The sequence below is a fragment of the Salvelinus namaycush genome, chromosome 24 (assembly GCF_016432855.1).
Source record: "Salvelinus namaycush isolate Seneca chromosome 24, SaNama_1.0, whole genome shotgun sequence".
Lineage (NCBI taxonomy): Eukaryota > Metazoa > Chordata > Actinopteri > Salmoniformes > Salmonidae > Salvelinus > Salvelinus namaycush.
In genome coordinates, this window is record NC_052330.1 from 25959721 (window position 1) to 26103899 (window position 144179).

Genomic DNA, 144179 nt, shown 5'->3' on the forward strand with positions numbered 1-144179 from the left:
TAGTCCTAACATGGACCATTGGTGCTGTTCAGTGGCCAAGCCAGCCCACAGACTGAGGTGGATGCAGACTTGGATGCCACAGAGTTCCCCCGACCTGAGACAGCAAGTCCGGTCTCAGGGGAAGTTGCCAAGGTGTCCCAGGCAACAGGGACAGGAGAAGGCTGAACCAGGGTTGTCGGGGCCAGTATGGGGCTGCCATCCTGGTCCTGTCCAGCGCAGCCTGGATCAGGGGAAAAGGGGGGAATGCGTAAGCTCCAGCCCTGGCCAAATGTGAGCCAGAGCAACCAAGCCCAGAGGCCCTGGTGGCTCCGACATGGAGTACCACAGGTGGCAGTGTGCATTGTCCAAGGAGGCAAACAGGTCCACCTGCACCCTCCCGAACTTGTCCCACAGGTGCTGCCCCACCTGGGGATGTAAGCTCCAGTCCCAAGGTGGCGGACCCTCCATCGAGAGCATATCCGCTGCCACATTAAGGATGCCAGGTATGTGCGCTGCGTGTAGAGACGCTAGGACATCCCTCAGCCCAGAGAAGGGGTTCCCATGCCATAATATGGAGGCGGTGGGACCTCAGTCCACCCTGATGGTTGATGTAAGCCACCACTGTGGTGTTGTCCGTTCTCACCAGGACATGTCTTCCTTCAGATGTGGAAGGAAAAACTGCAGGGCCAGCAGTACAGCTCGGAGCTGTAGTGTATTGATGTGCCTGCCACTCTAAGGGGGTAGCCAACAGCCGCTGGCTGACCTTCCCTTGGTCACACCCCCCCATCTGATCTGGGAGGCGTCTGTGCTGACCAGCTCCCGCTGGAACATCCTCAGCATCTCCACCCCATCTGAGAGAAAGGAGTGACAGCGCCACCTCAACAATGCCCTGAGGCACTGTGTGGTCACCCGCAGCTGGCGGTGATGGTGGGGCTTAGGGTGCAGCTGATGGGAGTTGAACCATCGTTGAAGAGGCCAGAGATAGAGCAGGCCCAAGGGAATCAACAACGAGGCCGCCGTCAGCAAGCCCAACAGGCGTTGGCAGGTTAAGGCGGATACCACCGGCCCCTGCCGAAAGTAGTCGAGGCAAGATAAGATCGCCTGAACCCTTCTGGTGGGCAGACGTGCTCTCATGAGGACTGAGTCCAGTTCCATGCCAATGAAGGCCACCCTCTGGGTGGGCGTCAGACGACTCATGTCATTTACAGTAATGCCCAGCCCACTGATATGGGTCAGGAGCACGTCTCTGTCTGATAGGACCTGGGTCCTGGTTGGGGCACAATCAGCCAATCGTCCAGGTAATTGAGGATCAACAATCCTCCAGATGTGAGAAGTGCCAGGACTGCATCCATGCACTTTGTGAAAGCGCGGGGTGCCAAGGAGAGGCCAAAGTGAAGAACCATGAATTCGTAAGCCCTCCCTTCGAAAGCGAATCGGAGGTGCTGCCAATGAGCTGGAGTGAACAGGAACATGGAAGTACGCATCCATCAGGTCCAGTGTCACAAACCCCTGGTCCCTGGACACGGCCTGCAACACGTGGGCAGGGGACAGCATGTGGAACCTCAGTACCTTCAAGTACCCATTGAGGTTCCGGAGGTTCCGGAGGTCCAGAATCGGTCAGAACCCTCCGTCTCTTTTTGGGAGAACAAAATAAGTGGAGTAGAACTCACCTAAGCATTCTTCCTGCGGAAGACACCCTTGTCCAGGAGTGAGGAAATCTCCAGCCGCAGGGTTTTCTTCAGGGTCGACCGACCACCATGGTGACACGAAGGCCCCTGAAGAACGGAGGCCGGCACCAGAATTGGAGTGAGTACCCCACGAGCATTGAGGACAACACCCATGGGGACTCCACACACTCCTCCCACTTTGCCCTTTGAGACCGGGAGAAGCGGCCGAGGCCGGGTAAGGGTGTGTCAGGGGACCTGCCGGGGCCCGCCTCTCCTCTGGCGTCCCGAGCGCATGGGTCCCCCAGGCACGTCCCTATGGCGGTGACGGTTGACACCAACACACCTGTCACAAAGGGAACTAGAGGGACCCCACTGTCGTTCAGGTGCAAATGGATGGCGACGGTCCGTCTGCCTTGGACCCAGGGCCTGAGGAGGTGGCATGAACCATCTCAGGGTCTCCTGGTCCCCACGAACATTATCGGTCTGCTCTAGAATGTCATCCACCCCTGGGCCAACGTCAGCCCTGGGGTGATGGGCTGATGGGCAAATATGCTCTGGAGAGCAGCTGGCAGACGGGATTGGGCCAGCCAGACATGGCGCCAGGAGGTAACCACCTGCACCATGGCCCGGAGGAGCTCCTACGTGCCCTCCTGCAGCCAGGAAAACAGAGTCTGCAGGTAGGCCTGCAGCAGCATGGCCGCGTTGGTAAGACGGCCAAGAGAGCAGAGGGACCCATATGTGGCTCTCAAGTCAGAATCAAAGACTCTGGAGGGGGTCCAGCCTTCAGTCGCGGGTTCCGCCCTGGCAGGGGCCAAGCTCTCCCGCAAGGCCTCGCGGAACTCAGCAGAGATGGGGACAGATGGAGAGTCCTCACTTGTTGTCCACCAGTTGATGTCCAGTGCACTGGCTACCCAAGTGAGTAGGCCTCTCATAGCCTCTCGAGTCACTGGCGGCGATGAAGCCCCGCTGGCGGCTTCTGATAGCCTGTCAGCCTGGTAGCCCCGCTCAGTGCCAGCATCGTCCCCCAGGAACAGCCTATCACTGGCCAACAGGGAACAGCTGTCATTGCCATCGAAGCTATCAACCTCCTGACGCAGGGCATGCGCCCTCCGTTCAAGGTGGTCCCAGAGGTCCGACTCATGCCCCCGTCCAAGACTGGCAGCAGATGGGTTCTGCCTGTGGTGGCTCTGGCCACGCTTCCTTGGAGGGGTACTGGGCCCAGTAGAGGGACTAACCGCTCGCTGCCGCACCACTCATGAAGGAGGGAGCTCGTCCCCAGCCTGAGCCCCAGCCTGGTCGACCCACTTGCGTATGGCCTCCAATCGCGCCAGGTGCAGGCGTTCTAAGAACAACACACAAAACAGGCATCCAGTATGGCTCAAACCCAGGCAGTGCATACACGAGGTATGCAGATCCCCAAGGGGATGTCACCATCACACCTGTCACAAAGGGAAGCCATAAGCTCAGCCAAGCCACCAAGGCCACGGAGCAGAGGTCCGACGCCCTGGGAGAGCTGATGTCGTGACCCGCTTGGAGGAACAGGAACCCGGTGAGGGATATATTACCCAGTACCTCTGCAAACACAGGGGAAGACTCCTGTGGGAAAACAGGCAGACAAAAAAAAAACAGCAACCATGTAATGGATTTGATTTATGTGTTTTTTGGTTTTTGTTTTACGCCAAGTGCGATTTTACCTAGCAGGTTTAATATCCAAGCAGAAAACAAAAAAACAGCACCATATGATGGAGTAACTCTGCTAAGGAACTCCAAAGTTAGTGTTTCAACATCGTGGCAGCCCACCACCATACTCTTACATTCTGCAGGAGAAAGAACAAGAAAACCCTGCAGGGGAATTAGCAGAGAACCTGTGTAGGGGAATTAGCAGAGAACCCGCGGCTATAGGCCTATATATAGGGCAGACCCCAGCCGTAACTCAGGTGTACACGGGAGTAAACCTGAAAAAAACAGCAGCTGGTCATAAAGACAACAACACCAAAGTAACTGATGCAACAGGCCAAAGTAACTTAATAGATGTATGATATGATCCACAGGCACACCATAGCTGATTGTATTCCTTTGAAAGAGAGAGGATGTGCCCTAAATGGCACTCTTTTCTGCCCTATATGATATAAAAGTAGTGCATTGTATAGGGATTAGGGTGCCATTTCAGGTAACACCCCTGAAATCAGCAGGTTGGTACACTCCAAAGACGGGATAGGAGATTCAATACTTTCTATCTTCTTAACATTCATCCGCATTATCCTCTCTTCTTCATTGACTCACATTCATATCCATGTATTATAGCCCATGCAATTGTTCCATGCAGCGGTACCAGAAACTGCACATGTGAGAGATTATTTTGTCTGTGTCATATCCTCTATAATATGTTTCATGCATTTAAGTGAAAGTCAAGGTCTGGATGCTGTGCAAGCACTGCAGATCCTTTATTAAAAGAGGGCCAAAAGGCCATGGTGGCTTGATTGAGTCCAGGCCTAAATCATTTTCCACCCGTGGATCTCACATTATAAAACTGAGCCATCTTTTTCAGTCCAGCTCCCAAATACCATGAGATTTAAAAAATAAAAAAAACAATGATATTGGCTACACAATATTCATCAAGAGTGACCCAATTTCCATATATTTGGATAACGGAAACAACAAGGCTAAATTATAAGGTTATTAAAATGTAAATTACAACAATTTGCAGCCGCTAAAAACACGCAGGTCCATTAACTGTTTTCTACATGCTGCTGCTGCTTTTGTGTGTGTGTCGTTTTGAATAAGTAGGTCATGCTCTGTTTGGGCTGGAAAATGTTAGCCCTCATTCTGCAGAGATTAAATCATCGTTATGGGAATCGGTAGAAAGTTTGAGAGAGAGACAGTGAGAGAGAGAGAGTGAAATACCACAGTGTGCAATCACAGCAGCAAGATTTGTGACCTGTTGCCACAAGAAAAGGGCAACCAGTGAAGAACAAACACCATTGTAAATACAACCTGTATTTATGGCTATTTATTTTCCCTTTTGTACTTTAACTATTTACACATTATTACAACACTGTATATATACATAACATGACATTTGAAATGTCTATATTATTCTGGAACTTTTGGAAGTGTAATGTTTACAGTTGTTTGTTATCTATTTCACATGCTTTGGCAATGTAAACATGTTTCCCATGCCAATAAAGCTCTTAAATTGAAATGAGAGCGAGAGAGAGAGAGAGAGAGAGAGAGAGAGAGAGAGAGAGAGAGAGAGAGAGAGAGAGAGAGAGAGAGAGAGAGAGAGAGAGAGAGAGAGAGAGAGAGAGAGAGAGAGAGAGAGAGAGAGAGAGTTGAGGCTAAGGTTAAGATTGAACTGGGATGTGGACATGAAGCTAGGGTTAGGGTTAGAGTTGGGTTTGAACTGGGATGTGGACATGAAGCTAGGGTTAGGGTTAGAGTTGGGTTTGAACTGGGATGAGGACATGAAGCTAGGGTTAGGGTTAGAGTTGGGTTTGAACTGGGATGTGGACATGAAGCTAGGGTTAGGGTTAAAGTTGGGTTTGAACTGGGATGAGGACATGAAGCTAGGGTTAGGGTTAGAGTTGGGTTTGAACTGGGATGTGGACATGAAGCTAGGGTTAGGGTTAGAGTTGGGTTTGAACTGGGATGTGGACATGAAGCTAGGGTTAGGGTTGGCTCTACACAATTGCATGTCAAAACAGCTGCAGTTGATAATAGTTTGTTGATAGTGTAAGCTTCTATAACCCATCTGTATGGCACTATCCAATTAAAGTGGGACCAAATGTCTATACAAAGCCTACACTAACTGTTAGCCCCATGTTGTGTTATGGAACAACATTTCTGTTGCAATACTTTATCAGAACCCTGACTGGAGTTAGCCATTGAAGGTTAGTCTTGTATCCTTGGCGAAAGGCTCTGGAATGGAGGGACCGACCAAGCCGCAAGGCAGCACACGACCGAACAGGAGCCAAAAACAACAGGCTGAGGAAAACACTTCACTTTCCAAACGTAGGGCTACATTTCATGACAGGAAATTTAAGACCTGGGGATTGTCTACTGGAGGCATAATATTTACTGAATTCCACAGATGACATAATAGCCATCATTATAGACTCAATTCAGGTCTGTTGTTTTATGGAAGGTTGGATGAGGTACTGAGCGCCTCACTGTTGCTGTTGCTCTTAGCTCATTCAGTCCTGTGTAATTATGAAGTACAGACCCCAGGTGCCATCTAGAACCTAAAAGGGTTCTTCGGCTGTCTCCATGGGAGAACCCTTTGAAGAACCCTTTTTGTTTTCATGTAGAACCCTTTCAGTTCCAGGTAGAACCCTTTTGGTTCCAGGTAGAACCCTTTCCACAGAGGATTCTACATGGAACCCAAAATAGTTCTACCTGGAACCAAAAAGGGTTCTACCGGAACCAAAAAGGGTTCTCCTATGGGGACAAACCCTTTTCGAACCCTATTTTCTAAGAGTGTAAGGATTATATCAGCTCCTTGGCACAGGCATGGCTCACGTATCAACCCATCACGCTAGTACAGCTGGAGCCGTGGGGGTAACTGGCTATTAACACTATAGGGGCCGCTGAGGCTCGAAGAGGCTCGCCCTGCCAGATTCATTTAAAGTTCTTTAGAGGGTAAGGAAGGTGAGGAGGTGCAGGGTGATGGCTCAATGACACGCTCAGTGCACTGACACATGATCATGTTTGTGTACAGTGTTGAGGAGACAGGAGAGACTGGGAGAGAGGGAGAGAGAGACAGAGAGTGACATAGTGCTAAATCAGAAAGGGAAGAAGACAGCTGGACTTGGACCGATTGGAGGCCTGAACACCCCTGAGATATAGTCACATTAGTTACAGTACTGAGGTGATGAGGGATAGGGGATACAAGAATAAGAAAGTGAGGGGAGAGAAAAAGGGAGAGAAGGGGAGAGAGAGAAAAGGGTGTGAGAAAAAGAGGGAGAGTGGAGGCAGGGAGGGGGGGTGAACAAGGAAGGGGGGTGGGACAAAGAAAGTGCAGAGGAGGAAGAGATAGAGGGATAGAGGAGGGGAGCAGACAGACAGAGTAAGGGAAGATGGGAGACTAGGGAGATGTTTTTCCTGACAGATTTATTCATGTCATGCGGTTTTGGAGAAGTCTTCAGACTCAGCTTAGGTTTCCGTGGAAATGCTATTTCCATTCCATCTTACCATTAAAAAGTCTGCATCGCAGTGCTAGAGGCATCATTACAGACCTGGGTTCGATCCTGGGCTGTATCACAACCGGCCGTGATCGGGAGTCCCATAGGACGGCGCACAATTGGCCCAGCATCGTCCGTGTTAGTGAAGCGTTTTGTCGGGGGGGGCTTTACTTGGTTCATCGCGCTCTAGCGACTAGTTGTAGCGGGCTGGGCGCCATGCAGGCTGACCTTGGTCGTCAGTTGAACGTGTTTCCTCTGACACATTTGTGTGGCTAGTTTCCGGGTTAAGCAGGTGGGTGTTAAGAAGCGCGGTTTGGTGGGTTATGTTTTGGAGGACGCGACCTTTGCCTCCCGAGCCCATTGGGGAGTTGCAGCAATGAGTCAAGATCGAAATTGGGGAGAAAAAGGGATTCATTTTTTAAATAAAAATAATAATAATAGAAAGAAAAAGAAAAGAAAATAGAAAACTAGAGGAGAGTTAGTGTTTTAATGGAGAAGAAAGGGGAGGAGTCACTTAACTTATTGTTTTAACGGAGAAGAGAGGGGAGGAGTCACTTAACTTAGTGTTTTAACGGAGAAGAGAGGGGAGGAGTCACTTAACTTAGTGTTTTAACGGAGAAGAGAGGGGAGGAGTCACTTAACTTAGTGTTTTAACGGAGAAGAGAGGGGAGGAGTCACTTAACTTAGTGTTTTAACGGAGAAGAGAGGGGAGGAGTCACTTAACTTAGTGTTTTAACGGAGAAGAGAGGGGAGGAGTCACTTAACTTAGTGTTTTAACGGAGAAGAGAGGGGAGGAGTCACTTAACTTAGTGTTTTAACGGAGAAGAGAGGGGAGGAGTCACTTAACTTAGTGTTTTAATGGGGAAGAGAGGGGAGGAGTCACTTAACTTTGTGTTTTAACGGAGAAGAGAGGGGAGGAGTCACTTAACTGTATAAATACTGGGATTGATGGATTGTTAATGACTTTCCTCTGTGACTATATGTGGGGTCTGAAGCCAATCAAACTCACATTGATCATTTACACACACACACACACACACACACACACACACACACACACACACACACACACACACACACACACACACACACACACACACACACACACACACACACACACACACACACACACACACACACCTCAGCCATGGTTTCTTTTGACATGTATATGTAATAATAATTCTTAGGTCACTGGAGGAAACCTTTCCAAGCCATCACATTACCCAGGTTTTTTTTGGTAATACAATCTTTATTGGCCCATAAACTACATGAGGATTATGGGTAATGGATACCATGGTTTAATCTGGGTGCTACGGAAAAGGCTATACGGAAAGACACTCCTGACCTGCAAACCAACATTTAATTTCAGAAATTGTTAAAATTAGATTAAGGTTAAGGTTAGGATTAGATGTATATTTTGGTTAGTTGTTTTGCAGGTCAGCAGTGTCCTTATACCCTCTCCCAGGTGCTACATTAAACCTCACTGTGATCTTGTCTTAGCAGAATCTGTATTTTACATCTAAAAGACATATATGAAGTGATCTTGACACATATACAGTATATCTTTACTTTACTGTCTTTGTTAAATCACTAACGAAGTCAGTTTGAAACACTGTGATGGATTAATGAGACACCAGACCAGTTAGCCGTCCCCTTTACTGCCAAGTCAGAGATCATAGCCGCCCGTGTTCAAAGTCATTACTTTGATGGTTACATTAGTGAACTCTTTAAAAACATGATGTGATTTTCAATTTTTGGCCCTATATGCAAGCAGCTGCAAAGGGGTCAGTACTTTTTATCTTGAGGAATTTGTTATCCCCCCCCTAGCTAATCAGAAAGAGAGATGTAAGACTCTTTAATGAGCGTTATAAATCAATGCAGGGAGCTGACAGATAGCAAGAGGCTAATGATGTTAACCAGGCTACAAGTCTATGGTTCAAAGGGAGAGAGGATGATGGAGTGAGAGATGGAGAAGGAAAGAGAGAGAGGGGGACGGAGAGAGACAGAGACGAGATGAGAAAGATGGTGAGGAAGAGAGAGGAGGAGAAGGGGGAATAAGGGAAAGATGTATCCTTAAACATCCCCCAAAATAGCCAGTTTGAAAAACGGAGCGTTGAAATGACCACAGAACCGATCCTGGCAGTGAGACCCCATTCCCCACATGAAGCCATTCGACCCAGAGCCCAATTACCCCCAATACTACTTTGAACTCACAGCTGCTTTAATGTTGTATTGAATGTAATGTAATGATTTTAGTTGCAGACAGACACAGTACATAACAATTAATAGCCAATAAGAATGACTCAAGACTGTGTTAGCCCACTGAACCAAAGACTGAGAACTAAGGCTACCACATGTCATCAAGTCTCAGGCAAGGTCAGGTTTCTCGCCATTCAAACATTGTTCAGCGAAAGACCTCCACTGCACTTGTCTTGGGCCAAATTACTCAGTTTTTCTATTACTTCATTGTTATTATCATGAGCTTCTGAGATAAATACTCTGGTACGTCATTGGATTGGTCCATGCCAGGAGAAGCCCTAAAGTAGGGTTACAAACTGTTTTCTTGATATAGTCAAACCACAGGTTTGGCAGCAGCCTCTTTCTTTGACAAGTTTATTGTTTTTGGAAGCAATTGTTACACATCTTAGTCCTCTAAACATTGGCGATCACAATCATGATGTTCGACGATGTTTCAGCGAGGAAATCGGTAAAGTTATTCAATATTTACACTGCCTTGACAGTCAGAGTTCAGAACGATGTCTCTTAATTTGTTCCTTTAGAGTGATTATGTTCTGTATCCCACACATGGGTATCGGCACATTTATTTGATTTTCTCGGCACATATTTTTGATTTTTTCATGGCAACCACAAAGGTAACATGCAGAGAGGAACAATGAGGGCCTAAGAGGACCTGGGAATCAAACCCTAAACATTCTTTGAACAGAGCATAATGTTCACCTGTTGAGGATCACTCTGACTCTACTCCCTCTGTTCTTATTATTATCCAGCAGCTGTAAAATAAATGTCTTCTTCTGTTTCTTTCCTTTTTCTCTTAGATGAATGAGAGGAGACGTGCTCACTGGGGGCTTCTCTTTCCGTTCTCTGCCTCATCACCTCTCTTCAGCTAATTCCTCCTTTCTTTATCTGGACTCTAAAAACAACCATTATTCTGCTTCAGGGGGCTGACACCTTAGGTGAGTTAGATGACAGTTATTTCATTAAATGGACCAACTTCTTTAAAGTAAGTGAAGCCAGAGCAGCAGTTATTCACTTTAAGCTTTTTCAACATTGTTACTGTCAAACTTGATCTTATCTAACTCACCACTGATCTGTCCAATGGTTTATAATGTTTGGCAATGTGGCTCCATATCCAATGTCACACCGAAGGATGGCAGAATTAAAGTGAACACAGCCAAATGATTTGCACAGTGTGCTATAACTGTGCCAGTTATAGCTAAAAAGATGAAAAGTCACTTGAAAACATAAAGGCAGTTTTCCAAGAGCAAGGAGTTACTCATTTCCCTCAGTCCTGAAGTGGGAAAAACTTCCCCTACAGAAATAGGTGACAAGCAGTTGCAGAACAAAACACAGACACCCATTTCATTCTCAGTATGGGACCATGAGATGGAAGAGGGTTCAGTATTCTCTCTCTATTCCTCTCTCTTTCCCCACTTCATCGGTGAAAGAGTGCACGGGGGAGGGATATAAACGTGGGTTAAATGTGTTACAGGTGGAATATGTGCGTTATTCTATAGGAATTCATGGATGCCCCTGGGCAAGTGACTGTTTCACTGCTACGGTCTCAAACTATCAGCCAGAAGTGTTGGTAGGGAGTGTTGATGAGGGCTTGGTTTGGGAAAAAAGAAAGAAGTCAAATTCAAGAGCCTCTGCCTTCCCTCTGGCAATTGATCCGATTATAATTGATTGATACCATACTACAGTATCATTAATCAGAGAGTGAATTCATTCCCCTGGTTTTCCAGATCTCCCTCGGTCTAAAGTCATTTCACAGATGGTGTTCCACCGCAGTCCCATGAACTGCAGTCCAGAGGCCAGTGACTGAAGAGCTAGATATTTACAGAGTGTGATTGAAACAGGATCAACTCGTGGTCTCTCTTTCAGGAATACAATACAGGATTATCTCAATATGAACATCTCCAGAGAGGTCAGGTCTCCAACAAACCACCCTGATTCTGATCATTCAAACACGTAATGGAACAAGTGACATCATGTCCAGGTAAGACTTGCAGGAATTTGACCTTGGCTACTATTTACTTCCTTCACACAGTGTATAAATGCTTGAACTGTCACGCCCTGATCTGTGTCACCTGTCCTTGTTCTTGTCTCCACCCCCTCCAGGTGTCCCCCATCTTCCCCACTTATCCCCTGGGTATTTATATCTATGTTTTCTGTCTGTCTGTGCCAGTTTGTCTTGTTTGTTCAAGTCAACCAGCGTTTTGTCTCAGCTCCTGCTTTTCCTCAGTCTCTCTTTTTCCTCATCCTCCTGGTTTTGACCCTTGCCTGTCCTGGGCCTGCCTGCCGTCCTGTACCTTGACCCCACTGCTCTGGATTATCGACCCCTGCCTGCCTTGACATGCCGTTTGCCTGCCCCTGTTGCAATAAACATTGTTACTTCAACACAGTTTGCACTTGGGTCTTACCTGAAACCTGATATGAACAGCAGTATTGGCAAGGTTACAGGATTATCTCTCCTCCATCCCTCTCTTACTCTGCCTCTGCCTCCTACTCCCTTAATGTCTGTCTCTCCCTCTCTCCATCTTCATCTTGCATCATCTAATGTTATTACCATCCCAAGTCTAAGATTGTGCATGTTGCTGGTGAAGCAGTATTGTTTGGGAAAATCAGACACACAGACAGAGAAAATTGCAAAAGCAAAGAAAACATCTGGAGTGATGGGTGGTTGGGTTGCAAAGACATCAGTCTTGTGGTTACACCATGAACAGACACCATTAGTTGTTATTTATGCCTTCCACTGGGACACACTAACAGTATGACGATATCTTTAGACGATGAGATTGCACCGAGGGAAACACACACACACAGACACAGGCACACACACACACACACGCATACTCTCACACACACACACACACACACAAGGTGTCAGACTCACAGAGAGACAGATAGCTAGATACAGTAAGACCCCTCCTAGTCTTTCCCACGATCGGTTTGCTCTCCTGCTGATATTTGGCACTTAAGTGTAGGTGACTTGGGGCCACAGGAGCATCATCCGTTCCAAACACACACACACAGACACATGGTCACACACCGTTTTACACATACATGCATAGAGGCACACTCACGTGCACAAATAAATGTATTTACTCAATGAGTGAACACTAATGCTTAGATTCAGGAAACATTAAGCCTGTCTAGTAGTATGACTCTGTGGGATCTGAGGGATTGAAAATATGTATTTCTGTCCTCCTCTTGGCAATTGCATCACAATACTAAATCTAGACAAAAAACACCACATCTTGAAAAGCCATTTAACAAAACCAGGGAAGCCAAACATGGAAAAAAATCAAGTTCACTTCTCCAAGAGTTGATTCCAAAGCAATATATTACCTAATGTCTTATTAATAACGGAGCACTAAAAAACATCCTACATGTCAGGACCAAAACATATTGTGAAAGAACAGGTCCTACTCTAGGTGAATGAATCAAACATGCAAAAGGACAATATAGGAGGAAGGTAAAATACACCGGCGCCGACGCTCGTCGTATGTGGCAGGGCTTGGAGATGATAACGGATTACAAAGGGAAACCCAGCTGATCTGGCTCTCTGTGGCCGATGTGAGTAAAACTTATAAACAGGTTAACTCTCGCAAGGCCGCCGGGCAAGACGGTATACGAGGGCGCATTCTCAAAGCGTGCGCTGACCTGTTGGCAAGAGTCTTCACCAACACTTTCAATCTCTCCTTCTCCCAGTCTGTAATACCAACATGTTCCCAGCACAAATTTGATAATATGAGACTCGGTGTCACATTCTGACCATAGTTCTTTTGTTATTTCTTTGTTTTAGTATGGTCAGGGCGTGAGTTGGGTGGGTTATCTATGTTTGTTTTTCTATGTTGGGTTTTTCGTTTGGCCTGATATGGTTCTCAATCAGAGGCGGGTGTTAGTCGTTGTCTCTGATTGGGATCCATATTTAGGGAGCCTGTTTTCTATTGTGTTTTGTGGGTGGTTGTTTTCTGTGTCTGTGTGTTCCACACGGAACTGTTTCGGTTTTCGTTCATTCACTTTATTGTTTTGTATTTCAGTGTTCAGTTTGATCCATTAAATATTCATCATGAACACTTACCACGCTGCGCATTGGTCCTCCTCTCTTTCTCCCAAAGAAGATCGTTACACTCGGATTGATAAAAAATGTAATAACTTAAGACTTGACTTGGAGGTTTAAGACTTGTGATTCGACTTTGACTTGAGACTGATGACTTGAAATTATTTGGCCAGGTTTTGTAACACTTTGTGTCACAGAAACTCTGAGGATTACTCTACACGCAGCCAGAGACAGTAGCCGCAGCATCACCCCTGCAAAACAAACGTGTAACAACAGATTGGCTGGTGAAATGCACACTCGACCCTCTGATTGGACCAGCAAACTGTCAATAAACACAAGAGCTAGAAAACAGACTGCGGATTTGCTGTACAGCTATTGGATCGGGTGCAGCGCAAATTGTAGGGAGATAGGATTTCCACAATAATGCAATCAAGCTCGATAGACCACCCGAGAGGTGGGGCAAGTACTGGATAGAGCAGAGTAGCGTGAGGCTGCCACTACCTTTGACCGGTATGGTCCGGCGTCAGAGGATAGGACACACCAAACTCACAGATATATTAAACAATGATCTTTATTAAATACACAGATTTAAGACAGCGTGTTGAAATGTTAGATGACCTACTAAATTCCTGCAGTCTCTGTAACCCAATCACAAGTGCTGCAATGACCTGAAGGTGTAAGGTTGTGTGCCTTACACCAATTGTTTTAACTCTGCACTGTTGGGAAGAGCTCATAAGCAAGCATTTCATGGTAAAGTCTACACCCGTTGTATTCGGCACATTTGACAAGTCCAATTTTATTTGGATCTGCACCTTTTCATAGCGATACAATACTGAGAGAACCCCAATAATCCACATCCTAGTGAGGGATAAAGTAGGTGAGGTTAAGTTACGTTAAAAAAAGGAGAGAAATAAAAAGGAGAGAAAGAAAGTGGGTGAGGGTAAAAGACAGAGAGAGTGACAAAGGGGGGACAGAGAGAGTGGCAGAGGGGGGACAGAGAGAGTGGCAGAGGGGGGACAGAGAGAGTGGCAGAGGGGGGACAGAGAGAGTGGCAGAGGGGGGACAGAGAGAGTGGCAGAGGGGGGACAGAGAGAGTGGCAGAGGGGGGACAGAGAGAGTGGCAGAGGGGGGACAGAGAGGGTGGCAGAGGGGGGACAGAGAGAGTGGCAGAGGGGGGACAGAGAGAGTGGCAGAGGGGGGACAGAGAGAGTGGCAGAGGGGGGACAGAGAGGGTGGCAGAGGGGGGACAGAGAGGGTGGCAGAGGGGGGACAGAGAGAGTGGCAGAGGGGGGACAGAGAGAGGCAAACATGCTTTGAGGGGTTATTTTTAAGGTTCTTCACCACAGTTTCCTGGCTGCAGTACAACTAAAGCATCTGGATCTGTATACGATAGGGCAACGGCCATGGAAAATCCCAATGGCTGAGAGTCTTCTCTCCCTCTTTTCCTCTCTCTCCCTCTCGCTCGTTCTCTCTGACCTCCAACCCCCACACCATGTCCCATCCTTGTCTACAATTTCCCCCCTTTCACTTTATTACAACCTCTTTCTTTAAAAAAAAACCTGACCTTCAACCTTTGATCTATGACCCCAGCCGACACTGTCCTGGCCTCGCCCACCGCTCCATTCTTCCTCACCTAACATCCCTGTCTCCTCTACACCACAGCAACGCCCAACAGTACATACAATACAATATTCTGTATTTTCTACCATTGCACCTATCAAAAGCTGGTTCCAATTACAAAGCTACAGTCCAGGCTCAACTCCTCTCATTTCAGTTAGCTTTTCTCCTTTGCGACGGGATTTCCTCCCCCCCTTTTATTCTATGCGATCTGGTCCTCATCTCTAATGGGACCCCTGAGGGCCAGACCACAGGTGAGTGAGGAGAGGGGAGACTAGCCAAGGGTCTTCCAACTCCCAAAGCCTTCCCCAGGGTCCTCTCAAAGACTCCCACCGAGGCTTCTGTTAGAAAACTGATCCTGCTTTTTCTACGGACAGGAGGTAAAAAAGTTACAGTCTGGGCATACAGAGTGTTGACCTCATCCTTCTCTCTTTCTCCCTCAGTTTTCCATCCATCCGTGGCCTGGTCCTGGACCACTAGTCCGTTCTGGTTCAGACAGTGTGTGAGATATTACATGCAGATGAATCTGTCTAAGGAGCTCAAGGAATTATAGTGTAAAAAGTCAAAATACATGCAGAGTTCAAATAATCGAGGGCTGGGCAGCCCTAGAACAATTGGAAGTACCAATGTGCCACCCAATCTCCTGTCCCTTCTGTGTGGACATTATGCAGTAGTTGGTGTCAACAATTGAGGGCACAAACGGGTAACACAAGTGTCACTGGTTATGTTCCCGTAGCCTATATGTTATTATTGGCCTTTGCAGTTCTTTTGGTTTGCTGTCTCTTTTCTGACTCCTTAATTGTTTCATTGTAGTTCCCTCCCCCTTGTTGGTCACCATGGCAACCAGCACACCTAGGAGCTGCCATACCTGAGCCTGATGAGCTAAACGAGCCTGTGCACCATATAAAAGGAGCTCCCGCCGTGACTTCTGCCACGGCTGGGTGCTAGGACGCCTCCGTGCCACCGAGCCACAACTGAGCCATGCTGGCAGGGGCTGGAGGATAGAGTCGAGCGAGGAGTTATATGATGCACAATGCCTGCTATTGATCAGATAAGCGGCGGTCAATTTCCTGGAGTGTTTGACTGTTTCCGAGAGAATGCTTCCCCTCTTGACCCCTGCTCTGAGATCTTCCCACATTTGCAAATTCTTATTGTGTCAGAGGGGGTGTCAGAAACAGACGTGGGCGCTCACACAGCCCACTGCTATAGTACATGAAGACTCTAATGACCTTGAATGTAAATGTATAGTACACTATATAGCCAACCACCAGACCTTCTGGCATGGATTGAAGCCAGATTTGACAGTTATATTTGAGTTTGCATACCTAACACACTGGCTCTCTTTCAGAATGACCTGCATGCCAGGAAATGCAACTCTTTCTTTGATCCTTGGAGCAGGTGGTTTGAAAACTTATGTTCCACCTGTCTTCCCAATCCCCTCAGTCCACAATCATTTGTTTTCACTCAGTTCAGTAAAACCATATGTTTATTTTATGGCTGTCAAACCGGCACCTCAGTGGACAATTATTGGGCAGAGGAAAGGGAAAACAATAACATTTATTGATGTTTCATGTCGTGAGAGGCAGGGATGGTTCACTTGCAGACAGTTTCTATTTTTTTATCTACATATGAGAAGAGATTACTTGACTAGCTCTGAATAGAATCTTACTTTTGGGAGGGTATCGTCAAGAGTCCATTTTCAATTATATTCTGTGCCATACTATCGTGCCCAGACTATAGGTGCTGCATGAATGGATCATCCTACCACAGAGAAATGCTCCTACTCTTACAGGAAATACAGTCTTCTACACATGCCAGTATAATATGGCATCTTGGGAACATTTATAATATCCTGTCTCCAGGCGTCTTCCAAATTCTCCCCGTGTTTTCCTCGCCAAACTGTTTTCTTCCCCTACATCCTGAGGTCCATGCCAGGGAGGATCTGCTGACTCTTACCAAAGGACCCGAAAAGGCAGCCAAATCCTGCCTGAAAAACTTCTTTCATCCTCTTGATTAAATCCAAGGGAATTATTTCTTAAAATCCAACAGGCTTGATTGCCAAAATGAATAATACAGAGAGAGAGGGGGGGGGGGGGGATGCCCGAGAGAGGAAAGAGAGGAGAGCAGGAGAGAACTCTTTTTCTCTCTCCCCTTCCTTGCAACAGATTTCTTCTCCACCTTGAGTGTTTAGGGCAAGTAGCTCTCACAGTCTGATGTCAGAATCAAACGTTCATCCATGTTACTCAAAGTCAAATTTCGAAGTTGTTGCAAATTTCAAAGTGTTTAAGGTTCAATTCAGTCATTGACTCAGAATTGTTAGGGTTAAGTTTAGGCATTAACTCTGAATGGTTAAGGTAACGGTTAAGGTTTGGGATAGTTTTAAAACAAAAATCTCCAACAACTTTCTATCGGTGGATTTGAACTTGGAATCAGAGGCAGATGCTTACGGGGAAGGCAGATGCTTACGGCTATCCGCCACGATTTGTATTTCATATTTCTTCCTTTCTTTTTTAGGGCTGACAAGGGAGAGAGGAGCCATTTGGACACATCCTTCAGAATATTTCAATGGAGTCATTGATTTCAGTGTGGATTTGTCAAGCTTGGACAGAACCCATGTAAACCCAAACAACCTCTGGGCTGTAGCAATTCATCATATTCACTGCTGAAGTGATGTCCACCATCGCCCCGATTTTATTTCAATGGAGTATTTGTAACTGCCTGTTACATAACTGAGAATAAATGGTTTACAGGCTCTCTCTCTCCCTCTCACTCTATCGCACACACTAACTGAAGCTAGTTTTCCAGGTATGAATATTGTCCATGGGGAATAAAACCAATAACAGACAACTAAAGTTGATGAAGTCCACCCATCCCTCCAAGGTTCTTCTCCTGTGCTTAGAGTTCTCGAAGGCCATGATAAATAAAGCAACCCTCTTTGGCTAAGCAGCAAGAAGAGGCAGGTAGCCAGTCACCTAAGCCCAGCAGCAATCAAGCAAGAGCCCAACACCCTCCTCCATACAATAACCTCCGTTCTCCCAGGTCCTTGGCTCCCCATACACAGACAGGGAGCTCCATCTCTGGGCACTCAGAACCATGCGCGAGGCCCAAATGGGTGCCCTGTCTTCAGCTCCAAATGACCACCGCCCCTCTTTCATGCCAGGAACAGTGGAGCAACGAAGCTGGAAAGTCTTACCCTCCTCTTGTTGACGCTCCAGTTTAAACAGTTTTTCACTCAAACAGAGCTGATGGCAGCTTGTAGAGGACATAGTGAATGGTACTCCATCTTTGGGACAAGTAAGGGCAGCTTTGTGTCCCTTTAGCTTAGCTCATCTCAGTAATGTGCTGACAAAGACACACGGTCATGGAAATTATTGAGGAGTTTCTGTAATTCCATGGTAAACTACACTGAATAAAAATATAAATGCATCACGTAAAGTGTTGGTCCCATGTTTCATAAACTAAAATAAAAGATGCCAGAAATGTTCCATATGCACAAAAAAGCTAATTTCTCTCAAATTTTGTGCACAACTTTGTTTACATCCCTGTTAGTGAGAATTTCTCCTTTGCCAAGATAATCCATCCACATGACAGGTGTGGCATATCAAGAAGCTGATTGAACAGCATGATCATTACACAGGTGCACCTTGTGCTGGAGACAATAAAAGGCCACTCTAAAATGTGCAGTTTTGTCACACAGATGTCTCAAGTTTTGAGGGAGTGTGCAATTGGCATGCCGACTCCAGGAATGTCCACCAGAGCTGTTGCCAGAGAATTGAATGTTAATTTCTCTACAATAAGCTGGCTTCAACATTGTTTTAGAGAATTTGGCAGTACGTCCAACCGGCCTCACAACCTCAGACCAAGTGTAAACACGCCAGCTCAGGACCTCCACATCCGGCTTCTTCACCTGCTGGATCGTCTTAGACCAGCCACCCGGACAGCTGATGAAACTGTGGGTTTGCACATCTGCACAAACTGTCAGAAACCGTCTCAGGGAAGCTCATCTGCGTGCTCGTCATCCTCACCAGGGTCTTGACCTGACTGCAGTTTGGCATCGTAACCGACTAGTGGACAAATGCTGACCTTTGATTGCCACTGGCACGCTGGAGAAGTGTGCTGGTCACGGATGAATCCCAGTTTCAACTGTACTGGGCAGATGGCAGACAGCGTGTATGGTGAGCAGTTTGCTGATGTCAACGTTGTGAACAGAGTGTTCCATGGTAGCGGTGGGGTTATGGTATGGGCAGGTATAAGCTACAGACAACGAACACAATTGCATTTTATCGATGGCAATTTGAATGCACAGAGATAACGTGACGAGATCCTGAGGCCCATTGTCGTGCTATTCATCTGCCGCCATTACCTCATTTTTCAGCATGATAATACACAGCGCCATGTCGCAAGGATCTATACACAATTCTTGGAAGCTGAACATTTCCCAGTTCTTCCATGGCCTGCATACTCAGCAGACATGTCTGGGGTGCTCTGGATCGACCTGCACGACAGCGTATTCCAGTTCCTGCCAATATCCAGCAACTTCGCACAGCCGAAGAGGAGTAGGACAACATTCCACAGGCCACAATCAACAGCCTGATCAACTCGTGCTGCAGGAGGTAAATGGTGGTCACACCAGACACTGACTGATTTTCTGATCCGGTATCTGTGACCAACAGATGCATATCTGTATTCCCAGTCATGTTAAATCCATAGATTAGGGCCTAATGCATTTATTTCAATTGACTGATTTCCGTATATGAACTGTAACTCAGTAAAATCTTTGAAATTGTTGCATTTTGCGTATATATCTTTGTTCAGTGTAAATACTGCATGAGATGGAGCATTAGCATGAACAACTGCTCTTTCACCTAGTCATACCACAGTCTGTATTTTTTTATTTATTTTACCTTTATTTAACTAGGCAAGTCAGTAAAGAACAAATTCTTATTTACAATGACGGCCTAGGAACAGTGGGTTAACTGCCTTATTCAGGGGTAGAACAACAGATTTTTTACCTTGCCAGCTCGGGCATTCGATCTAGCAACCTTTCGGTTACTGGCCCAACGCTCTAACCACTAGGCTACCTGTACACACATAGAAAGACAATTATCATTTGTAAAATGTGTAAAATATGTGTGTGCGTGTACGTGTGTGTGTGTACATGTGTATGTGTGCCTGCATGTCCGATATAGAGACAACCCTCTCGTAGCATGACGCACATGGGGGAGTACAATGTATATATTTGTTAATGAAGTTACTCTCCTGTATCTCTACTCTAAGTATTTAGGAATGTTTTCTAAGAAAGAAAGACAATATAAGGAAACGGAGCAATCCAGTTTGTTGGAGTAAGGTGCCACTGTCAGAAAGCATTGACAAATAGTGCCACCTGTTGGTGAATGGAGATGACAGAAGTCATGATTCTCAGAGGAGAAGAGGCATCTTTCACAGTTAGTTAGTCAAGAATGACAAGGTCAGACAAACTGTCCTTTCAAAACAAGCCGGCCCTATGTGACACACAATACATGGCGAAAAGTATGTGGACACCTGCTCGTCGAACATCTCATTCCAAAACCATGGGCATTAATATGGAATTGGTCCCCCTTTTACTGCTATAACAGCCTCAACTTTTCTGGGAAGGCTTTCCACTAGATGTTGGAAAATTGCTGCGGGAACTTGCCACCATTCAGCCAAAAGAGCATTAGTGAGGTCGGGTACTGATGTTGGGCGATGAGGCCTGGCTTGCATTCCAATTCATCCCAAAGGTGTTCAATGGGGTTGAGGTCAGGGCTCTGTGCAGGGCAGTGCAGTTCTTCCACACCAATCTAAACAAATAATTTATGTATGGACTTCGCTTTGTGCACGGGGGCATTGTCATGCTGAAACAGGAAAGGGCCTTCTCCAAACTGTTGCCACAAAGTTGGAAGCACAGAATCGTCTAACATGTATTTGTATGCTGTAGCGTTTAAGATTTCCCTTCACTGGAACTAAGGGGCCTAGCCCGAACCATGGAAAACAGCCCCAGACCATTATTCCTCCTCCACCGAACTTTACAATTGGCACTATGCATTCGGGCAGGTAGCGTTTTCCTGGCATCTGCCAAACCCAGATTCGTCCGTCAGATTGCCAGATGGTGAAGCGTGATTCATCACTCCAGAGAACGTGTTTCCAGTGGCGGCGAGCTTTACAAACAGTTCTTGTGCTGACATTGCTTCCAGAGGCAGTTTGGAACTCGGTAGTGAGTGTTGCAACTGAAGACAGATGATTTCTACACGCTATGAGCTTAGCTCGGTGGTCACGTTCTGTGAGCTTGTGTGGCCTACCACTTTGCGGCTGAGCCGTTGTTGCTCCTGGACGTTTCCACTTCACAATAAAGCACTTACAGTTGACCGGGGAAGTCCTAGCATGGCAGAAATTTGACGAACTGACTTGTTGGAAAGGGCTGACCCCATTTAGTCGATTGCTCGATTGTTTGGTTGAGTGGTCCATTATTTGGTCGACAGGCTGCTGGTCGAGCGAGATTTGTTAAATCGAGTAGTCACACATGTTTTTCTTTTTCATGGTGCACAAGACACCGGTCTGATTCACGCCTGTCTCAGTGGACTAATCCATTGTGGAGGCCAGAGTGATGGCACAGTCCATCACTCTGAGACGTGATACTGAAATTGTATATGGTTATATTATGTAAAAATGATGGTGCAACACTAATAAATCTAACATTATTTTATAACAAATGTGCTTCTCCCGCGTTGGATACGGTCGCTGTCCGCGGTTCTGAAACAATCTTCAGTGTGCCGTAGAATTGGCGCCTTTCCCTATGTTGCCATGTGCATAATAGCAAAGTTAACCAGCATATTGGGATTGAGAACAATGCAGCATAGGCAGCAGCAGCAGAGATGAGGAAACAACCCTTGCCTTGAACCTAATTGTCTAAGAAAATTGAGGAGAGGAAACTCCAACTTAATTAGATCTATAATCAATAGCCTAACTGTTAAATGTGCCTGTCTTTATAAATCATCCATATATATCTGCATAAATTAGACAAATCTTGCTTCTGTTGCCTGTTTGAGTGTTTGTTTAATAGCCTACTGATTCCCTGAGCACCAAGCCTCATGCAATGGCAAAATGTCAGATTAAGTAATTTCACAGCTTCGGCTGTTTTTAATCTTTGCTCTGCTGTAATAAAAGCATTTTTTTTTTTTTATCTGGTATTATTTATAATTTATTTAGTGTTGTTTACACTGTTCCAAACAGGCTGAAAAATTATATTGTAATCTAACAGCACCTGTTTGTCACACATAATATGCACGCAGCTCTTGCTCCTTACCTTTTTTTTCTTGGTTTCCTTCTTATTGTTATTATTCCAATTATTATTATGATCATCATTATAATATTAAGTAGTGTCGTTATCATTAGTAGACTTTGTATAGTAGGTTTGTATAACCACCATTGAGATTTAGGCCTAAAAGTGCGTCCTGTTTAGTCTTAATACCGTAACTTACTTAGGCCTATATTTCAATATATTGGCTACTGTAGCAATCAATCACTCACTCATGCCTTCATGCCATCACATGAAGGCATGAGACATTCATACTTTGAAATGCTATCAAGCATTCTTGTTTTAAAATTAAATAACAAAGGAAGCTTTGAATAATTAGCCTAAACAATAACTAGACCGCAATTCATGAATACATGCAACTGTTTTTAGTCTGCTGTAATAGAGGCTTTATATATCTTATATAAAGGCTTTATACATACCAGTAAACATTTGCTCGTTCCGAGTTTCTTTTTCACGTCCTCTGCATCCATTTTGTAGTCACCTGTTACTGTGTTGGGAGTTTGATATAACCAATGTATTGATGTGATTATGATGGGCTATAAATCAGGCCAAATTGGTCATATGCATGCGATGCTTACATGTTTCATGTCAAGAGAGCAAGGGTTGAGAGAATAGGGAATGTTTTTCCTAAACAAATTAGGGATTTCGGTTACAGAACTTTCCAGTCAGAAACTAAATGGCTGACATGATGTTGCAGCTTCAGCACAGACAGAGCAATAAACACTTACTGTGCTGTGGTGCCTTTTCGCTGCAGTAGGGAGGAGAGCAAGACAACATGCGCCAGTCACACAGTGTGTCTTAATTATTTAATCAAACAGTGTGCTTAAAGCATCAGTCAAGCTCAGTGCATTTGTAGTTGATTTATTCAAACACATAGGGTGTGTCTGTCTATATATGGAAAAATAAGTTTAAACATTTCGACCAATAGATTGGTCGAAAGAACAGGACAATTCTCGGGAACAGCCCTGGGTGACACCCTATGACGGTGCCACGTTGAAAGTCACTGAGATCTTCAGTACGGGCCATTCTATTGCCAATGTTTGTCTATGGAGATTGCATGGTTGTGTGCTCGATTTTAGAAACCTGTCAGCAACAGGTATGGCTAAAATAGTCAAATCTATTCATTTGAAGGGGTGTCCACATACTTTGGCCCTTTGGTGTATTTTGGGTTACCTGTTGAAAGTATAGCACTTTACGTGTGTACTTAGCTGACTGCTGTTATGGTAATTGAGACCAGACATCAAATAGGATGAAATTATGGATTCTATATTTTATGATTAATAAAAAGTTCATTGTATCCATATGGCTTGGATAGGATTTCCTTCAGTAGAATATGAAAATGGTTTCCGAACGAGCTTTCTTGCCAGTTAATATCAATCATTATGGACTTTTCAAAAGCCAAGAGGCGTTTCCCCAGAACTGGTGTGTCTGGATGTCTCAGTTTAAATTAAAACAATAAGCAGCTCCACTTCACTGACCATCAGTTATACTCTATAGCTCTTAATATTCTTTGATCAATTGTTTTCATTTGTGGCTTTTTGTCACACCTTTCAACATCAGAACAGTGGCTATCAATCTTGCGGAATATTTGTACACAGACATACAAACAGCTTGGTAGTGTGACATTGTGTACGCTGATTAATTATGTTGGTATTAAAGGTCAAATAGGGGGTGCTTGAATGTGTCTTGTTTCACTGCACGTATTAGTGGGTAATGGAAATGTATTTTTAGCATACCCTAACTGTCCCTGAGACAGCCTTGGAGAGTGGGGTCACTTCCAGGGATCAGCCATTGACGGCGACCCTGGAGCAATTAGGGTTAAGTGCCTTGCTCAAGAACAGATCGACAGATTTTTCACATTGTCGGCTCGTGGATTCGAACTAACAACATTTTGGTTACTGGCCCAACACTAACTGCTAGGCTACCTGCAACCTAGACACTACATGTAAGTGAGTTACACTGACCTTTAAACAAAAACAACAAACAGATACAACTCAAATGAAATATTTTATCATGTTACATCAAACACATTTGCCTAATATTGGTGCAGCACAGTCAGACAAAAAGCTTTGCAGACTAAAAATGTTCTCTGGACATCTGACACCTACATGGTACAGTATGTGACAGCCATCTTCATTTGGGTTATGAATATATTTTTGAAGCCATTAAGGGAGTTAAGGTCTGAGGGGATAAGGTTTGGGGCAGAGAGGAAGTGCTAGTGTGTGTGTTCTGAGGGGGAATAGTCTACTTTTTGGCAGACTGGACGCGCTCGCTCACGTTCTCCAAGTTAATGACGTTCCAGATGGCTTTGACGTAGTCGGGTCGGACGTTCTTGTACTGGCGATAGTAGACATGTTCCCATACATCAATACCCAGCAGAGGGACCAAACCTGAGGAGAAAAAAATTACTTTAAGTAAAATAATGATGCAGCTTCAAAGTATTTGAACAGGCCAGATATCCATATGGTTATTACACTGAACAAAAACAAAATGTACGCAACAATTTCTACGATTTTACTGAGTTACAATTCATATAAGGAAATCAGTCAATTGAAATAAATTAATTAGGCCCTAATCTATGGATAACACATGACTGGGAATACAGATAAGGTATCTGTGACCAAAGGGGATAAAAAAAGTAGGGGCGTGGATCAGAAAACCAGTCAGTATCTGGTGTGACCACAATTTGCCTCATGCAGCGTGACACATCTACTTCACATAGAGTTCATCAGGCTGTTGATTGTGGCCTGTAGAATGTTGCACCCACCATACATCATGTCCGCAATGGTCATGTTAGGTGAAATGTGTATATTTTGGGATGTGAACACTCAGTGTGTTTGACCTGACAAAGATCCGTTTCAGATGGAAACGTTGTCAATAAAGTGGTGAATTGGGAGCCTTAACAGTGTGCAGGCCTTCTTGTTCTACACTAGTATTATTATTAGCCCAGCATCTATGTTTTTAAGGATGTGCTTATGACCACAACTTTTCTGACGAATGTTGTCCCACTCCTCTTCAATGGCTGTGCAAAGTTGCTGGATATGGACGGGATCTGGAACACGCTGTCGTACACATCGATCCAGAGCATCCCAAACATGCTAAATTTGTGACATTTCTGGTGAGAATGCAAGCCATGAAAGAACTGGGACATTTTCAGCTTCCAAGAATTGTGTACAGATCCTTGCAACATGGGGCCTTGATTATCATGCTGAAACGTAAGGTGATGGCGGCAGATGTATGGCACGACAATGGGCCTCGGGATCTCGTTGCGGTATCTCTGTGCATTCAAATTGCCATTGATAAAATGCAATTGTGTTCATTGTCCGTAGCTTATGCCTGCCCATACCATAACCCCACCGCCACCATGGGGGACTCTGTTCACAACATTGATGTCAGCAAACCGCTCACCCACACACGCTGCCTGCCATCTGCCTGGTACAGTTGAAACCGGGATTCACACAACGTTTGAAATACAAAATACAATTAGAAACTGGGTGGTTCAATCTCTGAATGCTGATTGGCTGGCAGCCGTGGTATATCAGACCGTATACCACGAGTATGACAAAACATTTATTTTTACTGCTCTAATTACGTTGGTAAACAGTTTATAATAGCAATAAGGCATCTCGGGGGTTTGTGATAAATGGCCAATATACCACAGCTAAGGGCTGTGTCCAGGCATCTGCGTTGCGCGCAATAACAGCCCTTAGCCGTGGTATAACACCCCCTCGGGCCTGATCGTTTAAATATATCATTGTTTTTTTAAACCTTTATTTAACTAGGCAAGAACAAATTCTTATTTGCAATGACAGCCTACCAGGGAACAGTGGGTTAACATCCTTGTTCAGGGGTAGAAAAGATTTTTACCTTGTGAGCTCAGATTTGATCCAGCAACCTTTTGGTTACTGGCCCAACGCTCTAACCACTAGGCTACCTGCCGCCCCCCAAAGATTATAGTTCCACCCATTTCCTTTCCAGATGGGTGAGAACTAGATGGTATATCAAATCAAATCAAATGTATTTATATAGCCCTTCTTACATCAGCTGATATCTCAAAGTGCTGTACAGAAACCCAGCCTAAAACCCCAAACAGCAAGCAATGCAGGTGTAGAAGCACGGTGGCTAGGAAAAACTCCCTAGAAAGGCCAAAACCTAGGAAGAAACCTAGAGAGGAACCAGGCTATGAGGGGTGGCCAGTCCTCTTCTGGCTGTGCCGGGTGGAGATTATAACAGAACATGGCCAAGATGTTCAAATGTTCATAAATGACCAGCATGGTCAAATAACAATAATCACAGTAGTTGTCGAGGGTGCAGCAAGTCAGCACCTCAGGAGTAAATGTCAGTTGGCTTTTCATAGCCAATCATTAAGAGTATCTCTACCGTTCCTGCTGTCTCTAGAGAGTTGAAAACAGCAGGTCTGGGACAGGTAGCACGTCCGGTGAACAGGTCAGGGTTCCATAGCCGCAGGCAGAACAGTTGAAACTGGAGCAGCAGCACAGCCAGGTGGACTGGGAACAGCAAGGAGTCATAATGCCAGGTAGTCCTGAGGCATGGTCCTAGGGCTCAGGTCCTCCGAGAGAGAAAGAGAGAATTAGAGAGAGCATACTTAAATTCACAGAGGACACCAGATAAGACAGGAGAAGTACTCCAGATATAACAAACTGACCCTAGCCCCCCAACACATAAACACCTGCAGCATAAATACTGGAGGCTGAGACAGGAGGGGTCAGGAAACACTGTGGCCCCATCCGATGATACCCCCAGACAGGGCCAAACAGTAAGGATATAACCCCACCCACTTTGCCAAAGCACAGCCCCCACACCACTTGAGGGATATGTTCAACCACCAACTTACCATCCTGAGACAAGGCCGAGTATAGCCCACAAAGATCTCCGCCACGGCACAACCCAAGGGGGGGGGCAACCCAGACAGGAAGATCACGTCAGTGACTGAACCCACTCAAGTAATGCACCCCTCCTAGGGACGGCATGAAAGAGCACCAGTAAGCCAGTGACTCCGCCCCTGTAATAGGGTTAGAGGCAGAGAATCCCAGTGGAGAGAGGGGAACCGGCCAGGCAGAGACAGCAAGGGCGGTTCGTTGCTCCAGAGCCTTTCCGTTCACCTTCACACTCCTGGGCCAGACTACACTCAATCATATGACCCACTGAAGAGATGAGTCTTCAGTAAAGACTTAAAAGTTGAGACCGAGTCTGCGTCTCTCACATGGGTAGGCAGACCATTCCATAAAAATGGAGCTCTATAGGAGAACAGCAGGGGTACAAATTCATTCCATGGAGGGCCTAGTGTCTACTAGTTTTCGCTTTCAATTAAAACCAGCAGACACTCAGCCCTTTGTGGAATGAGTTTGACCAAAGAGGCCCAATTCGGGGGAAATCTGTCTCCCTCCAGCAGGTGGCGTTCTTTCATTGTTTTGCCCACCAAGCAAGCAGTTTTTGTTTGGCTTTGCCTTTTTTTCTTTACCCAAGTTGCATTTTCCACGTTTACTTACCAAACTAGTCCATAATAGAACTTTACAGGTGAACTCGTGGCAATAACTGGTTGACACTTTTTTTATTTTAAATACTGTGTAATGCTACTTTTATTCTAGCTTTCAAATGACTTCAACACATCTAACATTCCAGCTACCTGGCTGATGGCATAGGCACATAAAGCATAAAGTAGTGATTCATGCGAAGTTCCCCCGTTTTCTGAAGATGTTGAAACGCTATCTGGTTAGTTCAAAACATGAAACATGGTTGCTCAAAATGGTTTGCATGGATAGTAATTGAAATGGATGTGATTCTGAGGTGACAAAGTGAGCTAGCCTAGCATCTCTGCTAGTATGTTAACATACTCTTTGATGTGAACTCGTCCCGCCCCTTCTTCGGCACTGTAGGGTTGTGAGCAGAGAGCTTTGATGCGCTGCTGCGACGCCATATCCATACCAAAGATAGACCACAGCCTGTCGTTTCCAATGGGAACAAACATAGTGAACCCCACCTATGTGAAGAGAGCGTGTGCAATAACTCAATTCGCCTTTGCACTTCTTCTAAAGAACGCGATTTTTTTATTTTTTTGCAAAGGGTAAAATCTACAAAGCTTAGTCCACTCTGTTCATAACATATTGTTCTTGCTACTGAGATCAAATGTTTTATCGATTAGAAAATGTGAAGAATGTCGGCCAAAATCCATCTCGTCCCATCTTCTCCCACTGTCGGCCAGTGGGCTTCCTCTCACTACCATATTCGGTGAAATATCTGTCTCATTGTTCTGTGGCGAAATTCGAATAGCAAGAACTTTAATGCGCCAACAATTCTACATCGCAAGAATTGCCAAGGCAGCTTCACAAGGGAGATCCATCATTTTCTGCCACCCCACTTTAAACTGGCAGATTCTTCTTCTTTAGGATTTGGAAGGCAGATCGCATCCAACTTAAGTGCATACACCGCCACCTACTGTACTGGTGTGTGAGGCCATTCACGGCCTACCTACATTAAATTCATGATATGGTAATACAAAATTGGGAAAAATAAAAATTGCCCTGCCAACAATTAGCCCTCTCTCTAAGCACATATTCTTCCCATCACTCTCTCTTGGTCTCTGCCTACTCAGGAATCCGCTCAATATTCCTCACCCTGTAACCATCATCCTCTACCCCTCTCTTCACTGCTTCAGCATACAACCCTTTTTGTACTACTCTAACCCTGGCAACCTCAACTTGCCTTTCTCTCACCTCCGATCTCCAGCCCTATGGGCACCCCCACAACTAAACACACACAACTTTCTCCACCAATACTACATATTCATTCGTCTCATGCCCTTCTGCACACTTCTCACATCCAGGAATCTCCCTCCTACACAGTGCTACAACATGTCCATAAACTTGACACCTAAAATATCATAGTATTTTCGTAACAAAAGCTCTCATGGGATAACTTACATTTCCTAACTTGACCTTGTCAGGCAAAGATTCTACATCAAAATTCAGCAGGACGGACAATACCTTCTCTGTTTCCCCACGCTCTCCACCGGATCTCCATCACACCAAATGGTTGACATCACAGACACCGGGAATCTTCAATTTCAACTGATCCTCCTCAACACTTAATGCCACCCCGTGATCACTCCTTTCCACAGCACCTTGCTCCGGGGAGCAAACCATGCCACATTTCTTGTCCCTAATCGCGTGATCCTGAGCGCCCACTCCCTCTGGACTGAAGAAACACAATAAATCATCACCAATCCCCTCAGAGTTACTCTCACCAACTCAACATTCCCCAACCTCTTCTCCACCCAACCTGACACCACATATACAAAATGCAAGGATCCATTAACTCCATAAACCTTACTCTCACTGGGTCAGAATCATCCTTTTCATCCTCGGGACGAGGCCGAAACTTGGCTGTCCTCACCGCAGGCAATACATCCATACTCTCGTCAGGTTCCATCTCTGAGCTACTACAGCACGTATCCCTCTTTTTGCACTTGACGCCAACCCACCTCACCACACCGCTTCCCTCTACAGTACAGCCAGCTCCTTTTTGGCGGTCATAACTGCACCTGCCACCACAATTAGTTAATTTGGGGTAATTTGGGGTGGCAGGTAGCCTAGTGGTTAGAGCGTTGGGCCAGTAACCGAAAGGTTGCTGGATTGAATCCCAAAGCTGTCGTTCTGCCCCTGAACAATGCACTGTTCCCCGGTAGGCCGTCATTGTAAATAAGAATTTATTCTTAACTGACTTCCACCTGGGGCGGCAGGTAGCCTAGTGGTTAGAGCGTTTGGCCAGTAACTGAAAGGTTGCTAGATTGAATCCCTGAGCTGACAAGGTAAAAATCTGTCGTTCTGCCCCTGAACAAGGCAGTTAACCCACTGTTCCTAGGCCGTCATTGTAAATAAGAATTTGTTCTTAACTGACTTGCCTAGTTAAATAAATAAAATATTCCATCAAAACATATTCAACTTTTCTCCTTTCTCCTTCACCAGAGCTTCCAGAAGGCTTCTGCAATCCGCCATTCCATTTTTATTCATAATATGTACCATTTTCTTCCTTTTTTCCTTGTCCGCCATCTTCTTTCATGACCCACACCTCCGTCTCTATTATTTCCCTTCTTACCAATTTTGCTGGTGTAATTAGGTATTTTGAAATCTGATATGCCTACTTGTGTCTGAAAATACATTTAAAAAATACATGTAAAAAGTTCAATGAAGGCTATGCATTTTTTCTAAAAATGTATGGACAGTGTTGAATATATGCTACGTCATAAAATGAGATTAGGCTATATTGACGTGCCCCTTGCCTCAAATATCCTGTTTTGTCATTTCAGTACTGTGCACAAGCTGCTAAGCAGAAACGATAGGCATAAATGCAAAATATCTTGCTATAGAGTAAGATGATGGCATGGTGTTCATTCGATTTTTCTTGAATGTGGGGTAATTTGTCACATGAACATATTCAAACCCCCAGTATTTGGGAAACAGTTCGGGGGTGGGCGCATGGGAGGCCAAACCAACCCTCTTGGAGAACTACTGTACCTCTAGGCAGGATTTTCTATGGTCATATTTTAAAGGGATAGCTTACCCAAATGAATTACATATTTACATGTTGGTTTCTTATGGACAAGGAAAGACTGCAATCCATTCTATGGTTAACCACTGCCACCAGCAATTACCAGCAATTTAAAAAACAATGTAATTCAATGTCCCCCAGTTAGCAAAAACGAAATGTCATGCCCAAATATTCTAAAATTAACTTCAAACCAAGTCGTCGAATTTTGAGTATGTATTCAACTTTAAAAGAATCCTGAAAACATTTGACCTGTGATGTTTTAACATGTTTATTCAACCCTGGTCATGGGCCTAAACCATGTGAAAATATGTAGAATTGCAGGAAATTTGCTTTAAAACAGATTGTTTGGGGGGGCCTGGCTAAGGGTGGAGCCATTGACGATATGAAATCACACTCCAAGCTACTCCATTTTCAAAAATTGGCAGCCCTTAACTAAGAAATTAGCAAATTCGGATTGTAAATTGCATATAGGTAGGTGGGCGTTCAATACATTTGGGGTTAGAATATTAAAGCAAACGCGTAAGTGTTCATTCGCAGCAGGGTTTTGCGCGAAAGGAAAAAGGAATGTTCATTTGTGGACGGGGATAGGAGTCGTCTTTCTCCGCCATTTTGTGACAACAAGAAACGGAAAACATAGCTAGCAAAGAACCGACCACAGGTAATTAGCTAGCTGAACATTGGGGGAGAAAACAATTTAAGCCGATGCATATTGACATTTATTTGAGGTCCTAATTCAAAGTAGGCAACACTTCCTTGTAGACTGAATTCAAAAGTGGCTTGTAACGTGACGCTGATCAATGCGAGGTGTTAATTGTATATTTTATTTTTTTAACATGCTCGCTATTCCGTTAAGCTAGCTAGCTACTTTTAGCTAACAGTTGGAAAACCATTGCATATTTATCCTGCTAACTCGATACTTTAAAATGACACATAACTACATATTAACAGTTTTAATAGAATTGTGGTTTTTAGTTAGCTAACCACGAAGTAGCTAACTAACGGTAACACATTAAGAGATCAGCCAGCTAACGTTAACAGTAGTGCAAATCCACAAAAATGTAACATGGATGCATGACGGCTAACGTTAGAGCTAAAGCTCGCAAATAATGCATCAGACAGGCATATGCAAATTCAGATATTTTTATTATTTCAACTTGCTAACAACTGTACCTAGTTAGTTGGTGTATTATATGGTAGCAGTAGCTAACTTAACTAGCTAGCTAATCATGTTCACACTGAAAGTGAAACTGCCAACCCACGGTGCCGTAGCGGTGTGCGCCTCAAAGGAACTGCGAAAAGAAAGTTGTCCGAATATTTGTAAGATCTGCTGTAGCTAGCAGTTCATTCGACCTCAAGTATCATTATTGAACCGAACGTCTTGCTTTTGAAGCTTACACTGAATTAATTGCTACTGCTTTCACTTTCCTTTCAGAGTTCAGAATGACGAATGAGGAACCCCTTCCAAAGAAGGTGTGAGAGAGACTCTATTAGGAAACCAAGTGTCTCAGTATTGATCATGTTATGCAGCTAAAGACTTCTACTTGCTGACTAGAGTATTCCCATGTTCCTCATTCAGGTTCGCCTCAGTGAATCTGACATGAAGACCCTGACCCGAGAGGAACTGTGTGTGAGGTAAATGGATAACACTACTGTAGATGGAGGATGGGACAATTCTGTTTGGATGTGAGGACAAGTGTGTTCAATGTTAGGCAGGACAATAGAACAAGTCAAAATTCACCCAAGGCTGAAAATGGCTAAAGAACGTTGGCTAAACTGGAACACTAGCGCGAGCCCATAGCAAATGAATGGAATCAAACGTTTGCAGAGCCTGTTTTGGCTGGAGTGACGCATAGAATTCACTTTTCCCTAAGTGGCACAACTACAATCTGTTCTCTGAACGAAACTGAAAAATAACAACTAGAAAGTAACATCTGCACCTCTGGTGCCAAGTGTGCTTATGTCTGCATAGCGAGTAAGTAGGGGGGAAATGGCAACTTCTGACTATTTCTGGTCTAGTGTTTGATGACAATGGAATACACTGCCCAGCCTTACATAATTAGAAAGAGGAGATTATCATTATTAAAATAGTGTCCGACTTGAAAAAATCTAAATATACACATTGCGAGATATTTGGCAAAATACACCAGCATGCCTCTCCATAGGAAAACATTGGGGGGAGCTCAGCGTTCCAAGGGCAAAAGGTATTTTGGGTCTAGCGTTTAACAACGGAATACACTGCCCAGCCTTACATCATTAGAAAGAGGAGATTCTCATGATTTAAAATAATATCCAATTATAAAAAATCTAAATATACACATTGTGAGATATTTGGCGAAATAGACAGACATACCTATATTTCCCTCTAGGAAACAATGGGACAACCTCAGTTCCATGAGTAATTTTTTTGTTGCTTACCTTTTAACTACAAACATCGTGGGCAGCTCTCCATTGCCAACAATAGCAAAGCAGGCATTGTGATGTAGAACAATTATTCCTTTGGCCACCTTTCCTTCCAGTTCTCTGCTGCCAATGACTGGAACGAACTGCAAAAATCACTGAAGCTGGAGACTCATCTCCCTCACAAGGTTTAAGCATCAGCTGTCAGAGCAGCTCACAGATCACTGCACCTGTACATAGCCCATCCAACTACCTCATCCCCATACTGTATTTATTTATTTTGCTCTTTTGCACCCCAGTATCTGTACTTGCACATTCATCTTCTGCACATCTACCATTCCAGTGTTTAATTGCTATATTGTAATTACTTCGCCACCATGGCCTATTTATTGCCTTACCTCCCTCATCCTACCTCATTTGCACATACTGTATATAGACTTTTTCTACAGTATTATTGACTATGTTTGTTTATTCCACGTGTAACTCTGTTGTTGTATGTGTCGAACTGCCTTGTTTTATCTTGGCCAGGTCGCAGTTGCAAATGAGAATTTGTTCTCAACTAGCCTACCTGGTTAAATAAAGGTTAAATAAAAAATGTTAATAAAAAATAAGCTGGGAATAGAACGTTCGGAAGGGGAGTTAGTGCAACGGTACTCAATAGAACTAATAGGAGCTGGCAGGGTGAAAAATGTCCTAAAATAAGGCCTGTTTTTTTTGTGACTACTTCAAAACTACGGCAGGCAGCTGGGGCATATGGTAATTTTATGAAACTGGGCTCCACAGCAGATGCAATGAACTGGTTTTTGTCCGATAAAAGCATTGTTAAAAATGTCATGTGTCCGGCCTAAAAATGTGTTCATGTTTATTATTTGTTCTTCAGGTGGAAACAACATGAAGCCTATGTCCAGGTCCTGGAGGTGAAATATGCTGATCTGAATTGTAAGCGGTCCACAAATGTAGGCCTACTCCAACATTTCATAAAGTCATCATTCAATACCAAACTTTGGGGGGTACAGATCCACACTATTGAAGTTTATTTTTGTTATGGTATCGAGGAAACCACCAAGTACAACCCTAAATCTGTAAACATGGGCACCCTCATAGATATTATCCTGACCAACTTGCCCTCCAAATACACCTCTGCTGTTTTCAATCAGGATCTCAGCGATCACTGCCTCATTGCCTGCATCCGCTATGGGTCCGCGGTCAAACGACCACCTTTCATCACTGTCAAACGCTCCCTAAAACACTTCTGCGAGCAGGCCTTTCTAATCAACCTGGCCCAGGTATCCTGGAAGGATATTGACCTCACCCCGTCAGTTGAGGATGCCTGGTTGTTCTTTAAAAGTAATTTCCTCACCATCTTAAATAAGCATGCCCCTTTCAAAAAATGTAGAACTAAGAACAGATATAGCCCTTGGTTCACTCCAGACCTGACTGCTCTTGACCAGCACAAAAACATCCTGTGGCGGACTGCAATAGCATCGAATAGTCCCCGCGATATGCAACTGTTCAGGGAAGTCAGGAAGCAATACACACAGTCAGTCAGGAAAGCAAAGGCTAGCTTTTTCAAACAGAAATTTGCATCCTGTAGCTCTAACTCCAAAAAGTTTTGGGACACTGTAAAGTCCATGGAGAACAAGAGCACCTCCTCCCAGCTGCCCACTGCACTGAGGCTAGGCGACACGGTCACCACCGATAAATCCATGATAATCGAAAATGTCAATACGCATTTCTCTACGGCTGGCCATGCTTTCCTCCTGGCTACCCCAACCCCGGCCAACAGCTCCGCACCCCTCGCAGCTACTTGCCCGAGCCTCCCCAGCTTCTCCTTCACCCAAATCCAGATCGCAGATGTTCTGAAAGAGCTGCAAAACCTGGAACTGTACAAATCAGCTGGGCTAGACAATCTGGACCCTCTCTTTCTAAAATTATCCGCCGCCATTGTTGCAACCCCTATTACCAGTCTGTTCAACCTCTTTCATTTCGTCCGAGATCCCTAAAGATTGGAAAGCTGCCGCGGTCATCCCCCTCTTCAAAAGGGGTGACACTCTAGACCCAAACTGTTACAGATCTATATCCATCCTGCCCTGCCTTTCTAAAGTCTTTGAAAGCCAAGTTAATAAACAGATCACTGACCATTTCGAATCCCACCGTACCTTCTCCGCTGTGCAATCCGGTTTCCGAGCTGGTCACGGGTGTACCTCAGCCACTCAAGGTACTAAACGATATCATAACCGCCATCGATAAAAGACAGTACTGTGCAGCCATCTTCATCGACCTGGCCAAGGCTTTCGACTCTGTCAATCACCGTATTCTTATTGGCAGACTCAATAGCCTTGGTTTCTCAAATGACTGCCTCGCCTGGTTCACCAACTACCTCGCAGATAGAGTTCAGTGTGTAAAATCGGAGGGCCTGTTGTCCGGACCTCTGGCAGTCTCTATGGGGGTACGACAGGGTTCAATTCTCGGGCCGACTCTTTTCTCTGTATATATCAACGATGTCGCTCTTGCTGCGGGTGATTCCCTGATCCACCTCTAAGCAGACGACACCATTCTGTATACATCTGGCCCTTCTTTGGACACTGTGTTAACTAACCTCCAGACGAGCTTCAATGCCATACAACACTCCTTCCATGGCCTCCAACTGCTCTTAAATGCTAGCAAAACCAAATGCATGCTTTTCAACCGTTCGCTGCCCGCACCCGCCCGCCCGACTAGCATCACTACTCTGGACGGTTCTGACCTAGAATACGTGGACAACTACAAATACCTAGGTGTCTGGCTAGACTGTGAACTCTCCTTCCAGACTCATATCAAACATCTCCAATCCAAAATCAAATCTAGAATCGGCTTTATATTTTGCAACAAAGTCTCCTTCACTCACGCCGCCAAACTTACCTTAGTTAAACTGACTATCCTACCGATCCTCGACTTCGGCGACGTCATCTACAAAATAGCTTCCAATACTCTACTCAGCAAATTGGATGCAGTCTATCACAGTGCCATCCGCTTTGTTACCAAAGCGCCTTATACCACCCACCACTGCGACCTGTATGCTCTAGTCGGCTGGCCCTTGCTACATATTCGTCGCCAGACCCACTGGCTCCAGGTCATCTACAAGTCTATGCTAGGTAAAGCTCCGCCTTATCTCAGCTCACTGGTCACGATAACAACACCCACCCATGGCACGCGCTCCAGCAGGTATATCTCACTGGTCATCCCCAAAGCCAACACCTACTTTGGCCGCCTTTCCTTCCAGTTCTCTGCTGCCAGTGACTGGAACGAATTGCAAAAATCGCTGAAGCTGGAGACTTACATTTCCCTCACTAACTCTAAACATCAGCTATCTGAGCAGCTAACTGATCGCTGAAGCTGTACATAGTCCATCTGTAAATAGCCCACCCAATCTACCTACCTCATCCCCATATTGTTTTTATTTACTTTGCTGCTCTTTTGCACACCAATATCACTACTTACACACCATCTGCTCATCTATCACTCCAGTGTTAATCTGCTAAATTGTAATTACTTTGCTACTATGTCCTATTTATTGCCATACCTCATGCCATTTGCACACACTGTATATAGACTTTCTTTTCTATTGTGTTATTGACTGTACGCTTGTTTATTCCATGTAACTCTGTGTTGTTGTTTCTGTCGCACTGCTTTGCTTTATCTTGGCCATGTCGCAGTTGTAAATGTGAACTTGTTCTCAACTAGCTTACCTGGTTAAATAAAGGTTAAATAAAAAACTTGACTCCTTTTCAGTTGACACATGATGGTGAGGTTAACTGTTATTTCTGTCCTTTCACTGTCTCAGCGAATGATGTGACGGGGCTGAAGGAGTCTGAGGAGAAGCTGAAGCAGCAGCAGCAGGAGGCGTCACGCAGGGAGAACATCCTGGTCATGCGGCTCGCCACTAAGGAGCAGGAAATGCAAGAGTGTACAGTACGTATCCCACTGCAATACGTCCTGCTGTTTTCCCAAATGAGCAGACTGCAGGATATGTAGGATGTAGTCCTTCCACTTGGCCCTCCATTTACACGTTCATGCATGCCTTCACCATACATTGCATTCTCAAAGTAATCTGATCCCTTTACTTTTTCCACAGTTTAATACGTTAAAGCCTTATTCAAAAATGTATTTAAAAAAAATCCTCATCGATCTGCACACAATATCCCATAATGACAAAGTGAAACAGGTTTTTAGACATTTTCGTAAATGTATTTAAAAATAAAAGACAGAAATGCCTTGATATGAGACTTGAAATTGAGCTCATGTGCATCCTGTTTCCATTGATCATCCTTGAGATGTTTCTACTACTTGATTGGAGTCCACCTGTGGTAAATTCAATTGATTGGACATGATTTTAAAGGCACACGCCTGTCTATATAAGTGCATGTCAGAGCAAAAACCAAGCCATGAGGTCGAAGGAATTGTCCATAGAGCTCCAAGACAGGATTGTGTCGAGGTACCGATCTGGGGAAGGGTACCAAAAAATGTCTGCAGCATTGAAGGTCCCCAAGAACACAGTGGCCTCCATCATTCTTAAATGGAATAAGTTTGGAACCTCCCAGACTCTTCCTAGAGCTGGCCGCCCAGCCAAACTGAGCAATCTGTGGAGAAGGGCCTTGGTCAGGGAGGTGACCAAGAACCCGATGGTCACTGACAGAGTTTCTCTGTGGAGATGGGAGAACCTTCCAGAAGGACAACCATCTCTGCAGCACTCCACCAATTAGGCCTTTTATGGTAGTGGCAAGACGGAAGCCACTCCTCAGTAAAGGCACATGACGGCCCGCTTGGATTTTACCAAAAGGCAACTAAAGGACTCAGACCATGAGAAACAAGATTCTCTGGTCTGATTTAACTCTTTGGCCTGAATGCCAAGTGTCACGTCTGGAGGAAACCTGTCACCATCCCTACGGTGATGCATGGTGGTGGCAGAATCATGCTGTGTGGCTGGGAGACTAGTCAGGATCGAGGGAAAGATGAACAGAGAAAAGTACAGAGACCCTTGATGAAAACCTGCTCCAGAGCGCTCAGGACCTCGGACTGGGGCGAAGGTTCACCTTCCAAGAGGACAACACAGGAGTGGCTTCGGGACAAGTCTCAATGTCCTTGAGTGGCCCAGCCAGAGCCCGGACCTGAACCTGATTTGAACATATCTGGAGAGACCTGAAAATAGCTGTGCACAACGCCCCCCATCCAACCTGACAGAGCTTGAGAGGATCTGCAGAGAAGAATGGAAGAAACTCCCCAAATACAGGTGTGTTAAGCTTGTAGTGTCATTTCCAAGAAGACTTGAGGTTGTAATCGTTGCTAAAGGTGCTTCAACAAAGTACTGAGTAAAGGGTCTGAATACTTATGTAAATGTGATATTTCAGTTTATTTTTTATAAATATGCAAACATTTATAACCTGTTTCTTTGTCATAATGGGGTACTGCTAAAAACCGCTCCTCGCTTACAGGGGAAAAAACTACGGCTCCAAATTTGCTCCATTCATTCAAATGACCATTTAACTAACACCCATCTATTTTTGTGACTACCTAGACCAACCATCTGGTTTTGAAGGATTAAAACCAAACCATATGATTTGAATGACAAGTATTTTAATTAACATGAAAAGGTGACTAAGAAGCACTCAACATTTCAAATAGGCTATATGTCATAATAAACAGCATATAAACACTAAATAGGTCAGGAGCGAAGGAACGAAAATGTATTATTTAGGCTAGATTATTAGCCTGTTATATCAAGGTTATAGCCTGCAAAGAAGAGCAGGCCAGCAGCGGAGTATCCTCTCTGCGCTTGCAGAGCCACTGGAGATGCAAACACCCTTCGGGCCACTCTTGCCAGGCTGGGCAGGGTACCAAAAAGATGTTTATTTTTTTATATATAGATAGGCCTAAAGGTTTTTAGCTAAAATAACCCTATCAAAATGGAAAGCTCCTTGAAAGAGGTAATATGCCAGGTCTATTGGGCCAAAATCAATGATGGCCTATTGTATAGATAATAGAACAAAAATGAACCGATTTTTTTTATTATTATTATTATTATTATTATTATTTTTTTTTGCTGTTGCTACAATGACACAGCTAGCTACCCACCTTGTTCCTTTCTCTTATCATGTGAACGTAGTACACCATGCTTTCAGCATACGTGACTTTTCAGATTCAGACACTACATCGCCTACTTGGTCCTCCATCCTTGTAAGTCACCTTAATTTTGCACTGGTGTGTTTCATCAGTTTCTTTATGAAAATATTTCGCTAACTCCATGACAGTAGCTTAAGCAAGGGGCTATAGCAGCACACAAGTGGCCTACAAATGCATGTTGGGACGGGCATGCCTTGAGCTTGTGAAGAGAGCGGCATTTAAGCGGGCTAGAGGGCCTTTGGAAAACTCGCTCTGCGCTCCAGTCAAATTGATTCACTGCTAGTTTAAGCTTTAAATATTGAAAGATATACAGTATATGGACAATGTGACGCCTTGGCAGAGCTCTCTCTCTGACTGACAGAACAGTGGCTCACCCAACAGCTTTACAGCAGCATATGCCATCCATTTTGTCCATCAACTGAGGTCAATCAAACTGACTCGACCAGTTGGGTACATAAAATGTTAAGTTGATCAAATCAAGTTTTATTGGTCACATACACATATTTAGCAGGTGTTATTGCTGGTGTAGTGAAATGCTTGTGTTCCTAGCTCCAACAGTGCAGTAGTATCTAACAATGCACACATCTAAGAGTTATGGTGCACAATATGAGTCCAGTAATCAATCCAAAGCTGTCTTTTAAACTAGTCTAACAAGGTGTCTTGAAATCAAGCATTTTTCAGTAATGATTTACAAAGGTATATGAGTATTGTGTAAGCATGGTATTGTTTTCAGCTACGGTAATGGCCACTGTGATGTTATAGCTCTGTTAGGAGCCACATTCATTGCCTCTTATGCAGGGGTGAAAGTAAGGTGGTCCGGTACTGCATTCTGGCAAAATAAATAGTGGGGGTATGCCGTACCGGTAAAACGTGAGCTTATCACAATTAATACAACATGCCCAAAAAAATTATAGGCTACTACACCATTATTTGACACTACTGCATGTTCGCCACATGAAACAGTGAATTGACTGGAAACCGGGTGGTATACGCTCCAAATTGTGTTGCGGTTTGAGTAGAATACTTACATTTTGCCACGGCGGAGATGAGTGGCTGAGGCGCTTGTGGACAGTGCGGGCTGATCAGTAGCCGAGACCAAGGCAAGCGGACAACAGTGGATGCATCAATTCAGGCTACAAGTGTAGGCGTAATGACAATTGCAGAATGTCATTACATTCTGTTTTGCAGTGGTGGAAAAAGTACCCAATTGTCATGACTCAAGTGAAAGTCACCCAGTAAAATACTACTTGGGTAAAAGTCTAAAAGTATTTGATTTAAAATGTACTTAAGTATCAAAATAATCGCCAAAATATACTTAAGTACTAAAAGTACAAGTATAAATAATTTAAAATTCCTTATATTAAGCAAACCAGACGGCACGATTTTCTTTTTTAAATTTACGGATAGCCAGGGGCACACTTCAACACTCAGACATCCATTTACAAACAAAGCATTTGTGTTTAGTGAGTCTGCCAAGTCAGAGGCAGTAGGGATGACCAGGGATGTTCTCTTGATAAGTGTGTAAATTAGACAATTTTCCTGTTCTGCTAAGCATTCAAAATGTAATGAGTACTGTTGGGAGTCAGGGGAAATATAAGGAGTAAAAAGTACCTTATTTTGATTATAAATGTCAAGTAAAGTTGACAAAATTATAAGTAGTAAAGTACAGATACGCCAAAAAACAGCTTTAGTACTTAAAAGTATTTTTACTACTGGTGTTTTGTGACTGAAGTCTCTTTCCATTTGTCAAATTGCAGATCCACTGCTGGGGTTTGGATGCTAAAATCAGTATGTAAGAAAGGGATGTACGTGGGTAACCTACAGGAGCGCCTTTGTTAAGTGATTGTTTGACAATCCGGTGAAAACATAATGACTTGTTGTTTATGCCACATTAAAAGGCATAGGCGGCATGTCCATAAGGTTAGGGGAAGCTTCCCCTAAAGTAAATTGAATGAAATTGCCAAAATTATATATCCTAAAAGCTTACTCCTTTCTATACAGAAATACATAAAATCATTCAAAATAGGCTACTACATCAGAAAGCATGATTTCGCCACAGAGGATCATTAGGTTGGAAGGGCCCGCAGTTTTGGCAGCGTGTGCTGCAAATACCAAATAGATTGTTGAGTGAAAAGCAGAAAGAACCAGTCAAGCATCACAATATTTAAAAAATACAATCGTGGATAAACTGTTTGGAAAGCAAATGGCTGTTGCTGTAAAGAGATGACAATGAAAAGACTCCAATCTGTTTTTTTAGATATCAAAATTCTTAGGCTACTGTTTGCTCAATTAAGCTATCTTATTGGTACCAGCGGAGAACATCGGTCATATCCCCGGTGAGTGTGCACGTTCACTGTCTTTATCAATGGGTCAGTGCCACTTGTTTTTTTGTGCGCGCACTTGGGTGTCCCGTACCGATAAGAAATGACATCTACTTTCACCCCTGCTCTTTTGTAAATTCAGTCAATGTTAATTTATTGGGAACTTGTACAAACCTAAGGATGGATTTTCTAAATGGAGTTTGTGCTTGTGCCTTTTATTGACACCTCTCTCTTTTTCAACCTGCAGACCCAGATCCAGTACCTCAAGCAAGTCCAGCAGCCCAGTGCAGCCCAACTGCGGTCTTCCATGGTAGACCCAGCCATAAACTTATTTTTCCTCAAAATGAAGGGCGAACTGGAACTGACTAAAGACAAACTGGAGCAGGCCCAAAATGAACTGAGTGCCTGGAAATTTACACCAGATAGGTAAAGACGATCAAAATAACTCTTCCCCCCCCCCCCCAAAAAAAAGCCAAGACCTCCTCACACCCCCCACCCCCACTGCAGGCATGCAGGAATCATGGTGGGGGGGGGGCAAGGCTGAGAAATGCTGTACTCGCCACAAGACTCAAACTTTACCAAAAACTCAAACCCAAACACACAAAAAAAACTGCCATCCATGTTTTTTGTACTCTTGTACTGTTCCCCCAGCTACATATCACATAATCTAAACTGAATGAAAAAGACAGTATGGTCAGGTGACACTTGTTTCAGCTCTATCTCCCCCCTCACCGTCCAGGGGCCCTGAAGGAGTCGGAACTGTTCCTGAAGAGGTGGTCACGTCCGAGACGGATATGCCCTGCCCCCCCTCAGCCGAAGCCAGACAGTTGCCTTATTAAATGTGGGGTTATGGTGGAGAATGAGGCAGTCTTGAGCAATCTGCCGGAGCAGGGAGAGCACCCCTAGCCTAAATCACCAATTGAACATTTGAAAGACAATGCCCCGCTAGCTAAAGACATTTTAACAGTGGAAAACAGCTCACTCGTACCCGCTAGTGCTCCTGAGACTCTAAGACTCTTGGACAGATTGTAGAATACAATGAAAATACTGTGGGGAAAGTTCTAGAATAAGCTGTAAGACTTTGGAAGGAGGGGCCAGTAGAATGTTTAAGAATCTGGGGAAGGAGCCAGACCCTTAGTCCAGAAGTGACTATGGTTGAGGCGTGGGCGAGCGAGGGTCCGATCGCCTGTGTCTGATCATGGGCCCGCATACTGGTAGAGTGTATTTACATGTTTTATTTTGTGAGTTTCATATGCTGCGGTTTCATTTACTTTCCTCTTTTGGTTCTCTGATGTGCTCTTGTGCTCGCTGCAGTGTGTCAACAGAGCCATTTGCTCTGTTAGATTTGGTGCCCATGAAAAAAATAACTGGTAGGCTACGATGATTCCAAATTGTTTTTTCTAAAACCTATACACACTGCAGTTTGTGCTTGAGTGTTATTTTCTCATAGTGATTACAAATGTGTGAAACAAGTAATGTTACAACTTCATGAGAATGTACAGGACCAGTCAAAAGTTTGGACACCTACTCATTCCAGGGTTTTTCTTTATTTGTACTATTTTCTACATTGTAGAATAATAGTGAAGACATCAAAACTATGAAATAACACACATGGAATCATGTAGTAACCAAAAAAGTGTTAAACAAATCAGAATGTATGTTATATTTTGAGATTCTTCAAAGTAGCCACCCTTTGCCTTGATGACAGCTTTGCACACTACTTTGGCTACTTTGAAGAATCTAAAATATATTTTGTATTGTTTAACACTTTTTTGGTTACTACATGATTCCATATGTGTTTTGATGTACAATGTAAAAAATAAAAACCTTTGAATGAGTAGGTGTGTCCAAACTTTTGACTGGTACTGTATTTATTCAGTGCAATATATTGTTATTTGTGTAATTTGTTGTTCACCTCACTTTTCCCCCCCTAGCCAATGACCTTTTTGAACTTTTTTATGTTTGGGGTGGGGGGGTTCAATTCCAGTTAACATTCTAGGGATGATATGAATTGTTTGTCATAGTAATCTATGGGCAGTCTGCAATTAATTGATTGATTTTCAATTTCAAACAGCACAACTAGGTAAACAGCCTATATCCAGCCTTGGATATCTGGCCATCAATATAGGCTAGTTACAACACTCGTACAGTTAAAATTACATGTGCCCCCCTCACCCCAAAAGAAAATAATGCACATGAGTTATAAGCTTTTGTCCTCAGTTTTCTTTGCAATATCCATTGATGTGCTTTGAATTATTGTTCCGGTAATGTATAATGCCTTGTATTGGATAAAGTTCAAAAGTAAAGATTGAGGTTGGGTGGAAACAACTGGTAAAATTGCAAGGATCTGAGGTGTGGTTGCTGAAGAAGCAATGATGAGGTATGATTCAGTGGAAGTAACATTACATTTGCTAATGGCAAGCAAAAATAGTTGATCGCCCTTGAACTATTCAGGTAGCAACCAAAGTAACAAGATTGTGTGTTTTTATAATCCTCAATTGGCTGCTCCTTCAGTTTCTGCTAAAGGCTCGCACCAAATGTGGATATAGCGTTCATCTGCTGATCGTTCAGCGCGCTGTGTTTTAGGGACCGCCCGCTGTAGACGTCTGACTGACAAACATTTTCCACCTGATTCTACATGTAAAATCGGTGTGCACTCGGTTCACAAATTGCGTTGAGGTGCTAAGTATTCTCAGCCAGCAAACGCTATTTGTGTGTCTGAGCCCTAAGTACTATAGAAAAAATCAAATGTTTTGTCGTAACTACATTTATATCTCCGGTGACCTTGACCACAGTGCTGACTAACTCATTGGTTGGTTATGACAGACTGGGATTTTTGATGGTGTCGTTTGCTGTTGAAAGTACAATTAGGCGTGTAGAAACCAAAAGTATGGTTGCTGAAATCGGGTACTTTAACTCGGTGGGTCGTCATCCTGCTGGGCAGTGTAGGCCTGCTTCTAGGAGTAGAATGCATAGGGGTACTCAAAAGGTAAAGGTACTGTATGCTACTTTATAAGAATGTTGCTGTTTTATCATCTATGGGGACTTTGCTGGTATCCTTTGCTGAGCCCAAAACTGTCTCCGGTATCTTCAAATGTACTCTTTTTGGAAATGGAAACTTGCTGTATGGATGGACCAAATTTATAGTGGATGGGATGGGTGGTGTTCCAGGTCTTATTTGCAGTCGTGCAGGTGTACATCTGATCTAAATGTGGTTCCTGTAACGCTTAACTCTCTAATTTGATCATCTGTGGCTCATGACTGCAAAAATGACAACCTGGAACAACACCTGGTTGGGTCACTGGACTGATTGGGCTGCCCCTGTCCTTGCCTGTGGGCGGTGTTTGGCTGGGCCCTGGTTCATCTTGTGATTTGAGGCCTGTCTACCTTGCAGCCAGACGGGGAAGAAGCTCATGGCCAAGTGCCGGATGCTGATCCAGGAGAACCAGGAGCTGGGGAGGCAGCTGTCCCAAGGACGTATCGCCCAGCTGGAGGCAGAGCTGGCCCTGCAGAAGAAGTACAGTGAGGAGCTGAAGAGCAGCCAGGATGGTGAGAACACAATAGCCCACCTCCATCTACTGTCAAATAGCATCTGCATTTATATTTTGCCAAAAAGGTTCAGCTTGAAATGTAACATTTCAGCACAGCGAAGACCCATGTGTGCTTTGTAGCTCCCCTGGTTATTAAACTGTGCTACATTAAAGTGTGGTCTGTAACCTCTGCATTGGAGAAGCTGTATTCTCCTCCACATGTATTCAGCAGACCAGTACATTCAGATGCAGGAACTTTGTTACAGCGTTTCTTAGACATGTTTCTAATATTCAATTAAACCAAATGTATTTTCCTCCTGGCAAAAAAATATAACTGTTTGCCAACATTTAACTGGTGCTCTGTCTTGATCCTGACTGTGTTCCATCTCCCTGTTTTCTGACCAGTGGCTTCGTCTGTTGTCTGTTTCTGTCCCTCCCAGAGTTGAACGATTTCATCATCCAGTTGGATGAGGAGGTGGAGGGCATGCAGAGCACCATCCTGGTCCTCCAGCAGCAGCTCAGGGAGACCCGTCTGCAGCTCTCCCAGAACCCAGCTCAGGCTGCCTCTGTTGGGGCAGGGCCCAGCAGGACTTCACCCTCCTGCTCCTCTGCCGAGCCCCCCAGCCAGGCCGAGCAGACCTTCACCCCCTCCGTCCAGCCAGGGAAAGACTGCGAGAGGGTCTCCAACGGACCTAGCAACTGTAGCTCGTCCTCCCAGAGGGGCGCAACGGCCACCCCCAGCCTGTACCGTGAGGTCAGCAGCACAGAAGAAGACTTTCCTCTGTCTCCCATGGTCTCCAGCCCCGGCGAGGGCGAGACTAAACTCTCCAACCACTCAGAGGCGGCGGGGGGCCTGACTAGTGACGGTGCAGGGGGTTTCGGGAGCCAGCTGAGCGCAGGTTACGAGAGCGTGGACTCCCCTACTGGCAGCGAGACGTCCCTGACGCAGCACTCGAATGACACAGACTCCAACACCGACCCCCATGAGGAAAAGGCTGTTCCAGTCGTCAAGGGCAACAGGACTGCAGGGTTGCGGCACGCTCAGAACGGCCTGGACTCAAACGGGGGCGCAGTTTTGTAATGTACTTTATAATAACACGTATGTCTTTTTCTTTTTATATGAGACCCAAACAAAAACAATGAACACATAGTCGGTAACAGTACTGTTGTCCAAAATTTGTGTATTTCCCCCCCTCTTTCCTTTGCCTATCGTGATACCTCTGCCACAACTTAAAGAAAATAATTGCATTGCTAAACCGGAACATTACATGAAATATATGTAGATTTGAATTTAGTTTTTTGTATGATTCAAGATAAAATAATATCTTCTTCCATCTCTTGTTTATTTGAACCCATAACATTCTTGTTTGAACTCATGACAAACTCAAATTGTCACATCTGGTGGTGTATTCATGTTCAATAAAAGTCAAACCAGTTCACTTTAGGAGCTTTGCAGTGTTCAAGGATTTCATCTTTTAGTTGTTGACCTGGTTTTTTTTTTAATTCAGTTTGTAAGAGTCCATCCTTGGCAAAATAATGTTTCAGTTTGACTTGTGTAGTTTCTACGCAATGTACCTTGTTGAATTCATTATTCTGACTTCCATCCTTTTCATGTACTGACCAATATCAATAAAGACTTAAATATGACCATGATTGGATTTTTCTTGTTTTTCAACGTAGGTACTGTTAAGCCTTTCTCAATTTAATTGAAAGTGTACAAAACATTTAAGAACACCTTCCTAATATTGAGTTGCACCCCCCCCCCCCCGACTACAAGGTGTCGAAAGCATTCCACAGGGACGCTGGCCTATGTTGACTCCATTGCTTCCCACAGCTGTGAAGTTGGCTGGGTGTCCTTTGGGTGGTGGACCATTCTTGATACACACGGGAAACTGTTGTGCTTGAAAAACCCAGCAGTGTTTCAGTTCTTGACACAAACTGGTGCACATGGCACCTACTACCATATCCCGTTCAAAGGCTCTTAAATATTTTTCTTGCTCATTCACCCTCTGAATGGCTCACATACACAATCCATGTCTTAATTGTCGCGAGGCTTAAAAATCCTCCTTTAACCTGTCTCCTCCCCTTCATCTACACTGATTGAAGTGGATTTAACAAATGACATCAATAAGGGGTCATAGCTTTCACCTGGTCAGTCTGTCATGGAAAGAGTAGGTGTTCATAATGTTTTGTACACTATTTCCTGTATTGTAGGGAAGCAGAGAAGCTACAGCTAACTTTCTACAATTCTACACATTTTGTCATGGCGCAAAGAGAAAAATGTGCAGTTTTATAGCTATTCTAAAAAATGTGCCTTGTGGCTGGGTTTTTTGCATTTTTAAAACACACTTCCTGCTATTCTACACATTTAGCCATGATGCAAAAAGAAAATGTTTCAGTTTTACAGATAATTTCCTGTAATTCTAATTTGTTTTGCCATGGTTTATGACGTGAGCATATGCTATCTGGGGAAAGCAATGTCTGTCTGTACACCATGCTGGCATCAGGGGGTGTGTAGTACGCCATTGATGCCAGCATGGTGTACAGACTGAGCTACAGACAGACTGCCTCAGCCTGTGTGGCTGCCAAAATCATGTCTGAAGTCCTCCTAGCCATTGGGTGGTGCTTTCGTCAAATATCTGTCCCTGCTACTGCCAGGGATCTTCGTGCTGGTTGCCAGAGGATCTCGTTTGTCATTCAAATGAATCAACATGCTTGAGTCCATTTACAAGTTCAGTGTTTCAGACAGATAGCAACCAGGCCACTCTAACACGGAAGACACAAGAGACCGAGCAGCACACAGTGAAATCTGAAGGAATACCAGCTAGCTGTCAATATGAACACTGAGTCTGTTGTCATCGTTTCTGCTGCAAGGACCCCCATTGGTAAATAAGTACTGAATCTGTCTGATTCCACACTAAGGCAATATTTTTCAACATAGCTGGCTACCTGTATCAATAAGAATTGCCTGTATGTATATTTATTTGTTGCATTTCCTTATCACACGAGATTGGTTTTGTAGCGATGCTGACGTTGCTTGAACGATCGTTCACATTTTTCCAGTCCTGGTTTTGACAATGTTCTTATTTGTTCAACAACATGTTTTAATGTTTTTGAACCTATGAATTGAACAGACCATTACTGTCGTTCATTGTCGCGAGCTACCTCCTGACCAGGATTTTCAATGGATTCGCTTATGCTGAACCTTGATTGGTTGCCTCACCCTCTGCCCAGATTCTCGAAACAGCGATTGGCTGTTGGTCATAGTACCATGGACCTGCAGCTACAGTATTGGCGATAGGCTGGAGATCAAACCATGAATGGGGTTGGGCGTATTTTAGTTGGACGGTGTCTTTGCAACCTTGAATCAATCAATACATTTGTTGATGATAATGTCTGTTATCTTGTTGTCTGATGTAATGCAGTGGGAGAGTGCTGTCACACCATGGAATCAGTACCAATGGCCAAGTGCATTTCTCAAAACCCAGCTACCAGTTATAAAGCAATCAATGCCCTGCTCTTTTTGTGGATAGTGAATATAACGTTATTTCTCAACTTTATTCTCCTGTTTCACAGGGTCTTTCAATGGTTCTCTGTCAACTGTGCCCCTCCAAGATTTGTGCTCTGTGGTGATCAAGGATGTACTGAAGAGAGCCAACCTGAAGCCTGAGGCGGTGTCTGAGGTCATCATGGGGCACGTTCTGACAGCAGGTAAAGACCACCTGGAACGAAACCCAGTCCGTTTATTATAGCTGCTTATCAGCGCTGACCTGCTAGCTAATCAGTTAATAGTCCCATGTGGCTCAGTTGGTAGAGCATGGTGCTTGCAACGCCAGGGTTGTGGGTTCGATTGCCACAGGGGACGGGACCAGTATGATAAAGTACAAAAATGTATGCTCTCACTACTGTAAATTGCTCTGGATTAGACACATTTAAAAAAAAATATTTGTGTGAATGGTCAGATTAAGTAATATTCATAACAACAGTGCTGTGTCATGTGAACTAGTGCAGTGGTTCACAACCTTTTTCGGTTACTGTACCACCAACGGAATTTTGCACTGCCCGGAGTTCCCCTAAAGTACCCCCTCATGTGCATCTTCCCAGTAAGCCTATGGTCTCATGAGTCTTCCCAATTACACCCTGTGGATGGGTCGAGTACCCCCAGGGGTTCTAAACTCAGCAAAAAAAGAAACGTCCCTTTTTCAGGACCCTGTCTTTCAAAGATAATTTGTAAAAATCCAAATAACTTCTCAGATCTTCATTGTAAAGGGTTTAAACACTGTTTCCCATGCTTGTTCAATGAACCATAAACAATTAAGGAACATGCACCTGTGGAACGGTCGTTAAGACACTAACAGCTTACAGACGGTAGGCAATTAAGGTCACAGTTATGAAAACGTAGGACACTAAAGAGGCCTTTCTACTAACACTGAAAAACACCAAAAGAAATATTCCCAGGGTCCCTGCTCATCTGCGTGAACGTGCCTTAGGCATGCTGCAAGGAGGCATGAGGACTGCAGATGTGGTCAGGGCAATAAATTGCAATGTCCGTACTGTGAGACGCCTAAGACAGCACTACAGGGAGACAGGACGGACAGCTGATCGTCCTCGCAGTGGCAGACCACGTGTAACAACAACTGCACAGGATCGGTACATCCGAACATCACACCTGCGGGACAGGTACAGGATGGCAACAACAACTGCCCGAGTTACACCAGGAACGCACAATCGCTCCATCAGTGCTCAGACTGTCCGCAATAGGCTGAGAGAGGCTGGACTGAGGGCTTGTAGGCCTGTTGTAAGGCAGGTCCTCACCAGACATCACCGGCAACAACGTTGCCTATGTGCACAAACCCACCGTTGCTGGACCAGACAGGACTGGCAAAAAGTGCTCTTCACTGACGAGTCGCGGTTTTGTCTCACCAGGGGTGATGGTTGGATTCGCTTTTATCGTTGAAGCAATGAGCGTTACACCGAGGCCTGTACTCTGGAGCGGGATCGATTTGGAGGTGGAGGGTCCGTTATGGTCTGGGGCAGTGTGTCACAGCATCATCGGACTGAGCTTGTTGTCATTACAGGCAATCTCAACGCTGTGCGGTACAGGGAAGACATCCTCCTCCCTCATGTGGTACCCTTCCTGCAGGCTCATCCTGACATCCTGACTCAGGATGACTCAGGATGTCATCCTGACTCAGGATGACTCAGGATGTCATCCTGACTCATCCTGTCATGACCAGCCATACTGCTCATTCTGTGCGTGATTTCCTGCAAGACAGGAATGTCAGTGTTCTGCCATGGCCAGCGACGAGCCCGGATCTCAATCCCATTGAGCACGTCTGGGACCTGTTGGATCGGAGGGTGAGGGCTAGGGCTAGGGCTATTCCCCCCAGAAATGTCCGGGAACTTGCAGGTGCCTTGGTGGAAGAGTGGGGTAACATCTCACAGCAAGAACTGGCAAATCTGGTGCAGTCGATGAGGAGATGCACTGCAGTACTTAATGCAGCTGGTGGCCACACCAGATACTGACTGTTACTTTTGATTTTGACCCACCCTTTGTTCAGGGACACATTATTCAATTTCTGTTAGTCTATCTGTGGAACTTGTTCAGTTTATGTCTCAGTTGTTGAATCTTGTATTGTTCATACAAATATTTACATGTTAAGTTTGCTGAAAATAAACGCAGTTGACAGTGAGATGACATTTATTTTTTTGAGTTTCGTACCCCTGGTTGGGAACCACTGAACTAGTGTACTAGCCATTGTAAGCCTCTGATATCTCTCTTGCAATCATTCACTTCTCACGCTCCCAATCCTTTCCTCTACTCTCCTCTCCTCCCCAGGTCATGGGCAGAACCCAGCCCGTCAGGCCAGCGTTGCGGCAGGCATCCCCTACCCAGTGCCTGCCTGGAGCTGCCAGATGGTGTGTGGATCTGGACTGAAGGCAGTGTGTCTGGGCGTTCAGTCCATCCAGACTGGAGAGTCAACCGTGGTGGTGGCTGGAGGCATGGAGAGCATGAGCTGTGTAAGATGGAGGGAGCAGGCATGGGGGGAGAAGGAGGGATATGAGAGATGATGGAGAGTGAGCAAGAGAGGGAGGGGTGTGTAAGTGAGAGAAAGATGGGGTGAAATCAATACCATTCTACCAAATGTCCCCATTAATCTGCAATTACTCTTTCCCCTTTGACCCCCAGGCTCCCCACACAGTGCAGATGCGGGCTGGAGTAAAGATGGGCGACACCACCATGCAGGATTCTATCATCGCTGATGGACTGACTGATGCTTTCCACTGCTACCACATGGGCATCACAGGTCAGGGGACCAGAGTCAGAGTTATTGATATCAATGTGTAATGGGAGTTTCCAGGTGAAACAAAAGGAGAGCAGTAGCTGATAATATCAATCACATATCAATCCGGTTGCACCAAAGCAGAGAAAATGTCTAGCTGGCTTTTTGGAGACAGGCCCTTTATATTCTAATCAGACAGCACCAAGTGTTACCTAAACACCAGCCCGTGAGGCTTGTAGGAAGTCAAAACACATTGATGTTGTCAGCTGCTACAGAATCAGTGTTTCACAGAATCGGTGTCCTTGTGTCCTTGTACCTCCCGTCTGGCGTCAATCACTATCAACAGATATGAGTTTAATTCATGGTCTAGTGACCATCAACCTGTGTCACAAACAGAACACTGGAAATCAGGTGTATTACAGAAAGGAAAATATGCTAAACATTATGTTAATGACTCTTAACTGATTATGAACTTTATTCATCTTAAATATTCCCATTACACAATGTAACTGATATTTTTCAGTTCAATAAGGAGAAACATTGGGGTGTCTTAATCCAGTAGGGAATGTTGTCTTCGTTTTCTGGATGTAGCTGAGAATGTGGCTAAGCAGTGGGGTGTGAGTCGCGAGGCTCAGGACCAGTTTGCCACCCAATCCCAGAACAGGACCGAGGCTGCCCAGAAAGCAGGACATTTCGATCAGGAGATTGTTCCGGTCATGGTGCCGTCCAGAAAAGGCAAGGAATCTGTTGTGCTGGTTTATGAACCGCCTGAGACCTCAAGTGTGTTCAAATCACTTACTGCTGGGTGTATGACCCAATGGTTCTTATATTGCTAACCACCATTCCTTAGAAGTGAATTAGATGACCAACACCTATTATTTCTCTGCTTTATAAAATTATTATTACGAATGTAGATGTTTCATGAACTATATTGTAATGTTCCGCTCTCCTCAGGCCCAGTGGAGGTGAAAGCAGATGAGTTTCCTCGCCATGGCAGCAACATGGAAGCCATGACTAAACTCAGGCCCTGCTTCCTAAAGGACGGCAGCGGCACCGTCACCCCCGGCAACGCGTCAGGTACACAGGGGGCACTCATCCTTGACGCACGGTGATGTCACTGATCTCTCTCAACTCAATTATCCTTTGGAAGGTTACCAGTTGACCATTCCAATTACATTATTATGGCTGCTGTTTCTCCTAGCATAGTGGTCTAGATTCTACATGGTCATGACCTTGAAATGTTTCAGGTGGGATACACAAGAGTTGCATACCGTCAAACTAATTTTTTTGTGTTATATTAATTGCCATGTATTCCCTCAGGTATAAATGATGGAGCTGCAGCAACTGTTCTAATGAGCCAATCAGAAGCTCAGAAGCGAGGCCTCAAGCCAATGGCCAGAATCACCTCCTGGGCTCAAGCTGGCCTTGACCCGGCAATCATGGGAACTGGGCCTATCCCAGCCATCAGGAAAGCGGTGAGAACCAATCAGCAAATGTTCCGATGTGTATAATAACCCTTTTCATTTGAAAGATTTTTCACTGATTCTTTACCAGGTTGCGAAGGCCGGTTGGCAGCTGGATCAAGTGGACCTGTTTGAGATAAATGAAGCTTTCGCTGCCCAGTCCATCGCTGTAGTGAAAGAGCTTGGACTCAACCCAGATAAGGTAACTTGATGAACCATTATTTCAACACTATTGAGCAGCGTTCACTATTGTTGCAACACCACATCTTTGGTCTATCTCCCCTATGCAGGTGAATGTGACTGGGGGTGCCATCTCCCTGGGACACCCCATAGGCATGTCTGGCTGCCGGATTCTGGTGACCCTACTGCACACGCTCCAGAGGACTGGGGGTCAGAGGGGTGTGGCTTCTCTCTGCATTGGGGGAGGGATGGGCATCGCCATGTGTGTAGAAAGGGTGTGACTGAATACAAGTACACCGATGCTGCAGTCAGGATCATCTTATTGGTCCTAAAGGGAATGTTTGGAATGCTTTATTACACAACTTGTTTCAGCAGTGGTGTGAATGGTGGTTATATTAGATTGGTAATTAATTTTTCTCCTTCACTTCACTGAAAATGATTAATGTAATTAGGTGAAGAAAGCAGCAAAGGTCTCTATTGTGCACCATCCAATACTGGTCCTTCATTTTCCATAGCATATGTATTGGAACGTATAAGGTTTTGAAGCAAGTCTTTCTGCCTGTGTGAACCTAGTCAATAGGCAACATATGCTAGTCTTTTTCCCCATCAGCAAATAACTATCAACTGCTAAACAAAGGTTTACATGACTGGACTTGTTCACACCCAACCTAATGAGAATTCAGCCTTCCAACATTCCAGTTTGTCCTGTTCTTTCTCTCATGGAATGACAGCAATGTACCTTAATACTGTAAACGTGTGGTTTAAGACAGCAGCCTTCCTTAAAGACCGCGTAAGCTTGCGGTACCTTAGTGTATCCTGTTGTAGGTATGAATGTACTGTATTACCTGTCCACTTTCCAATACAGAATAGATTAACTGAATTTGTGCTTTTTCAAAATTATGTATAGTTTGATTTGCTATGACAACCACAAGTTTGTTTTATAATAATACAGACCAGAATAATACAGACCATCAGGGTTTATTTGAGTGTCCAACAGAATCAATTACAGTTCCCAGATTAACAGGTTACCACATGGGAACAAGCAAAGTGCACAACCTATGACGAAACAGCCAAGAGCTTGTATGTATAAATACAGAGACAAAGCCAAGCGGACCAGAACCACATTTGGGATCTAAGAAACCCAGGGCAGATTCCAGAACCAGTTACAGGAATGTCTACCCGTCCATCTGTCCTGATGCAACGGCGTCCTGGTACGAAGGCCCACCCTCCTTCTGGTCTGGGAACAACTTGATGAGGTCATCGATACGGAGGATAGTGATGGCGGCCTCTGTGGCAAACTTGAGGCTCTTGGTCTTCACCATGGTGGGCTCGTACACACCAGCCTGCTTGTTGTCCCTGGGTTTACCATTCACCAGGTCCAGACCAATCCTTTAGTGGAGAAGATAACTTCAGATGAGAAACACATACATCACAGCCACACCAATGTAGAACTGGGCTCTCCAACCCCGTTCCTGGAGAGCTACCAACCCTAATCTAGTGCACCAGACTAATAATGAGCTGGTTGATAATCTGAATCAGGTTAGTTCCAACTGGGGTTTGAACAAAAGTTTGAAAGCTGGGATGCAGAGCTACTGCATTGAAAACTGCTGAACTGCTGGCACTTCTACAACTTAAGCTCATTGGGTTCACAACATGTTGAACTGATACCAACGCAGAATACGCAAACCATTGTGACATTCAAAATGTCCAGGCCAGAGTAGTGGCATTACAGCTCAAGGAAAAACTGCAGTCTCCACTCTGGGCCAGCATGCTTTCTCCCACGCGTATCACTGCATACACCACTGATCAGATATAGCAGCAAATTTAAAATGGGAATGTTATGCATCCGTGTAGTAAAACTTGATCAAACGGGTCTCAAGCTCAATGGCAAAAAAGAGAAAACATTCACTTAATGGCATCAACACAAACACGCATGTTGAAATTCATATCTAGTGATGTAGCACACCGACCATTTGAGATTTTTGCGTTCGGGGTTGACCTGGGCCTCGTTGTGGAAGGCTCGGAGCTTGGCGACCAGGTCAGTGGAGTCCTGAGCAGCGTTCACAGCCAGGGTCTTGGGAATGACCAGGAGGGAGCGGGCAAACTCTGCTATGGCCAGCTGCTCACGAGAACCCTGGGAATGGACAAGACATTCACAGATCACACAAAACAATATAGACCCCCCCCCCCCCCCCCAATCATTTAGGACACTTCACATCGTTTTTTTTTTTATAAGAAAAAAAAATGGGTTTTCCCAGATGGAAACAAGACATGAAATTTGATGGGTTTCAAAAGCAACAATACCTCTGATCCTATCTAGACAATCAGGACAGAGATAAGGAAGCAGTGATTCCCAGGTTTATTTCCTTACCATACTAGTGGCATAGTTCTCGAGGTAGATGGACAAGGCTGCCTCCACAGCACCACCTCCTGGTACAACAGACTTGGACTCCAGCACCCTCTTAACCACACACAGAGCATCATGCAGGGACCGCTCCATCTCATCACACATGAAGTCATTGGCCCCACGCAGGATGATGGAGGCGCAGGTACGGGCCTTGGTACTAAGAGAAGAACGGAGGGAGAGAGGGGAAGAGGGAGGAGAAAAGGAAAAGATGGAGACGTGAATAGTAACAAGGGATAAGGAGAGAAAAAAGAACAGAATGTTGCAAAACATTGGTAAAGATATGTAAGAAGGTTGTACACGAGCACAAAATGACTGTAGATGAGAATAAGTCGACTTCAGTTCTTGTTATTACTTTTTGACCAGGATGAGCTCATCGTCACACACACGCTCCTGCACCACCTCCTCACAGTGGCCCAACATGGTTGTCTCAAACGTCTCCTCACCCTCCAGGTTAGACAGGGATGGGCAGATGGTGGCTGAGGGACAAACAGAAAAAAAAACTACTCAATTCTGGGTAACAAGTTAAAGCAACCGTGTTTGTTTCCAGTTAAGAAAATTGTTTCAATCACTGAAAAAGAGAAAACAGTTTCAGAACTTGTGTTGACCTGAACGGTTATGACATTTATATGAAGGTAAACAAAACCTGTAGCTTACCTCCCGTTGCCTTGGCGATGCGTTTGAGGTCCCGCTTGAGGACCCTCCTGATAGCCATGGCTCCCACGTCCACAAAGTACTTGAGGCACATGTCATCGATGCCCCCAGTTGTCAGGATGACGTTAGCACCAGACGCCAGAATCTTCTGAATCCTCTCTTTGGTGATGTCAGACTCCCTGGAACAGCAAAATCAACATGAAGACATTGTGTCTCTTGTACAAACCCTGTGTATGTCTCAACAAGCCATGATGACATGAACAAATCACCCTGTCTTTAGAAAATAACTGTTGTCCAGCCCAAAGTAGTCATATTACAGCTCAGGTAAGAGCTGCAGCCTGAACTCTGGGGCAGAATAATTTCTCCCACGCGTATCACTGCTAACACCACTGAACAAGTATAGCAGCAAATTTAAATGGGAATAGTCTTACATTGTCATGCATGTGGCAAGACTTGATTTTAAAACAGTAGGTCTCGTACAAATAGCCTGTTTGGCATGTCCAACGCACCTCTGTCTGATCTGGTCTAGTTTCTCTGGGTCATTGATGAGGACCTGGACTCCCATCTTCATCTTGGTCTTCTGCAGGCTGAAGTCCAGACACGCCACCTTGGCGTTGGTCAAACGCTTCACCATGCCTACAGGGGGACCAGACCCAGTCATCACACCATTGAACACAGAATCTTAACCCTGGTCAAGATAAACCTATCCCCACGCAATTACTGATTCCCCTTACTGATCAGGGTGTGTGAAATGTACAGATGGAAATCTATTTTACAAAGAGCAAACCTGCCTCTGACAGAGAATGAGGAATCATGTCAGCTGCTTTATTCATGACATTTCTATCTGCAATATTAGCCTACTACTGAACATGTCAAGCCAGGATTAACCTACTACAATAAAAACATTAATTAACACGAGATCTTTATAATATAGATCTGCCTAACAAGCAAATCTAGTTATGGTGGCCAGAAAAATAGTGCCACAGTTCATACAAGATGCACCGCAACCATTACTTTTCAAAGCCAGCTTTCTGTCTCCCACGCGTATCACTGCGTACGCAACAAGAACAAGCATAGCAGCAAATTTAAAATGGGAGTCTGTCAATTGCATCAGATGGTCATTTCATGGTTGTACTGTTACAGAACTGGCGCAGTCACCATCAACAATGTTTTACACATGTACCTTGAGACCCTACAGTGCAATTGAGTGCATATCCATTGACCAGATAGCTCTCCTTCTGGCTGCGTCCGTGGGCTTTGAGCACGTTAACGGAGTTGATGGGGTACCTCGCCACACCCTTCTGATCCACAAACTTCACTGCTAGAGTAGCGTCCACCACCATGTTGGCAAAGAAGTCTGCATCACTGAGGGGGTCACCGGTCAAGGATTCAAGCTTTTCTATAGGATGGAAGTAGGATTTCACGGCTTTCAATGGTAGTTCCTGCCAGACTACATTGCAGACGCATGCCAGATCCTACAAAGCCTGGAGAGGTTAACATATCAGCTAACCACATATATAGCAATGACTACACAGTAGATGACGTGGCATGCAACCATTGGTTGATGCAATGCCTAGGCATCTAGTCTGCCCGAAACGCAACCAAAGCTACCAGGACGTGAAGCTCAAGACACCATTTCATTATATGAAATCCAATTAAAAAGTTACGTGCCGCATAATTATTTTGGACTGTATTAGTCGATACTTTGACTCCAACTATCAATTTGTAAAAAAAAAAAAAAAAGTTGCTAGAGCGTTAGTCGGCTGTACCTGCGCCATCTTTTTAAAACTACAATATGTAACTTTTTGGGCGACCTGACCAAATGCACATAGAAACTTGAGTTATAAATCTGTCATTCTCATTGAAAGCAAGTCTAAGAAGCAGTAGATCTGTTCCATGTGGGCCATTTCTATGCTTCCCGTTCTGAAGTTTAGTTTTTGCATACCAACTTCAAAAAATATTTTTGGTTATGAAAATACATTTCACAGCAGTTAAGATAAAATTATTCTCTACACTTGCTTGTCATCAGAGAAACTGAAATTAGGGATAACATACACACGACAAAACACATTGTGAATAGAGTTGATACGGGTAGCTTACAGCTTTAATTGTAGGCCAAATTTCCTTGCCAGCTTACAGCTGAAGCAAACATCAATTCACTACCCTAGTACTTTGTTTGTGATATGCTAACTATAACGCAAAAAATGCTGATTTCAAAGCAGACTGTCACCAAAAAAGTTATTAATTCAGTCTCCCTCACCACCAGAACCCATTCACATTGTCTGGTTTCCACTAGTGATGAATGAAGTCACATTTCTTAGAGACAGCACACACTTTCATTAGAGATTGATTCTCTTAAAAAAAAATGTTCTTAGCAGTTGCCAATAAAATAAGTTGTGAATGGAAGGGATTGTTTGTCATCTGTAGCCCCGTGAAATCAAAACAAGCTCAATTACTCAATGCATGCACACACCCCTATTGAATAATATGCATTCACCTGTTGTGAATAGACTTGATTTACCCAGTTTATCAAGAGATTAACCATTCAAATACATTACCGTTGTTTTAGGTGTTAGATGATTGTACAATTAATGCATACATGGCTGCCTAAAAAGTGAAAAAACAATTCCCAAATGTAATGATATCGAACTCAGACAACCAATGACTGAACGGAGCAATAGCTGAGTTGATCTGTCTGGATCAAGTGCCATTCTGTGACTGGTTAATACAAAAAAGAAATGGTGGTATCGTTTTGGGATCAAATTGTGATACTAAACCTGGTATCGAAGTCAAAGTTGTGGTATCATGAGAGTAAACCAACATGTTTCCTGCACTTATTTTCATAATCGATCAAAACGTATTTTATGCTCTCGTCTCTTCAGCCAACACACTGAGCTATATGTTTGGAATAAAAATATAAAGCGTGAGAATTGCAATACATATCATATCCGCATCCAAATATCGTGATAACATCTTATCGTGAGCAATTCCCAGCCCTACTTATGTGATCCTTTATGGCAAATGACAGATATACAGTGAGATTGCCAAGAGTGTGCAAAACTGTCAAGGCAAAGGGTGGCTACTTTGAAGAATATCAAATATATTTTGATTTGTTTAACACTTTTTTGGTTACTACATGATTCCATATGTGTTATTTCATAGTTTGGATGTCTTCAATATTATTCTACAATGTAGAAAATAGTAAAAATAAAGAAAAACCTTTGAATGAGTAGGTGTCCAAACTTTTGACAGGTATATGTATATGGGAAGGGGAGGTTAGTCAGTGAGCAGGAAGAAAGGATACACTCCGATGATCTTGGAGGACATGGAGGTCTTGGCTGCGTTGACCAGACACTCCCTTCCCAGGTCATCTGTTGCGATGGTCAGGTTCTCATTGATGTAGCGTACTGCCTCCCTGGTGGGAATGAAAGATGTTAGCCTCTACGGAAACGGTGTGTCCGTAGTGCTAGTTAGCTAACATGCGCTAATGTGATTAGCATGACGTTGTAAGTAACAAGAACATTTCCCAGGACATACATGTCTCATGAGGGCAGAAAGCTTAAAATCTTGTTAATCTAAAAGCACTGTCAAATTAACAGTAGCTATTAGTCAAAAAATACCATGCTATTGTTTGAGTGCGCACAAAAACAAAAAACTATCACGTCACCTGGTTTGATACATTCACCTCTTTTACTTACATTCAGTCATCCTGAGGGTCCCATAGATAAAATGTAGTATAGTTTTGTTTGACAAAATTCATTTTTATATTCAAATGTAGGAACTGGGTTCTACAGTTTGAACAACTGCTGTGACATTTTGAAAAGTAATGCAATGGTTCATTGGATCAGTCAAACTGCTGCCATCTAGTGCCCAAAATCTAAACCGCACCTAGACTCCATTATGGCCTTGCTCTTGCATTTCAAAGATGAAGAAAAAATAATATATCACAAGTTTTTTTCTTTGTATTATCTTTTACCAGATGTGTTATACTCTACTACATTCATTTCACATTTCCACAAATTTCAAAGTGTTCCCTTTCAAATGTTATCAAGAATATGCATATTTTTTGCTTCAGGTCCTGAGCTACAGGCAGTTAGATTTGAGTGTCATCTTTGGCAAAAAACATTTTTTTAAGGGCGATCCTTAAATTAAAAGCTCTGTTTACAGAACCAGGAATTTCACAGTTCAGCCTCGTAGTGGAGAACTTTCAGAAAATTAGAATCAAACAGATCTGTCAATAGCAACAAATGCTCTTCCACTATCCACAGAAACACCCCTCTCGTCAACCCCCAATTTGTTTACACATTAGTGCTATAATTGCTAGCTACAGTTGTGTGTTATTGAAGATGATCTTATTGAAAGAAGCCAGCGGTGACTCCTTCCAAACAACCACTAGAGTTAATTTATGCTTTGGTTGACACATTCATTCTGGAGACAGTTAACTTCTTATGGCTGCAAGGGAAAGTATTGAGTAGCCAGATAAAACATGCCCATTTCAAACGGCCTCGTACTCAATTCTTGCTCGTACAATATGCATATTATTATTACTATTGGATAGAAAACACTCTAGTTTCTAAAACCGTTTGAATTATTTCTCTGAGTGAAACAGAACTCGTTCTGCAGCACATTTCCTGACCAGGAAGTGGAATGTCTGAAATCGTCGCTCTGTTCAACTTCCTGCCTATACATGGGCATGGCACGTAAGAGTCTACGTACACTTCATAGGCCTTCCTCTGGATGTCAAGAGGCTGAGAGAGAAGAAATTTTGTGTTTATCTTCATCTGAATTGGAATACAAGGTCTTTGTATGACGTGTCCCTCATTTCCGGTACTCTGAAGCGCGCGACTTGGACAGTGGGATTGCCTTCTGTTTTGCTGCCGTTATGGACGACAACTATCTCCGGCTCGGATTTTATTTGATACATGTGACCATATCATCGTAACGTATGTTTTTTCAATATAGTTTAATCAGATTATTGAAATTTTTTCGGGAGTTTTGCCATGTTCCGTTCTCTGACTTTGTTGACGTTGGAGTGATCCGTGCCACTTGGCAAGTGCCCATGCTAAATGAAGAGGGATATTTGCCGTTCCAGATCAAAACAACGACTGTTCTGGACAAAGGACACCTTGTCCAACATTCTGACGGAAGATCACCAAAAGTAAGAAACATTTTATGATGCTATTTCTAATATCTGTCGTGCATGTGAACTGGTCGTGGGCGCCCAAGTGTTTCTGGCTATTGTGGCTACGCTAATATAACGCTACATTTTGTTTTCGCTGTAAAACATTTAATAAATCGGAAATATTGTCTGGAATCACAAGATGCCTGTCTTTCAATTGCTGTACACTATGTATTTTTCAGAAATGTTTTATGATGAGTAATTAGGTATTTGACGTTGGTGTCTGTAAATATTATGGCTGCTTTCGGTGCAATTTCTGATTGTAGCTGAAATGTAAACTATGATTTATACCTGAAATATGCAAATTTTTCGAACAAAACATATGCTATACAATAAATATGTTATCAGACTGTCATCTGATGAAGTTGTTTCTTGGTTAGTGGCTATTTATATCTTTATTTGGTCGAATTTGTGATAGCTACTGATGGAGTAAAAACTGATGGAGTAAGAATAGTGGTGTCTTTTGCTAACGTGGTTAGCTAATAGATTTACATATTGTGTCTTCCCTGTAAAACATTTAAAAAATCGGACATGTTGGCTTGATTCACAAGATGTGTACCTTTCATCTGGTGTCTTGGACTTGTTAATGTGTGAAAGTTAAATATTTAAAAAAAAATATCTTTTGAATTTCGCGCCCTGCACTTTGAGCTGGATGTTGTCATAAGTGTACCGGTGTCGGGCTGCAGCCCAAACAGGTTAACAGGCAACACAAAGGCAAACAACCCTGTACTTGTAAACAAAGTAATGAACCAGGGGTGGAGGGGAAAAGGATCTCAAAAGGCAGATAATATTCAAAACAATGGTGTGGAAATTGGATAGGCTGTGGCAAGATTCTTACTTGCAGGCCAGGCGGTATCCACTGATGACTGAAGTGGGATGGATCTTCTGCTTCACCAGTTCATCTGCGCTCTTCAGCAGCTCTGCTGCAATGATCACCTTTAAAACAAAGGAAAGAACGACATGAATAAGCCAGGGAAGATGATTTAATGAATAAGATGATTTTTTTTATATATATAAATGTGCCGTTATTTCATATAGAGGTGGCGGAATGGAGGCCGTCCAACCCCTTCAGACAATGACGGACAGTCTCTCTATCCCGTTAGCATAGCCGAACATCTGTAAAGGAGGCAGATGGGCGGTACTAAAAACAGGAAGCAGGTCATTTAAACCATTAGTGTGAATAGGCAGGTTCAGGCCAATCTCCACCAAATTATGTTTACTTGACCAAATTGAAATCTAACATTTTAAAAGTCTTTCAGGTAGGAATATATCAGATAACATTCTGGTCAGTGGCCACAGCTCCTTTCCCTTGCCCTCTGTTCTGAGCAGCTGTTTAAGTACTCACCACTGAAGTTGTCCCATCCCCAACCTCCTTGTCTTGCAGCTCAGCCAGTTCACACAGCACCTTGGCTGCTGGGTGCTCCACCTCCAGCAGCTTCAGGATGGTAGCCCCATCGTTGGTGATAGTCACGTCCTAAACATTAGAGCATTTGTAAGAACTTCTTCCGTCAATCTGAATGGTACACAGGCCATATCCAATGAGACTGATGGCGGTGACTAATTGGCCATAAGTATTTACCCCGATGTCATCCACCAACATCTTGTCCAGCCCAACCGGGCCAAGGGAACTCTTGACGATGTTGGCAATGGATGATGCGGCCATGACTGCAGAAGAGACGTGGGCACACAATCAAAGCTGATTCCCTTGCCTCAAAGTATCTAACGTTACACTAGCTCTTGTATTAGCTAGCTAACTATTACAAATAACTACCAACAATTAAGTTTACTAATCTAGAAACAATAGCACAATTCCGAAACTGTTCAAACTGATAGAAATTGTTCTGTGAGTTCTATTAGGAGGGGTGGACGAAGCCAGCCGCTCCGTCAAGACAATGACAGTGTTCTCTCTCTCCCATTAGCATAGCCGTTCATTCTGGGATGGATGAATGAACGGTACTAAAAATGGGAAACGCCTCGGAACTATTTTTTTGGGGGGGGAAATCATGTTGCGCACAGGGATAGGTAGCTGGTAGCGTTAGCTAGCTAACTGCATTTACAAGTCAATAACTAACGTTAGCGACTCCCTAACGCCAATGACATATGCGTATTAGCAAGCCAACGTTAGCTAGCTAATATAGCAACTTAGCAAGCCTACCTAGACGAATTAGCTATAATATACTGTTAGATAATATAACTATTATTGATTTATTATACAGCTTTTTATACTAATGTGGGCAACACAATATGCTTAGGTAGCTAGTTGATTAACGTTATATCTTGCAAGTTTAGGAAAAGGGAGGCGAAACGACGCATATTTTTTTTCCGCACGTGCTGCGGAGTGCTAGTTGGCTAACCATTGAACTCCGTCTGCCACTCTCCCGCAGACACCGATTAAAACATAAATGACATAAACTGCGACACAAGAGATAACAAAATAGCTCACCATTTTGAGAACGAACGGACTCGCCGGTCGTTCTCGTGCCGAACACGTTTAACGCTCCATCCATTAACGACATCTTGGACAAGCTAAAGAGACAGAAGAAAGGAAACGAAGTAATGAACTATGGGTAAACCGGTGGGGAACCTGGGCTTCTGGGTAAAGATTAAGAACCGAGAATAGACGAGAATGTTCCAGAAGATTAAACTTTAAAACAATAATGGCATCGGACAAAAAAAAAAATCATTACGAAACCAATGTATGCGTAAGACTGTATATAGCGATATACATTTATCACTTGTATCACTTTTTATTCAACTGCTATATGATGAAATACATTTCCCAGCATTCAAAGATCCGTGTTCCTTTTTGTGGGTGTCTTGCTCATGGTCGGCGGGTTCTCTCTACTGGTTGGCTGTGCATATGACACTCACTTTGGACCACCGATGCCACAAATGGTATCAATTTGTAGGACAACAGAGAACTGTCGAATCCTATTGTAAAGACTGAGGGAGAGCTTATTCAATTGTCCATTTGGCCAAGGTCATCACAGCGTACTTCATAGTGTTGGTGGCGATTGCTGTGCAATTGTTATTGTTAAATAATAGTGATGCATTTGATTTGTAATCAGTAGCCTAGAATGTTTTATTGAACCTTTATTTAACTAGAAGTAATGACAGTCTTGTGTTCTCAAGTGGCACAGCGTTCTAAGGCAATGCATCTCAGTGCAAGAGGTGTCACTACAGTCCCTGGTTCAAATCGAGGCTATATCACATCTAGCCGTGATTGGGAGTCCCATAGGGCGGCGCACAATTGTCCCAGCGTTGTCCGGGTTTGGCTGAGGTAGGTAGGCCGTCATTGTAAATAAGAATTTGTTCTTAATTAACTGACTTGCCTAGTTAAATAAAGGTTAAATTAGAAAAAATTTAGCAGCTCACTTTGGCAGGTGTTGTAGCACTTGCTTGTAGTCTCAAGCATTTTCCATACCAAAAACAAGTACAGCAAGTCACCAGTAAGTTTTCTATATCAGTTGATTCTGCAGGGGGGTGGGGATTCATCCACTTTGAACTCATCCTAAAATCCTCATGAGGCCAAATATAACCAGCTGTCATTTGTATACAATCTGTAGTTCTCACAGCTAACATATACACTTGTGTGTGTATAAGGTAGTTGTGAAATTGTTAGGTTAGATTACTCCTTGATTATTAGTGCATTGTCGGAACTAGAAGCACAAGCATTTAGCTACACTCACATTAACATCTGCTAACCATGTGTTTGTGACAAATAAAATTTGATAACAGTAGTCTTTGATTACTGACTTGTTTTACTTACTGTATTGCTTAGGCCTATATGGATGTCTTTGTGCTAAAATAATGTCTATATCATTGGTCAGTTGATGCTCTGAATAGCTCTCATGCAACCTTGTGTATGAATTTATATTATCCATCATGGGTTTTTCAGTCATGGGTGTATTTGATCAGTGAATAATTGTTCAACAAGTCACGGAAACCCACATTGTCTTTTATTTATGACCTCAAATACATTTGTTTTATCGAGCAATGCCAACTAGCAGTTTAAAAAAATTACAGTACACTTAACTTAAACATTAAATCATCATATAGCAAACCTATGGCATACAAGAATAACTCTCCTAAAATGTACATCTTTACAAAGTGTTTTCAAATCAAATGTTAAAAAAAATAATAATAAAAAATAATAAAAAGTGCAAGAGTCAATTCAATTTCAATGAAGGTTGACAATCCCCACCAGTGAAACATGAGAAACAAAATATACAATGAATAAAAGAAACATACTTCATATTTTTAAGTTGTTTTGGATACATTTACATTGATATGAACAGTAGGCCATGATATTGTGCATTCCAACTTTTCATTTATTATTTTGATAAGGAAAATATAATCAGTGCGTAAAACAAAACTACATTTTTTTGTAACATTCACAGTAAACAAATGAACCAAATTTTATCCAAAGTGTCCCGAAATTCATCAAGAAGCCAACCTTTTAATAAATAAACATTATTCTAATTTACAAACTGGCTGTGGTGTTTCATAATAGCAATGTGTGGGGGTCAAGAATAGTTTTTTGTTGTTGTAAATAAATAAGACATAAGTTGGAGACATTGATGAGATCAAACATGAAACAAATTCTCAATAAGTGTGGATCCTCACTACTGAAACTGTAAAGTGACGTCCGAGTTAAAACAAAAAGTAAACTCAATGTATGTGACAATCTATCCTAACATGACATTATTGTGAATATTTTAATGAATCAGGATGATTGGATGATATTCAGGCATAACGTGTTTAGAAAGGGAGTGGGAGGGGTGGGGTGCTGATCAGTAGTGTGAAGGTGAGGGGTGTCCCATGAAGTAAACAAAAAAATCTGACCCGAAATTCTGTGAGGTTGAAGAGAAATGTACATCAAAACACAGTACTGCACTCATTCAACGCTCTCCTCCATGGTCCCTCTTAGAAACAACATTTTAAAATGAATAAGATAAAATAACATTTTAGGTTCTTCCTATTAAGATGCACTATGCCACTCAACCTACGTAGTGTATGCAGAAGACTAAAATATACTTATTACCATTTTCAGACACACAGATTCAAAATAAATAGATAACTCCTATCGCGGCTGCTTATTGAATATCAGCACACTTTTCTCTTGATTTTAAGATTTTTCTGTTTAAAGCATGATCCCCTTGTCATGACCAAGGCGTTTGAGCAGGTTGAGAAAACCCAATCATTATATTAAGACTGGTATAGGCTATCTACTGCTTTACATCACCACAGCCCAATGTAAAATATACTCAACCTAATGAACAGCAAGGTACTATGTGTGGAGGCTCCATGTTTAAAAAGGCACGTGGATCCTCTTTATATTATTGCTGATAAACTGTCCATACCTAGCCTATAATCCTGAGCTAATTGCAAATTCATTAAGCTGCTTGCACAGATTGTGTTAAATTGGTTGACACTGTATTATGCACAGTTAAAACAGTACCACTGACACCTAGTCACATAGGATCATCCCTCTGATAAGGGGTAAGCTCAGCTATAGAAAGTTAAATACGCTAAAACAACCTTTAAAAAGTAACTCAAACAAAAGTTGAAAACCTTGATTAGGTGGTTGTTAACTAAAATGACATGGTGTTCAAAAGAGCAAATTACAGCAACATAACTCAAATTCAGCCAGTGCCATTTCCTCATCAAGAGATGCTAGCAGACTGCAGCAGTGTACCAAATTACATTTTTGGGATGTCAGTATTTTTGTTGAAGGGGGAACGGTTAGAATTAATGGATAGTTATCTATTTCTTACCATTTATAACAGAAATTAGCAGAAATATCTGTACAGTATATGGAATACTCATTTCCAACATCTCTAAAAGATGGTCTGTATGCTTCCCTTTAAATTGTAAAGCCCATACACTCTGAGCCCCTTGCCACACTGTTGTACTCAGCAATATCATCCAGTTTGCTAAAATGATAACTTTGACCGTTTCATAGTTATTTTTCAACTTATCTAAAATAGATACGGAAGTCAATCTGCTTGACATGGAAGACTGTAAAGAAGTGCTGTGGCGGCGGAGTGCCTCTGTAGTACTAATATGTTCCTGTACATGTATGTTGCCATGACTACTCAAGTGCAGTATTTGGCATGTTGTTTTGTGATATGTTGAAATTTGACCATGTGACTTTGGCAAAGCTGCAGTATTGCATGTTGCGTGTGACGTTGTACCGGTGAATCAGGCAAAAATGCATATTGGAACTTTTTTGTCCTGAAGACTCTGGCAAAGCTAAAGACCTGTGTCGTGTGTAGTGTTGTGCGTACAGTAGTGTGTTTAATTTACCATGTAGTGTGTCATTCCTTGTCAACAAAACTCCAGCCGTTTAGTGTTATTTGTTGTCATGATGAGGCAGGCAAAGCTACAGACCTGCTTAAACTACATCTACTAGTATGTTCATATGGTGGTGTGTTGTGGGTGGTCATGGCAACTCAGGCGAAGCTACTGGAGCTGAGGCATTGGAACTTCTCTCTGAGTGACTGGACGATGTTGGGCTGGTTCTGCTGTGCCGGCTGCTCCGCCCAGAGGTACTCCTGTAGACGCTCCCGGTCCGTCAGCCCACAGGAGGACCTCGACGGGGTGCAGGGCAGACTCTGGGTCTGGGCTGGCCCTCTGGAGCCACCACCACCACCGTTGTTACGCTGCCCGGAGCAGTCCTGATCCCGCTCGCTCTCATCCTCAGAGCGGATCTCCACGTAATCGTCGTCATCGTCGTCTCCATTGTCCTTGAAGTTGGCTAGGTAGTTCTGGGTGGCTGTGAGCATGCTCAGCGCGGAGGCACGGTTCAGGACCACCACCTGCTGACCGTCTTGCAGGGTGAGGTCAGAGTGACCGTGACCACAACTGGACCGCTCCGGGAGGCTGCTCTGCCGACCGGCCCGGCCCAGACTACTGGGACCATGGAGTCTCTCTGAGGAACTCTGGACCACAGCCGGGCTACGGTTGGACCCGGTAAGGTCATTCTCCTTCTCCTGCTGCCGGTCGCCCAGTGAGCAGATAGACTGGCAGCGGCTGGTAGGTGGTTTAGAGGAGGACGAGGAAGAGGAGGCGGAGTTAAAGGAGGTGTGTCGTTTAATAGAACTGTACACATGCTCCTCCTTCTCACTGGGGGCGGAGACACAAGAGCTCCACCGCTGGGTGGGTGAGGTCTCTGGGGAGGGAGGTAGGATCTTTAGGGTGGGTACGGAGCAGGCTGCTGTGAGCCTGCACTGGGGGGTGGAGGACCGTATCTCTGACACAAAGCTGGCCAGCTCCCCGTTGCTGTAGGTGGAGAGGAGCCAGTCATCCTCCAGCCCTAGGGCCAGGGAGGAGCAGGTCTCAGGCAGGGATGGGGAGGAGGCCAGCCCTGGGTGGGCATGGTGCGAGCCAGGAGGGCCCGGGCTGCTGGAGCCCTGACCTGGAGAGTCTTTAAACATCACCTGGTCATACAGCTGGGAGTACTCGGCTATCCTCGCACCTGAGAGAGAAAGAGAGAAAGAAAGAGACAGAGAGAGTGGGAGAAAGTGACCTTAATAAAATACACAGAATTCATGTTTAGTCCTTTCATTAACCAAACAAACACAGTCAGGTCCAACATTATTGGCACCGTTGATAAAGATGAGCAAAAAAGACAGTATAAAATTGGGAAATACATTATTTTATACAATTGCTCAGAAAAATGTATTTTGTTCAACAAGTAATAAAAACTATTCTAAAAATGATTGGCACCCCTGTTTTCAATACTCTAGCACCCTCCCCTTACGAGGATAACAACACTGAGCATTTTACTAAAATATTTTATGAGATTGGAAAACACATTGGGGACGATCTTAGACTATTCCTTCATTCAGAATATTTCCAGATCTGGCCTCTTCAATTCAAACCACAGGTTTTCCTGGCAGAGGCAACCGGGTTTTTGGCTAAAATGTCCTGGTACTAAAGTTCTTGATGCTGTAGACCTTAACAAGGGCACCAGGACCATTGGAAGCAAATGGCGACCTTGAATCCCATTAACAACCTGTGGTTTGAATTGAAGAGGGCAGTCCATAAGCTACCAAGCTTGCTAGGACAGAACAGATACAACTTCAATTAGCACTGTGGTGTGAAGTGAGAGGTGTCAAAGCCTTGGCCAAAGCCATGGCAGGAGAGTCTCACAGCCTACCCCACCCAAATCCAGAGGCCTTTGAAGCCCCCTCCCGCTGTTCAGAGACCATCCCCTGGCATTTTCTACAAGGATTCTGCCTCCAGAAAAAAGCTTCTCCAAAGTGGGTGTGACACCTACTCCCATTGCCTGCTGCACTGCTGCTTAGATTCCACCTGGCGATCTGTTCACCGTCTGCCCGTCTGGTACAGGTACCCTCGCCACACTACCCACTCTCTCCCGAGCCTTTGCTCGCCTCCAGCACACACGCACTGTTGGGGAGAGTGACTCTGAACTTACAATGGCTAGCCCCAAGCCGTTATATTGTTTTCTTGTGCTTTATGCTATTTGCCTTATGACTCCTGCATGCTTTGATGACTATGAACTTGCTTGTTTACCCAACCGTGGGACAGACTATGTTTGTTCCCACACTCGGTACTCTGACTCTCTATTGATTACACAGACTCTTGGCCTCCCATCCTATTCTAACCACCACTTTGTATTCATGTTACCTGATGAAATTGCTGTACAATATGATCTTGTTGCCATCTAATGTACATTCAAATGTCATAAATCATCACTGCAGAGCTCTCCCTGTTCTCTGCCGTGCCCTGATTATATTACTGCTGATGATATCTGGAAATGTGCATGTACACCCTGGCCCATCTACTGTTGCTAGGCCCAATTCTGACTTGTGCTCTGATATCTGCTTCACTGATTTCTGCTCTCGTAAAAGCCTGGGTTTTCTGCACATTAACATTAGAAGCTTATTACCTAAAATGGATCAAGTGAAAGTGTGGGTTCACAGCTGCAATCCATATGTGTTGGTCATTACTGAGACGTGGTTAATTTTTGAACACTGATGTTAACCTTTCTGGTTATAACCTTTTTCGGCAAGACAAATCTCCCAAAGGTGGTAGAGTGGCAATCTTTACCAAGGAACACCTTCAGTGCTCGGTTGTCTCCACCAAGTCTGTCAACAAACAATTTGATTTTCTGGTTTTAAGCATTTAACTTTCGAATAGCTCTTTGTTGACTGTTGCTGGGTGTTATCGTCTTCCATCAGCACCGGTCTGTACCCTACCTGCCCTAAGCTCTCTCCTGGCCCCTTACACTAAGTCTGAATTTGTCCTGCTAGGTGACCTAAACTGGGACATGCTTAAACCCCCTGACCAAGTCCTAAAGCAATGGGACTCCCTAAATCTTTCTCAGATTGTTACCAATCCCACAAGGTATGACTCCAAACACCCAGAAAAGGCTACTCTCCTTAATGTTATCCTCACAAATAATCCTGATAGGTCATTACAGAAAACACCAGACTGATACCTTAGTGATCACTGTTTTACAGCCTGTGTTCGTAATGGCTGCTCAGTGAAACGACCTGTCCTGATTTGTTATAGATGCTTGCTAAAAAACTTTAATGAGCAAGCCTTCCTTCATAACCTGGCCTCTGTAAATTCATATAGAATCAGCTTGAAGACGCTTGGACCTTCTTTTAAGATATTTTCAGTGGTGTTGTTAACAAACACGCCCCATAAAAAAAATTATTGAATAAAAAACAGGGTCAACCCCAGGTTCGACTGTGATCTTGCAGAGTTACTCCACCTCAAGAATTCCCTTTGGAGAAAGACTCGGCACACACATACTCAGGCTGATTGGCTCTCGTTCAGGCAAATAAGTGCATTCAGGCTTATCGCAAGGCCAAAGTTAGTTACTTTAAGGAGCAGTTCTCTCCATGGGTCTAACCCCAAGAAGTTCTGGAAAACGGTTAAAGACCTGGAGAATAAACCCTCCTTCTCACGGCTGTCCATGTCCCTTAATGTTGATGATGTGGTTGTTACTGACAAGGAGCACATGGCTGAGCTCTTTAATCACCACTTCATTAATTCAGGATTCCTATTTGACTCAGCCATGCCTCCTTGCCCGTTCAACATTTCCTCATCTCCCACCCCTTTCTAATGCGTCTAGCCCCAATGCTCCTCCCTCTTTTTCTCCCTGCAGTTGGTCACTGAGTCCGAGGTGCTAAAGGAGCTCCTTAAACTTGACCCCCAAAAAACATGGTTTAGACCCTTTCTTCTTTAAGGTTGCTGCCCCTATCATCGCCAAGCCCATCTCTGATCAAGCTGATCCTAACTGTTATAGGCCAATTTCTATTTTGCCCAGTTTATCAAAAGTGTTGGAAAAACTTGTCAATAATCAACTGACTGGCTTTCTTGATGTCTATAGTATTCTCTCTGGTATGAAATCTGGTTTCTGCTCAGGTTATGGATGTGTCCTTAAAGGTCCTCAATGATGTCACCATTACCCTTGATTCTAAGCAATGTTGTGCTGCTATTTTTATTGACTTGGCCAAAGCTTTTGATTACGGTAGACCATTCCATTCTTGTGTGCCGGCTAAGGAGTTTTGGTGTCTCTGAGGGGTCTAAGGCCTGGTTTGCTAACGACCTCTCTGAGTGCAGTGTAAAAAGTCAGAATATCTGCTGTCTCAGCCACTGCCTGTCACCAAGGGAGTACCCCAAGGCTCCTAGGCCCCATGCTCTTCTCAATTTACATTAACAACATAGCTCAGGCAGTAGGAAGCTCTCTCATCCATTTATATGAAGATGATACAGTCTTATATTCAGCTGGCCCCTCCCTGGATTTTGTGTTAAACGCTCTACAACAAAACTTTCTTATTGTCCAACTAGCTTTCTCTGGTAAGTGTCCAACTAGGTTTCTCTTTGGTAAGAAGAATGCCCCTCTTGACACAGGTGTGATTACTACCTCTAAGACTTTAGAGCAGGGGTGGTAAATTTTTTGGGCTCGAGGGCCATATCGGGATTTTGAAATTCAATGGAGGGATGCATTTTTTTGGTGACCAATTGTTTGTTAAAATCAATTTGCAGAGGCTTCCGGAGTGGCGCAGCAGTCTAAGGCACTGCATTGCAGTGCTTGAGGCGTTACTACAGACCCGGGTTCGATCCCAGCCACAGCTGGCCGTGATTGGGAGACCCATGAGGCGGGGCACAATTGGCCCAGCGTTGTCCGGGTTAGGAGAGGGTTTGGCAGGCCGAGATTTCCTCGCGCTCTAGCGACTCCTGTGGCGGGCCGGGCGCATGCATGCTGACACTGTCGCCAGGTGTACGGTGTTTCCTCCGACACATTGGTGCGGCTGGCTTCCGGATTAAGCGGGCATTGTGTCAAGAAGCAGTGCGGCTTGGCTGGGTCATGTTTCGGGGGACGTACGGCTCTCAATCTTTGCCTCTCCCAAGTCCCGTACGGGAGTTGCAGTGATGGGACAAGACTAACTACCTGCGGGCCGTACTTTGCCTCACCTTGGTTTAGAGCTCGAGGTATTCACCTCATAAAAGTACTTGGGAGTATGGCTAGACAGTACTGTCCTTCTCTCAGCACATATCAAAGCTGCAGGCTGAAGTTAAATCTAGACTTGGTTTCCTCTATCGTAATCACTCCTCTTTCACCCCAGCTAACCCTGATTCAGATGACCATTTTACCCATGCTAGATTGCATAATTTATAGATCGGCAGGTAAGGGTGCTCTCGAGCGGCTAGATGTTCTTTACCATTCGGCCATCAGATTTTTCACCAATGCTCCTTATAGGACACATCACTATACTCCTCTGTAAACTGGTCATCTCTGTATGCCCGTCGCAAGACCCACTGGTTGAAACTTATTTATAAAACCCTCTTAGGCCTCACTCCCCCCTATCTGAGATACCTACTGCAGCCCTCATCCTTCACATACAACACCCGTTCTGCCAGTCACATTCTGTTGAAGGTCCCCAAAGCGCACACATCCCTGGGTCGCTCCTCTTTTCAGTTCGCTGCAGCTAGCGACTGGAATGAGCTGCAACACACACTCAAACTGGACAGTTTAATCTCCATCTCTTCATTCAAAGACTCAATCATGGACACTCTTACTGACAGTTGTGGCTGCTTCGCGTGATGTATTGTTGTCTCTACCTTCTTGCCCTTTGTGCTGTTGTCTGTGCCCAATAATGTTTGTACCATGTTTTGTGCTGCTACCATGTTGTGTTGCTACCAAGTTGTTGCCATGTTGTGTTGCTACCATGCTGTGTTGTCATGTGTTGCTGCCATGCTATGTTGTCGTCTTAGGTCTCTCATTATGTAGTGTTGTAGTGTCTCTCTTGTCGTGATGTTTGTTTTGTCCTATATTTTATTTATATTTCAATTTTTTTATCCCAGCCCCCGTCCCCGCAGGACGCCTTTTGGTAAGCTGTCATTGTAAATAAGAATTTGTTCTTAACTGACTTACCTAGTTAAATAAAGGTTAAAAATATATTAAAAATTTAAATAATAATAATAAATATCAAGGATCTGGAAATATTCTGTATGGAACAATGGTCTAAGATCCCTCCCAATGTGTTCTTCAATCTCATAAAAAAACGGTGTAGAAAATGTCAGTGTCGTTATCTTGGCGAGGGTATGGAGTACTGGAAACAGGCTGCCAATCCTTTACACTACTATCTTTTTTTACATTGTTTTTATTACTTGTTAAACAAAATTCAATTGTTAGTATAAAATAATGTATTTTTTATTTACATTTTGCATGCAATATAGCTCAGTATTTGTATTAATTATATATAGTCTTTTTTGCTCATCTTTATCAAGGGTGCCAATAATTATTGACCTGACTGTAGTTAGATATACAGTCATGATATGTACAAGCAACTACTGATTGTGTTTGTTACCTATGGCAGCGCCGCCTTGCTTCTTATCCTCCAAAATGGCTGCCAGGTCTTTCTGCTTCTTCTCCAGGTCTTTCTGCTGCTTCTTCTCCTCCCTGTTGCGTCCTCCTGACCCCATGTCGCCGGGGTCCATGCTCTTCATGCGGAGCAGCTGGTTGGCCTTCTTGATCTTCTGGCTGTATTGGCGAGCCATCAAGAACACACGGTTCTTGGTCTTGTCCATGAGCTCCTGGGAGAAGCTGTCCACTGAGTCCCCCGGAAGGAGAGAAGAGGAGGCCAGGGGGGAGTCCAGACCCCCCAGCCCAGCCAGCTCTCCAGGGAACAGGCTGTGGAGGTCCCTGATGGAGGGGTCCCTTTGGCTGGGGTCCCGTTGGGGCAGATCCCCCAGCTCATCATCATCCTCCAGACGGAAGCTGCCACTGCTGAGGCGGGCCAGTCTGTTACGGATGGTCTTGACTGTCCCGGAAGAGGCAGGGTCTGGGAAGGCAGGGAGGGGGAGGGACGGGGGAGTGAGGGGAGAGGGGGAGGGGTAATGATCTTCATCTTCAAAGGTAGCCTCTCTGAGCAGCTCTGGGAAGTTGAGGATGGGGATGGTGAATTGGTGAGTGGGGGACACAGTGGGGGGGTTGGGATTGCGGGCTGGGGGGCTCTTGGTAGGGGAGCTATGTTTTTGGGAGCTGTTCTTTTTGGGGCTGCTCTTGACCGACGAGGTCTTGGGGGCCTCACTGGCACTCACGGGAAATGCGGCGGGAAGGCGGTCCGCTTTCTTCTCGTTCTTCTTGATGTAGTTTTCCAAATCGTTCCAGATCTCGTCCACCTGCTCCGACATCTGGTCACCGGTGTGGGAACGTTGGGAGAACGTTTCCGAGGCGGATGAGGAGTAGTAGTCCGGTTCGGAGGTGCCGTGGACTGGATGGGAGTTATCCTCCATCCTCTCGTTCTCCCCAAAATGTAGGCTCTCCTCGGACACGAAGCCCCCCAGGCTCTCACAGCCCATCAGGTCAGGCTCAGAGGCACACGGCAACAGACTGTCCCTCTCCTGTACAGGTCTGTCCCCATCCCTGTCAACCTTGGCTGGGGGCGGCCTGAAGCAGATAGTATCATAGATGTTCTCCTCCTCCACGATCTTCAGGGCACACGTCCCAAATGGCACCCCCTCCTGGACAGTGGAGGAGTGGTTACTGTCAGACAAGCAGTCTGGCTCCATGAGAGGCTCTGTAATACTCCCAGTGACCCCTGAGTTTAGAGCCCCAGGGCACTGTGTGTCTCTAGGGGCCTCTCTTTGGGCCCCACGACCCTCCTGCTCCCTCCTGATCAGCCCCATGCTCTTCAGGTCCTCATAGCTGATGTTGTCGTAAATGTTCTCTATGTCGTCTATTGTCAGCTGCTCGGCCGACGACGATCCCGAGATGTCGTTGCTGGATGATTCGGCATGGGTCATCCCTTCCTGGTCATCATCCTGACCAGGGGGGCTCTGTCGGCCGCCAGTCTGTTTCTCCCCCACGCTGCTGGCTCTCCGCAGCACTCTGCTGTCCCCGGTGGATGGGGGGTCTATCTGCACCGTGGGAACCTGCTCCATGTGCCAGCTGCAGGGTCGTCCCTGGGTCTTGCTGGGAGACGACGTGACCTCTAACCTAACAGGAAGTGGTTCTGGTTCTTGCCCGCCAGGTTCGGTGGGGACAAACATCTGGTAGATGTCCTCTTCCTCCTCGTCGGGGTTCATGGTGCGCTGACGCGTAGGGAACATGGCTCTGCGGACACGGTGGTCCGCCCAGATGTTCCCCACCGTCTGGGGGTCACTCCCTGAGACCAGCATGGAGGGGACATGGGTGTCCGGAGGTTCCTCTATCACACGGGGCGTCCTGAGGAGAGGAGGGTGGTGACCTCCCTGAAGAGATTTGTTAGCCCTCTGGAGAGAAGGAGAGATGGAGGGAGGGTAAATTACATTATTTTGTAAATGTGCAAATGTAGATGTACTAGCGATAACTTTATTACATTTGCGTTAAGTCCTGTACACAACTATTCCTACTAGTCATTCACATCACACTGTTAGGGTCAGTCACCTGTAGGTCTGAGGCGCTCATGTTGAAGGTCTTCCATTGGTCGATGCTGCTGTCCATAGACGCCTGTTGGTTCAACTTCTTCCTGCTAGACTTCTCTGGGACTCGCAGCCTCTTTCCCCCACCCTGCACACAGTTAGAAAATTGTGTAATTAACATGCCTTTACCTATCTAATCCCTTCTTACCTGCAAATAGGCTAGAGCAAGGGGCTAAGGATCAAAATCAAATCAGGCAAATCTGATAAACTTGAATGAGGAGAAAGTTGTTCAAAGGTCAAACTGATGCATTGTGGGTAGGTAGGAGAGACTCACCAGGCCACTGTCGTCCTCATCGTCGGCATCCTGCTGGTGTGGCTCCTCCCCGTCCTCCCTGTCGCTATGGTCAAAATGGTCGCCAGGGTCCAGGGACTCCTGTGATTGGTTGACCAGGCTGCGGCTACGACCAATAGTGCCCAGAGCCAGCTGGGACACGGGGGAGAGCAGGGTGGCACCCAGACTCGTCCGCTACAGAGAGAGGGTGATAAGCCAGAGAGTGTTAAATGTGTGCGTGATTGAAGAGTGTAGCAACCGTTGCAAATAACACCTAAACTATCTGAAAATGTTACTCTATTATGGGGATATAATCATAGAATTAGGAATGATAATACTAAAATGGACATGAACCTTCTTATGACAGTATAAAAGTTCAGCCATTTTGGTCAGGGAGCTGGTCAGCCATGGTCAGCCAGTGCTGTGATAAGATATAGCGTAAAACAATGAATTTGAAGATTATCTGCACTGTATGTTTGTTAGCAAGCTAGCCAGCCAGTTTAAGTTGAATGATTCCATAAATGTTTCAAATTAACTGCCAATATGCCAACATTCCATACAAACAACGCAGTCAATCCATAGCCATTCACTGGCTGAAATCTGTTGATGATAGGACTTAGACAAGTTGTAAATCCAAAAAACAGCTTTCCATAAAAACACACATTTACAGTCTGTTTACATATATTTTAGAGACTATTTATACATAAATGTATATAAAACCAGTATAAACTATTTATAATTATACGACAATATTTTAGGTTTACAATAATTGTGTTACACAGTTACGGATATCACATGCTGAACACACCGCTTGTGTCGCGTTGCTAAATACATTTACATGTTATTCAATCATTGCATCCAAACTGCTCTCCAGCGTCTGCGTAGCCAGGCGCTAAAATAGAACTTGGTTCTATTTGTGACGCTTGATGCGCTGCAAGTCCCGCCTCTCCCATCTCCTCATTGGTTTTTAGGAGTATACTGTATACCCACGTGGGTGATTGAAAGATGAACTGAGGTCCACAGTCCAGTTGGTGGTGGTAATGCACCTTAAATTTGGTTGCCAACCACCATATAAAGTCCAAAGAAGAACAAGAACAAGAATACGAAGAAGACTGGAGGAGGAGAGGATAACTCGGTTTACCCTTTTATCTGTGGATTCATTGTCAGAGTAAAAGAACCTTGTGCATTTCAGGTTAAATAACAACAGTGTTTATATCCCAGGACAAATTAGCTAACAACAGCAAGTTAATACAGTTAATAAATTAATATAGTTGGTTCAGAGTTTGTTTTGATATTTCAACATGCATGTCCTGATCGCGTCTGATATGGATGGACAAAATCAACATGCGTGCGCCGGTCTAGACAGCATGTTAAGACAAGAATTTCTCCTTGACCACAATGGCACCCATTATCATACCATTCTGGAACTTTTGATTGTTCATGACATAGCCCCTCTATTCATTTAATAGGATCTATATGGATATAACACTGTTTCGTTGTGTAACTGTAGCATTGTGTCACCATCCATAAATTACTAATGTGGGTTTAAGCTGACCTTTGAGCCATCTTCCTTGACACCATGTTTAGCGTTCTTCAGTAACTTGGACAGAGGCTCTGAGGAGAGACAGACAGGACATGTCACATAGTCAGAGAAACTGGCCCAGTCCATTGGCATCAGCACTGATCATTTACAGTACCTTGTTCCTGTCCCTCCTGTTTCTCACCTGACTTCCTGCGGACCCGTCGAGTGGTGGAGCCCTCCTTGGTGTGGGGGCTCCTCTTGTCCCCGTCAGGACTGTAGTGGAACCCTGGGTGGTCTGGAGAGGACAGAGGAGAGAGGGAATGTTATCAAGCACCCAAATAAACTCCAACAAACTTAATGATCTGACAATAGTCACAAGAGGCTTCAACCAATATCAAATGGATACTTACGCATAACATCCATCTCCAAAATGGCCTGCTTGGCCTGAAAAACAGATGAAAAAAACACTAAAGTGAGCGTCATATTACAGAATTCAGCAAGCCTATAATTGAAGTTGAAGATATGGGGGTACCAGACACTAGATGGTGCCAGACAGTAGTCTTTTCCAAGAGAAGCGGACTACTTTACAAGCATCAAGTTTAACAAGAGATCCCTTTCATGTAATTACTATGAACCCTCTCAAGGATTTCCCCCAGACAAAAGCATCATTTTCCATTTTAACCAGAGCCAAAGAGAGGTGGAGAGAAGAGAGAAAAAAATGGAGAGAGAGAGAAAGTGAAAGAGAGAGGAGGAGAGGAAGACCGAGCGAGAGGGGTGATCGAAAATGAAAGAGGGAGAGTGAGACCATTCCACCTCCTCCCACTCAAGGTTGTGTTAATGTCATTAGTGAGGACACACATTGTTTGCTCCGTGTCTCACCTTGGCTGGGATTTTAGCCGGGTGATTTTCAAGTATGAGTCTCTTCAGGTGTAGGATCCACATGCGTTTGTCCTGCTGAGACTTGGCCTGGGGGCGGAACACAGCACAACAGAGAGGATAAAAGGAGAGAGAGACATTAAACTAGACTTTAAATTTTGAATCCTTAGTTGCGACATTCATTTTGGTACTTATAAATTTATGATATATATCCATTTATTCTTGAAGAATATAACTTCTAAATGCCTCATAAGCTTAGTTCAACAGTCGGACCCCATTAGAACACAATATATAAGCTTGTTTTATTTCAATGTTTGTAAACAACAAATGTAAACAAAACACTGTATAGCCTCCAAACATGGTTAAAACTATTAATTTGATATAATGGATGGTCAGTCCTTGCATACATAGCTCTATGAATTTGAGAGTGGTTAAATTTCTCCAGGCCCATCCCTTAGCTTTTTAGCAAAACAGGAGCGGGGAGAAATTGTTTCAATTAAGGATTCTAGCTTTAAACGAAGTATAAGATGACCATGACAAACCCATAACAACAATGGGATATGCCCTTCCACTCTTTTATGTGTTGTTACATAAAACAGATTATGGTGGTGTTTGAAGTCCCTTCCAAAACACTTATGTTGAGAAACAACAAGCCCTTCTCATTCAACATGTCTGGGCACGTAGGAGGGGTGGGCTTGGCAAAGCTTGGTGGGATAGCACAGGCTACTTTTACTCTATGCTGTAAAATCGACTGTTGAATATGCTGTAATTTTGGTTTGTGGGGTGTAGTTTCACTTTACCAGTACGGTGTGCTGTAGTTTGGGGTTCTTGTAGTGGAACACACTGAAGCTGAGTGGCTCCTTCGGAATGATTTCCACCAACATCAGGTTACAACACTATAATGACGGAGACATGGTTAGTATTATGGTTAGTCTCACTTTGGGTTAGAAGTATAAAGACTGCTACACCTTAGGAAGTTTTGGGAGGTATTTTCTGTCAAATATTTTAGCATTAGTGTTGTGACTGACTAGGATGTGGGCTTTGTAGGTGAAGGCCTCCTCGCGTTTCTTGGTGACCAGCAGCAGTTTGTCGAACAGAAAGAGTGTGCGCTCGTTCTTGGCCCGCTGCAGACGGAATGTTCCCTCCAGAACCAGCTCACCGTAGCCAATCAGATCAGGCCCCTTCCAGTTGGTCAGCAGACTCTGGATCTCCTGAGAGAGGGGGAGGGAAGAGAGGGAGGAGGAAGAGGAGAGTGAGTGAGTGAGTGAGTGAGTGAGTGAGTGAGTGAGTGAGTGAGTGAGTGAGTGAGTGAGTGAGTGAGTAGGACAGGGGGAAGAGTATGTGAGAGGGCGAGGGAAAGAGAGAGAGGAGGAGGAGAGAGCAAGAGAGCGGAGGAGGAGAGGTGGGAGAGTGGGAAAGAGAGAGAGGAATAGGATGAGAATGAGTTAAGAGAAATAGGTGAGAGAACAAGAGAAGAACAGGAAAGGACATGAGAAGGAGGAGAAGAGAGGAAGAAAAGAACAGAGGAAGGAGAGGAGCGAGACAAAAAAGGACAGAGAGAATTAGACAGGTCAGCTAAGCACTCTTCCTCAGATCCTAAGTAAATACTTCCACACACATTCCTTCACTCATCTGATCATCCTCCTCCCCACTGAATAAAGCTACTTTCTCTTTTATCTGCCGGCTGTGTTATGCAAGGCCATCATTAGCCCTGGAAAACAATGTCTTGCATAACCTAGCGGAGACAGACGGAGTCTACGTCCCAAATGGAACACTATTCCCTATATAGTGCACTACTTTTGACCAGGGCCCATAGGGCTTTAATAAAAAGTAGTGCACTATGTAGGGAATAGCATGCCATTTGGGAAGCAGCCTAGACTGGTGAAAGCAGCCTAGACTGGTGAAAGCTAGGGAAACAATGGTAGGATATGTGGACAGCCACTAATGTCAGTCTAATTCAAACCATTAAGATGCAGACTATTCCAAATGTACTGTGTTGGAGCAGAATAAATGTGTGTGTTGACCAACTTGTAACATGACAGGTGTGTGTGTGTTGACCAACTTATAACATGACAGGTGTGTGTGTTCGCCAACTTGTAACATGGCAGGTGTGTGTGTGTTTGTACCTGCTCTACATAAATCTATTGCCATGACCAGACTATAGTAAAAATCCTGACTGCATATGCAGGTATGTGTGAGAATGTGTGCCTATGTGCATGTGTATATGTGTGTGAGCATGTTCATTTGCAAGTGTAATCTTACCTGCAGCCTGACGGCGTGTTCGTGTTTCCTCTTCATGTCGTTGATGTGCCAGGCCACTCTCTGCATGGTGTCTATGGCCTCCTGCACCACCTCATATGTCTCTGTGTCCTTCTCCAGGTGGTTGGCTATCTCCTACAGGGGACAGAAAACACACCCAGTGTTAGAGTGGGTAATGTACACGGATAGCTGTACGTTAGACTGGGTACCATCTGTTTCTGCAGTAGCCAGCTATGTTGGCCCGGTATTTCTTGGCAGTAGGGTTAGCTTGTTCAAAAATAGACTGGTGGCTAACTTTACATACAGTATATTACCGTACACACAGTTCTTTGTGGTCTGAGTGTTAGGCTTATGTGGGGTTTTGCTAGTGTGATGTAGGTGTCAGTGTGTGTGTGTGTGTGTGTGTGTGTGTGTGTGTGTGTGTGTGTGTGTGTGTGTGTGTGTGTGTGTGTGTGTGTGTGTGTGTGTGTGTGTGTGTGTGTGTGTGTGTGCGCGCGCTTAGGTGTATTACTGACGTGCAGCAGTAGGTGGTACTTGAGGATCCTCTGCACTGGCTTGAGCAGGTAGGAGCCCAGAGGCAGGGAGTGTCTCAGAGATTCCTGACGCTCCCGGAAAAACTTAGCCAACACCTTATTCCTCATACACTCAGTCAACACAGCCACTGACCTGCAGAGAGAGAGATGGAGGGAGAGAAGGAAAAAGAAAATATGATATTAATCCTAGGAAACAATGACAGATATTGTAGCCCAATTAAAATACAGAATGACAGATCCCACAGACACAGTCCTGTCTAAGGGAACAGTGCAAGGTCATGTAAAGGCCCATTTAAGGTCAGAGTGTTTGTAAGTAGATGGATTGTGTTGAGGTACAGATCTAGGGAAGGGTACCAAAAATCTTCTGCAGCATTGAAGGTCCCCAAGAACAGAGTGGCCTTAATCATTCTTAAAATGGAAGACGTTTGGAAAAACCAAGACTCTTCCTAGAGCCGGCCAAACTGAGCAATCGGGGGAGAAGGGCCTTGGTCAGGTAGGTGACCAAGAATCAGGCATTTATGGTAGTGGCCAGACGGAAGCCACTCCTCAGTAAAAAGGCACATGACAGCCCGTTTGGAGTATGTCAAAAGGCACCTAAAGGACTCTCAGACCATGAGAAACAAGATTCTCTGGTCTGATGAAACCAATATTGAAACCTGGCACCATCCCTACGGCGAAGCATGGTGGTGGCAGCATCATGCTGTGGGGATGTTTTTCAGCGGCAGGGACTGGGAGATTAGTCAGGATCGAGGGAAAGAAGAACGATGTACAGAGAGATCCTTGATGAAAACCTGCTCCAGAGCGCTCCGGACCTCCAATTGGGCCGAAGGTTCACCTTCCAACAGGACAATAAATCTAAGCACACAGCTAAGACCACACAGGAGTGGCTTCAGGACAAGGCTCAATGTCCTTGAGTGGCCCAGCCAGAGCACAGACCTGAACATGATCAAACATCTCTGGGGAGACCTGACAATAGCTGTGCAGAGACACTCCCCATCCAACCTCGAGGCTGTAATCGCTGCCAAATGTGCTTCAACAAAGAACTGAGTAAAGGGTATGAATACTTACGTAAATGTGTTTCTTTTCTTTTATAAATGTGCAAAAATGTAAAAATACTTTTTATGGGGTATTGTGTGTAGATTGATGAGGGGGGAAAACGATTTCCTCCATTTTAGAATAAGGCTGTAACGTAACAAAATATGGGAAAAGTCAAGGGGTCTAGGGCCTCCCGAGTGGCGCAGTGGTCTAAGGCTGTACCACTAGAGATTCTGGGTTCGAGTCCAGGCTCTGTCGCAGCTGGCCGTGACCGGGAAACCCATGGGGCGGCTCACCATTGGCCCAGTGTCGGCCGGGTTAGGGGACGGTTTGGCAGGGATGTCCTTGTCCCATCGCGCACTAGCGACTCCTGTGGCAGGCCAGGTGCAATGCACGCTGACACGGTCACCAGGTGCACGGTGTTTCCTCTGACACAATGGTGCGGCTGGCTTCCGGGTTAAGTGGACATTGTGTCTAGAAGCAGTGCGGCTCGGTTGGGTTGTGTTTCGGAGGACGCACGGCTCTCGACCTTCGTCTCTCCCGAGTCCGTACGGGAGTTGCAGCGATACGACAAGACTGTAACTACCAATTGGATACCATGAAATCAGGGAGAAAAAGGGCTAAAAAAAATAAATGAAAAAAGTCAAGAGGTCTGAATGCTTTCCGAATGCACTGTATGTGTGTGTGTGTGTGTGTGTGTGTGTGTGTGTGTGTGTGTCAACCACCCCCTCACACAGCTGGTGACCCTAGCTAACGACTGGTGACCCGACTGACACACACACAATTACAGTAGGAACCGAGGCTGTAGATGTATCTCCGTCATTCTGAGCTCTCAGGTTGGGTTTCACAGAGATAACAATGTGAGGCCTGTGGAGAGCTGCACTAGAATGTGGACACACACGCTATATTTAACTACTTAAATAATCACCATCAACTACTAAATAATCACTTGTCAGTAGTAGCATGTAAAGTGTGTGTTTCATCACAATGCTAAAACAACACGTCGCAGCCAATGGTGTACGGCTTGTAATGTGTCACAACCATTGTGAAACGCACTGCTCTCATTAGGCTTCATTGTGAAGAATTGTCTCACATTTTCGGCCCCAAGACACACCACATGCACACACGCACATGGTTTCCTATGACAACACGTCGTTCACACAAGGTGAAATAAAACATTAAAGCCAGCCACTGAGTATGATAAGGTGGCGGATATAATACCCATCTGTCCGAATAGGGGCTGTAACTCTATCAACAGGCTCCCTTTCAAATAAATAACTAAATAGAGAGGGAGATAGACTCCTGTTGGGTTGGGATGTATATCAGGGCTACCCAGAGAGAGAGGCTGGGGTACTGTAGCTCTATAAAGACAGTACAAAGATATACGACACTCTGGGAATCAAGAACTTGAAGGTGAGATTCACCTGTATGCAAATCCAGATCACAAGGAGGAAGATTATACGTCTATATATGTTCATACTACACAGACTGTCAAACACGCACCAGAGGAGATTGGTGGGAAGAGCTATAGGACAACGGGCTCATTGTAATGGATGGAATGGAATAAATGGAATGGAGTTTCCATATGTTTGATACCATTCCATGTATTTCATTACAGCCATTACAAATGAGCCTGTCCTCCTATAGCCCCAACCACCAGCATCCTCTGACACACACAATGAGTGTGGCAGACTACACGGAGTATACAAAACATAAAGACCTGCTCTTTCCATGACAGACTGACCAGGTTAATCCAGGTGAAAGCTGTGATCCCTTATTGATGTCACTTGTTAAATTCACTTCAATCAGTGTAGATGAAGGGGAGGATACGGGTTAAAGAAGGATTTCTAAACCTTGAGACAAGACATGGACTGTGCATGTGTGCCATTCAAAGGGTGAATGGGCAAGACAAAATATTTAAGTTCCTTTGAACGGGGTATGGATATGAGTGCCAGACGCACCGGTTTGAGTCAAGAACTGCAACACTGCTGGGTTTTTCACACTCAACAGTTTCCTGTGTGTATCAAGAATGGTTCTCCACCCAAAGGACATCCAGCCAACTTGACACAACTGTGGGAAGCATTGTCAATATGGGCCAGCATCCCTGTGGAACACTTGACACCTTGTAGTTCATGCCCCAACGAATTGAGGCTGTTCTGAAGGAAAAAGGGTGTGCAACTCAATATTAGGAAGGTGTTCCTAATTTTTTGTACACAGTTTTACATGTAGATAACTTTGTTAGAAAGAATACTATATTTCCCTTGACAGAGTGATGCACAATGTAAAAAATTGCTCAACTTATCCCACAAGTAGAATATAACTTTGTCCACCCAAATATAGAATATAACTTTATTGTCCACCCAAATATAGACAATAGCCTTTGGTTTTACCACACAAGTACCATAAAATAATCTTGTGTAAGAAGTCATAGTTGGGGTTGCTTACCTTGGATAGTTGGTGCAGTACTGAGTGTAAATGTGGAACTCTTCACTCTGGGAAAGAAAGACAAAATAATTACATTAATGTTACATTAGCATCAGGGCCTGATCAAATAATTACATTCATGTTACATTGGCATCAGTACCTGAAATCACTCATACCAGTAGCAGCAGCGGAGGAAATAAACTATCCTCCCTAGAACCAACCTAAATTCCTCTATTGACTAGAGAATTTTTAGAACCTTGTAAAATGTGTGCCAACAGGGAAGAGTGAGAGTGAGTTTCCAGTAAATGGAGTGTTTGTGTCAAGGGGAACGGGGGAGGTTACACTGGGTGAGTCAGTGGTCAAGCGTTCCTGAGGATAGAATAAGGAGGCCTCTCACATCAGTTTAGAGGCAGAGAATGAAAGTGAACCTTGATTACCAGTATCCATGTCTTAAAACTTCTCTAGGATAGGGGGCAGCATACCCAAATGATGAAAAGCATACCCAAATTCAACTGCCAGATACTCATCCGCAGAAGATAAGATATGCATAGTGTTAGTAGATTTGGATAGAAAACAATCTGACATTTCTAAAACTGTTTGAATCATGTCTGTGAGTATACCATAACTTATTTAGCAGGCGAAACCCCGAGGACAAACCATTCAGATCTTTTTTTTTCTTTTTTTCTCTCTTTTCAATGGATTTTCATTGGGAATACAGATTTCTAATTGACCGTCTTGCAGTTCCTAACGCTTCCACTGGATGTCAACAGTCTTTAGAAATTGGTTGAGGGCTTTTCCTTTGTGTAATGAAGAAGTACGGCCATTTTGAATCAGGGTCACTTGTGGTGTACTGTTTGTTAGAGGCGCATGACCAGAAAGCTAGCTACAGATTGTTTTAATCCTGTATTGAACACAGATCATCCCGTCTTCAATTTTATCGATTATTTACGATTATACCTCAAGTTGTATTACAAAAGTAGTTTGAAATGTTTTGGCAAAGTTTACAGGTAACTTTTGAGATATTTTGTAGTCATGTTTCACGAGTTGGAACCAGTGTTTTTCTGGATCAAACGCGCCAAATAAATGGACATTTTGGATATATATCGACGGAATTAATCGAACAAAAGGACCATTTGTGATGTTTATGGGACATATTGGAGTGCCAACAACAGAAGCTCGTCAAAGGCATGAATTATATTTTTATTTCTGCGTTTTGTGTCGCACCTACAGGGTTGAAATATGCTTATCTCTCATTGTTTACAATGGTGCTAACTCAGATAATAGCATTGTTTGCTTTCGCCGAAAAGCCTATTTGAATTCTGACATGTTGGCTGGATTAACAACCAGTGTAGCTTTAATTTGGTATCTTTCATGTGTGATTTAATGAAAGTTTGATTTTTATAGTAATTTATTTGAATATGGCGCTCTGCATTTTCTCTGGCTTTTGGCCAAGTGAGACAGTAGCGTCCCGCCTAAACTCAGATTTTTGGATATAAATATGAACTTTACCGAACAAAACATACATGTATTGTGTAACATGAAGTACTATGAGTGTCATCTGATGAAGATCAAAGGTTAGTGATTCATTTTATCTCTTTCTGCTTTTTGTTACTCCTCTCTTTGGCTGGAAAAATGGCTGTGTTTTTCTGTGGCTATGTACTGACCCAACATAATCGTTTGGTGTGCTTTCGCCGTAAATCCTTTTTGAAATCAGACATGTTGGCTGGATTCACAACAAGTGTAGCTTTAATTTGGTGTCTTTCATGTGTGATTTCATGAAAGTTGGATTTTTATAGTAATTTATTTGAATTTGGCGCTCTGCATTTTTACTGGCTTTTGGCCAAGTGGGACGTTAGCGTCCCACATATCCCAGAGAAGTTAAAGCTTCAATCAGCAGTTGAAACGGTAACAAAGCGTTCTCTCCGCCCCTGTTTCGGTAAAAAGCTGAAGGACGGGGCTGGAGAAATGTAACCACTCTCAAATTCATAGTTCTCAACTTCTCAGCTATGGATGCAAGGACTGACCTTCCATGATATCATATTTATAGTTTTAACCATGTTTTGAGGCTATACAAGTGTTTGTTTACATTTATTTTGTTTACAAACATTGGAGTAAAACAAGCTTATTTTTTGGTTTCTGATTGGGTACGACAGTTGAACTAAGCTCATGAGGACTTTATATGTTATATCTTGAAGAATCAGTGGGTACATATCATTAATTTATGAGTACCAAAATGTATGTAGCAACTTCTGATTGACCCTTTAAAGGCAATGTTGAGCGCTATATGCTGTAGACACTGATTTTCCCATCCCCACCCCTTTAATTTGTCCGTTTCCACCTCTCATGCCTCCCTGCACTTTAAAGACATCAGAGGCAGCATGACTTATCAAAGCTGGAATGAACCTCGCTGTCCTCCCTATCCCTTTTTCTCTACCTCCATCACGCTGAATGTCTCTGTCTCTTCTGTTCACGCTCTTTCACTCTTGATCACAGTCTCTCACTACTTATGCCATTACATATCTTCTACCATCTCTCCCTCTCTCATGTTCCGTCTCTAGCCCTCTAGCTTTCATATCCCTCTCCATCTCTCCATACCCTCCTTCCTTTGTCATCCCCCTCCACTTGCTGTCGAGCATTCACATGACCCTGGAGTTGCGTAACTGATAATAGCCCTGGTCCTGATGGTGTTCATCATGTGTCCATAAATACTCTGGGTTAGGCCAGAAACAGGAAGTGGACAGTTATCACAGGAAACAGCCTCATAAACACAGAGGACAGATGACTGGGGAGCTGTCTGGTTCCTGTGGCTCTGCACATAAACACTCATACTCTACAAACACATATACCGTACACACTCGAGAACAAGAACAAGTGATGCCATCAACACACATGGGCATGTGACATACAGTCAAAAAAGTACAATTATAGAAGGCCACACCCTTCTATTCATACCAAAAATAACTCACATGCACGCACCCGCACACACACACACGTATGAGGACACACCTTCAAATTGGTGGATTTGGCCATTTCAGCCACACCCGTTGCTGACAGGTGTATAAAACCGAGCACACAGCCATGCAATCTCCATAGCCAAACATTGGTAGTAGATTGGCCTTACTGAAGAGCTCAGTGACTTTCAACGTGGCACCGTCATAGGATGCTACAAGTCAGTTCATCACATTTCTGCACTGCTAGAGCCACCCCAGTCAACTGAAAGTGATGTTATTGTGAAGTGGAAACGTCTAGGAGCAACAAAGGCTCAGCCGCGAAGTGGTAAGCCACACAAGCTCACAGAACGGGACCGGCGAGTGCTGAAGTGCGTAAAAATCATCTCACTGAGTTCCAAATGGCCTCTGGAAGCAACGTCAGCACAATAACTGTTCGTCGGTAGCTTCATGAAATGGGTTTTACTGGCCGAGCAGCCGCACACAAGCTTAAGATCAACATGCGCAATGCCAAGCGTTGGCTCAATAGGTGTAAAGCTCACCGGCGTTGGACTCTGGAGCAGTGGAAACACGTTCTCTGGAGTGATGAATCACGCTTCACCATCTGACAGTCTGAAGAACAAATCTGGGTTTGGTAGATGCCAGGAGAACGCTACCTGCCCGAATGCATAGTGCCAACTGTAAAGTTTGGTGGAGGAGGAATAATGGTCTGGGGCTGTTTTCCATGGTTCGGGCTAGGCCCCTTAGTTCCAGTGAAGGGAAATCTTAAACGCTACAGCATACAAATACATTTTAGACGATTCTGTGCTTCCAACTTTGTGGCAACAGTTTGGAGAAGGCCCTTTCCTGTTTCAGCATGACAATGCCCCCATGCAAAAAAGCGAGGTCCATACAGAAATTATTTGTCGAGATTGGTGTGGAAGAACTTGACTGGCCTGCACACAGCCCTGACCTCAACCCCATTGAACACCTATGGGATGAATTGGAACGCCGACTGCGAGCCAGGCCTAATCGCCCAACATCAGTGACCGACCTCACTACTGCTCATGGCTGAATGGAAGCAAGTCCCCGCAGCAATGTTCCAACATCTAGTGGAAAGCCTTCCCAGAAGAGTGGAGACTGTTATAGCAGGAACGGGGGGACCAACTCCATATTAATGCCCATGATTTTGGAATGAGATGTTCGAAAAGGCAGGTGTACACACACTTTTAGTGTACATACATACATACTATAGTACATGTGTATGTGTGAACACACACACACACAAACACTGCCTGGAGGTTCTCCGTGGGAAAAGCAGTAAATTGAAGAGCAGGCTTCTCTTTAGTCTCCAGCAGTCTGCCACCAGAGAGCCAGCTAAACACAACCAGATGTCCCACCAATACGCACACACTCCTAATACACACACACTCTCTCTCCATCCTAACATGTACTCTGTGACCCAAAAACAGCAAACCAAAGTCACAGAAATAGAACAGATCTATAAAATACTGCCCTTGTAAAAGTAAATTAACTCATCCACTAAAAATATATATATATATATGCTGAGCATGCACCCTTGTGGGGCCCCAGTGTTGAGGGTCAGCGAAGTGGAGATGTAGTTTCCTACCTTCACCCCCTGGGGTCCGCCCATCAGAAAGTCCAGGACCCAATTGCACAGGGCGGGGTTGAGACCCAGGGCCTCCAGCTTAATGATGAGCTTGGATGGTCTATGGTGTTGAATGCTGAGCTGTAGTCAATGAACAGAATTCTAACATAAGTAGTCCTCTTGTCCAGATGTGTGCAGTGTGATGGCGATTGCATCGTCTGTGGACCTGTTGGGGTAGTATGCAAACTGAAGTGGGTCTAGGGTGGCAGGTAAGGTGGAGGTGATATGATCCTTGACTAGTCTCTCAAAACATTTCATGATGACAGAAGTGAGTGCTACGGGGCGATAGTCATTTATTTCAGTTACCTTTGCCTTCTTGGGTACAGGAAAAATGGTGGCCATCTTGAAGCATGTGGGGATAGCAGACTGGGATAGGGAGCGATTGAATGTCCGTAAACACAACAGCCAGTTGGTCTGTGCATGTTCTGAGGACGCAGCTAGGGATGCCGTCTGGGCCAGCAGCCTTGTGAGGTTTAACACGTTTAAATGTCTTACTCACGTCGGCTACAGAGAAGGAGAGGGGGGGCCCGCAGTCCTTGTTAGCGGGCAGTGTCGGTGGCACTGAAATTATCCTCAAAGCGGGCAAAGAAGCTGTTTAGTTTGTCTGGAAGCAATTCGTCGTTGTCCGTGACGTTGTTCGTAGTTTTCTTTTTGTAGTCCGTAATTGCCTGTAGATCCTGCCACATACGTCTCGCGTCTGAGCCGTTGAATTGCAACTCCACTTTGTCCCTATACCGACATTTCGCTTGTTTGATTGCCTTGCAGAGAGAATAACTACACGGCCATATTCCCAGTCCTCTTTCCATGGTTAAATGCAGTGGTTCGCGCTTTCAGTGTTGCACGAATGCCTTCCATCCATCTATGGTTTTTGTTTAGGGTAGATTTATAATAGTCACAGTGGGTACAACATCTCCTATGCACTTCCTTATAAAGTCACTCACAGAGTCAGCGTATAGATCGATGTTATTCTCTGAGGCTGCCCGGAACATTTCCCAGTCCGCGTGATCAAAACAATCCTGAAGCGTGGATTCCAATTGGTCAGATCAGCGTTGAATGGTTCTAGTCACGGTTACATCCTGTTTGAGTTTCTGCCTATAGGACGGTAGGAGCAAGATGGAGTCATGGTCGGATTTGCCTAAGGGAGGGCGAGGGAGGGCCTTGTATGCATCGCAGAAGTTAGAGTAGCAGTGGTCCAGGGTATTGCCCGCACGAGTGCTGCAATCTATATGCTGATAGAATTTAGGTAGCCTTGTTCTCAAATTTGCATTTTTAAAATTCCCAGCTACAATAAATGCAGCCACAGGATATATGGTTTCCAGTTTACATCGAGTCCAGTGAAGTTCCTTGAGGGCCGCTGTGGTATCCGCTTGAGGAGGTATATACACAGCTGTGACGATAACTGACGAGAATTCTCTTGGGAGATAATATGGTTGGCATTTGATTGTGAGGAATTCTAGGTCAGGTGAACAGAAGGACTTGAGTTCTTGTATGTTGTTATGGTTACACCATGAGTCGTTAATCATGAAGCATACACCCCCGCCATTCTTCTTCCCAGAGAGATGTTTATTTCTGTCGGTGCGACACAAACCCGGTGGCTATACCGACTCAGACAACATATTCCGGAGAGAGCCATGTTTCCGTGAAACAGAGAATGTTACAATCTCTGATGTCTCTATGGAAGGCAAGCCTTGCCCTAATTTCATCCACCTTGGTGTCTAGAGACTGGACATTGGTGAGGAGTATACAAGTGTGGTTCCCACCGTGAAGCATGGACGAGGAGATGTGATGGTACTTTGCTGGTGACACTGTCAGCGATTTATTTATGATTCACTGCAAACTTAACCAGCATGGCTACCACAGCATTCTGCAGCGATACGCCATCCCATCTGGTTTGTGCTTAGTGGGACTATCATTTGTTTTTCAACAGGACAATCACCCAAAACACACCTCCGGGCTGTGTAAGGGCTATTTGACCAAGAAAGAGAGTGATGGAGTGCTGCATCAGATGACTTTGCCTCCACAATTACCCGACCTCAACCCAATTGAGATTATTTTGAATGAATTGGACCGCGGAGTAAAGGGAAAGCAGCCAACAAGTGGTCAGCATATGTGGGAACTCCTTCAAGACTGTTAGAAAAGCATTCCTCATGAAGCTGGTTAAGAGAATGTGCAAAGCTGTCATCAAGGGGAAGGGTGGCTACTTTGAAGAATCTAAAATATATTTAGATTTCTTCAACACTTTTTTGGTTACTACATGATTCCATGTGTGTTATTTCATAGTTTTGATGTCTTCACTATTATTCTACAATGTAGAAAATAGTAAAAAATAAAGAAAAACCCTTGAGTGTCCAAACTTTTGACTGGTGTGCACGCACGCACGCACACACAATCCAAAGTATATCCAGTACATTGGGTCCTCCTGATTGAGTCCTAAACCACAACAGGCATTTACACAGTATGCTATTTAGCAGACGCTTTTATCCAAAGCGACTTAGTCATGCGTGCATACATTTTACATATTGGGTGGCCCCGGGAATCGAACCCACTACCCTGGCATGTCAAGTGCCATGCTCTATCAACTGAGCTACAAAGGACCACAGTAGAAACCCTGACATCAGAGACCTGGCCGTGTGGTGCCAGGACAACAACCTCTCCCTCAACCTGATCAAGACAAAGGAGCCTCCCGGGTGGCGCCTCCCGGGTGGCGCAGTGGTCTAGGGCACTGCATCGCAGTGCTAGCTGCGCCACCAGAGTCTCTGGGTTCACGCCCAGGCTCTGTCGCAGCCGGCCGCAACCGGGAGGTCCGTGGGGCAACGCACAATTGGCATAGCGTCGTCCGTGTTAGGGAGGGTTTGGCCGGTAGGGATATCCTTGTCTCAGTATGTAAAAATGTAATAAAATGTATGCACTCTACTGTAAGTCGCTCTGGATAAGAGCGTCTGCTAAATGACTAAAATGTAATGAATGTGGACAACAGGAAAAGTGGAGTCCACAATCAGAGGAGCAGGTTGAGAGCTTCAAGTTCCTTGGTGTCCACATCACCAACTAACTATCATGGTCCAAACACAATAAGACAGTCGTGAAGAAGGCACGACAAAACCTATTCCCCCTCAGGAGACTGAAAAGATTTGGCATAGATCCTCAGATCCTCAAAAAGTTCTACAGCTGCACCATTGAGAGCATCCTGACTGGTTGCATCACTGCCTGGTATGGCAACTGCTCGGCCTCCGACCGCAAGGCACTACAGAGGGTAGTGTGTATGGCCCAGTACGTCACTGGGGCCAAGCTTCCTGCCATCCAGGACCTCTATACCAGGCGGTGTCAGAGGAAGGCCCTAAAATTGTCAAAGACTCCACCCACCCTAGTCATAGACAGTTCTCTCTGCTGCCGCACGGCAAGCGGTATCGGAGCGCAAAGTCAAGGTCCAAAAGGCTTCTTAACAGCTTCTACCCCCAAGCATTAAGACTCCTGAACAGCTAATCAAAGGGCTACCCAGACCGCTCTTTTACGCTGCTGCTACTCTGTTTATTATCCATGCATAGTCACTTTAACTCTACCTACATGTACCTATTACCTCGACTAACCGGTACCCCGGCACATTGACTCTGTACCGGTACCCCCTGTATATAGCCTCACTATTGTTATTTTACTGCTGCTCTTTAATTATTTGTTACTTTTATTTTCATTATATATATATATATATATATATATATAACATACATACATACATACATACACAGATAGATATAAATATATATATACACAGTTGAAGTCGGAAGTTTACATACACTTAGGTTGGAGTCATTAAAACTCATTTTCAACCACTCCACTAATTTCTTGTTAACAAACTATAGTTTTGGCAAGTCGGTTAGGACATCTACTTTGTGCATGACACAAGTCATTTTTCCAACAATTGTTTAAAGACTATTTCACTTATAATTCACTGTATCACAATTCCAGTGGGTCAGAAGTTTACATACACTAAGTTGACTGTGCCTTTAAACAGCTTGAAAATTTTCAGAAAATTATGTCATGGCCTTAGAAGCTCCGATAGGCTAATTGACATCATCTGAGTCAATTGGAGGTGTACCTGTGGATGTATTTCAAGGCCTACCTTTAAACTCAGTGCCTCTTTGCTTGACATCATGGGAAAATCAAAAGAAATCAGCCAAGACCTCAGAAAAAAAATTGTAGACCTCCACAAGTCTGGTTCATCCTTGGAAGCAATTTCCAAATGCCTGAAGGTACCACATTCATCTGTACAAATAATAGTACGCAAGTATAAACACCATGGGACCACGCAGCCATCATACCGCTCAGGAAGGAGACGCGTTCTGTCTCCTAGAGAGGAACGTACTTGGTGCGAAAAGTGCAAATCAATCCCAGAACAACAGCAAAGGACTATGTAAAGATGGAGGAAACAGGTACAAAAGTATATATATCCACAGTAAAGCGAGTCCTATATTGACATAACCTGAATGGCCGCTCAGCAAGGAAGAAGCCAATGCTCCAAAACCACCATAAAAAAGCCAGACTACGGTTTGCAACTGCATATGGGGACAAAGATCATACTTTTTGGAGAAATGTCCTCTGGTCTGATGAAACAAAAATAGAACTGTTTGGCAATAATAACCATCATTGGTTATTACCTGATGACTCCTTGCTGTCCCCAGTCCACCTGGCCGTGCTGCTGCTCCAGTTTCAACTGTTCTGCCTGCGGCTATGGAACCCTGACCTGTTCACCGGACGTGCTACCTGTCCCAGACTTGCTGTTTTCAACTCTCTAGAGACAGCAGGAGCGGTAGAGATACTCTTAATGATCGGCTATGAAAAGCCAACTGACATTTACTCCTGAGGTGCTGACTTGTTGCACCCTCGAAAACTACTGTGATTATTATTATTTGACCATGCTGGTCATTTATGAACATTTGAACATCTTGGCCATGTTCTGTTATCTCCACCTGGCACAGCCAGAAGAGGACTGGCCACCCCTCATAGCCTGGTTCCTCTCTAGGTTTCTCTAGGTCTCTTCCTAGGTTTTGGCCTTTCTAGGGAGTTTTTCCTAGCCACCGTGCTTCTACACCTGCATTGCTTGCTGTTTGGGGTTTTAGGCTGGGTTTCTGTACAGCACTTTGAGATATCAGCTGATGTAAGAAGGGCTATATAAATACATTTGATTTGTTTTGATCATTATGTTTGGATAACAAAGTCAAGGTAGTGGAGTGGCCATCACAAAGATCTGACCTCAATCCTATAGAAAATTTGTGGGCAGAACTGAAAAAGCGTGTGCGAGCAAGGGGGCCTACAAACCTGACTCAGTTACACCAGCTCTGTCAGGAGGAATGGGCTAAAATTCACCCAACTTATTGTGGGAAGCTTGTGGAAGGCTACCCAAAATGTTTGGCCTTAGTTAAACAATTTAAGAAGGCAATGCTACCAAATACTAATTGAGTGTATGTAAACTTCTGACCCACTGGGAATGTGATGAAAGAAATAAAAGCTGAAATAAATCATTCGCTACTATTATTCTGACATTTCACATCCTTAAAATAAAAGTGGTGATCTTAACTGACCTAAGACAGGGAATTTTTACTGGGATTAAATGTCAGGAATTGTGAAAAACTGAGTTTAAATGTATTTGGCTGAGGTGTATGTAAACTTCCGACTTCAACTGTTTGTGTATATATATATATAAAAAAATATTAAAATATATTAAAAAGTGTTCAGTAAAAAATATAAGTAAAATATATATATATATATATATATATATATATATATATATATACTGCTCAAAAAAATAAAGGGAACACTTAAACAACACAATGTAACTCCAAGTCAATCACACTTCTGTGAAATCAAACTGTCCACTTAGGAAGCAACACTGATTGACAATAAATTTCACATGCTGTTGTGCAAATGGCATAGACAAAAGGTGGAAATTAAAGGCAATTAGCAAGACACCCTCAATAAAGGAGTGATTCTGCAGGTGGTGACCACAGACCACTTCTCAGTTCCTATGCTTCCTGGCTGATGTTTTGGTCACTTTTGAATGCTGGCGGTGCTTTCACTCTAGTGGTAGCATGAGACGGAGTCTACAACCCACACAAGTGGCTCAGGTAGTGCAGCTCATCCAGGATGGCACATCAATGCGAGCTGTGGCAAGAAGGTTTGCTGTGTCTGTCAGCGTAGTGTCCAGAGCATGGAGGCGCTACCAGGAGACAGGCCAGTACATCAGGAGACGTGGAGGAGGCCGTAGGAGGGCAACAACCCAGCAGCAGGACCGCTACCTCCGCCTTTGAGCAGGAGGAGCACTGCCAGAGCCCTGCAAAATGACCTCCAGCAGGCCACAAATGTGGATGTGTCAGCATATGGTCTCACAAGGGCTCTGAGGATCTCATCTCGGTACCTAATGGCAGTCAGGCTACCTCTGGCGAGCACATGGAGGGCCCACAAAGAAATGCCACCCCACACCATGACTGACCCACCGCCAAACAGGTCATGCTGGAGGATGTTGCAGGCAGCAGAACGTTCTCCACGGCGTCTCCAGACTCTGTCACGTCTGTCACATGTGCTCATGTGCTCAGTGTGAACCTGCTTTCATCTGTGAAGAGCACAGGGCGCCAGTGGCGAATTTGCCAATCTTGGTGTTCTCTGGCAAACGTCCTGCACGGTGTTGGGCTGTAAGCACAACCCCCACCTGTGGACGTCGGGCCCTCATACCACCCTCATGGAGTCTGTTTCTGACCGTTTGAGCAGACACATGCACATTTGTGGCCTGCTGGAGGTCATTTTGCAGGGCTCTGGCAGTGCTCCTCCTGCTCAAAGACGGAGGTAGCGGTCCTGCTGCTGGGTTGTTGCCCTCCTACGGCCTCCTCCACGTCTCCTGATGTACTGGCCTGTCTCCTGGTAGCGCCTCCATGCTCTGGACACTACGCTGACAGACACAGCAAACCTTCTTGCCACAGCTCGCATTGATGTGCCATCCTGGATGAGCTGCACTACCTGAGCCACTTGTGTGGGTTGTAGACTCCGTCTCATGCTACCACTAGAGTGAAAGCACCGCCAGCATTCAAAAGTGACCAAAACATCAGCCAGGAAGCATAGGAACTGAGAAGTGGTCTGTGGTCACCACCTGCAGAATCACTCCTTTATTGAGGGTGTCTTGCTAATTGCCTTTAATTTCCACCTTTTGTCTATTCCATTTGCACAACAGCATGTGAAATTTATTGTCAATCAGTGTTGCTTCCTAAGTGGACAGTTTGATTTCACAGAAGTGTGATTGACTTGGAGTTACATTGTGTTGTTTAAGTGTTCCCTTAATTTTTTTGATATTATACTTATATATTTTTTACCTAACACTTTTTTTCTGAACTTCTTAAAGCATTGTTGGTTAAGGGCTTGTAAGTATGCATTTCACTGTAAGGTCTACCTACACCTGTTGTATTCGGCGCATGTGACAAATACAATTTGATAATACAGCAAGGCAGAGATGGAATCTGTGATTTCTGCTCATCTTTGATCTGTGAGGACATTTTCTAAATTACATTATCAATCACTCCTGATATAACATAGATATAGATTAATAGTCGGGACATTTGTATTCGAATACTTGTGTGAATATTAATTTCTACAGGAATGTTTATATATTCCCATTTTAAACAGATTCTAACACTGAAAAGGTATTTTCTAAATTAGATTAAAATATCCATGTGACGTTGTTACATTCAAAGATATACCATGACATTTCTAATTATTAATTAAATTAAATTAAAACCTTTCCAATGTAGTTATGACAAGCATGGTGCCTTCACGTGCGTAGCTTGTTGTTTATCTTGGCCAAAGAGGCTCAAGATAAATGTGTAACAAGTGGAGTGAGAGTTTACTAATGCAATACAAGACGGAATCAAATCTTAGTGAAATGAGAAGGAGTAGGCTATAACAAGCAACCAACCGGTATAGCTGTTGTTTTATCTAAATGGGGTTGGGGAGAAAGCGCAGCATGTGGCCTCAATTAGCCTGGCTAGCTATAGGTGGCTGGCTTTGTTATTTAGCTAGCTTCTCTAGGCTACTCCAGTCTAGACAGGCACTGTTATATGGATGATAAATAACATTGTGGTTGCTACAAGTTAGCTATTCTTGGCTGTAGCCGAGTCGCCTTGGCATCTCTCTCCTTCCGTCTGCTCGCTACACACACACATGTATTTTGAATATGCAACAACAATTCAGGATACTATTCGAACAGTGAAATTGTTTAAAACCCCCCATCCCTAATTAATAGTGAAGTTTAGATCATCTCAGAACAGCAAGGCAGAGACTAAACCTGAGGATTTCTGCTGAGCTACCATAGATGTGGATTTATATATAGTACATCTCCAGACTGTGCTGCTCGTCATTATTATGATAGAAGTAAACCATTATGGGATGTTATATAGTAATTGGTTTTGCTTCTGTATCGACCGGCTGGCATGCTGAGGGGTCTAGACTGGCGAGAGGAGCTATGGGTTAGGAGATCAGCTAAACGCTGAAGAGGAAAGATCTTTTTAGACCAGATGATAAAACATTATGATCTTGTTTTAATTGCGCAACAGTGGCGCAGTCAGCATGTAGGGACCCATAAAGACTAGGCTGCTTACTCAACACATTTCACTGAAAGCAGGGTAAGGAACATAAGGACAGATAGACGATTAGAGGGATTTATGGTCTGTTTTTTCGCTCCTTCAAACGCTTTGCCGAGTTGTGACTCTAAGTTGGGGGGGGATTGTCTGCAATGAACAAATGTTTCCAAGCAGTTGTCTGGCTACTGACCCAACACCAATTCATGACCCACACAACACTACAATAATCAGGGAACGTTTCTGAACGCACGCAACCTCTATTTTATGGTCACGTAACAGTGATGGCACACACTACTTTGGATAACTGCAATCAAAAGAGTGCAGGATTGAAACTGTACTAAATATGTAAGTAAAACACACTTAACATGTGTAAAGTGACTGCGATAAGGCCACCTACAAACCACGGAGGCCCTTGATTCATTACTAGTGTATTGTAAAATATACTAAAGAAAAATATAAAACGCAACATGTAAAGTCAGCTTCATGTTTCATGAGCTGAAATAAAAGATCCCAGAAATGTTCCATACGCACAAAAAACGTCTTTCTCTAAAATGTTGTGCAAAAATTTGTTAACATCCCTGTTAGTGAGGATTTCTCCTTAGCCAAGATAATCCATTCACCTGACAGGTGTGGCATATCAAGAAGCTGATTAAACAGCAGGATCATTGCACAGTTGCACCTTGTGCTAGGGACAATAAAAGGCCACACTAAAATGTGCAGTTTTGTCACACAACACAATGTTGTCGCAAGATTTGCGGGAGCGTGCAATTGGCATGCTGACTGCCGGAATGTCCACCAGAGTTGTTGCCAATCAATTTTGAATTCAGACTGTAAAGCAACAACATGTGGAATAAGTCATGGGGTATGAATACTTTTGAAGTGATTTATTGTGGTATGGGGATGATGAATATGTGGAGCATGGACTGGGTAACTATACAAATTCAACAAGAGCTACTATCGTACACACTGGCACAGACCGCAGTGAAATGACTAGTGTGTTTGTGCATGTCCAGACTGACAAACTCTGGTTACAGACAGATTACTGTGTACTTATTGTGGTATTGGTAGAGATACGTCTGTTGAGTAAGTGTTAGTATGCAGTTATCATGAAATAGAATGATTTAATGTAGAAAAGGATTGAAAAGAAGACCAAACACAGTTACACACACACACACACACACACACACACACACACACACACACACACACACACACACACACACACACACACACACACACACACACACACACACACACACACACACACACACACACACACACACACAGATAAGAGAAACGAGAGGAGAATAGTTTTTTTCTCAGGTGTTGAAGTATTACCATTAGCCCTCACCAGTAAATGGTGATTATACATTTTGCCGGCCCTTAAATTTCCTCAGAAATTGTGCTTCTCTGTCAGTATGACTAAGTATGATTACGATTTTGGTTAGTTTGTAACCTAAATAATGTTGTGTGTGTTACATGTTTTTGAGTGTTTTTTGTTCCGAACCAGCTGTTCAGACAGGCTTCAACAAGAAAGAAAAAGAAGAGAAAGAGACCTACCTTGGCTACGAAACACTCTGCAATGGCCACAGGGTCCGATTTACACTTTTCCAGGTCATGAAGCAGATCTCTGTAAACCCCAAAAATGATCACATCAGCATATCAGTACATTAACCACTTGCACACCACACACTTAATTAAATCATTGGAATAGAAACTGACAGTTACACACTTACCAAACTGCTCCCTATCGCTCTTTGTTATAAACATCAAAAATGTTCAGGAACAAATATAACTTGGGACACAGTATTAGGTCCTAGGGTACTCTGCTTACAACAAAAAGTAACTTCCGTGAATTGAAATAGGTTGTGTGTGTGTGTCCCTAATTCTTATTGGTTGATGGATATATAGTCAACTGGTGAAACCATTGTTACATGTCTAGGGAATAAGGTCATTGTGACTGTTTGTAAGGAGTTTGTGTCAAACCAAACTCCCTCACTATGTGAATTCTCCCTAGGTTTTTCTCTCTCTGTAGCTGTGAGTCTTTGTGACAGCTGACAGTCTGAGTGACTAGGCTTCCAGCAGAGCTGGTTGTTTTGAACATACACTCCTCAGATGGACAAAACAACATGGACACACAATGTCGATTGGTCACTGGCCCCCCACACATCGACAGGCGAGAAACTGTTCTCATCTCTGTATTTTTTTTGTGTGTGTGTGTGTGCGTGCGTGCGTGCGTGCGTGCGTGCGTGCGTGCGTGCGTGCGTGCGTGCGTGCGTGCGTTTACCTGTTGAAGTGGTAGATGTCTCGGATGTTCCCGAATAGAGAGCCTCTCTCCTCTGAGCTCAGTGCCAGGCAAGACTGGTTACTGATACACTCCAGGTAATCCTACAGAAAGAGAGAAAAACATATGTTTTTTGAGAAACAATGTATGTGACTTTATGCAATTGTACTTTCGACTTCTAAATGTATGGTTTTTGAAATACATTGCCAATTACAGAATATATTTCATGCCAATAAAGCATAGTGAATTGAGTGAAAGTGAGCGAGAGCAACAGACACAGAGAAAGAGAGAGAGACAGCGACAGACAGAGATACGGAGAGAGCGAGAGGGACAGCAAGAGGCAGCGACAGATAGAGACACGGAGAGAGCGAAGTCAGTTATGACCCCCACATCAAAGTGTTTTGAGGAATATCTCATCAAGTCATGCGAGAGGGACAGTATGACTGACATGCTCCCTGGCGTCATTCTACCAACCCCCTACCAACATGCACTCTGAGCACACACTATGAAAACACTCTCCACTTATAAATACACAGCATCGTAAACACTTTGAGACCACATACACTTCTCACACTTATTCAGCACACATTCAATCTGCTTTAGACGAAGAGCATTACTGTCTAGTAAAAAAAACTGCGCCCACAGCCCACTTCTCCCTGAGTTCAGTCCAGTCTTAACCCGCCTACTTAACTAGAGACTATTCAGTGGGTACTCCTCTTTGTCCAGATGGCTGTTTGACCAGCACAGCAAAATGTCTAAGGGCCTACAGTATTCACAGATGGACAGTGTCCAAAGCTAATAGGATACACTGGTGAGAGGCTTGTAGAGAAGTGTTTAAGGAACCGAGGCTGTGTCTGTTCAGACAGTATCTTATCCCACCATCTCAGCCATCAGTCATGACATGTTCAGCTACCAATAGTGATTATACGCCTCAGCTTTCTCTCCACGCGTACACAGACACGGTACCGCACGCACGCACGCACGCACGCACGCACGCACGCACGCACGCACGCACGCACACACGCACACACGCACACACACAAACTGTCTCTCCCTCATCCTGTTTCTCCTCTCGTCTCCGTCTCATTGACAGATGGGATAAGTACATTCTCTCACACTGACACCATCTACAGTTGAAGTCGGAAGTTGACATACACTTAGCTTGGAGTCAGTAAAACTCGTTTTCAACCACTCCACTAATTTCTTGTTAACAAACTACTTTTGGCAAGTCTGTTAGGACATCTACTTTGTGCATGACAAGTAATTTTTCCAACAGTTGTTTACAGACAGATTATTTCACTTATAATTCACTGTATCACAATTCCAGTGGGTCAGAAGTTTACATACACTAAGTTGACTGTGCCTTTAAACAGCTTGGAAAATTCCAGAAAATGATGTCATGGCTTTAGAAGCTTCTGATAGGCTACTTGACAACATTTGAGTCAATTGGGGGTGAACCTGTGGATGTATTTCAAGGCCTACCTTCAAACTCAGTGCCTCTTTGCTTGACATCATGGGAAAATCAAAAGAAATCAGCCAAGACCTAAGAAAAAAAATTGTAGACCTCCACAAGTCTGGCCGTCATACCGCTCAGTGAGGAGACACATTCTGTCTCCTAGAGATGAACGTACTTTGATGCGAAAAGTGCAAATCAATCCAAGAACCACAGCAAAGGACCTTGTGAAGATGCTGGAGGAAACAGGTACAAAAGTATCTATATCCACAGTAAAACGTGTCCTATATCGACATAACCTGAAAGGCTGCTCAGCAAGGAAGAAGCCACTGCTCCAAAACCACCATAAAAAAGCCAGACTACGGTTTGCAACTGCACATGGCAACAAAGGTCATACTTTTTGGAGAAATGTCCTCTGGTCTGATGAAACAAAAATAGAACTGTTTGGCCATAATGACCATCGTTATGTTTGGAGGAAAAAGGGGGAGGCTTGCAAGCCGAAAAACACCATCCCAACCGTGAAGCACGGAGGTGGCAGCATCATGTTGTGGGGGTGCTTTGCTGCACGAGGGACTGGTGCACTTCACAAATTAGATGGCATCATGAGGGAGGAAAATTATGTGGATATATTGAAGCAACATCTCAAGACATCAGTCAGGAAGTTAAAGCTTGGTCGCAAATGGGTCTTCCAAATGGACAATGACCCCAAACATACTTCCAAAATTGTGGCAAAATGGCTTAAGGACAACAAAGACAAGGTATTGGAGTGGCCATCACAAAGCCCTGACCTCAATCCTATAGCAAATTTGTGGGCAGAACTGAAAAAGCGTGTGTGAGCAAGGAGGCCTACAAACCTGACTCAGTTACACCAGCTCTGTCAGGAGGAATGGGCCAAAATTCACCCAACTTATTGTGGGAAGCTTGTGGAAGGCTACCCAAAAAGTTTGACCCAAATTAAACAATTTAAAGGCAATGCTACCAAATACTAATTGAGTGTATGTAAACTTCTGACCCACTGGGAATGCGATGAAAGAAATAAAAGCTGAAAGAAATAATTCATTCTACTATTATTCTGACATTTCACATTCTTAAAATAAAGTTGTGATCCTATCTGACCTAAGACAGGGATTTTGTACTACGATTAAATGTCAAGAATTGTGAAAAACTGAGTTTAAATGAATTTGGCTAAGGTGTATGTAAACTTCTGACTTCAACTGTTTATCTGCAGGCTACACAAAGTAGCCAACCTGCGTCTCCCCCCCCCCCCTCCCCCTCTCTAACACACACAACACTCTTAGATTGTTTGGTGTGGTCATCCACTCCCAGAGGGGGAACTCTGACAGAATCATTGTGTAAAATAGAAGCAGGGGGTCAAGGTTCTGAGGTAAGAGGAGACAGTTTGGAGGATTTAGGGGTGAAAGGGCAAATATGGGGGTTTCAGGGCAATGGTTTAGGGCCAGGTTTGGGGGTTAGAGTTATGGCTAGGATAATTTAAGTTAGGATAATGGTGGTCGGTGGAGTCACGGTACGGGACCAGGGTCATGTTTAGGGTTGGGGTTGTTGGCCATGGTTAAGGTGTAAGGTGCGGCTTTATTAGCCATGTGACCTGCCCTGACCCAGTCAATCAACACAGCCTAGTCTGAGCCTGATCACACACACACAAAGTGTTAAACCCCACCCCGTCTGGTCCCCACAAGGATAGCAAAACCAAACACGCACATCTTGAAACACACACAATTCCAAAACACACGCACACACACCTCCAGCTATGCTTCTCAAACGTTTGAGACTCAATATAAACGGAATTTGACGATTCCCCACGTTACACATTAAGACATACAAACTTTCTCTCAATTTCTCTAAATCTAACATACACCGACACCCAGTCTCCTCACTCCATACGTCCACATGAAAACCAGTTCACTAGGACATGTTAACTCCTCCATATTCCATTTCTGGAACCCCATAAGCCTCTGTTGAGAATTCCCAGAGGCGCTGTGATTTTTCCTGGTCAACATCTATGTGTCCCATGTCCGGGACTGGAGCAGGGGGAATGGGATGAAAAATGTGTCCCATGTCCGGGACTGGAGCAGGGGGAAAGGGATGAAAAATGTGTCCCATGTCCGGGACTGGAGCAGGGGGAAAGGGATGAAAGATGTGTCCCATGTCCGGGACTGGAGCAGGGGGAAAGGGATGAAAGATGTGTCCCATGTCCGGGACTGGAGCAGGGGGAATGGGATGAAAGATGTGTCCCATGTCCGGGACTGGAGCAGGGGGAATGGGATGAAAGATGTGTCCCATGTCCGGGACTGGAGCAGGGGGAATGGGATGAAAGATGTGTCCCATGTCCGGGACTGGAGCAGGGGGAAAGGGATGAAAGGCGTTCTCCAGGTTTCTCTGTGAGTTCATTTGGAGAAGCCTGATGGACCACCATATACAGGGTGAATCTACCCTGTACTACACACAGTTATTCAGCCAGGGAAGGACCACCATATACAGGGTGAATCTACCCTGTACTACACACAGTTACAGTGCATCATCTGGAACGTATTCAGACCCCTTGACTTTTCCACATTTTATTTACATTACTGCCTTATTCTAAAATGGATTGAATTGTTTTTTTCCCTTCGTCAATTTACACACAATACCCCATAATGACAAAGCAAAAAAACTGCTTAGACATTTTTGCAAATGTATTAAAAATAAAAAACTGAAATAGGACATTTACATAAGTATTCAGATCCTTTACTTAGTACTTTGTTGAAGCACATCAGCCTTAAGTCTTCTTGGGTATGACGCTACAAGCTTGGCACACCTATATTTGGGGAGTTTCTCCCATTCTTCTCTGCAGATCCTCTCAAGCTCTGTCAGGTTGGATGGGGAGCGTGGCTGCTCCGACACAATCCTGTCCCGGAGCTCTACGGACAATTCCTTCGACCTTATTAATTGGCCTTCGACCTCATGGCTTGGTTTTTACTCTGACATGCACTGTCAACTGTGGGACCTTATATAGACAGGTGTGTGCCTTTCCAAATCATGTCCAATAAATTGAGTTTACCACAAGTTGTAGAAACATCAAGGATTATCAATGGAAACAAGATGCACCTGAGCTCAATATCGAGTCTCATAGCAAAGGGTCTGAACACTTATGCAAATAAGGTATCTGTTTTTGATTTGTAATACATTTGAAAACATTTCTAAAAACCTGTTTTCACTTTGTCATTATGGGGTATTGTGTGTAGCTTGATGGGATGCACTGTACATATTCATGCATCATGTGCCACACACACAAACCACTACACACATCAATGCACATACCAATACAAACACACTGCTTGTGCAGGCCGCATCACCGTCCGTCGTTGACAGATGGAGTGCAGGAGAGCCCACAGGAGTCTGGTTAAATATTTGTGTTTGGGCCATCACCCCCTCTAACCCTGCGGAAAGTACCACGCAGGGGATTCTGGGTAATGGGTGGAGGGTGACAGCTCTGATGGCGAGTGGCCACGGTGGATAGTAGCACTATACTGTACATTGGTGGTGGTGGTGAATATGATGGTGAATGAGTGCGATGTGTTACACCCACTTAATGTGAAGTGATATGGGACCTGCTGACAAGCACTAGATATAGCAGGGCAGTCTGCTCTGAATGTAATCCACTGATTATGAATAGCGTAAGTGTTGGAAGTCTTAACAGAGATTGACATTAATAAGGGGGGAGAAAGGAGTAAATTATGGTCCTGTCTAAAAGTGTAGTGGAAGAGTGGGTGTCCGGCCACATAGATCTGATAAGGGGGTCTTGTTGAGTAGTTGAGTTAGGGGGGTCCAGGTCTAAGGGGAGTATACGTCTTTAAAGTGATCTCTGCTCAGTGTTTAGCTAACCTACTTTAGACATTGTTATTGCAGCTCTAAATCCCTCTTCCTACAGCACCGCTCTCCCATTCCTATTCTCCTCACCCTGAATGGAGCGAGGAGGGATGGTGGGGGTAAGGACATCCATCTTGGTCCATGTGACAGGGTGGGAGGGGTGAGGAAACAGTTTCTCTGACAACTAACTCACTCACCCACCCCCTCTATCTCTTTCTGAAAGGACCAGTTTCCTGCTGGTTGGGACCTCTGACGACAACTCTTCCGCCCAAATCAACTTCTCCTGTATATGGGTGTTGTCTATGAACACTCTATGACACTCATCTTGACCCCCGTTCTTTCTTTCACAGGTCCTGACTGGTATAATGCTGTTCAGTAATATACTAGTATCTGTCCTACACTGCAGTGTTCCATCCAGTCCTCCAACAGTCCCAACAGGGTTTCATCTCTGGTCCTCCAGCAGTCCCAACAGGGTTTTAGCTCCAGTCCTCCAGCAGTCCCAACAGGGTTTCATCTCCAGCAGTCCCAACAGGGTTTCATCTCCAGCAGTCCCAACAGGGTTTCATCTCCAGCAGTCCCAACAGGGTTTCATCTCCAGCAGTCCCAACAGGGTTTCATCTCCGGTCCTCCAGCAGTCCCAACAGGGTTTCATCTCCAGCAGTCCCAACAGGGTTTCATCTCCGGTCCTCCAGCAGTCCCAACAGGGTTTCATCTCCAGCAGTCCCAACAGGGTTTCATCTCCAGCAGTCCCAACAGGGTTTCATCTCAGGTCCTCCAGCAGTCCCAACAGGGTTTCATCTCCAGCAGTCCCAACAGGGTTTCATCTCCGGTCCTCCAGCAGTCCCAACAGGGTTTCATCTCCGGTCCTCCAGCAGTCCCAACAGGGTTTCATCTCCAGCAGCCCCAACAGGGTTTCATCTCCAGCAGCCCCAACAGGGTTTCATCTCCGGTCCTCCAGCAGTCCCAACAGGGTTTCATCTCCGGTCCTCCAGCAGTCCCAACAGGGTTTCATCTCCAGCAGTCCCAACAGGGTTTCATCTCAGGTCCTCCAACAGTCCCAACAGGGTTCATCTCCAGTCCTCCAACAGTCCCAACAGGGTTTCATCTCCGGTCCTCCAGCAGTCCCAACAGGGTTTCATCTCCGGTCCTCCAGCAGTCCCAACAGGGTTTCATCTCCGGTCCTCCAGCAGTCCCAACAGGGTTTCATCTCCAGCAGTCCCAACAGGGTTTCATCTCCAGCAGCCCCAACAGGGTTTCATCTCCAGCAGCCCCAACAGGGTTTCATCTCCGGTCCTCCAGCAGTCCCAACAGGGTTTCATCTCCGGTCCTCCAGCAGTCCCAACAGGGTTTCATCTCCAGCAGTCCCAACAGGGTTTCATCTCAGGTCCTCCAACAGTCCCAACAGGGTTCATCTCCAGTCCTCCAACAGTCCCAACAGGGTTTCATCTCCGGTCCTCCAGCAGTCCCAACAGGGTTTCATCTCCGGTCCTCCAGCAGTCCCAACAGGGTTTCATCTCCGGTCCTCCAGCAGTCCCAACAGGGTTTCATCTCCAGCAGTGCCAACAGGGTTTCATCTCCAGCAGTGCCAACAGGGTTTCATCTCCGGTCCTCCAACAGTCCCAACAGGGTTTCATCTCCAGCAGTCCCAACAGGGTTTCATCTCCGGTCCTCCAACAGTCCCAACAGGGTTCATCTCAGGTCCTCCAACAGTCCCAACAGGGTTCATCTCCAGTCCTCCAGCAGTTCCAACATAACACATTTTTGTTTTAGTCCTGGGCAAACTCACCTGATTCAACTCACTGAGGGCTTGATGATTAGTTGACAAGTTGAATCAGGTGTGCTGGTCCGGGGCTACAACAACAATATGTACTGTTGGGAGGACTGGAGTAGGGAAACACTGCCTGCGCTGTCCTACTGTTTGCATCTCACCTAACAGTCTGAAAACTGTGCTGTGTACCCCTGTGCTGTATGTAGGTGCAGTGATAGCTGGTGTCTCCCCAGTGGTGTTGTGTGGTACCCCGTTCCTCACAGTACTGGACAGACTCCTGTAAGAAGGATAAGTACTATGTTTGTGTCTCCCCAGTGGTGTTGTGTGGTACCATGTTCCTTACCTGTACGATGCTCTGCAGGTCCAGTACGTAGGTCCTCTCAGTGTCCATTATCTCCTGAACCACCCTGTCCACATACTGCACCCTGGGCCCCGGGGAGCTCCTCTCCCCAGCCTTGGTGTCTGACTGGGGGGTCTGGGCAGACACCTGTCTAACAGTCCCTTTTCCTGCATCTGTTCCTCCAATATTCCTCTCCTCCTCATCCCCACATCCCAGCTGCCTGGCTGGAACCAGCTCCAACCGGATCGCCCCGGAGTCCCGGTCAGGAGCGGGGTGACAGTGAGGGGAGGGGACTAAAGTGGAGCGGCTGCCCAGTGAACAGTGGCTATCCCTGGAGGAGGCGGAGGAAGAGGTGGAGCCGTAGCTGATTGGGCGCTCAGCACTGTCTGGGGAGGAGTCCATGCTGTGGGCGGAGCAGTAGCGTAGAGGGGTGTGGTGAATGTCAGAGTGGCGAAAGCGGCCCGGAACGCCCACTGAGCTCAGGACCGAGCCGGCATCCGGAATCTCTGGGAGAGGAGGGAGGGCATCCGTGTAATCGTCTGAAATAAGGAGGCGAGAGAGGGAGAGAAAAGGAAGTGTGAGTATTGAGACCTTTATCCTTGTCCTCTCATCAAGTTCAGAGTAAACATTGTTAATACTCACAAAACAGGAAGATGCTTAAACGCCTCAACCATCCTAATAAAACAACAAAAAGTGAACCCCTTTATGTTCCCACAGGGTCCCTATCTGGATTCCAAGTGGCAAGCTTGCCAGGCCACAGTTTGACTAGACACTGGAAGCCTGCCCCTCTCTCTCTCAGCAGAAAGGCCAAAGTAGAAAACCCACACCTTGTTCATGTCCCCTGATCGGTTTAGGATTCCAACTGAAAAACAGGCCATACCACAGTCGTGAGAGTGTGGTGTCCAGTCTAACTGAAACTGACCACAACCATGTCCTCAACTCATACCATGGCCAGAAGGCTTTGAACACACACAAAAATAAGCACTCTACCAAACCATGATGACCACACTAAGTCATTTACAGAGAGAGAGACAGACAGAGAGACCAGAGAGAGACAGACAGAGAGACCAGAGAGAGAGACAGACAGAGAGAGACCAGAGAGACAGACAGAGAGACCAGAGAGAGATCAAAGAGAGAGACCAGAGAGAGACAGAGCGAGACCAGAGAGAGAGACAGACAGAGAGACCAGAGAGAGAGACAGAGAGACCAGAGAGAGACAGACAGACCACAGAGAGACCAGTGAGAGAGACCAGAGAGAGAAACCAGAGAGAGAGACCAGAGAGAGACCGAGAGACCAGAGCGAGAGACAGACAGAGAGACCAGAGAGAGACCAGAGAGAGAGAGTGAGTAAGTGAAAGAGGTATGAATCCCAAACCACCGCCTCGCCCCTCCCAACTCGCCCTTGAGGACCCACTGTTATTACGTGTTGCTGACGAACATGAAATTCAAATGAACAAATCCCCTGTCATTTAACAAAATATAAACCTCAGTTACAGTTAAACATTTAATTTGGGAGGTATTTCATATGTGTCAAGTCTCACCATCAGACAAACAAATGCATGTGTCATATAATTAGGCACGCCACTCCAATCTTTTGTGTGAAATTGCGCAAACTCAACAATAACGCTGTGCCTTATGGGATTCCAATTCGCTATGAAGCCGGCAGCATTGCAGGCTCAGTTGAAGTAACTGACGGTGGGGCTAATTAGCCCCTACACCCTAGATAATTTTCACTCCCTCAGCTTTGGGACACTTGTGCAAATGGCGCAAATGGAGGGCCAAGGGGTGATTTTACAGTACTCTACTTTTCTTTACTGTTCTGTACTGTTTTCTACTGTACATCATGCAAAACAAACGTCTATGATTGGTTCAGATTTGGTCTTGCCAGGACGGACTGACCAAATGTAAACAATTTTTCAAAGTCCATGGATGTCCGTTGTGGGTTGGTGCTCAGTGGTTGAGGATGCTTGTTACAGTAAATGGAAAGAGGTTAGGTGGTAGGTATCATGGTAGGAGTCAGTAAGAGCTGGGAGAGGTGACATTACATGGAGAGAGAAGAGAGAGAGAGTGTGATTGTCCAGACTTGAAAACTCCCATTGTAGCCAAATCAATTTCAGTAATTCCGACTTGGTAACAGAATTACGAGTTTTAATCAAACTTGATATCAGTAAAAAAAAAAAGGGGAAAAAAAGATATAACTAATTAGCAGGTCTACTTGTACTTGTAATGTGGGTTTTTGGTAACGGAATTACAAGGCAATATTTCTTAAACTTATAGAAGGCAAATCATTTCTCCAAAACTAAACATAAGTGTTGATCTTAGTTTTGTTTTGATGTATTTTTAATACCTTTAATGACTTTTTCTGGTAGATGTTTTCTAAGACCCCTTTTCAATCTACTTTCCATCTTATTCAAAATTTTTGGGATGGAAAATAGTTGGAAAATGTATACAATGCATTCGGAAAGTATTCAGACCCCTCGAATTTTTCCACATTTTATTATGTTACATCCTTATTCTAAAACTGATTCAATAGTTTTTTTCCATCCTCAATCTACACACACCACCCCATAATGACTAAGCAAAAAACGTTAGACATTCTTGCAAATGTATAAAAATAAAATAAAAATCACATTTTACATAAGTATTCAGACTCTTTACTCAGTACTTTGTTGAAGCAACTTTGGCAGCGATTAAAGCCTTGAGTCTTCTTGGGTATGACGCTACAAGCTTGGCACACCTGTATTTGGGGAGTTTCTCCCATTCCTCTCTGCAGATCCTCTCAAGCTCTGTCAGGTTGGATGGGGAGGATCGCTGCGCAGCTATTTCCAGGTCTATCCAGATTAGAGGTCGACCGATTATGATTTTTCAACGCCAATACCGATTATTGGAGGACCAAAAAAGCTGATACCGATTAATCGGCCGATTTTTTTAAAATGTATTTGTAATAATGAATGAACACTTATTTTAACTTAATATAATACATCAATAAAATCAATTTAGCCTCAAGTAAATAATGAAACATGTTCAATTCGGTTTAAATAATGCAAAAACAAAGTGTTGGAGAAGAAAGTAAAAGTGCAATATGTGCTATGTAAGAAAGCTGACGTTTAAGTTCCTTGCTCAGAACATGAGAACATATGAAAGCTGGTGGTTCCTTTTAACATGAGTCTTCAATATTCCCAGGTAAGAAGTTTTAGGTTGTAGTTATTATAGGACTATTTCCCTCTATACCATTTGTATTTCATTAACCTTTGACTATTGGATGTTCTTATAGGCACTTTAGTATTGCAAGTGTAACAGTATAGCTTCCGTCCCTCTCCTCGCTCCTCCCTGGGCTCGAACCAGCAACACAACGACAACAGCCACCATCGAAGCAGCGTTACCCATGCAGAGCAAGGGGAACAACTCAGAGCGAGTGACGTTTGAAACGCTATTAGCGCGTGCTAACTAGCTAGCCCTTTCACTTCGGTTACACCAGCCTCATCTCGGGAGTTGATAGGCTTGAAGTCATAAACAGCGCAATGCTTGACGCACAACGAAAAGCGTCTGCCTACCACCGCTCAGTCAGATACTTGTATGCTCAGTCATATTATATGCAACGCAGGACACGCTAGATAATATCTAGTAATATCATCAACCATGTGTAGTTAACTAGTGGTTATGATTGATTGTTTTTTATAAGATAAGTTTAATGCTAGCTAGCAACTTACCTTGGCTTACTGCATTCGCGTAACAGGCAGTCTCCTTGTGGAGTGCAACGAGAGAGAGGCAGGTCGTTATTGCGTTGGACTAGTTAACTGTAAGGTTGCAAGATTGGATCCCCCGAGCTGACAAGGTGAAAATCTGTCGTTCTGCCGCTGAACAAGGCAGTTAACCCACCGTTCCTAGGCCGTCATTGAAAATAAAAATGTGTTCTTCACTGACTTGCCTAGTTAAATAAAAGGTATTAAAAATATATACACTGCTCAAAAAAATAAAGGGAACACTTAAACAACACAATGTAACTCCAAGTCAATCACACTTCTGTGAAATCAAACTGTCCACTTAGGAAGCAACACTGATTGACAATAAATTTCACATGCTGTTGTGCAAATGGAATAGACAAAAGGTGGAAATTATAGGCAATTAGCAAGACACCCCCAAAAAAGGAGTGATTCTGCAGGTGGTGACCACAGACCACTTCTCAGTTCCTATGCTTCCTGGCTGATGTTTTGGTCACTTTTGAATGCTGGCGGTGCTCTCACTCTAGTGGTAGCATGAGACGGAGTCTACAACCCACACAAGTGGCTCAGGTAGTGCAGTTCATCCAGGATGGCACATCAATGCGAGCTGTGGCAAAAAGGTTTGCTGTGTCTGTCAGCGTAGTGTCCAGAGCATGGAGGCGCTACCAGGAGACAGGCCAGTACATCAGGAGACGTGGAGGAGGCCGTAGGAGGGCAACAACACAGCAGCAGGACCGCTACCTCCGCCTTTGTGCAAGGAGGTGCACTGCCAGAGCCCTGCAACATCCTCCAGCATGACCGGTTTGGCGATGGGTCAGTCATGGTGTGGGGTGGCATTTCTTTGTGGGGCCGCACAGCCCTCCATGTGCTCGCCAGAGGTAGCCTGACTGCCAATAGGTACCGAGATGAGATCCTCAGACCCCTTGTGAGACCATATGCTGACACATGCACATTTGTGGCCTGCTGGAGGTCATTTTGCAGGGCTCTGCAGAAATAATGCATTGACTTGAGTTTCACCATCAGCTGGAAGACTATGTCTCCTTTTCTCAGTGGAGGGAGGGAGAGCGAGCAGAGGGATGGTGAGTCAGGTGAGAGGCAACCTCAACGCTTCTCCACTCCACGGTACTTACACCAGTGGAGGGAGGGAGAGCGAGCAGAGGGATGGTGAGTCAGGTGAGAGGCAACCTCAACGCTTCTCCACTCCACGGTACTTACACCAGTGGAGGGAGGGAGAGCGACCATAGGGATGGTGAGTCAGGTTAGAGGCAACCTCAACGCTTCTCCACTCCACGGTACTTACACCAGTGGAGGGAGGGAGAGCGAGCAGAGGGATGGTGAGTCAGGTGAGAGGCAACCTCAACGCTTCTCCACTCCATGGTACTTACACCCATGAGATTGGAAGAACTCTGTGTGTTTCGTGTGTGTTTCTTACATGCATTTGGTTTATCACCCCTGAGATAATGCTAACTGAGCTAATGGTTTTAGTGGGACTCCTTATAGCCATTAGAGCTATTAGACATGGGCCAGCAACATTCACACAAAGAAACCATGTGTTTCTACCCCTAGTGAAAACCAAACAACAGACGAAGACTTACTTACTTCTGTTTACCCAGCCCTTCCCCTGCACCTTTCGTGTCACACCTAACCTGTTACACGCGCGCTTGCACACTGCACACCCAAACTCTGTGTGAGTAACAGTGGTAAAATGTGACTAGAACAAGTAGAGTGTGAGTGAGGTGAGCAGGGGGGTTGGGGTTATCTTCAGCCCAGATTATGTTCAAACTGATCTGTGTAAATTCTCTCTAATTACGGGCCTAAAGCCTCAGAGTTGGTACTGTTTCTCCAGTTGCGTGTGCATGTCTAAGTCTGTGTGTCTATGTCTGTGTGTGTGTGTGTGTGTGTGTGTGTGTTTAAGGATTAGACTGGGTATTAGTGCTGTGAGCTCTACCTTTCCTGCCAGAACAGCAACACAGTGAACCAGTGGCTCTCAGAATATGGCCTACATTTAGGCTAACTCAATAAGGACACAAAGACCAGGCCTACATTTTTTTGCAAATTTATTGAAAATGAAAGACAAATATCTAATTTACATAAGTATTCACACCCCTGAGTCAATACATGTTATAATCACGTTTGGCAGCGAATACAGCTGTCAGTCTTTCTGGGTAAGTCTCTAAGAGCTGTGCACACCTGAATTGTACAATATTTGCGCATTATTCTTTAAAAAATTCTTCAAAATCTGTCAAGTTGGTTGTTCATCAAGCCAATGTAAGTCAAAACTAACTAGGCCACTCAGGAACATTCAATGTCTTGGTAAGCAACTCCAGTGTACACTACCGGTCATCTACTAATTCAAGGGTTTTTCTTTATTTTTAAGATTTTATACATTGTATAATAATAGCGAAGACATCAAAACTATGAAATAACACATATGGAATCATGTAGTAATCAAAAAAAGTGTTAAACAAATAAAAATATATTTTATATGAGATTCTTCAAATAGCCACCCTTTGCCTTGATGACAGCTTTGCACACTCTTGGCATTCTCTCAACCAGCTCCATGAGGTAGTCACCTGGAATGCATTTCAATTAACAGGTGTGCTTTGTTAAAAGTTCATTTGTGGAATTTCTTTCCTTCTTAATGCGTTTGAGCCAATCAGTTGTGTTGTGACAGGGTAGGGGGGTATACAGAAGATGGCCCTATTTGGTAAAAGACCAAGTTCATACTATGGCAGTATCAGCTCAAATAAGCAAAGAGAATACGACAGTCCATCATTACTTTAAGACATGAAGGTTAGTCAATACGGAACATTGCGTGAACTTTGAACGTTTCTTCAAGTGCAGTAGCAAAAACCATCAAGCGCCATGATGAAACTGTCTCTCATGAGGACCGCCACAGAAATGGAAGACCCAGAGTTACCTTTGCTGCAGAGGATAAGTTCATTAGATGCACCAGCCTCAGAAATTGCAGCCCAAATAAATGCTTCACTGAGTTCAAGTAAAAGACATCTCAATATCAACTGTTCAGAGGAGACAGTGTGAATCAGGCCTTCGTTGTCGAATTGCTGCAAAGAAACCACTACTAAAGGACAACAATAATAAGAAGAGACTTGCTTGGGACAAGAAACACGAGCAATGGACACATAAGACCGGTGGAAATGTGTCCTTTGGTCTGGAGTCCAAATTGGAGAATTTTGGTTCCAACCGCCGTCTTTGTGAGATGCAGTGTGGGTGAACGGATGATCTCCGGATGTGTATTTCTCACCATAAAGCATGGAGGAGGTGGTGTGATAGTGTGGGGGTGCTTTGCTAGTGACACTGTCTGTGATTTATTTAGAATTCAAGCCACACTTAACCTTCATGGCTACCACAGCATTCTGCAGCGATACGTCATCCCATCTGTTTTTTAGCTTAGTGGGACTATCATTTGTTTTTCAACAGGACAATAACCCAATACATCTCCAGACTGTGTAAGGGCTATTTGACCAAGAAGGAGAGTGATGGAGTGCTGCATCAGATGACCTGGCCTCCACAATCCCCAGACATCAACCCAACTGAGATGGTTTGGGATGAGTTGGACTGCAGAGTGAAGGAAAATGATCAGCATATGTGGGAACTCCTTCAAGACTATTGGAAAATCATTCCAGGTGAAGCTTGTTGAGAGAATGCCAAGAGTGTGCAAAGCTGTCATCAAAGCAAAAGGTGGCTGTTTAACACTTTTTTTAACTACATGATTCCATATGTGTTATTTTATAGTTTTGATGTCTTCACTATTATTCTACAATGTAGAAAATAGTAAAAAATAAAGAAAAACCCTTGAAAGAGTAGGTGTTAAAACTTTTGAACGGTAGTGTATATTTGGCCTTGTGTTTTAGGTTACTGTCCTGCTGAAAGGTGATTTTGTCTCCCTGTGTCTGTTGGAAAGCATACTGAACCAGGTTTTCCTCTAATATTTAACCTGTGCTTAGCTCTATTAAAATGTATTTTTATCTATATAAACCCCATAGTCCTTGCCGATGACAAGCATACCCATAACCTGATGCAGCCGCCACCATGCTTGAAAATACGAAGAGTGGTACTCAGTGATGTGTTGTGTTTGCCCGAAACATAACACTTTGTATTCACGACAAAGTTAATTTATTTTCAGTTTTACCCTAGTCCCTTATTGCAAATATTTTGGAATAGTTTTATTCTGTACAGGTTTCCTTCTTTTCACGTTTAGGAATAGTTTTATTCTGTATAGGCTTCCTTTTCACTCTGTCAATTAGGTTAGTATTGAAAGAGTAACTACAATGTTGTTGATCCATCCTCAGTGCTCTCCTATCATTTACATTTACATTTTAGTCATTTAGCAGACGCTCTTATCCAGAGCGACTTACAGTAGAGTGCATACATTTTATTACATTTTTACATACTGAGACAAGGATATCCCTACCGGCCAAACCCTCCCTAACCCGGACGACGCTATGCCAATTGTGCGTCGCCCCACGGACCTCCCGGTTGCGGCCGGCTGCGACAGAGCCTGGGCGTGAACCCAGAGACTCTGGTGGCGCAGCTAGCACTGCGATGCAGTGCCCTAGACCACTGCGCCACCCGGGAGGCCACAGCCATTAAACTCTGTAACTGTTTTAAAATCACCATTGGCCTTAAGTTGAAATCCCCGAGTGGTTTCCTCCCTCTCAGGCAACTGAGTTAGGAAGGACGCCTGTATCTTTGTAGTGACTGAGTGTATTGATACACCATCCAAAGTGTTATTAATAACTTCACCATGCTCAAAGGGATATTCAATGTCTGCTTTTTATTTTATTTTAACCCATCTACCAATAGGTGCCCTTCTTTGCAAGGCATTGGAAACCTCCCTGGTCTTTGTGGTTGAATCTGTGTTTGAAATTCACTGCTCGACTGAGGGACATTACAGATAATTGTGTGTGTGTGTGTGTGTGGGGGGGGGGGGTACAGAGATGAAGTAGTCATGCAAAAATCATGTTAATCACTATTGTTGCACACAGTTAGTCCATATTATGTGACTTGTTAAGCAAATGTTTACTCTTGAACTTATTTAGACTTGCCATAAAGGGGTTGTGTCACACCCTGGCCTTTGTTATATTGATTTTCTTTATTCGTTTAGTTAGGTCAGGGTGTGACATGGGGGATGTTTGTGTGTTTTGTCTAGTTTAGGGTGTGTGTATTGTTTAGGGGGTTTTGTAGTATGTATGGGGTTGTGTTCAGTGTAGGTGTTTAGGAAAGTCTATGGTTGCCTGGTTTGGTTCTCAATCAGAGACAGCTGTTTATTGTTGTCTCTGATTGGGAGCCATATTTAAGGCAGCCATAGGCTTTAGGTGTTTGTGGGTAATTGTCTATGTTGAACGTTAGTAGCTTGTGTGTGCACTTTCGTTTATAGCTTCACGGTCGTTTATTGTTTTGTTAGTTTTGTAAGAGTGTTTCGTGTTACGTCTTCGTCTAATAAAAGGAAGATGTATGTCTCTCACGCTGCGCCTTGGTCCGCTTATTATGACGATCGTGACAGGTTGAATACGTATTGACTCAAGACATATCAGCTTTTAATTTTTAATTAGTTTGTTAAAATTTCTAAAAAACATAATTCCACTTTGACATTATGGGGTATTGTGTGTCGGCCAGTGACACAAAATCTAAATTTAATCCATTTCAAATTCAGGCTGTAATACAACAAAATGTGGACAAAGTCAAGGAGTGTGAATACTTTCTGAAGGCACTGTTACAAGTCTACTTCAGTCCCACACTTTATGGCCAGCTGAAGTGCCCTTCACCCGGGAGAGGTCAACAAACAACCGTGAGAACCATGATTCCCCATCCTTCAGAACCTTCACAGCCTCATGTGCTCCATCAACAAGTACTGAAGCTTCATAACACATTAACACTTATATAAATGTGGTATGAGTTACAGGAGCACAATGAAATTTAATGTTATAGCATAATATACATTTAGTTCATCTCAATAGACCCTATATACACAGTATATTTACTCTATTGCACATCATCCTGTAAAATGCCTCATTTCTTCATACTGTATATACAGGCACAATTCATAAAGTAGCTTAGAGTGTTCATAGTGCAGTCCATAGTTTTTTGCTGTGTGTTGTGTACATACTGCATGTGGATTGTATGGATTCTGTGTCTCTATATCTTGTCAGTATATTCTGTTTGTCTGTCCGTATATTCTGTTTGTTGTGGCAGCACCATTTCACGAGTCAAATTCCTGTACATGCAAATGTATTTGGAGAATATAGGTGATTCTGAAGTAAGACTGACAGTCAGATGTCCTATGGCTGCTGTATGAGACTTATGTGCCTTCGTAGTCAGCAGATGACACAGATAGAATCAGGTCTGTATAGGGTGTATAGAGCAGCTGCAGCCCTCTCTTTCTCTATCTTTTCTATCTCTCCCTTTTCTCTCTCCCCCTCTATCACAATACAGCCTGAGTCAGCTTTCATCCGTCAGATCTCTCACTACACAAAGGACCCCCCCCCAACACACACACACAGACACACACACACACACACACACACACGCACACACTCCATGCACATCTCATCCTCTCTACCTACCACCATGATCCCACCCGCCAAAATAACAAACATCCACAAGCAGCTCCCGCATTCATATCTAATCTATCAAATCTGAGCCCAAGGAAAGGAGAGAGAAAGAAAGTTAATATGGATAGAGACAAAATAGAGAAGAAAGAGAGGAAGGATAAAAAAGGAGAGGGAGAAATGGAGGGAGCCCTTCCCCCTTTCCCCAATACCCTTGTTGAGTGCTACTGCTGAGAGACTCTAGTCTAAATCATGACGTAATTTAATTCAGCTCCATTCAGGACAATGGCCTGGCCTGTGAGCTCTAGACCTCCCCTACCTCTCCCTTGTTTTCTTTCTCCCTGTGTCCCTCTCCTCTTTTCTTCCTCACTTTTTTCACCCTCTTCCTTTCTCCATCTGACTTTTTCCCCCCTCTCTCCATCTCACTCCCTCCATTCATTAATTCATTACTTTCCTCCTTCCTTCCTTCCTACCTCATTTCCCCCAACTCATAAATATAACTGTCACCTCTTCAGGTCTTCCATGACAGTGATATCCATAGAGACATGATGTTTAGGAAGTCATATAATGTCTCCCCTAACAGCTTTGCCAAGTCCAGCATTCCCTATAAGTAGCCCTGGAGATTCCAGAGGGATTCTGAGGGTCATTCCGAACCACTCCAAGCATATACTTTCCCATATTAAAATATACACACACGGCAGAGCATATATACTTACAGACTAGGGCACATAGAATACAGAGAACATGAGTGTGCCAAGCCTAGTTCACTTTCTCAAATCTCTAGATGTTCACCCACACTAAGAGTTCTCTTACACTGCTAAACAACATGTCAATCACAACTGTCACTTGAAATCTTAAGTCCATAAACTTTATATGAGCTATATGACAGATAAACAGTTGTGATATTGATATGAAGTGCTAAAGGAGTGCTGTGGGAGCCGTAAGAGTGCCATGGACAGACCTCTCCTCTCATAGCTTGGTCATCAGAGGTTAACTTATTTGGGCTGCAGGGTAGCTTGGATGAAAGGTGCCCATTTCAAACGGCCTCGTACTCAATTCTTGCTCGTACAATATGCATATTATTATTACTATTGGATAGAAAACACTCTGTAGTTTCTAAAACCGTTTGAATTATATCTGTGATCTTCACCCGGATCTTATCAAGGTGAATCCATGATGTGCTGTTCTGTCATACCAAGGAGTCAGGCGTCGGTCTATACATAGAGCTACTATATATAGAGAGGGACAACAGAGAAAGTAGAGAGAATCTGGGACTGGGTTCTTAATCAAGTAAGAATAAATTCCAGCTCTTCTCTCACCAAGGGGCCAAATGTGGTTTCTTCACCCCAGAGAGGAGCACCTCTGACTGGGCAGGGTCTGACCACACATTCCCCTTCCATCAACCTTGTGTGTTCTTGTTTGCCGCATGGACAATAGAGAAGAACAACAGTGCCAACTGATAGCAGTGTCTATGCCACACAATTGTTTACTGCCCTCTACTCATTGCACTAAATCTGTGGTGACAGTCAATCATTATGGATGGTGTCTGACATGTCTGCAATAAGAGAGTTGAACACAAACAAAAACAAGTAACAACAACATCCAAGTACAAATAGTGCCCAAGGTGGGGTGTGTATTGGGTCTGGGAGGAGGGGCAGAGGACACTCATAGGGACATGAGTAGCTGTAATAGGCCAAAGGCGTTGCCGTGAGTTACAGCAGTCTCTCCGCCTCGGCAACGTTATGGTAACGGTTTTAAATGTGATTAAATCAGACAAGGACTAACCCAAGAGGGAGAGAACACGAGACTGAGAAAAAATAATCAGTCACAAATGCCAACCTTCCGTTCGTTCCCTCCTTTTCCCCCCACTGTTCGGAGTCCTACCTTGAAAGTTTAACTTAGTGTTGCACTATCAGACTTATCTACAACCTAACATATTTAGGCTAGTATGGATCTAATAAACACCTTGGAGTGGATCCACTCTTCTCTCTCTGGCTCTGATATTTTGTCCTCTAAGTGTCTCTCTCTCTCTGATAGAGATGCAGGGCTGATCTTCACCGACGTTTAACAACTTAAAGTGTCACTCAGGATTTCACACTGCAGCCCAATGAATCCAAAAGGAACAGAAGGAATAGAGAGAGTAGGAGAGAGAATACCGGACACACACCTGCCATGACTGGGCCATACATTACAGAACAGACGTTAGACATAGAAAGAAAAAGAGAGCAGAAAATAGAGAATCATCGTGAACTTCAGAGATTGCATGTGTGTGCATGCACACTCGCATGCGTGTGTCGGAGTGGGAAAAAAAAAACATTCCACACAATGCTTTGGCTCTGCATGAGCATGCTGCAACAACAACAACAACATCTGCACGACAGTATTTCAACCTGAAGAGGGCCTGTCATGACTAAACACTGGAGATGATACTGATGCCACATAAAATTTTGCGCTACACGTGCAACACAGCATTCCTAACCTAGCCCACAATGTCTGCTGTGTGGATCGAGCAATAAACAAGTCGAGCAGTCATTTGAAAGAGTAAGAACATTTCAGCGAGATAACTCAAAGTGGAAATCTTTGGAATTTTTTGCCCTTGACAATCAACCGTTCTCTGTCGTGGGTGATGTTGGCTTTCGCCTATCGGAGTTACCCATGAATAGCGTCACTGCTATTTGCTTCACTCCATACTATGGAACGCCGTTTGGGTCTTCGCGTGTCAAAAAAGATACACGTCAAATAAGCTTTTAATTTGACATTTCAAATAACACAGTTCTATTAAAGAATGTTGTGTGTTCTGAATTTGCACGTGCAAGCCAAGCGCCACCACTATCAGTAGCACTGTCAAAGCTGTACAAAAAAGCCTGCAGACAAGCAAAAACCGGCCACGAACGATGAGTTTACAATTCCACGTTGATAATAAAGCATTATTTCGTCGACCGCAACTTCTGGGGTAGCTAGCTTTAGCTTGGTACCTAGCTAGCACCAATACAACCAGCATGAAAACAATGACAAGTAGAAACTGCAGTCATTTTCATTATTCTTAGCAATGATTTAGGAATCCTTGTAAGTATTAGCTAGGTAGCCACTTGTTGTTCACCTATTGAAATTGAACTTCAGTTCATGAAAATAAATAGCTAGCCAGCTACTTAACCCTGTTGCCCAAAGCTAACGTTATAAGCAGCCAGCTAGCTTCATCTGGCTAGTGATGCTCTACCGGACCGGGTTATGTGTTGTGAAGCTAGCCACAATAAGGATTAGGCACAATAGTGGAATTTGCGGTTTGCCATCAAAATAAAAGTACCTCCTTTGAAAGTGATGCAGAAGGTTACAATTGGTGGAATCATGCCATATTTAGACTAGATAATGTTAAACACGGTTGGAATGTGAAGCAATGAAATGGGTATCAGCCTACTCGGTGACACCCACAGAACACAACTGTGAAGAGTTTATGGAAATATTAGCGTTGTAGCTCTTGTCGTGGGACTGTGACTGTGTGAAATCACCTCCCCAGTCAGCCCATTGTGTGTATTGACATTCATATTGCAGTGTACAGCTTTACCTAAGGATTGGGGATCAATGAAATTGGGTATCAGTCTACTCAATACCCAATATATTTTTTCCCAACGTCCTCCTCAGAATAATCAGACTCAAACATCCCTGCAGTATTGTTTTTCCTCGGGAATAGTGTTCAATACACATAGGTTGACAATAAATGTGGCTCAATTCACAGTTGTTTCAGAGTCCCGCAATAAGAGCTACGACGCTAATGGTCTCTGGGTGTCACTGAGTAGACTCATACCCTATGTCATTGATCCACAATCCATAGGTAAGGCTATGCAGTGAAATAAGTATGCCCCCAATGCAATTCTAAAGTATAATACATCCAGCGTGATTTCAACAAATTTTTGTCAAATTAACAAATTGTCTTTTGATTTTATATAACAACATTTCAACCTCGTTTAGCATGATCTATTCAACTATGGCATAATTCTCCTATTTGTATTAATTTGCATCACTGTCAATTACATACGTTTGTTTTGAAGGACAACAACAAAGTCCACTATTGTGGCTAATCCTTATTGTGGCAAGCTTCACAGATGGGCTGACCACCATTAATCAAATAAGAAGTGTCTTATAAATTAGGGTTATATTAGATGACCCAAGCTATATATAGTTAGCTAGCTAACTATATAGCTACTGAAACAGATGTTGTTTTGCTATGTTTTTGGGAAAGAACATTGTTTGCATCCATGAGTTAGCTAGCTTTTTTTAATGACCAGCACTGTAGGTGCGCGAGACAACTTTACCAGCATCATAGCATATGTATCGATGAACCATTGTGACATATGAAATACGAGTGATAGTGTAATCAATGTGTAATAACTACGTAAAACATGTATGAACGCGTTAAATTATTATGTGACGTGCAGTCATATTCAGGTCCTGATTGGTCAACAAGCTTATTTGACACGTCAAATAGACCCAAACATCATTCCAAGTAAGTGAAAGAAATAGGTTTTGATTATGTTTTACTGGTAATGGGGACATACGTAAATGCCAACAAAATAACTTTTCGGTCGTGTGTGTATGTGTGTATGTAACCTTTGCTTAACTAGGCAAGTCAGTTAAGAACAAATTCTTATTTACAATGCCAAACCCGGACGACGCTGAGCCAAATTGTGCGCCGCCATATAGGACTCTCCATCACGGCTGGATGTGATACAGCCTGGATTCGAACCAGGGACTGTAGTGCAGTGCCTTAGACCGCTGCATCCATGTGTGTGTTAACAATTTAACTGTACTAGAATGCTTAAAAGGCCGCAACATTTTTTGTGCACCTTGATTTGTGGAGTTTCTTCTCTGCAGATCCTCTCAAGCTCTGTCAGGTTGGATGGGGAGCATCGCTGCACAGCTATTATCAGGTCTCTCCAGAGATGTTCGATCGGGTTCAAGTTCAGGCTCTGGCTGGGCCACTCAAGGACATTCAGAGACTTGTCCAGAAGCCACTCCTGCATTGTCCTGGCTGTGTGCTTAGGGTTGTTGTCGTGTTGGAAGATGAACCTTTGCCCTAGTCTGAGGTCCTGAGTGCTCTTGATTAGGTTTTCATCAAGGATCTCTCTGTACTTTGCTCAGTTCATCTTTTCCTCGAGCCTGACTAGTCTCCCAGTCCTTGCATCAGAAAAACATCCCCGCAGCATGATGCTGCCACCACCATGCTTCACCATAGGAATGGTGCCAAGTTTACTCCAGACAAGACACTTGGCATTCAGGCCAAAGAGTTCAATCTTGGTTTCATCAGACCTTGTTTCTCAAGGTCTGAGAGTCCTTTAGGTGCCTTTTGGCAAATTCCAAGCGGGCTGTCATGTGCCTTTTACTGAGGAGTGGCTTCTGTCTGGCCCCTCTACCATAACAGCCTGATTGGTGGAGTGCTGCAGAGATGGTTATCCTTTTGGAAGGTTTTGACATCTCCACAGAGGAACTCTGGAGCTCTGTCAGAGTAACCATTGGTTCTTGACCAAGGCCTTTCACCCCAGATTGCTCAGTTTGGCCAGACAGACAGTTCTAGGAAGAGTCTTGGTGGTTCCAAACTTCTTCCATTTAAGAATGATGGAGGGCACTGTGTTCTTGGGGACCTTCAATGGTGCATAAATGTTTTGGTACACTTCCCCAGATCTGTGCCGACAAAATCCTGTCTCTGAGCTCTACGGACAATTTCTTTGAGCTCATGGCTTGGTTTTTGCTCTGACATGCACTGTCAACTGTGGGACCTTATACAGACAGGTGTGTGCCTTTCCAAATCATGTCCAATCAATTGAGTTTACCACAGGTGGACTCCAATAAAGTTGTAAAAACATCTCAAGGATGATCAATGGAAACAGGATGCACCCAAGCTCAATTTGGAGCCTCATAACAAAGGGTCTGAATTTCTGTTTTTATTTTTAATACATTTTTTTTTTTTTCTACAAACCTGTTTTCACTTTGTCATTATGGTGTATTGTGTGCAGATTGATGAGGGAAAACATTTATTTAATACATTTTTAGAATAAGGTTGTAACGTAACAAAATGTGTAAAAAGTCAAGGGGACTGAATACTTCCTGAATGCACTGTATAGTGTGTATAACAACAGATGAACACCTCGTATCTTAGTAGTGTCTATAACATGAAAATAACAGTATGGGACACATTAGTATAGTGTTAATTCTGTGTTATTAAAACAGTGGGAGAGGGCTCAGAGGGGGGAGGGGTGGTGGTATAGCTGAAAGCGGAGAGGGCGAGAGAGAGTTGCTGTGGGGAAAAGTCCACTAACACCCCCTTTTATTCAGACAGACACACACAAACACCTTTGGGACACCAACAAGCCCCCTGGCACACTCTCTCGCCCTTCCTATGACTATGTGACATACTGGGCTTATTCTCAAAAGTGATTGGATCTCACCACCCCACAGAAATCCACACCATAGGAACTGAAATAGTTGCGTTCCTATCCTATCCCTTCCTCTCATCAAGCCTGACATAGATTTTCACTTCTCTCTCTCCCTAGTATCCCTTACAACTTCCCACATTATTAAGGTCTGCATCTGTCCCACTAGCCTGTGCTTGCTGTCCACAGCCTCCCTCAGTCTCCCTACCTCTCTTTTAACAATACACATGAGAACTTTGAGGGTGAAAGGGGAAGATATTGATTTGTTTTGTTTGAGCAATTTCACCCAAATTGACCTCCCACCCTCCCACCATGCTCCCTCCCCATCCCTACCCCAGCAGGGCTAGCTAAGTATGGGGGCAGATGTCCTACTGAGCTGGGGTAGGTTGGTGGTGTATTGTCCACTGAGCCTCTCAATAGTAATTATGCCCCCCTCTAGCCCCCCTGCCTCAACCCCTTGCGCCCTTCCTGCCACCCCTGAGGGCTCTAATTTGGGTCATGGGCTGCAGAATGGCATTTCTGCCCTACCCAAACAGCTACTTTGTCAAACAGACAGACAGGCAGGTACGGAGAGGAAACCAACACACACCAACTAACAAAAGGCCCTCAGAGATACCAGGAGTGCAGAGATGGAGAAATTAAATAACACACAATTTAAAAAGAGAGTCAACATAGACCAATGGTGTACAGTGGAGGGTATACACAGGTATACGGCATTGCATATACTCACTTCTTAATTCCCACGATGCGTATCAAAGTAGTGTGGTGGTGGAATAGGCCGTATCAATTAATAAGGTTGATATAACAGATCAGAATGTTTAGCTTAAAATGTTGATAAACTATTATTTCTTCGCATTGTTAGAGCAGCAATAGGCACACAGCCAGTGGGCATTCACACAAATGTTACAAAATGCAATTGCGGGAAAACACCATGCACATACAAGCGGTTGCAAGCAGTTTCATAGACAGAGATGGAAATATCTGTTAGAAGTTTAGAAAGAGGGAAGATCTGAAGATGCAACAACTATTATGGGTTGATATATGACTAGGATAATGTCTTTGGCTGCCAGACAATGAAAGAACAGGACAGCGTATACAATAAAGTCTTTATAAAATAATTGCCGCCATGTTTCTATGGTGGTATTTTGGCTATAGGTTACTTTGAAGCAAGGTAAGACATGCCTCATAATATGAAGTAAAATGTCCAGGTTTCATTCAATGAAGAAACAGGAAAAATATAGTGATGCTAATGATAGACCTAACCATCTTCTGGTAGATGGAAAGGCTTTCCCAGAAACCATCTCTATTAAATGTTCACAAGCTACAAAGTAGCCTATGCTTACCTGGCAGAATGATACCATGATTATTTGCATCAATCCAGTGTCCATTTCTTTTGCAAACTCCATCTCATATGCGCTACAGAAACAATGCTAACCACAAAACATTGCTAGGTCCCTGCAGCACAGTTTAATTAAAGGGTAACTACATGAAAAATTAAAATGTCTTACATTTTTCCCAGACCTCAAAAGTCATCCCGATGTGGTTCACGCATTGTTGTGGACTTAGAACACCCACTTTTGTTGTTTTTAAAAACCTCTGAATTTCTGACTTAACTGACAGCCTAATGTATCGTTTCAATTGTAGGCCTACTATTAGCCTACTTGCAGAGTACAGGTTGGGTTGGCCTTCCCTTCGCCCGGGCGAGCCGGTTAGGATTTGTTTTTGCTAAATTAGAGTACACACTTCTCCAGGCACTACACCACTGACATAGCCCATTCATGGCCCATGCAAAAAATTAACTCTACATAGAAACAGTGCATGGAAATAACTCCATGTCAATTTAGCAAACAGACACTTCTACACAGAAAACATTTGAGTATAAACTTCTGTCAACAGCCTCGGTGAGAAGCTTCCTCCATTGTATCTATACCAGATATACAGTTGAAGTCGGAAGTTTACATACACTTAGCTTGGAGTCATTAAAACTCGTTTTTCAACTACTCCACAAATTTCTTGTTAACAAACTATAGTTTTGGCAAGTCGGTTAGGACATCTACTTTGTGCATGACACAAGTAATTTTTCCAACAGTTGTTTACAGACAGATTATTTCACTGTATCACAATTCCAATGGGTCAGAAGTTTACATACACTAAGTTGACTGTGCCTTTAAACAGCTTGGAAAATTCCAGAAAATTATGTCATGGCTTTAGAAGCTTCTGATAGGCTAATTGACATAATCTGAGTCAGAGGTGTACCTGTGGATGTATTTCAAGGCCTACCTTCAAACTCAGTGCCTCTTTGCTTGACATCATGGGAAAATCAAAAGAAATCAGCCAAAACCTCAGAAAAAAATTGTAGACCTCCACAAGTCTGGTTTATTCTTGGGACCAATTTCCAAACGCCTGAAGGTACCACGTTCATCTGTACAAACAATAGTACTCAAGTATAAACACCATGGGACCATGCAGCCGTCATACCGCTCAGGAAGGAGACACGTTCTGTCTCCTAGAGATGAACGTACTTTGGTGCGAAAAGAGCAAATCAATCCCAGAACAACAGCAAAGGACCCTGTAAAGATGGAGGAAACAGGTACAAAAGTATCTATATCCACAGTAAAACGAGTCCTATATCGACATAACCTGAATGGCCGCTCAGCAAGGAAGAAGCCACTGCTCCAAAACCACCATAAAAAAGCCAGACTACGGTTTGCAACTGCATATGGGGACAAAGATCATACTTTTTGGAGAAATGTCCTCTGGTCTGATGAAACAAAAATAGAACTGTTTGGCCATAATGACCATTGTTATGTTTGGAGGAAAAAGAGGGAGGCTTGCAAGCCGAAGAACACCATCCCAACCGCGAAGCACGGGGGTGGCAGCATCATGTTGTGGGGGTGCTTTGCTGCACGAGGGACTGGTGCACTTCCCAAAATAGATGGCATCATGAGGGAGGAAAATTATTTGGATATATTGAAGCAACATCTCAAGACATCAGTCAGGAAGTTAAAGCTTGGTCGCAAATGGGTCTTCCAAATGGACAATGACCCCAAGCATACTTCCAAAGTTGTGGCAAAATGGCTTAAGGACAACAAAGTCAAGGTATTGGAGTGGCCATCACAAAGCCCTGACCTCAATCCTATAGAAAATGTGTGGGCAGAACTGAAAAAGCGTGTGCGAGCAAGGAGGCCTACAAACCTGACTCAGTTACACCAGCTCTGTCAGAAGGAATGGGCCAAAATTCCACCAACTTATTGTGTGAAGCTTGTGGAAGGCTACCCAAAATGTTTGGCCCAAGTTAAACAATTTTAAGGCAATACACTCAATTAGTATTTGGTAGCATGTAAACGTCTGACCCACTAGGAATGTGATGAAAGAAATAAAAGCTGAAATAAATCACTCTCTACTTTTATTCTGACATTTCACATTCTTAAAATAAAGTGGTGATCCTAACTGACCTAAAACAGGGAATTCTTACTAGGATTAAATGTCAGGAATTGAGAAAAACTGAGTTTAAATGTAGTTGGCTAAGGTGTATGTAAACTTCTGACTTCAACTGTGCCTCCACCTCTCAAATCAGTGAGAATAGGCTCTACCTACGAACAACGTCTGTGGGGGAGAAATTACAGGAGAGGAACTAACGATGATCTGAATTTTAAATAATCACTCGTAATCTGCAATGGAATAACAACAATATCAAGAACCAACAACCCTGCGGAAAAGCAAACATGTTTCATTCAACTGCCTCAGCAGGAAAACTAGAAAACACTGTTCACAGCATAGGGGAGAGAACCTTTCGACAAAGAGGTCACACATACTTCACACAACAGTGTCAGCAGGGAGAAGATATCACACCAACACACAAATGGAGCCAACGCACAACCACAACTGACAGCAATAAGAGGGCTAGATACAACACACAACTAACCAACAACCAAACAAGGACGACAAAAGCACACAACACAAGTTTCATTCAAATGACCTTTACCAGACGCAAGAAATACATGTGGAACTAAAACAGAGCCAGCTCTTACATCCATGTGAATAAAAACATGAATAGGAGTACTCATTCCTACCAGACACACCATCAAGGCATTCACCTTCAAAGACTTTCAATTTACCACAAGGCCCCCAGTTTACCACAAAAACTATTATATGAAAAATATTATATGAAAGATAAAGAAATCTAAACTCTGTTGCACCTTTGACTGCAGATCAAACACCTGAGGAAAAAATATATATCTAGGCATTTTTTAACCATACAAAACCAACTGATGTTGAGCTCTCAAATGGCCTAGTACATAAAACAGTCTACATTAGAAATACCTGAAATAAATTCTGCTTACCAGTTGGCATAATGGCTTTGAATTTCCTTCAGCAAAAATAACAGGAGTGAATTGTTAATAAGAAAACAACAGTCCAGGAAAATTCACATATGCACAGGGAGCAGACTATACTGATCGCAGTACTCCCAGTTCCCGCAGCCACAGCACACCTCACATTCTCTCAGTCAGCCCGATACATTTCCTTCTTCAGGGAGCAAGCGTGCAGTCCGCTGCTCCCAACACACTCACTCTTTCACCTATCACAGACAGACTTCTCACTGGTGTAGCAGCTGACCACTTTTGCTATCCTTTTCTTTCTCTCTGATGCTCTGTATAGCTTTCTCTCTCTTTCTCCTTTGCTGGCTTGCTAAAACTCTCATTGGGCTCGTCGCTCTTTCAGAAGCCTACATTTCTCTTTTCCTCTCTCTAGTGGTAGCACATACACTCTGTATATGTCTGTATATCTCTGTGTGTGCATCAGACTGAATGGCCTTTGCTCTCCCCTGTTCCCTCCCCACTGGGCTTTCCCCTCCCCCTGACTCCTCCCCTCTCTCCCACAACAAATTACAAGGACCGGAGTTCCACAGTAAGTGCTCTCTCCAGGGCCGGCACCAGGTATAAGTGACATTAGCGGTCGCTTAGGGCCCTGGCCGCTAGGGGGCCCGTGACCACCAAAATGTTTTGGGGGAACTCAGTCGGGGTCTCAATTGTCTCTGTTGAAAGTTAGAATAGTAGAATATACAAGGTGCAATTTCGAAATGGGGTTGTGAATCAGTAGTTTCTCTCTTGATATGTCAGTAACTGACAGTGACTCAATTAGTCCATGTCAGGATTTTTTTTGTTGAGATTGGTTAAATTAGTCTAGCCAGCTAAATAAACTTGTAGTAATCATGGTTGAATTATCAAAATCGGGCACATACCAATGGGGGGGCTATATTTTTTTTCAGTGGGCATTGCGTATACTCACTTCTTAATCCCGACTGATGTGTATCAAAGTAGAATAGTGAACAACATCGGTAGGATTGGAAAGACGTTTCAACTTATATCTACCAGTAAATGCCAACTAAGGCAACAATGGGTATGCAGGCCAGGCATTGAAAAAGTTTGGTCCGAAGTCTTGGTTGAAACTTTGCGATGCGCAATGCAGTCATCATGCGATGTTTGAATGAACATTTCTTTCCCAACAAACATTCCCAATAAATGTTGACTGCAAAGTAGACCTACCTGGCAGAATGATATCATGATGATTTGTATCAAAATCGGGAGGGCATACAATGTAGGCCTACATTGTACAGCACAGAAACACCGCTACCCCTATGGTGCGATTTCAGTGACAACAGAAACTGTATTTGAATCCCATAATTTAGAATTTGTATTAGGATATTGAATTTGAATGTAATATTTTTTTTATTTGTAATGCAAAAATTGAATCCAGAAATGTAACTTGTACTTCATGATCTGAAACGGAATATTGCATTTAGTTCTAAAATTCTATTTAATTGAATATTCAAGTTCAATATTTATAAATTCATTTTCAATATGGTAGGTATTGCATACATTTTCTGTGTATCAAGTTTACATACTATAATTTCAAGTTTATCCAAGTTTCAGACATGTATATTCAACAAAACCAGAGACAACATCCTGGTACTTTGACAGTCAGGAAAGGTAGAGGAAAATAGATCAAATCAAACGCTTACTGTGGTAACAGAAACTTCTGTCAGTTTCTGAAGCCAATGTGGCATGTTGAATTCATTTTCTTACACTGAATTTGACTCTAGCATTTGAACCATTTTGGCTATTAGCTATTATGACCCCCTTTCCTGAAAGCTAAGTCTCTCTGGAGCATGGACATTCCCCGCTATGATGATCACAGGCTGCGTTAGAAAGGAGTGTCACAAAAAAATATATGTATTTGGACCCATAAGAATATAGGTTGAAATGCCCCTTCATAGCCCTTCTAAGGATAGTCTTTCCACTCCCTGTTTAATCTTGCACTTGTGACTGACTGGGTTCAAACCAGGTCTCCTGCAGATAACAAGACTGTGTTAGCCCATTTAGCTAAAGCCTATAGAGAAAAGTACAGGAAGTTCATGTAAAGGACAACACATTGCTTGCTTAACGATTACAGCTCAAACTCAGGACATCTGCCTCGCAAACACACGTGACAGCCCTCCTGAAGCGTTTCAACCCATCGTGCTATTAAAAAAGGCTATTAAAAAAGGGGCAACACTTCAGAGTTTCACAGATCCCATCTGCTACACTAACACAAGTCTTCAAGATCCAGCAAGGTTACTCACGTGGTTTGGTGATCCATGCTTATGTGATGAGAACCTTGCCTGAGACCTGAAGACATGTTAGTTTGACATGTGTTATTTTGTCTTAAACATAGTCTAGGTTCAAGTCTCCGGCAAGGGTAGTCATTATACGGCTAACATGTGACTGACTGGGTTAAGACTGTTAGCCTGTTGAGCTAAAGCCTAGGCATTGGTCCTGTGACTTGGATGGGTCTCTTCAAGGAGGAGGTCAAAGGGGGGTGAAATGTAGCAGGTGGTTCGCTGACCATGTTCGTGTGATGAGTAACTGTTAGAGCTCGGAGGTTAAGAAATTCACTGTATCCTGCAATTTCATGTTTTGATGCTGTGCATATGACTAATAAACTCCTGGTGCACAGGAGACCCATCAGTCAAACTAACACGTCTTGATGTCTCAGCCAAGGATGCTCATCACAGACCTATATCCATCCTGCACTGCCTCTCTAAAGTCTTCGAAAGCCAAGTTAACAAATACCCGACCATTTCGAATCCCACCGTACCTTCTACGCTATACAATCTGGTTACCGAGCTGGTCATGGGTGCACCTCAGCCACGCTCAAGGTCCTAAACGGTATCATAACCGCCATCGATAAGAGACAGTACTGTGCAGCCGTCTTCATTGACCTTGGCCAAGGCTTTAGACTGTCAATCACCACATTCTTATCGGCAGTCTCAATAGCCTTGTTTTCTCAAATGACTGCCTCGCCTGGTTCGCTAACTACTTCTCAGATAGAGTTCAGTGTGTCAAATCGGAGGGCCTGTTGTCCGGACCTCTGGCAGTCTATGGGGGTGCCACAGGGTTCAATTCTCGGGCCGACTCTTTTCTCTGTATATATCAATTATGTCGCTCATGTGGGTGATTCTCTGATCCACCTCTACGCAGACGACACCATTCTGTTACATCTGGCCCTTCTTTGGACACTGTGTTAAGAAACCTCCAAACGAGCTTCAAAGCCATACAACACTCATTCCGTGGCCTCCAACTGCTCTTTAACGCTAGTAAAACTAAATGCACGCTCTTCAACCGATTGCTGCACGCACCTGCCCGCCCGACTAGCATCACTACTCTGGACGGTTCTGACTTAGAATACGTGGACAACTACAAATACCTAGGTGTCTGGTTAGACTGTAAACTCTCCTTCCAGACTCACATTAAGCATCTCCAATCCAAAATTAAATATAGAATTGGCTTCATATTTCACAACAAAGCATCCTTCACTCATGCTGCCAAACATACCCTCGTAAAACTGACTATCCTACCGATCCTTGACTTCGGCGATATCATTTACAAAATAGCCTCCGACACTCTACTCAGCATATTGGATGCACTCTATCACAGTGCCATCCGATTTGTCACTAAAGCCCCATATGCTACCCACCACTGCGACCTGTATGCTGTCGTTGGCTTGTCCTCGCTACATATCCGTTGCCAAACCCACTGGCTCCAGGTCATCTATAAGTCTTTGCTAGGTAAAGCCTCACCTTATCTCAGCTCACTGGTCACCATAGCAACACCCACCCGTAGCACGTGCTCCAGCAGGTATATTTCACTGATCATCCCCAAAGCCAACACCTCATTTGGCCGCCTTTCCTTCCAGTTCTCTGATGCCAATGACTGGAACGAATTGCAAAAGTCACTGAAGCTGGAGACTTATATCTCCCTCACTAACTTTAAGCATCAGCTGTTAGAGCAGCTTACCGATCACTGCACCTGTACACAGCCCATCTGTGAAAAGTCCACCCAACTACCTCATCCCCATATTGTTATTTTCTTTGCTCTTTTGCACCCCAGTATCTCTACTAGAGGTCGACCGATTATGAATTTTCAACGCTGATACCGATTATTAGAGGACCAAAAAAAGCCGATACCGATTAAATCGGCCAATTTTTATATATATATATATATATTTGTAATAATGACAATTACAACCATACTGAATGAACAATGAACACTTTTATTTTAACTTAATATAATACATCAATAAAATCTATTTAGTCTCAAATAAATAATGAAACATGTTCAATTTGGTTTAAATAATGCAAAAACAAAGTGTTGAAGAAAGTAAAAGTGCAATATGTGCCATGTAAAAAAGCTAACGTTTAAGTTCCTTGCTGAGAACATGAGAACATATGAAAGCTGGTGGTTCCTTTTAACATGAGTCTTCAATATTCCCAGGTATGAAGTTTTAGGTTGTAGTTATTATAGGACTATTTCTCTCTATACCATTTGTATTTCATATACCTATTGGATGTTCTAATAGGTACTTTAGCATTGCCAGCCTAATCTCGGGAGTTGATAGACTTGAAGTCATAAACAGCGCAATGCTTGAAGCACAGCGAAGAGCTGCTGGCAAATGCAAGACAGTGCTGTTTGAATGAATGCTTACGAGCCTGCTGCTGCCTACCACCGCTCAGTCAGACTGCTCTATCAAATCATAGACTTAATTATAATATAATAACACACAGAAATACGAGCCTTAGGTCATTAATATGGTCAAATCCGCAAACTATCATTTCGAAAACAAAACGTTTATTCTTTCAGTGAAATACAGAACAGTTCCGTATTTTATCTAACGGGTGGCATCCATAAGTCTAAATATTGCTGTTACATTGCACAACCTTCAATGTTATGTCATAATTACGTAAAATTCTGGCAAATTAGTTCGCAACGAGCCAGGCGGCACAAACTGTTGCATATACCCTGACTCTGCGTGCAATGAACGCAAGAGAAGTGACACAATTTCCCTAGATTAATATTGTCTGCTAACATTAATTTATTTTAACTAAATATACAGGTTTTAAAAATATATACTTCTGTGTATTGATTTTAAGAAAGGCATTGATGTTTATGGTTAGGTACATTCGTGCAACGATTGTGCTTTTTTCGCAAATGCGTTTTTGTTAAATCATCCCCCGTTTGGCGAAGTTGGCTGTCTTTGTTCGGAAGAAATGGTCTTCACACAGTTCGCAACGAGCCAGGTGGCCCAATCTGCTGCATATACCCTGACTCTGTTGCACAGAACGCAAGAGAAGTGACACAATTTCCCTAGTTAAAAGAAATTCATGTTAGCAGGCAATATTAACTAAATATGCAGGTTTAAAAATATATACTTGTGTATTGACTTTAAGAAAGGCGTTGATGTTTATGGTTAGGTACACATTGGTGCAACGACAGTGCTTTTTTCGCGAATGCGCTTGTTAAATCACCCGTTTGGCGAAGTAGGCTGTGATTCAATGATAAATTAACAGGCACCGCATCGATTATATGCAACGCAGGACAAGCTAGATAAACTAGTAATATCATCAATGTGGAGTTAACTAGTGATTATGTTAAGATTGATTGTTTTTTATAAGATACGTTTAATGCTAGCTAGCACCTTACCTTGGCTCCTTGCTGCACTCGCATAACAGGTAGTCAGCCTGCCACGCAGTCTTCGCGTGGAGTGCAATGTAATCGGCCATGATCGGTGTTCAAAAATCCCGATTACCGATTGTTATGAAAACTTGAAAATCGGCCCTAATTAATCGCCCATTCCGATTAGTCGGCCGACCTCTAATCTCTACTTGCACATCATCATCTGCACATTTATCACTCCAGTGTTAATGCTAAATTGTAATTACTTATTATGGCCTTACCTCCCTAATCTTACTACATTTGCACACACTGTATATAGATTTTTCTATTGTGTTAATGAATGTACGTTTGTTTATCCCATGTGTAACTCTGTTGTTTTCGTCGCACTGCTTTGCTTTATCTTGGCCAGGTAGCAGTTGTAAATGAGAACTTGTTCTCAACTGGCCTACGTGGTTAAATAAAGGTGAAATATATTTTTTTTTTAAATAAATAAACAGCCTCGTGAGACGGCCTGATCCCGCAAGCTTACATGAATGGTTCGCTACACAAGGTAACCAGTCTGGTAATTACGAGGCTACTCATCACCACCTCTGTTGCTCTCATCTGTGCACTCATTAAATGGGGTGCACAGATCCTTCTGCCACAGAAAGTGTTGTTGTGCAGTATGCCCGACTTCGAACCCAGTCAGTTATATTGGTGCTAGACAACTATATCTTATTAGAGCTGTCCCCGACTAAATCTTGATCGACCTAGAGTTGTATGTCCTTTCGACCAATTGATAGGTAGAATTTAAACATGTATTTTTCCCTACACACACACACACACACACACACACACACACACACACACACACACACACACACACACACACACACACACACACACACACACACACACACACACACACATATATATACACATATGTGTGTTTTAGTCAAATCAACAATATATAGGCTACTAAGCTTGTCTGATGCTTTAAGCACATTGTGATTAAATAATTAAGACACAAATTATTCAAGAGGGAGCCAGAGATCAAGATAGTTTTTTTTCTTCTGGTTAGGCTGTTTCCGACCCTCTTCCTCCTGCTGCTGCTGGCCTTAGCAGATTCTGCTGTTACGCTCCTGAAGTTGCAGTTCGATAATAGGCTACACCAGCTATCTCAAAATCATTATCATGTGGTTAATCCAAATTCTAAAATGCCAACAAATAAAAACATTGCAGCCTGCAGGTAGACAATATCCTGATAAAAATAAATATCTTATAAATCACATTGGATATGCATGGCCTGTCTGCAAGGAACTTGAAACATTGTACTGTATCAACTATTAACTTTGGTCTGGCCTGATGCTGGCAGTAGCAAACTTGCAACATTGTATAAAAATTCTGGGCCCTCAGAGTTTCCTGCACCAATGAGCTCCAGACAGGATAGACATAGCTGTAGGCAATTTACGCAAAGAATAAGTAATCGGGTAGGCCTATTTTATGAAGTTTCCCCTGGATCAGAGCATTACATTCCCCCCCTCCCCTTTTTTCCCCCTTTTTACTTGCTGTTTGAGGTGAAGAAAAAATTACTTTGAGAAGCTCCACAGTGGTGGTAAGTTAAGAAAATACTATCAGATCTTGGTCAACCAACAGCCTATTGACCAAACAATCGACCAGACGACTAAATGGGGTCAGACTCATTCTTATGGGGGACAAATTGCGTTTTTCTGTGACACTCCCTTCTAACTTGGCCTGTGATCATCATAGAGGGAAACAGAACGCACATCCAAACGCCAGAGAGTCTTAGCTTTCAGGAATGGGGTCATAATAGCTCATAGCCAAAATGGTTCAAATGCTAGAGTCAAATTCACCTTAAGAAAATTAATTCAACATGCCACATTGGCTTCAGAAACTGCCAGAAGTTTCTGTTTACCATAGTAAGCGTTTGATTCTATCTGTTCAGCTCTACCTTTCCTGACTGGCAAAGTACCAGGATGAGAAGTTGAATATACAGTTGAAGTCGGAAGTTTACATACACTTAGCTTGGAGTCAGTAAAACTCGTTTTTCAACCACTCCACAAATTTATTGTTAAACTATAGTTTTGGCAAGTTGGTTAGGACATCTAGTTTGTGCATGACACAAGTAATTTTTACAACAATTGTTTACAGACAGATTATTTCACTTATAATTCACTCCATCAGAATTCCAGTGGGTCAGAAGTATACATACACTAAGTTGACTGTGCCTTTAAACAGCTTGGAAAATTCCAGAAAATTATGTCATGGCTTTAGAAGCTTCTGATAGGCTAATTGACATACTTTGAGTCAATTGGAGGTGTACCTGTGGATGTATTTCAAGGCCTACCTTCAAATCAGTGCCTCTTTGCTTGACATCATGGGAAAATCAAAAGAAATCAGTTCAGAAAAAAAATTGTAGACCTCCACAAGTCTGGTTCATCCTTGGAAGCAATTTCCAAACGCCTGAAGGTACCACGTTCATCTGTACAAACAATAGTACGCAAGTATAAACACCATCGGACCATGCAGCCGTCATACCACTCAGGAAGGAAACGCATTCTGTCTCCTAGAGAAGAACGTACTTTGGTGCGAAAAGTGCAAATCAATCCCAGAACAGCAGCAAAAGACGTTCTGAAGATGCTGGAGGAAACAGGTACAAAAGTATCTATATCCGCATTAAAACGAGTCCTATGTCGACATAACCTGAATGGCTGCTCAGCAAGGAAGAAGCAACTGCTCCAAAACCGCCATAAAAACAAAGATACCAAATACTAATTGAGTGTATGTAAACTTCTGACCCACTGGGAATGTGATGAAAGACTTAAAAGCTGAATTAAAGCATTCTCTCTACTATTATTCTGACATTTCACATTCTTAAAATAAAGTGTTGATCGTAACTGACCTAAGACAGGGAATTTTTACTAGGATTAAATGTCAGGAATTGTGAAAAACTGAGTTTAAATGTATTTGGCTGAGGTGTATGTAAACTTCCCACTTCAACTGTATGAAACTTTGATTAAATTGAAATTATGGTTTGTGAACTTGATACACAGACAATGAACGCAATATCATATTGAAAGTGAATATATAAAATATTGAATTTGAATATTCAATTAAATTTACATTTGGTTTTAAAACTGAATGCAATATTCATTCAATTCCATTTCAAATCAAGAAAAACAAGTTCAATTTATGAATTCAATGATTCAATTTGTGCAGTAAACATTCAAAAATATTGAAAACAAATTCAATATCCTAATACAAATTCATTGTATCCAACATTGTGCAAAACGTTTCTGTGAAAAAACAGGTGTGGCCACCTCAAATGCTGTGTGTTGCCTCAAACGTAACTGGACGTTCTAAATAAGTGTTCTACTCACACCGGTTTGAGCGTACGCTGCAGGGAGAACTGTAAAATGATCACACCCATGTGTTTGTAAGCGTCAAAGGGCTAACCTCTTTTACCACCTACGCAAGAATCATGTGAAACAGTACGGAGAGAGTCTACGGACGAGACCCAAAAATGTACAGTCGGGTGCTCAAAACAAACCCCCGACTCAGACGTTGTTTGGTTTGGATATTTTAGACCATATTCACATTTTAGGCCTATTTATTTTGTGTTTTCTACTTACCTTTTTAGATTTTATACATTAATAATTTATATTTTGTTACATGCTTAATTGAAAATTTGTACAAAGGTTCTAAATAAAAGGAGAAATAATCAAATATGAGTAAGTACTTTTTAGTTGAGTATAATTCAAAAGGTAATAAGAAATAGCCCTTAACATGTGGTCATTTTATATAAACTATTTATTCATTGAATTTACAGAAAATGTGCTATCGTGATATGTATCGTTATCGGGATATGAAATGACCTATATCGGGGACATGAGATTTTGGTCATATAGCCCAGCCCGAACTCCTCCCCATGGCAAAATGAGTAGAATTGCATGAAAATCTGTTAAATTGCCAAATATTTTCTCCTCCCCATGGCAAAATGTGGAGAATTGCAGGAAATTTACTCAAATTGAATTATCTCTCAAATTTCACAGATTCTCACTCATGGTCTAAGGTTAAGGTTAGCCCTAATCAATAGCTGGTAGCCGTCCCAAACAAAAGACCCCCCCAGCACACTACTTGTGTTTAGTGTTCAGTTTTCCCCCCCTATATACACAGAATGGGTTTGTAATGGGACAAGTGTGAGAGTAAGTTTGCACACATACAGGTACACTGTGCATCAAACAAGAATGGAATGCAACAGGAAGTATATTTCTTTCATAAGCCAAGGTAATCGCCACATGTTCCAAATGAACACCATTTGTCTATTACAAACGGTTACAAATATTTCATTTCCATTTTTATGAGTGATCACCTAGTCTGCGGACAGTTCAGCTCACGTCAGGACAGACACCAGCTAATGACCACACGTTTTAGACAATAGCTGCTTCTGCACACACACACACACACACACACGAGTAGGTCGGCTATTTGTCCTCCTTCTTCAGAGGAGAGGTACTGGTCCCAGCAGCAGGGCGTCCCCTAAACCCTCCCCCTTTTACTGACCATACAATAATACTGCCCCCCTCCCCTACCCCCTACTGGTCAGTGCAGCTTACTGGTCACTGGTCAGTAGGTTACCATACAACGCTAGTGAACCCTCTCAGTGGGAACTCTAACTAGAGCCCCAACCCCAACAAGTCTCAGGAAACCTCCAGTAAGTAGTCCATCTCCAGCAGCACAACCCCTCTAGTACTAAGGGGACCCACTGACCCATGAAGGCCTCTGCCTCCACCCTCTCCCCCTAACCCCAAACACCGACCGCCTTCTCCCCTTGCCACATAACGAGCACTCCCGGCTAAGCAAATACACAACACCATTGACCAGCGCTCCTGCTCCGAAGTCTGGACAGTTCATTAAGGACCAATCCCTACAGTCAGTCACAGCCTATCCTATCTGACACCCTTACAACCCAGCTGCTCTTGCCTCTCTTACCCTCGTTTCCTCCTAACTAATATAACTTTTTACAACTCCTCCACTTTCCCTCTGGCTCTTCAGAAGCAAAACGATTCTTCTGAAAACAGCCCATCACAAGGCCTCTCCCCACTTCATGGCTAACACAGAGCACCCACAAACACATGCACACACACACTTAGGGTTTGTGTGGTTGCCAGGATGATTGAGGCTATAGCGCTGTGGTCACCATGGCAACAGTCAGGCGCTCAGCTCACCCCCGAGCCTGAGGAAGGGAGTGAAGAGAGGCACCGAGAGCAGAGCGTCAATAAAGCCCTCTATTCCTCATAGCACTCAGACAGACAGACACTTGGAGTGGGGTAAGGGTACACACACACACACACACACACACACACACACACACACACACACACACACACACACACACACACACACACACACACACACACACACACGATCAGAGAGCTTGAAAACAAGAGACAAACAAAACTTTGGGGAAAAGTTCTGCACGAAAGGAAAAAAGTGGCTCGTTCCAACCCCCTTTGCGCTTTAGCATCTGTCCCAAGAGGAGGGGGTGCTACAGACGGGAAGGGGGGGTGGTTGTTATTGCAGTCGGCACAGAGTGAGCGCGTGTGCGCTTCCTCAGACGACCTGACAGCTCCTTCGTTTTCCCAGCTGTGCCAGTCACAATGAGGCCAGTGTGTTTCTACAGTAAACCAGTTTGGGGAGCAGAGGAGGGGTTCAGTACTGAGGGCTAGATAGAGTGGGAGGGGTCATTTATTTACAGATACTCTCCTCTCCTCCTTCTGTGACCCTGTTACACTGTCAGCCCAGAGATGGATCACTTGTAGATCTGAGGGAAGCTCCATTCTTCTCGTCCACATTCACCTAATGTCACTGTAGGAAAGTCAACATAATCATTCATTCTGCATACCTCACCTCTTACATTCTCTTTTGATATTTGACTGTACTGTTTGATACAGTATATCAACGTTCATTTCAACTACTTCAACTAAAGCCTAACAGTGCAACAAGAGTTTCATATGGGTTTTCAGTACGATTCAAGTCCATATGAATAGCAGTGAATAAAAAAATGACATCACTGAAACAGACCAATTAAAAAGCACTATCCTCTACCTGGTGGCCTCCATAATGTGTATAATTTATTTTCCTAAGATTCCTGCCTTATGAGCTTCCCATATTCCCTGAGCAGTGTGCAGCAGTCTGGCCACGGTGCCGGGACAAGTCCAGGAATGTCTGAGTCCGGGGGACAGAATTCAGACTCTGTGAATAAAGCTCCTATAAGAGCAGGGATCCCTTGGGATGACCAGAGAAACTGGAAAACCCATGAGGAAAACAAGGAGCAGCTTCTGCCTTATAGCAGACTAAACAACAACAATGAACAGCATTGCCACTGAAACAACAGCAGCAGCAGCAGCTCTTTGACCACAATAGAAACGGCAACATCCAATACTATAAAAGGTAGTAACTAGTATAGTGTTTAGTATTCACATAAACGGCTTAATGAGTAAACAAATCACTACAGGCGGAAGAGGAGTGGAAATGAGGGGGGGGAGTGGAAATGAGTGAGTGAGGGAGGGAGGGAGGGAGGGAGGGAGGGAGGGAGGGATAAGTGAACTGGGGCACAGAACTTAAAAGGGGCAAGAATGAGAAGAGGCTGCCAGTTACAACTGGACATGGTAGTGTGTGTGTGTGTGTGTGTGTGTGTGTGTGTGTGTGTGTGTGTGTGTGTGAGTGAGAGAGACTGTGTGTGTGTGTGTGTGTGTGTGTGTGTGTGTGTGTGTGTGTGTGTGTGTGTGTGTGTGTGTGCGCGCGTGTGTGTGTGTGTGCGTGTGTGCGTGTGTGTGTGCAGGGGACATATGGAGGAAGCTGTGTTTGGACTCAGATTAAAAATGCAGGATGAGGGTCCAGCAGGAAGAGATTGTGAAAGGGCCTACCTCTCCTCCACCTCTCCACCCTCTCTCCTCCACCTCTTCCCTCTCTACTCCCACCATTACAACACAACTTAACACAGCCCCCTGGACATAGGAAGAACAGACACGTCTCAATGAAACACCTACGTTTCCTTGGTAACTTAGAGTTTATGAAACTCAAAATGTAAACATAAACAGTACTGTTCTATTATGTAAGAAGTTCAAATAAATCAAGGCTAAGACAAAGTACTTTCAAGTTGTTCTGTCCTCCGTGTGTCGCAGTTTGGCTGGATGCACCAGTTACCCCTCTCACAATAAGGGAGCGCGCGCACACACACACAACCACAAACAACCACACACACTAGTGTTCGAAAGGTGAGATACTAGAGTCTGAGGTTGACAGACAACAACAATCTCAACATGACAAAACAACAGGCCAAAACCCTATCAATCCATCATTATCCTCCACATCAAACAAATCAATCACATTTCAATCATAGAAGGCTTAGAACATTAAGATCCAGACACACGTCTTCATTCCATTTCAATAAAACAAGACAAAAAAAACACTAACATCTCAATACATTATAGTACAACAACCCTCCATCACACACACATCCTAGCCCTCTAACCATAGGATACTGTACCTGCCAACCTGCAGCTGTGCATGATCATATACACAAACATGAAGCTTCAGAGAACCAGAAGGATGTATACACTGTTGGACACTAGTAGACACTAGACAGTGACACACAAACACACACACCTTTACCTTAACTGCAGAAGAGAGGATAGATGCTATAATACCAATAGACTGACATCTAATTAAAGGGGGATCCAAGGCTACCATAAGCTCCAGGCTAAATTAAAACCTTGGACAGAGTCCTTTCAGATCAGAGCAGCCCAGGCGCATCAACCACCACAATCATGAGTAAAGGAGACTCTGGCAGGGAAAACCACGTCTAGAGTTAATGTAAAGGAGATTCTGGCAGGGAAAACCACATCTAGAGTTAATGTAAAGGAGACTCTGGCAGGGAAAACCACGTCTAGAGTTAATGTAAAGGAGACTCTGGCAGGGAAAACCACGTCTAGAGTTAATGTAAAGGAGACTCTGGCAGGGAAAACCACGTCTAGAGTTAATGTATAGGAGACTCTGGCAGGGAAAACCACGTCTAGAGTTAATGTAAAGGAGACTCTGGCAGGGAAAACCACGTCTAGAGTTAATGTAAAGGAGACTCTGGCAGGGAAAACCACGTCTAGAGTTAATGTAAAGGAGACTCTGGCAGGGAAAACCACGTCTAGAGTTAATGTATAGGAGACTCTGGCAGGGAAAACCACGTCTAGAGTTAATGTAAAGGAGACTCTGGCAGGGAAAACCACGTCTAGAGTTAATGTAAAGGAGACTCTGGCAGGGAAAACCACGTCTAGAGTTAATGTAAAGGAGACTCTGGCAGGGAAAACCACATCTAGAGTTAATGTAAAGGAGACTCTGGCAGGGAAAACCACGTCTAGAGTTAATGTAAAGGAGACTCTGGCAGGGAAAACCACGTCTAGAGTTAATGTATAGGAGACTCTGGCAGGGAAAACCACGTCTAGAGTTAATGTAAAGGAGACTCTGGCAGGGAAAACCACGTCTAGAGTTAATGTAAAGGAGACTCTGGCAGGGAAAACCACATCTAGAGTTAATGTAAAGGAGACTCTGGCAGGGAAAACCACGTCTAGAGTTAATGTAAAGGAGACTCTGGCAGGGAAAACCACATCTAGAGTTAATGTAAAGGAGACTCTGGCAGGGAAAACCACGTCTAGAGTTAATGTAAAGGAGACTCTGGCAGGGAAAACCACGTCTAGAGTTAATGTAAAGGAGACTCCGGCAGGGAAAACCACATCTAGAGTTAATGTAAAGGAGACTCTGGCAGGGAAAACCACATCTAGAGTTAATGTAAAGGAGACTCTGGCAGGGAAAACCACGTCTAGAGTTAATGTAAAGGAGACTCTGGCAGGGAAAACCACATCTAGAGTTAATGTAAAGGAGACTCTGGCAGGGAAAACCACGTCTAGAGTTAATGTAAAGGAGACTCTGGCAGGGAAAACCACGTCTAGAGTTAATGTAAAGGAGACTCTGGCAGGGAAAACCACATCTAGAGTTAATGTAAAGGAGACTCTGGCAGGGAAAACCACATCTAGAGTTAATGTAAAGGAGACTCTGGCAGGGAAAACCACGTCTAGAGTTAATGTAAAGGAGACTCTGGCAGGGAAAACCACGTCTAGAGTTAATGTAAAGGAGACTCTGGCAGGGAAAACCACGTCTAGAGTTAATGTAAAGGAGACTCTGGCAGGGAAAACCACGTCTAGAGTTAATGTAAAGGAGACTCTGGCAGGGAAAACCACGTCTAGAGTTAATGTAAAGGAGACTCTGGCAGGGAAAACCACGTCTAGAGTTAATGTATAGGAGACTCTGGCAGGGAAAACCACGTCTAGAGTTAATGTAAAGGAGACTCTGGCAGGGAAAACCACGTCTAGAGTTAATGTAAAGGAGACTCTGGCAGGGAAAA

At 43.9% G+C, this 144179-nt stretch overlaps 4 protein-coding genes and 1 non-coding gene across 11 annotated transcripts; 3 read left to right on the forward strand and 2 right to left on the reverse strand.

The window, feature by feature from the left end:
* The first annotated feature begins 31022 nt into the window (after positions 1-31022).
* On the forward strand, positions 31023-46708 carry LOC120019114 (pre-mRNA-splicing regulator WTAP-like). 6 transcript variants are annotated; one of them, XM_038962376.1, is made up of 8 exons: positions 31023-31306; positions 32081-32118; positions 32225-32280; positions 33926-33984; positions 36869-36996; positions 41773-41951; positions 44920-45074; positions 45496-46708. In XM_038962376.1, the coding sequence occupies exons 2-8, from the start codon at positions 32089-32091 to the stop codon at positions 46134-46136; spliced, it is 1248 nt and encodes a 415-aa protein (XP_038818304.1). In that variant the 5' UTR covers positions 31023-31306; positions 32081-32088; the 3' UTR covers positions 46137-46708. The 6 variants fall into 6 exon arrangements, with proteins under 6 accessions (XP_038818304.1, XP_038818307.1, XP_038818309.1 ...); XM_038962377.1 differs by having other exon boundaries at positions 31028-31119; XM_038962378.1 differs by lacking the exon at positions 31023-31306 and adding an exon at positions 31324-31386.
* Positions 45165-45299, forward strand: LOC120019782. The gene has a single exon (XR_005472392.1). It is a non-coding gene; the product is annotated as a small nucleolar RNA SNORA22 (small nucleolar RNA).
* Positions 46709-47738: 1030 nt separating the features above from the next.
* acat2 (acetyl-CoA acetyltransferase 2) lies at positions 47739-53950 on the forward strand. Its single transcript, XM_038962384.1, has 9 exons — positions 47739-47940; positions 48632-48766; positions 50895-51076; positions 51246-51363; positions 51931-52074; positions 52294-52416; positions 52660-52814; positions 52894-53004; positions 53093-53950. Exons 1-9 carry the CDS (start codon positions 47892-47894, stop codon positions 53261-53263), a joined length of 1188 nt encoding a protein of 395 aa, XP_038818312.1. The 5' UTR covers positions 47739-47891; the 3' UTR covers positions 53264-53950.
* On the reverse strand, positions 53945-63796 carry tcp1 (t-complex 1). Of its 2 annotated transcripts, XM_038962382.1 has the most exons (12): positions 63663-63796; positions 62799-62884; positions 62565-62693; positions 62058-62155; positions 59345-59455; positions 57224-57405; positions 56550-56676; positions 56044-56219; positions 55742-55865; positions 55354-55546; positions 54953-55116; positions 53945-54371 (listed from the first exon to the last, which is right to left on the reverse strand). In XM_038962382.1, exons 1-12 carry the CDS (start codon positions 63733-63735, stop codon positions 54158-54160), a joined length of 1677 nt encoding a protein of 558 aa, XP_038818310.1. In that variant the 5' UTR covers positions 63736-63796; the 3' UTR covers positions 53945-54157. The 2 variants fall into 2 exon arrangements, with proteins under 2 accessions (XP_038818310.1, XP_038818311.1); XM_038962383.1 differs by lacking the exon at positions 62799-62884 and having other exon boundaries at positions 63663-63788.
* A 1360-nt stretch (positions 63797-65156) lies between these two features.
* Positions 65157-108530, reverse strand: LOC120019118 (pleckstrin homology domain-containing family G member 1). Its single transcript, XM_038962386.1, has 16 exons — positions 108015-108530; positions 100587-100687; positions 99860-99929; positions 85110-85156; positions 81612-81762; positions 81100-81231; positions 79866-80048; positions 79638-79733; positions 78841-78927; positions 78372-78405; positions 78164-78256; positions 77995-78053; positions 76443-76634; positions 76134-76256; positions 74074-75979; positions 65157-68699 (listed from the first exon to the last, which is right to left on the reverse strand). Exons 1-16 carry the CDS (start codon positions 108411-108413, stop codon positions 67675-67677), a joined length of 4698 nt encoding a protein of 1565 aa, XP_038818314.1. The 5' UTR covers positions 108414-108530; the 3' UTR covers positions 65157-67674.
* Between the last annotated feature and the right edge of the window lie 35649 nt (positions 108531-144179).

Bases quoted from the DNA above. Each gene is read 5' to 3' on its own strand.
- LOC120019114 (XM_038962376.1), top strand. From the start codon at position 32,089: ATGACGAATGAGGAACCCCTTCCAAAGAAG. The intron at 32,119-32,224 runs GTGTGAGAGAGA...TTCCTCATTCAG, and splicing joins AGGAACCCCTTCCAAAGAAG to GTTCGCCTCAGTGAATCTGA. The intron at 45,075-45,495 runs GTGAGAACACAA...TGTCCCTCCCAG, and splicing joins GCTGAAGAGCAGCCAGGATG to AGTTGAACGATTTCATCATC.
- tcp1 (XM_038962382.1), bottom strand. From the start codon at position 63,735: ATGTCGTTAATGGATGGAGCGTTAAACGTGTTCGGCACGAGAACGACC. The intron at 62,885-63,662 runs GTGAGCTATTTT...TCTCTTCTGCAG, and splicing joins GTCCGTTCGTTCTCAAAATG to TCATGGCCGCATCATCCATT. The intron at 56,677-57,223 runs GTACATGTGTAA...GTCCCCCTGTAG, and splicing joins TTGCACTGTAGGGTCTCAAG to GCATGGTGAAGCGTTTGACC.
- acat2 (XM_038962384.1), top strand. From the start codon at position 47,892: ATGAACACTGAGTCTGTTGTCATCGTTTCTGCTGCAAGGACCCCCATT. The intron at 51,077-51,245 runs GTAAGATGGAGG...TTTGACCCCCAG, and splicing joins GCATGGAGAGCATGAGCTGT to GCTCCCCACACAGTGCAGAT. The intron at 53,005-53,092 runs GTAACTTGATGA...TCCCCTATGCAG, and splicing joins TTGGACTCAACCCAGATAAG to GTGAATGTGACTGGGGGTGC.
- LOC120019118 (XM_038962386.1), bottom strand. From the start codon at position 108,413: ATGGACTCCTCCCCAGACAGTGCTGAGCGCCCAATCAGCTACGGCTCC. The intron at 99,930-100,586 runs GTAAACGCACGC...TGGGGTTTACAG, and splicing joins GACATCTACCACTTCAACAG to AGATCTGCTTCATGACCTGG. The intron at 76,635-77,994 runs GTCAGCTTAAAC...CTCTCTCTGTAG, and splicing joins TCAAGGAAGATGGCTCAAAG to CGGACGAGTCTGGGTGCCAC.